This window comes from Talpa occidentalis, unplaced genomic scaffold (assembly GCF_014898055.3).
Source record: "Talpa occidentalis isolate TD23 unplaced genomic scaffold, MPIMG_talOcc4v2.1 talOcc4.8, whole genome shotgun sequence".
In the NCBI taxonomy this organism is placed as follows: Eukaryota; Metazoa; Chordata; class Mammalia; order Eulipotyphla; family Talpidae; genus Talpa; species Talpa occidentalis.
This window is the reverse complement of record NW_023605194.1, coordinates 76,547,826-76,665,607: the sequence shown is the minus strand read 5'-3', so window position 1 is coordinate 76,665,607 and position 117,782 is coordinate 76,547,826. Positions and strand designations below refer to the sequence as shown.

The 117,782-nt window shown below is 50.7% G+C and overlaps 5 protein-coding genes and 1 pseudogene across 7 annotated transcripts; 5 read left to right on the top strand and 1 right to left on the bottom strand.

Moving 5' to 3' along the window:
* The first annotated feature begins 6,191 nt into the window (after nucleotides 1–6,191).
* SHISA4 (shisa family member 4) lies at nucleotides 6,192–15,786 on the top strand. Of its 3 annotated transcripts, XR_008550130.1 has the most exons (7): nucleotides 6,192–6,548; nucleotides 6,896–7,067; nucleotides 7,861–7,994; nucleotides 8,959–9,126; nucleotides 9,329–9,815; nucleotides 10,278–10,366; nucleotides 14,227–15,785. XR_008550130.1 is itself a non-coding variant. In XM_037498044.2 (5 exons), exons 1-5 carry the CDS (start codon nucleotides 6,230–6,232, stop codon nucleotides 9,373–9,375), a joined length of 840 nt encoding a protein of 279 aa, XP_037353941.1. In that variant the 5' UTR covers nucleotides 6,192–6,229; the 3' UTR covers nucleotides 9,376–11,728. The 3 variants fall into 3 exon arrangements, 1 of the variants encoding a protein (XP_037353941.1); XR_008550129.1 differs by having other exon boundaries at nucleotides 9,329–10,366; nucleotides 14,227–15,786; XM_037498044.2 differs by lacking the exon at nucleotides 14,227–15,785 and having other exon boundaries at nucleotides 9,329–11,728.
* On the bottom strand, nucleotides 13,733–52,190 carry LMOD1 (leiomodin 1). The gene is made up of 3 exons (XM_037498043.2): nucleotides 51,726–52,190; nucleotides 16,091–17,599; nucleotides 13,733–15,065 (listed from the first exon to the last, which is right to left on the bottom strand). The coding sequence occupies exons 1-3, from the start codon at nucleotides 51,990–51,992 to the stop codon at nucleotides 15,039–15,041; spliced, it is 1,803 nt and encodes a 600-aa protein (XP_037353940.1). The 5' UTR covers nucleotides 51,993–52,190; the 3' UTR covers nucleotides 13,733–15,038.
* Nucleotides 52,191–61,806: 9,616 nt separating this feature from the next.
* TIMM17A (translocase of inner mitochondrial membrane 17A) lies at nucleotides 61,807–74,150 on the top strand. Its single transcript, XM_037496671.1, has 6 exons — nucleotides 61,807–61,883; nucleotides 65,683–65,782; nucleotides 65,904–65,967; nucleotides 69,229–69,357; nucleotides 70,347–70,457; nucleotides 73,672–74,150. Exons 1-6 carry the CDS (start codon nucleotides 61,858–61,860, stop codon nucleotides 73,755–73,757), a joined length of 516 nt encoding a protein of 171 aa, XP_037352568.1. The 5' UTR covers nucleotides 61,807–61,857; the 3' UTR covers nucleotides 73,758–74,150.
* Nucleotides 72,489–73,004, top strand: LOC119233949 (60S ribosomal protein L32-like; annotated as a pseudogene).
* A 12,522-nt stretch (nucleotides 74,151–86,672) lies between the features above and the next one.
* On the top strand, nucleotides 86,673–104,958 carry RNPEP (arginyl aminopeptidase). The gene is made up of 11 exons (XM_037496488.2): nucleotides 86,673–87,123; nucleotides 90,478–90,618; nucleotides 90,909–91,057; nucleotides 96,580–96,696; nucleotides 97,391–97,626; nucleotides 99,921–100,034; nucleotides 100,916–101,028; nucleotides 101,210–101,318; nucleotides 102,510–102,734; nucleotides 103,533–103,675; nucleotides 104,474–104,958. The coding sequence occupies exons 1-11, from the start codon at nucleotides 86,677–86,679 to the stop codon at nucleotides 104,630–104,632; spliced, it is 1,953 nt and encodes a 650-aa protein (XP_037352385.1). The 5' UTR covers nucleotides 86,673–86,676; the 3' UTR covers nucleotides 104,633–104,958.
* A 107-nt stretch (nucleotides 104,959–105,065) lies between these two features.
* On the top strand, nucleotides 105,066–114,717 carry ELF3 (E74 like ETS transcription factor 3). Its single transcript, XM_054690203.1, has 9 exons — nucleotides 105,066–105,889; nucleotides 110,020–110,186; nucleotides 110,457–110,678; nucleotides 110,879–110,977; nucleotides 111,164–111,283; nucleotides 111,468–111,557; nucleotides 111,696–111,812; nucleotides 112,575–112,770; nucleotides 113,354–114,717. The coding sequence occupies exons 2-9, from the start codon at nucleotides 110,024–110,026 to the stop codon at nucleotides 113,466–113,468; spliced, it is 1,122 nt and encodes a 373-aa protein (XP_054546178.1). The 5' UTR covers nucleotides 105,066–105,889; nucleotides 110,020–110,023; the 3' UTR covers nucleotides 113,469–114,717.
* The last annotated feature ends 3,065 nt before the right edge of the window (nucleotides 114,718–117,782 follow it).

Genomic DNA, 117,782 nt, shown 5'->3' with positions numbered 1-117,782 from the left:
AAACCCCCCTTTCCCACAGGGTGTAGACGAGATCTTAACCCTACTTGATGAGGATCCCAGCAGCAAAGTCGCCCAAAGTAATTGTTCATAAAATGCCAGAACTTGTGAATTTTTTGCAATGATGGATTGGTGCAAGGTCAGCATTGGCCATGTGATGGCCCTTGCGTTTCCTGTTTTGTTGTGTTTGGAGTAGGTGAGAAAGGGTTGGCGTGATGAGTTTCCTAATTACAACTTGCACCAGGCCTTCTTGGCCCATGTGGTGCACATGACTGCATGCCAGGTGTGCTATGAAGTGGCGAAGGGACCGCTAGCCTGACCTGGAGGCCTAGGAAGTCCCCTCAGGTCTTGAGTTGCTCTGATTTGGCCTGATGACATAGCTGGAAAGTGATGGAGCTGGAGCAAGTGACATCCCCTCCAGTCCCTGGTTCCCCTTTCAGTCAAGAGAAGACCTACCACCTCATAGGGTCGTAGTTAGAACTAAAAGATGACTTCGTTAAGACACCTCCAACGGTGAAGGGTGTCTAGTCCCCGGCTCCCCCTCCCTCCATAGTCAGGAGCTATGTTTGGCTCAGTCTCCCTGACTCATGGATTAGAGTGACTCAATTCAATTTCACAGATGCTGCTGCTATATTCAGGTCCTGGTGAGTCTTCGGGAGGACAGCTCTGCGAGAAAATCTGCCGTGCCGCGGTCCTGCTGGGAGCGGGGTGGAAACAGGTGGTGGCTCGGCTCCTGCCTTCCACCTGCTAGGCAGAGTTTTTCTGTATGTGACATAAATTACCCATGTATTGTTTGCTTTCACTAGTTTTTCCCCTCCACTTATTCTAAGAACATAGCTGGAGTCTTTGTGTTTTCTTGCCTTGGTTGCTGTTGTAGGGTGGAAGGCAGAGCTGCTTGAGGACAGCCCTGCTCTGGATCCTCTGGTAGAAGCTTGGGTAGACTGAACTGGGTCCAGGGAATTTGGAGGAAGAGGAGTAGGAAAGCAGGGAAGGGGTCCCATAAGACAGGAAGGGAACAGAAGTCCATGGGCCTGTCAGTAGTGAGAGCCCTTCCCTGGGTCTGGGCAGAGCACGTCGCAGTGAGACTCCCAAGGAAATGGCTGCACACACCTGAGGACCCTGGGCTCCCGGGAAAGGTCCCCATGCCTGGGCCTCACAGGCCAAAACTGCTGGACTTGCAGGCCCCTGGGCTAGTCTAGCAGAACCTGTGTGGACGAGGCCTGCGGGGTGCAACCCCAGTGTTTTGCACTGTATGATATCCTAGAACCTTTCCATAATCGTGGAAGAAGGAGGAAACCATAATAACAGACTGAATTCCCCACCAGCTGGTAGGACAGAGGCCCAGTCTGATCTAGTTCAATGAAAAGAAAATAAAGAAATGTGATGTTTCTTCCACACCGGGCTTTATAACTGAATTCATGCCTGGCCCCATGTCCCTCTCCAGGTTGGCTCCCTTGTCTCATCGCTGACCCAGGTTCATGGCAGGAGCACAGAAATAAATGTGGAGGTAGGAGGGTTGGGTTCCTATCCAGGCTCTGCCCATGACCTTGAGAAAATACCTGTTGAACGGGACAGGGGGGATGGGCTAGAGCATCTCTGCTAGCTGGGGGTTCTAGTAAGTGAATCATGGGCCATTACAAATGAGGAGATCAAGACCAAAGGCAGTAAGTGACTTCTCAAGTTCACAGAGCCAATCAGCGGCAGAGCAGGAGTCTGCTGGTCAGAGGTTCAGAGGATGAGGTCGGAGTCAACCTGAGTTGCAGTCTGGCTCAGCCACGTACCAGCTGGCGACTGAACCAACCACTGACGTGCCTCTGTGTCCTCACCCACGGAACAGGTGTAGTATTGGTGTCTCTTTCATGGAGTGAATTTGAGGATAAAAGTCAATATAGAGACTCCACAGTGCTGCCTCGTGGTGAGCATGCCAGCTACTGTCTAATCCTGAGTCTAATGAATTCTCACCTAGACCTGCCCTCACACAGCAGGCCTTACTAAGAAAGATCCTGCACCTCTTAGATCCAAGTTTCCATCTGTGCAGATGGCTCACAGGGCTTGCCAGAAAACACCCGGTGTGGCAAGGGTCAGCTGGAGGACTGAGGCCCATGTCCCAGACCTTCCCAGGAGGGACAGTGGGGACAGACAGTGGGGACAGAGCTGGGAGCAGAGCCTTCTTCCTCTCAACCTCAGATCTCAAAATAACACTGTCTGCCCCCACCCTGCCCAGCTGGCAGAGCTGCAGACTGAGTAAGGTGCCATTTAAAGATAACTTGGCCCTCCCTGGCCGGCTGGGCTCTTGCCAGCCACAGCTGCCTGGGACCATTGCTGCTCCCACAACCCCAGGCAGGCTGCTCACAGAAGCCACCCAAGTTGGCTTTTCCTGAGTTTGCCCAGACTCACCTGGGACTCTGCTCAAAGCAGCAATGTTCTGGGAGAGGTAGTCCTGCAAAGGCATTGCTAAACCACCCTTGGGGAACAGAGCTCCTAGCAGGAGCTAGGTCAGCAGTGAAGTCAAGCTCCACTGCCCTGCGCCCACCCTGGCCCCCTCCCACTGAGAGGACAGTCACAGGAGAGCCCGTCTTTCATCACGGCGAGAAAAAAGCTGGATGCCAGGAAAGACTGATAAGCAGAGACACTTCTGATTCTGGGCAGTGGGAGTCAGGACACTTGATTGGTTTAGCTCACCTCCTACCCCCAGTAAGCCCTGTTCCTGGCATGCTCCTGGACCTTGCTTTCCCCCAGGACTGCAAGGAGAATGGTGTGCCCAAGGCTGGGTGGAAGGGAGATTGAGATCAAAGCAGCCAGGAAAGGACTCAGAGTGCTTTGGAGGATGGGACTATGCAATTTCCTGTGTGGAGGAGTTGGGTTGCCTGAGGCCCAGGGGAGCAGGAGGGCTGGTAAGCTGGAGGATTCCTGCAGAGAGCACTGACCACTAGGGTGGCAAGTGGAGGGGGAGGGGAGTCCGCTTATCTCGGAAATGGCTCAACTCAAATGACTGGGCCAGACAGTGGGGCGGGACAGGAGCCTCAGGAAAGGAGGTTCTGGATCCCTGGGCCTTTGAAGAAGCACATGAGGGTTGGGAGGCGCTCTGGGCTGGCCAAGAGATGACCGAGCAGAGCACTCCTGCCACAGCCCCAGGCCAAATCCAAACTCGGTCATAGGCCTGGTGCTACCCTGCCCCTCTCCCACTCAGCCTGCTTGCGACCTCCCCTCCCACTGCTGAGGATTGGGCTGGGCGGCAAAGTCTCATGAGAGGTGCTCAGTGGGCCAGGCACACGGCAAATAGCATTTTAGACATGTAAGAGAAGCGGGCGGTGGAGAAGAGCTTGGACTTTAAAATCACAAAAGCCCGGTTTCAAATCCCGGGGTGTGTGCTGAAGAATGAGCTGCTTCCAACCTCAGTTTCCTCATCTGTACAATGGGACAGGCTCATGGGCAGTGTGAGCTGCTGCTATTATATTCCAGACACCTGGGGAGAACCTGCTTCTGGCAAAGCCCATATTTAGCTCATCTGATCACAGATTACTGGTCTGCTGCTCCCCCTCACAGGAAGCTGGGAGACCGGTGTGGGAGGGTGGGGTGTTCCTGTGTGCCCTCAGCTGGAAATGGTGTAGTGAAGCCCTCCAGGCCCCAAGGTGCAGACGACCCCTTCCGGGTCCCCCAGCCCCTCCCTATGACTGAGCTCTGTGACCTCAGCCTTCCCTCTCCCAGCTCCCCCAGCAGAGTCAGCTCTCCCCTCTGCCTTGGGGATAAGAGCCCCCTCTGCACCCCTGTGCTACTCTGATTGATACCGGAATTGTCAGGCCTAGTCTCCCAGCCAGGAACGGATCCCGGGCTGCAGGGCAGCGCTGAGCCCCAGCCGCTAGACCCCCACGGGTTGGTGTCTCACGAAGCCGCAGCAGGAACTTCGCAGACGCTCAGGCAAGCAAGCGAGAAGAGGCAGTTTGTTTAGAGAAAGAAAAAGTTTATTGAGGAGAAAAAGAGCAGAAATAAAGTGGGACTCCCAGGCCAGGAAACCAGGCCTCGGAGGGGCAAGGAAGCCAAAGTGGAGTTGTGTCTCAGGGACTATATACCTTTTTCCCCCTCATTATTCTAAAGCTCCACCAGTCTCTCTGTGATTGGTTAGTTCTCGGCTGTCTCACTTAATTTGCTACTGAGTGGGGGATCTTCACATTCCTTATCTAACAGCTTTCTCTTTCCCCATTTGTTGCATCTTTATCTTTATGGCCCGGTCCTTGGATGGGCATCCCTGCATTGAGGTTAAACAGCTGCCCTTCTACGTTGTCCATAAATTAAACCAATCTCCGCCTCCCTTTACCACCTGAAGGAAACCAGGACCAGCGTTAACAATGTTGTCCTTGGTCCTGAGATGTTTGTTTTTCCTAGTGGAATGGGTTACATTCCCTTGGTTGTCCTTATCTCTGAAGCCTCCCTAAATTCTTCAGAGGTCCCCTCCTGCACTGTCCCTAAAACTGCCTAATTTCTAGCTTGCCCTGTGTCTCATGATCACCTCCCACCCCATGGACTGGAAATTTTCCTAGAATTGGCAATTAAAACATCAGTGATGATTGGTGAGGGCCTGGCGTTTTGGTGAACTGGAAGCTCAGCCAGGGCCTGAGCTTTGAGAACTAATTGGAGAAAAAGAGTAAAGCAGGAAAGTAGCTAAGAAGGACTAAGTCCCGGGAAGCAAGTTGTTTTGTTTTCATCGGAGAGACGAGGTTTTTTGTGGGGAAAGAAGATGGCAAGGAAGGTGGACCCGAAGACGTGGAGTGGGGATCGTGAAGAGGAGAGGGGTGGGTGGGGTCCAGGGCACACAGCAGCCTCTCATGGGAGGAGACGCAGCTCTCCCTCGGGGGCCATCGAGTCAGCAATGACAGTGCTGATATCTACAGCGGGGTGACAAGGGAACGCAGTGCCGGTGTAGTCGCTCCATGTAAGGAACGTGCAGCCTAGGAAAGAGGAGGGGGCTAGGAATAGGCACAGTGTCTTGGGCACGGTGAGTTGGGAGAGATCTCTGCCGTCCCTCTGCTGCTGCATTTCTGCCTCTGGTGTGTGTGTGTGCGCTGGCCCTCCCAGACTGCCAGCAACTTCCCAGGACAGGAGCCAATTCTCTCTTTACTCCAGTTCTCCTGAGCAGGCTTACCAGCACCCCCAGGGGCCCAGGAGAGGGCAGCTCCTCTCCTGGCTGCCCTGCCCTAGCCTATTGGAATCCTGCTTGGCTCTCCTGCTGGTCTCCCTGCCTCAGAACACCACCTAGATTCCGAACATGGGTCCTACTCTTGCCCCTGCTGTTTACTGGCTGCTTCTTTGGGCAAGTCCTTGAAATCCCTTGAGGTCCAGTTTGTCAACCTGCAAAAGGAGACTGACAGTAAAACCCCCAACTTCATGTGACTGGTGAAATGCGGAGAGCCTCCTATGAGATGGCCGTCAAAGTGGCCAAGTGCTTTGTAAGGGGTTGTTCATGGCAAAGGGTTAAAACAGACTTTTGATTCTTACCCCCCAGCTTGATCTGCAGTTTGGGGTTAGGGGACGTCCTGCGAAGCCGGCTTGAGACATGGGACACAGTCACTGAGAGTGGAAATTTGTAGGGGGTTGAGTGACTCCTCCTGCCCTAAAACACTGGCTGCACTGTACTGACTCCTGCCCTCTTTGTGCTTTCCTGGCTCCGGCAGGGTTTGGCAGGGTCGCTCTGAAAAAAGGGGTTTTCACTGTGAAGGTGTCTAACTGGATGTCCCCTGGATGCCCCCTGGTGACTCCAGTGGCCTGACATCGCAGCTGCTGAGGCCATAGGCTGGTGCACGCCAGCGCTGTCCACTTGAGGGGGAAGGGGCCATCTTAGGGGGCCGGTGCAGCTGGCAGGGTCCAGGCCTGTGGACAGGCTGGGGACAAAGCCGCTCTGAGCTGGCTCTCAATGGGTGCCTGTGTTCTGGGAATGGGGGTGGGGTGATTCCCAGCCTCTTTCCTCCCTCCTCCCCCCACCCCCCGCCGCAGGACGTCCTGGGCTGGACACTGGGGCAGAAGAGGTCCCGCACTGGGGTAGGGTTGGCCCATGTGTCTGGGCCATCAGAGATGGCACCGGGATCGGGGCTTCTGGGGCCCGGGGTCCTGATTGGCCCCAGGCAGGAGGCGGGCCCAGCACACGGCCAGGCCTCCCGGCCGCAGAGCCGCCGGCCACCTCTGCCGGGGTAGAGCCGCAGGGGCGGGGGATCGGGGCAGCAGGGCCGGGCCCAGCTGGATGAGGGGCGCCCAGTCCCGAGCTGAGGCTGGGGCGGGGGGCGTCGCCGGTGGGTGGGCCCCTCGGCGGGACGCGGAGCGCGGGGGCAGGGTTACGGCGGGCCGGGCTTTAGTCCCGCCCCTGGAGCTGCGGGAGGGGCGCCCGAGCCTGGCGGCGGGCAGGGCCCCACAGCCTCTCCCGCTGGCCGGCTTCGTCCTGAGGTCCTTTCTCCCGGCGGCCGGGCTCCGGCTGCGCCCCATCCCCGACATGCCGCCCGCGGGGCTCCGCCCGGCCGCACCGCTCGCCGCGATCGCCCTGTTGGTGCTGGGGGCTCCCCTGGGTAAGGGCCAGAGGCGCGGGTGGGCTGGGGTGGGGGCGGAGAAAGAGGAGGGGCCGACCCCCACTCAGACCCTGGGGTGCGTTCGTGCCCTGGATGCCCGGGGTCTGCGGGGAGCAGAGGAGAGGCCCCGGAGGCTGGACCCTGGGAAACTGACGCCGCGGGCGCGGAGTCAGATCCGGGGCGAGGCCTCTGGAGCTCTGGGGTCAGGACCCCCACGGTGGTGACATAAAGCAGTTCCCAGCTTGGGGGATCCAGCGGACTGGGGGCTGGGGATCACCGGGGGACTGGGGCTAAGGGCGCCGGAGGACTGGCCTGGTGGCCACTGGGCACCCCACCCCTGCCCGCAGCGCTGGCCGGCGAGGACTGCCTGTGGTACCTGGACCGGAATGGCTCCTGGCACCCGGGCTTCGACTGTCAGTTCTTCACCTTCTGCTGCGGGACCTGCTACCAGCGGTACTGCTGCCGGGACCTGACCTTGCTCATCACCGAGCGGCAGCAGAAACACTGCCTGGCGTTCAGGTGGGCTGGGGCTCCTGGCCTAACCTCTCCTCCATTCTCCCCTCAGACACTGCCTGGGCCCTCCCTGCTTCCCCCAGGCCTCCTCCTGCCCCCTCACCACAGTCCACCTCCACATTCTTAGCCAAAACCCAGGAGTCAGCCTGGAGGGAGAGCTAGGTGTGAGTGCTGGGCTGGGAGTTCCCAGAAAGGAGATTGGTTCCCAGCCAGGCTGCACAGGCTGAATGCTCCCTGGCTCTTGCTGGGCCCTCCCCTTGGTCCTGTCCATCCTGCAGAGGGGGTGGTGCAGGTGGCTGGTGGCTCTGTGGAGGGAGCTCAGGCGAGAAGGCAGGAGAGCTGGGCTGGACCCCAGGTCCTCTTCTCACAAGTTGTGTGATCTCGGGGGAGATACTTCCCCTCCGGGTCTTTGTTTCTTCTTCATAAATGAGGGTGTTGCCACACCGTGTGATTGAACTGGGATTTGAAGGGGGAGGGGGAAAACGGCTCTAGATTATTTTTAAGATGCCTTTCTGGGCTAACGTGTGTGTCTAGCCGATTAAGTTGCAGCTGTGGGGGTGATGGCATGGGGAGTGGGGTGCACACTACAAATCCCAATGTGCTTCACCTGGCCAGTCAGGCAATGTGGCCTCCTGGGAAGTAGGGGTCCCCTAGATGTCCTTTACAGGGACTGGGACGAGCCCCTGAGGCACCCCAAATCTCTTTGCTGTGGCCCCCTGCTGGCCAGGAGCCGGAGCGTGGTTTTATGGTCACTGTACTAAAGGGTTGGAAGGTGAGAGGACCTGTTCTTTGTCTAAAGTCCCAAGACCATAGCAGGCATCGCGTCAGCTGTGATCCTCTTTGTGGCTGTGGTTGCCACCACCATCTGCTGCTTCCTCTGTTCCTGCTGCTACCTGTACCGCCGGCGCCAGCAGCTGCAGAGCCCCTTTGAAGGTATGCACAGAACTGGGAAGGTTGAGCCTGGCATGGGCTGTCCTGAGCCCTGGGCTGGCACCAGGAAGAAGGACGTGTGAGCAGAGAGGTAGCATTTGCTTCTGTACATGCACAAGCCCGTACGTAACCCCTGAAATGAGAATGTGTCAGGGACCCATGTAAACACCCAACACTGTCCACATCCATGACACATGTGACTCCAGATCTTCACACGGTGCCGTCTGTCACCATGGTGCGTGTGCAAGGATATATGCATGCGTGGGTCTCTAAGTAAGTACGCAGGGTGGGCCCAGAGCAGGGGCACCCACTGACTGAGCTGCAGGCCGCAGTGGAATGTGAGCCTGATGTGGCACATGACTGCGTATGTGGGCCTGGGGACCGTGACCACGATCGGGAGGTGGCTCTGTTTGAGTACCAGGTGCCAGCCCCTGGAGCCGCCCTCACCTTGCCCAGGCTGTGCTCTCTGGTTCACGAGGTCTCTGAAACCTGCGAAGGGACGCGGACATGCTGAGCCACCAGGGTGTGAATATACTCCCTGCTCAGCGTGGGGCTAGAAGGCAGAGGCAGCGCTGGCCAGACCTCGAGCCCGGCAGAGGGCAGCTGCCTTGCTTTCCTAGGCAGGGGAGGCTGCCATAAGTGATGGGCCTCTAAAAGTATATCTTTTTTTAAAAAAAAAAGATTTATTTATTCATGCATACAAGAACTGGGGTACAGGCCAGAGGTGGGGGTGGTGAGAGGATCACCAGAGACAGTGGGGAACAGGACAGGCAGACTGACTGAAGTACACTGCTGAAGGGAGCAGCGGGCGACACAGGAGAGGTCTGCTGCTCCATGTGGGGTGGCTCCCTGCCTGGGGATCAAACGCAACTCATGCTGCAGTGCTGCAGATAGCTTCCTAGTGCTGAGACTTAACCCCTTGGGCCACCAAGGAGGTCCTAAAAGTGTATCCTTGTCCTCCACCTAGGCCAGGAGATTCCAATGACAGGCATCCCAGTGCAGCCAGTATACCCATACCCCCAGGACCCCAAAGCTGGCCCTGCACCCCCCCAGCCTGGCTTCATGTACCCACCTACCGGTCCTGCTCCTCAGTATCCACTCTACCCAGCTGGTCCTCCTATCTACAACCCTGCGGGTAAGTAAGCAATCTGGAGCGCTCCTGCCTGCCCCCTGCTCTGGGGCCTCCCTCACCCTGACCCTTCTCCCAGACTTGCTCCACCTATAGCTAGAAACCTCCAGGCTGGTCTTCCTATGGAGCCTGCATGCCCGGGGCTTGGGAGTTGCCTCACCTCTCCCTGGGCCACCACTGACCCGCATCCCCTCTCCTTGACTTTCAGCTCCTCCCCCCTACATGACAGCCCAGCCCTCCTATCCTGGAGCCTGAGGAACCAGCCAAGTCTGCTGCCCCTTCAGTGATGCCCCCACCTGTTCCTGCATCTGGTCCTCGGGTGGACAGGGGTCCTCTACTTGCCAGGCCCCAGACCAGGCGAAGCCCTGGACCCTCCTAGGAAGGGCCCGGTTCAATGGAACAGGAACAGAGTGGGAACTTGGCCATAATGAGGGGTGGGAGGGGAGGGCTTGGGATTTGTGGACTCTTTTTCTTGGGGGGCAAGGGAAGGACATGAAAGTCTGGGTCCCAGCTCCTGCTTTCAAATAGTCCCTCTTCTCCCAGGACCCCAGCAGGGAAGGCCGGGCCCCTCCTGTTTGCCCCCCGGTGGGCTGGGATGATACTGGGAGAGGCTCCATCAGCTGAAGCCCTCCTCCTGGTCGCCCCACAGCCAGGGCATTGGCCTGCTGGATTAAAGCGGTAAAGCTGTAACCCATGTGAGTTGCATCATTGAGCCCATCCACCCCTTCAGATAGCGCAGCCTCTGCTGCGTCCAGACAACTACTGGCTGCACACCCCCAAGGGCAGGCCCCAGGGTGGGAGCAGCACCCCCTCACCATCCATGCAGAGGAGCCACAAGCTGAGGGCTCCCTGGGCTGATTCCTAAGGCTAACCTGCTGGGTTTTGCCACAACTGGGAAAAGGATGGTCATTTGCATTATAGAGGTTCCCACAAGGGGGCAGGCCTCTGCCTTTTGTGGCATTGCTGGCCACACATGGGCGTCGGCCAGTCAGGCACACTTCTGTTCACGCCAGGGCCCTACAACTGTCTGACTCAGGATGTGTCTCAGGCGGGCTCCAAGACCCAGTCTCTTCTTCCACACAACCGGGTGATTTCTCAGGGCTGTCATGAGGGTGCGACATGCACATGAAACCTTCCTGACCCTAGTCTCCCACTAGGAGCCAAGCGGAAAAACTGGCTGCTCAAAGACTGTGTCTGCTGCCTTGGGTCAACAGGGACCCTGAGACATTGAATCTGGGGCCCACAGGTCAGTGCCTCCCTCTGCGCTAGGCAGTAAGGAATATGTGTGCTCCCTCCCTCCACAAATACTGCCTAGAAAGGGCAATCTGGGAGGGCAGTAGGTGCCCCCACACCTGGAGCTGTTGTGCATCGAGCCAGACCCCTTCCCTGACCTTCCTGTCTGAGGAGAGGGTCTTGGGCTCTCAGAACTTGCCTGGATCAGAGCTAGAGAAGGAACATACAGTTTTTATCTCAAGTGGGAAAAGTGCTGACTCAGCTTGGCAAACCCGCACCAACAGTCACCTCCTCCCTCAGACTCCTCCTCCCAGCACCCCCTATGCTCAGCCCTCCTTCCTTCACCCTCCCCCGGTACCCCAGCCCCTCCCCTCACCCCACAACCTCCTACCCCTTCTCCTGCCCCACCCCCTGCTCTTATTCCCCAGGCCTCTAGGCTCCTGCAGCCTCTTCTGGGGAGGGGGGAGTGGGTTTCTGAACATGGAGATTGTACTAACCATGCCCCAGGCCCCCACCCACATAACATGGGGGCTACCAGGTCACCTCAAGGTATAGAGCCCAGTCCTCTCTTTCCTGAAGCTGCAAGGTGAGCATTTGCAGGATATAGTTTGAGTTTCCCTAAGAAATGAGGTGTAAATGTAGGCAAGGTCACGCCAGTCAGAATTAATTGTCCCTTCCTCACCCATCAACAACCGGGGCCAATTAAAAACTGCTTTGTAGTCAGGGTGGGAGACAGGTTTAGCCGACAGTAGCTGCCACCCAGGAGGTGCGGTTGCCCCCCTTGCAATATGTCCAGTCAGTCAGCTGTGAAGCACTGAACACAAGAGAATTCTAAGACAAGGGGGCAAACTACCCTGGGGCCTTCACAGTCTCCAGGGAGGAGGCTCCTTTGACATTTTCTAGTTCTTTAATTGGCAGCAGTACCCCTACGTGTCCCTCGGATTCTGCAACTCCTGTGACTCCCCCCCACCATCTCACCTGCTCCTCAGCAGGGGACAGGACCAGCAGGAGCACAGAGCTGGAGCTGCCCCTCCTGTCCACCTTGTTTCTCAACCAGCACCCCTGAAGACCAGACAAGGACCCTGCAAGGGCAGGCAAGGGGAGGAAGGGGTGGAGCAGTGCCCCTCAAGGATTGAGGTGTCCCATTAATGGGGCCCCACCAGGCTGGGAGGGGACACTGAGAACCCTAAGGGGAGGCCTGGGAGAAGGGGAGCACCCCTGGGGCAGCAGGGCCTGCTGGGCATAGTAGGGTAGCAGAGCTGTAAGGGGAAAGGAAGTTCAGATGCAAGGACAGAGATCCATGGAAAAAGGACAGACAGGGTGGGGTGCTTGGAGAAGAAAAAGGTGAGCAGGAAAGGGGAGCGCTGCTGGTTGGGTCAGGCAGGGGGAAGGGGGCCAGTCAGGGAATAGAACAGAGGCAGCTGGAAAAGTAGACTCTTCAGGCAAGGATGAGGGAGGGGGCCATATAGGAAGGGGTTGGAGGCCTGGAGGAGGGAGCCAAGGGGTAGGGAGAGAAGCGCAGGCCAGGGAGAGCGTAGAGCTCAGGGCAAGGTGGGCCACAGCAGGGAGACAGATGGGGCTGCAAGGCCTTGGAGCCCACTAGGGAGCTGGGAGACGGCCTTCCCCCTGGCAGGAGGAAGGGCAGCAGCTCATGGCACGCTAAGCTTAGCCACCTTGGTGATTCAGAAGTCCCCTCAGTGGGTGAGGGTGTTCAGATACTTTCAAGAGGACCACTTGTGTGTGTGTGTGTGGTGGGGGAGCAGGGTTGTGTGCAAACTCGCAGCGCCTGGGCCTGGAGCCCCTGGCACCAGCAAGCCCAGTTCCTGAGACAGGAGGATGACAGGGCCTCGGCAGCCCCTGCACCTGCCATCCCACCAACGGCCAAGGCCAAGTCAGGGCGTTGGTCCCCAGGGCTTAGGAGAAAGGCGCTTTTTCGTGGGGGAGGGGGGGATGCCTCAGATGCTGGACAGAGACGGCAGCTCCAGGTAGAAGAGCCAGAGCAGGATGCAGGGCCTTCTGGGTCTTCTCCGCGGGGCCGTGGTCCTCAGGGGCGCCGGGAGACACCCGGGTGTGGCAGCGCGAGGGCATCCCGGCAGGGCCACATCTCCGAGGAGGGTAAGGTGGACCGTGGGAGGGAGACCTGGGTTTACATCTGCACCCACCAACTTCTAGTCATTTGCTTTGAAGAAATTTGCATTTTCCTTCTGGAAAAGGCGCTTTCCGGGCGAGGACGAAGGGAGGCCGGCAGGAGCGGGGCTGTCCGGGCGCGTCCCGCAGCTCAGCTGGTCTGGAGCCCCGCGCCGCTCTGCGACCCGCGCCGCCTCGCACCGGCCCACCTCCCCCGGCGCCCGGCAGCGCCCCTGGAGCGGCGGGAGAACTTGGGACCGGTTTGCCCGCAGGGGGCGCTGTGCCCCCGCCTCGGGTCCCAGGCGCCGGGGAAGGGTGACGTCATCCCGGCGCGGGCGCGGGCGCGGGCGCGACCCGCAGCGGAGGCCGCGGACCGGGCGCCGCAGCTGCTTGCTTGGGGACAAGTGTTCCTTCTCTCACTAAATACTAAGTTCGGTCGAAAAGGCCTCTAAGGCGACAGGTGCGCGCTCACCTCAGGCCCGTGGGGAGGAAGCATCTGCCGTCAGGGGCAGCTCTGGGGTCTGGAGACGCGGGCCGCGCCTGCACTGGCTGTGCGGCCGCTCCCCTGCTGCCGCTCCAGGGCAAAGGCGGCCTGTAGAGTGGAGACGAGTCGGCTGGGGCCAATGCAAGTGCCTGGTTAACGCCTAGGGCCCGCAGATGGAAGCCCTGGGTGGGCTGAGCTCCAGCTGACACCCCTTGAGGGCTGGGAGATAGAGACTGTCTCCCTTTCCTGGTCCCAGCTCTTGCTTAGGTTACTAGCGGACCGGGGGTGGACAGGGACGGGAGCTCAGCTCCCAGGACCTTCCTGCCTGTTTTTTTTGTTTGTTTGTTTTTGAGAGATTTATTTTATTTATGCATCCAAGAACTGGGGTGTAGGCCAGAGGTGTGGGGGGTGAGAGACAAGTGGGGAACAGAACAGGCAGACTGACTGAAATACACTGCTGAGGGGAGCAGCGGGCGAGACAGGAGAGGTCTGCTGTGCCATGTGGGTAGCTCCCTGGCCAGGGATCGAACTCGTGCTGCAGAGGCTGGGGATAGCTTCATAGTGCTGAGACTTAACCCCTGTGCCACCAGGGACGCCCCTGCCTACGTTTTTTGCCCAGATCTAGCACAGCCATCCAGCTTCCTGGGGGTGGGGGGGAGAGGGGGAGAATCAGGGGGGGCCCAGAATACTTCCTACCCAGAGATGGTAAAACTGATGCTCCCTACCACTGAAGCCAACCTGGAGGCTGGAAAATCTACAGGGGACCCAGAGCCAAGGGGGCAGTGCCACAGTAAGGTGCCAATGGCTGCCCGCACATTAAAGCCAGTACAAGTCAGACAGATGCTTTTGATGGCAGAGGTGTGGGGGCGCTGTCAGGCCTGGTGTGGCCTGCTGGGAGGGCAGGGAGGCTAATGGGCAATGGGGGGAGGGGGGAACACTGGTGTGGGTGTTGCCTGCTCAGAGACCGCTGCTTTCCTGGGCCTGCGACTGCTGTGAGGCGCTGGCCCCGAGCCCCAGCCAGGAAGAGTCATGGGATGAGCATCCCCCAAACATGCCTAATATAGCCATCCCAGGGTGCTGGGCCTTCCCCGGCCCTGTCACCCCAGAGCCCTCTGGCCAATGACTTCAGGCAGCAAGACTGAGGTCCTGGAGGCAGCAAGTGTCTGTCTCCCTGAGGCCTGGTCTCCTTGGACAGGACAACTGGTCAGTGGGGTGCCCTCTACTCAGAGCTGAGGCGTCCCCCTGCACTGCACTGTCTGCAGGGATGAACTGAATTTGTGGTCAACTGGGGATGGCACGGCAGGGAACCTGAGCTTCTAGAGTCCTCCAGGGAGCCCAGTGAGCAGTGGACACAGTCGTTCTCAGCTAAAGGCTTGTATATATTATCAAAATCTTATGGAAAAACAGATACACGGCTATTTATACAACAGCAGGTGGGTGTGAGCAAAATGTCTGCTTTGGCATCCAACCTTCAAGCCCCGCTGTTGTCTGTCCCTCTCCTCCCGTGCCCCACCCACCCGGCACTGTCCATGTGGGCCAGCTGCCCCTGCCATGCCCTCTGACGAGCCCAGGGTGGGTGAGGGGTATTCCACGGGCCCTCGTGCCCTCTCAGCATTCTGCCATTACCCCACACAGAGTGCCACCAGCCCAACAGCATGGCCCCAAGGGCTCCTCAGAGGCCTGGATCCTGGCCCAGGGCAGCAGGGCTGGGGCGGTGATGTGATCCCCATGGGACATCTTTCCCGGATCATAGGCCTTTGGCAGTTGGCCGGCTACACAGATCCTAGGCATGCCATCTTCTCAGCAACGTGCTAGAAGGACTCTTCTTGTCTGGAAACCTCGGCTCCAGATAAAAAGAAACTTTCGGAGAGCCTCAGAGAGACAAGAAAAGGAAAGTGAGAAGAACTAAGGCATGGCCCAGGCCTCAAGCTTCCTTGAGCGTGGTCCTTCCTTGAGCGTGGCCCAGGCCTCAAGCTCTCCTGTGGCAGAACAGGGACATCCACAGCAGGTCAGCCGGGGGTGGGGGGCGAGGCCTGGGCAGACATGACATTGGCAGCCGCCTGGCAGCCCGGTCCTACTGGAGCAGCTTGGGTACTTCCACCTGTAGGAGCAAAGCAGACAGCTTTGAGAAGAGAGTTTGGCAAGGCCCCCATCTGCAATTCACCTCACCTCCTTCTTTCTGGACCACCTGGACACCAGACACCTCAGCCTATGTCTGTGGAGTGGATAAATGAGGGGTTAACACAACGGGAACATTTTTCCTTTTCTTTAGAAACTGGATGTCATTGAGTGGCCACTGGAATTACAACTAAGATTGCCCTTTAGCTCACGCTGTCTAGTCCAAGTGGCTATTGTGAGGGGATTAATTGCCACCATCTTGTCAGACAGAGAGCTGAGCCTGGACTCTGGCACCCAGAGAGGTAGGGCTTTGAGAAACAGGATCTCAAGGGCAGCCTCTCGGAGGGCTGGATCTCCCAGACCTCTGGAATAGGTTGACCCGTAGGACTTGGCTGGTCCTGAGAGGGAATTCGTCAAGTTGAGACCATTTTGTATGGAGAGTGAGTGAGAAAAGACAGGGAAAGGTGTCAGGCAAAAATGCTACAAATAGCTCTTCCTCCATTTCTAGGAGACAGGGCAGAGACATGAGAAGCATTGCACAAGAGGTTACACTAGAGGGAAGCGTCTCAGGGAGGCGGAGCTGTGGCCTGTGTGTAGCCTGAAGCCTAACACAGCTCTGCTGCTCGGTTCCTTTTTTTTTTTTTAAAGATTTATTTATTTATGCATACAAGAGCTGGGGTACAGGCCAGAGGCACGGTGGCGGGGGGAGAGGGGGCGGTGAGAGGACTCACCAGAGACAGAGTGGGGAACAGAAGAGGCAGATTGACTAAAGTACACTGCTGAGGGGAGCAGCGGGCGAGGCAGGAGAGGTCTGCTGTGCCATGTGGGTAGCTCCCTGGCCAGCTGGGGATCAAACTTGTGCTCAGAGGCTGCAGATAGCTTCATAGTGCGGTGCTTAACCCCTTGTGCCACCAGGGAGGCCCTGCTCGGTTCCCTTTTGCCATCCTGCCCTTTCCTGCTCACCCCTGCCCAGCCCAGGCCTGCTGGCCCCTGCCTACCATCACATACCTTCTTGAGCTGCTTGAGGTTGCTGGAGCGGATGGCGGCCAGCAGCTGGTCGCGGGAGTTCTTCTCCTGGGCGGGGAGGACTTTGTCCCCCATCTTCCTCTGAGTAGCCGGTGACAGTGAGTTCTTCAGGTTCTCCATGATAAGGGGTGGGGCCAAGGGAGGTGGAGGTGGGGGTGGAGCAGCTGGAGCACCCTCTTTCTTGGGTGAGTTCTTGGGAGAGGCCTTAGGAGATGGCTGGGGTGAGGGTTTGGGGGAGCCCTTGGCCAGGGCCCCAACCTTGGGTACCTCCAGCCGGTCCTTCTTCGTCCCACCAGCCTCCTGGGCCTGCCGTTGCTCCTGCAGTCGCTTCTGTCGCTGTTTGTCCATGTTGCGGCTGAGCAGGTTGGTGACGGTCATCCGGGGCCCGGCCAGCTCGAAGTGGTAGCCCAGCTTGAGCAGCGTGGAGTTCTCCTTCAGCAGCTTGGCGATCTCCATCTCCGTCTTGCCGCCGCAGATGTGCCGCTGGTTGTGGAAGCGGAGCTCTGTCAGCGTGCTGTTCTGCAGCAGGGCCCGGAAGATGGCCAGGATGCCCTTGCCGGTGATGTGGTTCGAGTCCAGGTTCAGGCTGGTGATGGTCTTGTTGGCCTTGAGCATGATGGCGATGGCGAAGGCCACGTGGTCATCGGCTCGCGTGTTGGCCAAGGCGAACACTTTGACCACAGTGTTGAACTCCAGGGCCTCGGTGAAGCGGACCAGAATCTCGTTCGTGATGCAGTCGGAGTTGTTCACGTTCACCTCGGTCATCTCTGGGTCGTTGTTCTTCACCCGCTCCAGAGGCTCGTCGAAGATGCTGGGAGCGGCTTCCTCCGCCTTGGCAGGTCCTTCCGAGGGCTTGGCGGGGGCACGGGGCGCTGGCTTCTCTGGGGTTTGGGCCTTGCTTTCGGCTTTGGGCTCCTTTTCACTTAGGGACTCGTCCTGTTTGGCTTTTTCGTCCTCCTTTTTTGTGTCTGCGTTTGGAGTCCCTCTTTTTACCTTCCCATCCTCCTTTCTCCCGTCTGTGTTCCCACGTCCTCTCTGCACCTGCTCATCCTCCTTCCCTCTGCCTGTGCTCCCGCCCGCCCCTGGCGCCGGCTCACCCTCCTCTTTCTTGCTTGGCTCCTTCCCCTCCTCTCTCTTCTTGTCCTTGTCCCGGATCAAGCCCGTGCTCCGGTCACGCCCCTTCTCCTCGTCCTTCCTGGGGGCGGCCGCCTGCTCCCCCGCCCGCCCGTCCTGCCCCATCTCCTTCTTGTCCACGGCCGCCCGCACCCGGCCCTTGTCGATGCCCCTGATGACCTTCTCCTCCTTGGGCTTCTCCCCACCCTTGCCATCCGCGTCCTCTTTGTCTCTTGAGAAGCTTTTCTTCAACGCCCCCTTCTTCGGCTCCTTCCCCAGGTCGGAGTCCCGCCGGGGGCCCAGGGCCTTCTTGCTGGCGTCTTTGGCCCTTTCGTCTCCATTCTGGGCATTTGCCCGGGTGCCTGCTTGCTTGCTTTCCTAGGAATTCAGGAAGGAACAATAAACATAAAGAGCCACTGCGCGAGAGCCCTGGGGGCAAGCGTGGACAGCGTGTGTAACTGCCCCCTGCTCTGAAGGCCAGTGTCCCTGCAGCAGCAAGAGGGACTTGGTCTCGAGCCGCAGCGACTGCAGGGACCTCAGACGCGACTCCTCAGGGTGTGGACACGCCGACGCGGACACCCGAGGAGGCGGTGGCATTGCCTTCCCCAGAGGATTCTCACACCTAGAACTCCCCTTTCTGGTCATGTACACGTTATTTGTTCTCCCCCCTCACCGCTGCCCACGGGTGACAGGAGGCACGCTGTCAAGCAGCGCCTCCCAGCCATATTGGAACCTGAGGTCAAAGGAAAAATCACTCATTCTGGTCCTGTCTTTACTTTAAAATGTTGTATTTTGGTTCATCATGGATTTTTCTTTCTTTTTGGGGGGAGGGGCATGAATGTTGTTGTTAACAGATATCAGCTATAGTGTTGGACTGAGCTTTCTGGCTTCCTCACTGCAGGCAGGTGCCTCGCCCCACTACCCTGGTCTGGCCCTGCTTCCAGAGTACAGGCTGGTGGCTCTCCAAAGCTGGAATTTTACAGCAAATACACTTTCAGAGGGAAGAAAACGTCAGAGGGACCGATATAGGGCTGCTATCATTTATTTTATCTATTAAATGTGTTCGTAAATTCTCTCCACCACCGTCATCTCACTGGAGAAGGAGCTAACAATAAAGAAAGTGGACAGAATAAAGGACATACTTTGACACTGGACATGTTGAGCTTTCTGGAAGGCCCACAAAATCACCCTTAACTTTTCATAAAAACTTTGCTAAGGATCAGCCCCTCTCTGGAAGAACCCTGGAATTCACCGGGTCAGCTGACTTTTGGGGCACTGCCTCTGCCAGGTTCAGGATCTAGGGTGCAGTGGCTCCATTTGGACCACACTTGCAAAATGGGTTCCGAGGGGGCCTGTGAATGAGTCATGGGGGCCAAGCTGGGGGCCTGGGCTTTCCTGCCAGCATGAGGACCTACAGGGACCCTCCACAGGGTCCTGTTTCCTCCTCCATACCTAGGACTAAATATTAAACTGTTCCACTATGATAGAGACCCCAAGAAACCAAGGCCTCGATGAATGCAGTGATGTTCTTCCCTAAGGGTTTTCTAGAGGAGGAAACTGGCCTGGTTTTCAGAAAGGTTTGCTTTCTGGCATGCCTCGCTGGGATGTGGGAAGAGGGGGAGGGGAGGAAAAGCAGATTCCATCCTGCTCTCTGGCCAGGCAGCCCTCACCCCCTCCCCTAGGGACTGGAGAGCTGGTTAGTCCTATGGAAACAGTTTGTACCTGCACCACAAACAGAGGCCATTGGGGACCAGCCCCAGAGTTTATTTAACAGCCAAAGTCCTTGGCTCCTCTGCTAGAATCACAACAGGCAGCCAAGGGGCATGGAGCCCGGTGAGACAGGGCCTTGGAATGTACCCTTTATTCCTCTGCCCCTTAGGCCCCAGGGCCCAGCTGCTAGGGACTCACTGGGCTGTGGGGATGGAGAAAGCCCTCTTTTGCACTTGCTCTGGCTCCTGGGGAGATGGGTTTGACCTTCAGGGGCAGAGGTAGTGCTGGTTTTCTGCATCTTGATTTGAGAGGGAGAGACAAGCTTGCACATGGGAGGTTAGTAGGAAACCCAGTGGGTCAGCCCATTCAGGGGACACGGAATGGCCGCCGCAGCTTGGCAGGGCACACCTGCTTTGTACCTGGCCCACTGGGTTTCACTTCTGGGGCTTGGGGGTGGGGTGGGGAGGGGCAACAGAGTCCAGCCCAAGTTCCAGAGGTCAGGCCCAAGGTGAAGACTCTCCCCTCCCCCTCCCCAAATGTGCACCCTCAGGATTTCTCCGAACCCAGCAGCATTGCCCAGCTGCCCCTGCAGAACTCCCGCGCGGCCAACGGCTTCTCTGAGGGGAAATTGGGGTTCCAAAGAGACTATAACTTCACCACTATTACCCAGGAGCTCAGGAAAACTGGATTTCAGCTCTAACTGTCTAGTAACCAATGGGCCGACGTAACCTCTGTCATTGCTCAAGGGCTGAGGCGTCACCTGTCTGCCTGCTGCCACACCGGCCCTTCCTCTCCCAGCCCAACCCGGCCCACTCATTTCCAACATGTCAACCCTCTCTGTGCCAACACTCCAGAGCCTGACCTGGCCCCTTTGTCTTCACCCAGGACCCCGCCCCACACCACCTCGGTGCCCTGTAGCTCGGGGTCCTAGCTGGCTGGGCCCTGCCGGGTGTCTGTCCTCCAGGAGGTGTGCCAACCCTTTAAAAAGATCCTAATGAAAAACAGGCTGGGGGTGGGTGGGGGAAAGGGCTGATTAATCATCGGTTTCCTCCAAATAGCCAGGAATGAGTGGGGCTAGGGCTTGTTGAAGCTCGTGCTGCCCTGAGAGCTCAGATGTTGCCTTAAAAGGAGAAGGAGCGGAGTCCTCGGCTGCCGAGCTCCTCGGGACATAGCAGAGCTGCCTCCTTCATGCTTATCTGGATGCGAGTCCAGGCCAACCGCTTTTGCTTCTAGAACTGGTGGTACATCCCAGTCACCTCCAGGGCTTATTGATGCCCGTGCTCTTGTCCCCAGGCCTCGCCTGTCTATTCATGGTGGTGACAGGGTTAGAGACAACACTCGGAGAACTTCCGCCCAGCAAAGGTTCACAGGCTGTGAATACGAGACCATGCAGCAGTCACAGGTGGTTTAGGGACCTTCCGGAGGCAGGGGATGACCTCTGAGAAACTCTGACGACCTGCGACCCACTGCTGGGACCCAGTGACCAGGCTTGGAGGTGGGAAGCAGCTGCTTCCTCTGTCCACTCCAGGCTTATGGCCCCACGATGCTCTGTGCCCGTCAACTTGAGTCAGGAAACAAGTTCAATCAATGTCTTGAGAGGTTCAGATGGGCCTAATGCACCATATTTCCCCTGCCTCGGGCCTTCCAAATTCCTTCCTCCACAAAAAGAGAACTTCTGTGGGTGCATTTGCTCATGCTCACCTCTAAGGCCACCTCTTCCTGAGGAGGAGTCATGCCCAGAGGCAGTTCTGGCACCTCAGGGAGTCTGCATCCCTCCCTGGAGCAGACACAGCACTGAGGGACCCTGGGCAAACCTCAGAGGGGAGATGGGAGGTGGAGGCACCCGGGACATGGAGGGCAGGGGGACAAGGTGGTGGTGAAGGCTGCACCCCTCACACATGACACTGCAGCCCTGAATTCAGGGGCATTTACTCCCAGGCCCCGGCAGGCCCCTGGGGTGCCGATTCAGGAGGTTTGAGGTCTGTCCCTTGCCGTGTCCCCAGGGATGTCAGGTGAGGCTCCTGAAGGTTTTCTTTCTAGAGGCATCCAGAATGCTGAAGCTCAGGATCCCAGCTGGGGGCAGGGACCATGGGGTCCCTAACTCTGCTTTGGGTGAACTCTTGGGCCTTAGCTGAGGTCCCTGAGTGCACTGAGGGCCTCAGGGTGTGCTGGAGCTTGACAGAAGACAGCGCTTTGCCTTGACCCTGGCTGGCTGCTGCTTGTTTCTCCTGGATCAAGCATCAGGGAAAATCGTGGCACAGCTCCCACCCTCAAGCCCAGGCCTTCTCCTTGCTGGTCCTGCCCCTGTGCTCCCCATGAGCCCCTCCCCAGCCTCAGAGTCAAGTCCTGCTCCCAGGTTCTCTCATGAAGCACACCCAGTAGTGGGCCTGGGCCTGACCCCTGACTCTGGCCCCACTGGCTTCGACTGCCTGGTGACTTATCAGGCATGGCAACTGCCAGGTCATCTGTCTACAGGAGAGGGCAGGGGGAGCTGGCCAGGAGTGGGCAGTCTGCCAAAGGTGCCTTGGGAGAGCAGCTCCCTTCAGGGCTGGCGTGAAGGGTGGGCAGGTAGGAGGGCCCGGATCGTGGGAGCCAAGGCCATTTACTCTTGATGCAGTTCATGGAGTGCCAACTCTGGTTAGAAGAAAGGGTCTAGATTCTTCTGACAAGAAGTTTGCAGAGGGTCAGTGCCCTTGGAGTAAGTGGCCTTCCTGGGCTGTCAGTGGAGAGGCTCAGCAATGGCAACATAGGCACTTCAGAGCTCTTAACTGATGTTGCCCTGGGAAAGTTCTGGGGGGGCGGGGGAAGAGGAGCTTGGGAGTTCATTGGCCCCACATGGGCACTGGCCCCTGTTCAATTCCTACCTCTGCCCCCAACTAGCTGTGTGACCTTAGGCAAGTTACTTACCCTCTCTGAATCTGTAGTCGCAGATGGAAAATGGAACTGAACAATCTGGAGCACCTCCTCCCAGGGTTATGCGTTACAGAGCCAGGACTCAAACCAAGGCCCAGATGCCAAAAAGGGCTTACATCGGAGGTCAGTGACAGAGGTCCCACCCTTCCCTTCTGAGGCTCACTGAAACTGTGATGGCCACACCGGGGCTTGCTCTCCTCCCACCTGAGGCCTCTGACTCCCTCACTTAGTATGTCAACTAGATTTTTTTTTAAAGATTTATTTATTTTGTTTATTTATGCATACAAGAACTGGGTTGTAGGCCAGAGACAGGAGAGGTCTGCTGAGTCATGTGGGTCAGCTTCCAGGCTGGGATAGAACTCGTGCTGCAATGGATGGTGATAGCTCCATCGCGCTGAGCCTTAATCCCTGTGCCACCAGCACTTGCCCAGGGGTCAACAGAATGGCCCCCTGGAAATCTGCCTGAGGGTAGAAGCTGGGAAGGTACTGGGTTGCTTTGGGAAACCTCTCCTAATCCCACCCCAGTTCTTTGGTGACAGAGGCTGGGTGGAGTGGGGTGGGGACAGGCCTGTCTTTAACCCCCACCCCAACAAGTCGGTGCAGGAACTTCTGCATGCTGGGGCTGGGCGCACAAAGAGGTATCTGCTCTGCAGCCGGCCTACCAGGGCCTTCCTCGTGGCTTCTCACCCCTGACCTATAGGGATGCAGCCGTAGGGGGCGTGGCAGGTAAGTGGACAGCAAAGGGCCTGTAGCAGAGGGAGCTGAGGGACGAGGTCAATGGACCTGCTGCCCCAGAGGTTCTCTTCAGTGGACTGCATCCCTTCAGCCTGGCCACAGGCTCCTGCAATCTCCCTAAAAAGGCCTGCAGCCCCTTTTTGGTCCTTTCCAGACCAAAGTTCCTTGACTCTTGTTTTGGCAGTGGTTCAAGGACAAGGTCTCAGCCCAGAAACCCCCTTTTTTGGTTATCCCAGCCTGACCCTTCCCAGGTCACCCATGCCGACCTCCCCTCTTTCAAAGCCCCCCTGTCTGCTAACACTGATTGTTCCCACTGGCTCTTATAAAATAAACTCTAGGTATCCCTTTCGAGTCACACCTCTTTGCTGGTCAGGGCCCATGGGAGACAAGAGACCCTGAACACAGCTCAGGGGAAGGCAATGGGGATGCGAGCACAGGGGGTTTCCCTTACCCCCTTGGGTTCCAGTCTCTAGAAACACACTTTGGCGGGGCGGGGGGTGTTGCTCAAGGTCTGCACACAAAGACTGTGTGCACACGCAATCCTTCCCTAGAGCACAGCTCATCCCTGCATGGCCCAGGCTCAAAATGGAATCCCTAGTGGGGTTGGGGGTTAGATCCCCTGTAAGGCTCCAGGACGCCTTCTCTCAATGCTCGCTGAGACGAGAAGGCACACTTCTGCAGACAAAGCCCCACCCCTGAGCTCTGTCCCCACCTCACAGCCCTGGAGCTTCTGCCTCAGCAAAGCAGGGAGGACTCTAAGAATGCCAGCATGGAGGCCTGCTCGGTAAATGCTCACTGGGGTGACAACACAGTGCACCATCCTCAAGTAATATGCGCGAGAACATCAGAAACGGACAGGTGTCAGGCTCAGAGAGCCCCCACATGTGGTCCCAGGATGCCCCCTCACTCCCCTGTGGCCAACCTGAGGTTCTCGGGGTTGACAGTGTGCGTGTGAATCCACACCCCTAAACCTGAGAAGCAATGTGGGATGCTTCATGCACTCCAAAGAAAGAAAGCCTCCAATTTGCTCCAGGCTCCCGAGGGGTCACCCAGGGCCCACCCCTGGGAACACTGCACCTGGTGCGCCGCTGAGCAGCCAAGGCCCATGCAGTCATGGCACTAAGAAAAGCTGCTCCCCGCGGGTGTCCCACCCCACGTGCTTGACCTCTCCCCAGCTTCCCAGAGCTCTCCAGGAGCCAGGCCACATGTAAGTGTCCTGCTGACTCTCGGGTGGTGGGCAGTTCCAGCCCCTTAGCAGAATGGCTGGGCCACAAGTCCAGGAATGGCATTGAGATTTCTAGGGAAGGGCAAAGCAAACTCAGGCCATCCCTCTTAGCCAACGTAGAAAGCAGAGAAACTAAAAAAAATGGAAGAATGTGTTTCACAGCTTTGAGCCCCACATTTCTAAGGGGCATGGCCCCCATCCCCCGTTGCCAGTTCACCCGAGAAGTCAGGCTCGCCACCCATGCTTGCTCCTTTCCCCAAATCCTCACTCAACAGCAACTTCCGGGCCCCTGGCCTCTCAAGCATCTTGGTCGCCGACCTCAGCGGGGAGCTCTGCAGAGCTAGTAGAGTGTGATCCTTCGTGGCCCTACCAGCTAGTGAGGGCACCCCCACTTTACAGAAGCAGCCCAAGATCACCCCGCTCTATGGGAGGCGGCCAGGGGTCTAGAAGCTGAACTGGGTGTAACAGCACCATCTTGGGTGAGCGGCTGCACGCTAAGCCAGTCTTTCTCCTGAAAGCCTGGTCCACAGAGCCCTGCACCCCCAGCTGCTCAGTGCAGAACGAAGTGACTGCCACCCACGGTCACTCAGTGTTTACAAGGCCCGAGACCTTGTACTTAGTGTTTACAAGGCCCGAGACACTGTGCCAAGTGCTTTATACAAGGCGCTGCCTGGGGATGTGGGCCTACGTGGGAGGCTCTGTCCCGGCAGGAGGAAGCCTCCCTGCCTCCTGGGAGGGCCAGGCCCCTCACACCCGGTGACCTCACGATCACTCTTCCCACCGTTTGCTGTAAACTTTTATCATCTTCTTACCTACCACATCATGGTCTCTTAGAAGCAAACTAATGAATATTCACTTGAACAGTGCTGGGGCCATCACGACTTCTGGTGTTAACATCCCCATTTGCAGACCCCAGTGCCTTTCTGGAGTGAGTCACACCATAGTAAGGGGAGGACTGGAGTCCAAGTTCAGCTCCCTCAAGTTCTAACGTGCACACTCTCCCCTAGATCCTGCCCCCTGACACCCCACCCCACACCTGCCACACACAGAAACACTAAGGAGCAGAGACCATGCGACTCCCAGCAGCTCCCAGCAAACACAACACAGAACTGAAATTTGCCATCTCGCTGGTGAGAGAGGACTCTGTGCCAGGCCCTGGACCCAGCATGGGAACACAGGTTGATTCAGATTTCTTTTTTTTTTTTTAAGATTTATTTTATTTATGCAAGAACCGGGGTACAGGCCAGATGCACAGGAGGGTGAGAGGATTCACCAGAGACAGAGCGGGGAACAGAACAGGCAGATTGACAAAATACACAGCTGAGGGGAGCAGCGGGTGAGTCAGGAGAGGTCTGCTCACCATGTGGGTTGCTCCGAGGCCGGCGCGGATCGAACCAGCACTCCAGAGGCTGCGGACAGCTTCACAGCGCTGCGCTCAACCACCTGCGCCACCAGGGAGGCCCTGATCCAGATTTCTTACCTGGTCCCCAGAGCCACACTCCAGCCCTTCACCCCAGTACTATTTAGGCCAGCAGGGGTTCAGTGAGCAGAGACCTGCCCACTGGGCACAGGGGCCAAGGCGCAGGGCAGGCCCAGCTAGGCCTCAGGCACCAGTCACTGGGTATATGGCCAGGCCAAGGAGAAAGCAGATGCAGGTAGCCCCACCTCTGGTGGGACAGCCTGGCTGCAGCTGAGCCAGGTCAGCCCCCGGGTAGTTCTAAGTGTCCACACCCTGTGCAGAGGAGGCCAGGCCCAGTGAGGCAGGGTCTTAACCAAGGCCCAGAATACAGGTGCCCTAGTCCAAACTGTGCCCTCTGCTGGTGGCACCTCCAGCTCCCCATCTCCTCCCCTCCTGGTGATGGGCCCAGCCCAGCCTGCTCACTCTCTGACTGCAGGGCACACCAGGTGTGTGACACTTCCTCCCATCTACACTGAGGAGACCGCCTGGGTCTGTGGTTGCCGGCCAGGGTCCTGGCCTTGAGGATGTCCAGAGCCAATGGGAGAGAGGTGGGAGCCCAGCAGCTGCAAGTCAAGCCAGGCCAACTCCCGGGAGCCTGCCCACCGTGACGTTCCCTAAAGGAATGCAGTAAACAAGAAGCCCAGCCCTGGGCCAGAGGTGGGAGGCTGACGGCCATTTTAGTCTCCATCTTCACTACTGTATCCCGAAGGACTGAGCAGCTGTGGAGAGGTCAAGTCAGATTTACCGAACCAGAGACTTGTTAGCGGCAGGCTAAGAAGCTGGTCCCCAGAAGTGCCCTTCACTAGCCACTTTCTCCATACATGAGCTTTCAGTCCAAGACTGGAGGTCCCTTAATCCTTCTGTTCCCATCCAGAGCACCCCAACTCTCTTATTGCTGAATAAGGTTTTGTGGACAAGAGTAAGAATTAAGTCCTGTTCTATGGAGGAGGTCACCTGCTAAAGGGGACACACCAAGGGCCTCCCTGGTGGCACAAGGGGTTAAGTCACAGCACCATGAAGCTATCCACAGTTTCTGCAGCATGAGTTCGATCCCCAGCCAGGGAGCTGACCAACATGACGCAGCAGACCTCTCCTGTCTCCCTGCTGCTCCCCTCAGCAGTGTATTTCAGTAGATCTGCTGTTCTGCTCCCCACTCTGTTTCTGGTGAATCCTCTCACCCCCGCCCCCCGCACCTCTGGTCTGTACCCCAGCTCTTGTATGCATAAATAAATAAATCTTTAAAAAATAAATAAAGGGGACACCCCAAAACATTGACATTCGGAAAGTCTTTCCTTTTTAAGACTGAATAATATCCCGTTACATGCACATGCCACAATTTGCTTCTCCACTGATCCACAGATGAACACATGGGTCATTTTCACCTTCTTGCCATTGTGGGTAATGCCACTAGGAACATGGTCTACAACATCCCTCAAAGTCGCTGCTTTCCATCCTTCCAGGAATGCACCAAAAATGGGTGGGAACGAGACCCAAACTCACTTCTCTACATGCACCCCAGGGTCTCCAGTGTGTCAATCATATTCTAGCAAACATCCTCTACCAAGGTCACGTGCATGCTGGCAAGGTCCCACCCTGCATCTCACTGCTCTCCCAGCCAGAGACGGGCACCCCCACCTGGCCTGGCTCCTGAGCAGCAGGACGCGGAGTGCGGGCTCAAGATTTAGAAGGCCAGGATGCTAGTCTTTGCTCAGCTGGGGACTTGGGGACCACCATTCTTCACCGGGTTGATGTGGGGCCGCAGTAAAAGGCTCCGTGTGAAGCACAGAACAGCCTAGTGCCGGAACCGCAGTGGAAGTCAGCTGTCACCTGGATCAGTTTCCTCGGCCTGCAGCGTTCTCCTGGCAACCCATGGCATCTATGCCAAGCTGTCTGCCTTCTCCTTGGGGTCCTGATCCCATGCACCGACCCCACTCTGCTCCTCAGCAGACCATCTCCTATACTTTTGTCCCAGGAATAAACAGAAACCAAGCCTGGGGGCCCTCCAAGGTCCCGCTGCCGCAGCAGCCACCGTAGCTACACATTCTGCCTGTTCACCTCCAAGCTCACCTCCCTCCAGGCCTCGGGAAGGAAGGCTCATCTCATCTCACGCCTCCCTATGCGCTCTGGTTCTCACACTCTCCCAGATACCTGACTGCCTCCCTCCCCCTCCCCTGCGCCCCCTCACTCCGCCCTTCTACCACTTTGTCTCCCAGAGAGACATCTCTCCCAAGTCTTCGATCTCTGCCTCACTCCAGAGCTGCCCTGTCTCTATGCTTCCTTTAGACCAGACTTCCTCAAAGGTTTCTTTTATAATCCCAGTTCATTCCTGGATCCAAAACAATCTCACCTCAGCCCAACATTCCGCAGAAATTCGTTTCATCCAGATCTTACGTCTTTGATTCTTTTTAATTTTTTTTTATAGAGGCATGTTTATTTATTTGTTTGTTTGTTTTGTTTATACATGCACTGGGTACAGTCAGAAGCACGGGAGGGTGAGAGAATTCACCAGAGCCACAGCGGGGAGCAGAGCAGGCAGAAGGACCGAAGTACACTGCTGAGGGGAGCAGCGGGCGGCAGGAGAGGTCCGCGCGCCATGTGGGACCCTCCTCTGGTGGCCGGGGAGCAGCCGGGGATGGAACCGGCGCCGCAGAGACCGCGGGCGGCTCCGCAACCCAGCGCTCAACCAACCCAGTGCTCAACCACTGCGCCACCGGGGAGGCCCACGTCTTTGATTCTTTATCTTACTTAATTGTCTGGGAAACATTTGACCCGGCCAACCAGGTCCTTCCACTGCCACCCACCCCCACCAAGTCCAGCCGCCTCCAGCCGCCTTCCCTCGTGCCACCTGAATGTGTTTCCAAGGTCTTATTTGAAGCCTCCCACGATTTCCCACTTCAGCCCTTGCCCTGGGGTCTCAGCCACTCTCGCGGCGTCAGCTGCGCTCTAAGGGCACTCTGGGCCCGCGGCCCCACTCTGGAGCTTCACACTCTTGCATCGAACTGTCTCAGGAATATGTCAGCTGGCACAGCCCGAAGTTTCTCCAAACCAAGCTCCTCTCTCTCCCCACCACCCGGCCTGCTGGCCTGCTGGCCCGCTCGGGCTGAGTCCTTCTCTCGGCAAATGGCTCCTCCGAAGGCCCGGGGCTCCAATCAGAAATGCCGGTGGGAAGAGGCTGGAAGGAGTACGTGGGGGGAGAGCGGGCCCCTCTGTACTCACTCATATCTTCTCCCCATCTCAAGGGATTTGGGGGGAGGCTGTGGCCTATTTTATAAACAACAGTGTTACTCCCTCATCTCCTGCACAGATGATGCCACACCCTTGCGCCCCTGGAATCTGTCCTATCGTCCACTATGTCGATGACTGACCATCACTGTCCATCGCCTAGGGTGACCGCCTTTGGGGCCCTCCTCACACTGCAGCCAGCGGGGCCTTTCTGGGGTACAGAGCCATGGGTTCACTGCTTTGCCCACAGCCTGCTGGCCACTCTCCAGTGCCCTGGGGAGAAAGTTTAAGTCCATGAGCCCTGCCTGCCTGGCCCTGCCTCCCTCCCAGGCGCCCACCTCTCGGCTTTCCCCCAAGGTCAGCCCAGCCCTGCGTGGCCCCTCTCATTCTTGCAGGGAGCCAGGCAGCTAGGCCTCTGCAGCGAGTCTCCCTACTTGGGAAGCTCTTCTTCCCCCTTTTCTCCTGGTAAATTTTACCCTAATTATTAACCTAAAGAGACTTCGCGCTAAATCTTTACTTCATCTGGGTTTTATTTTGGATTATGATGTGAGCTGGATCTTTTTCCCCAAACACACAGCTAGTGCTTTAACCACTCTTAGGAACAGGAAAAGCAAAAGTTGTTTTACAAAAGAAACGAATGAAATAAAACTATTTTTAAATAATTCCATCTCATAGCAAAAAACAAAAGCATACCAAACCAGGCCTGCAGAGGTGGGGACGAGGGAGGAAGGGTTAGGGGACCGCGGTGATTCCTCTTCATTGCGGCCCTGCCTGGGACTCGCCATGGAGCGGCCCCTCGCGTGTCCCTGTTCCCGTGATAATGAAGTCGGCCCGGGTGGAAAGCAGGGTGAGCAGAAGGGCCTGAGGGCCGTGGGCACCGCCTCAACGCCAACGTAAACAGAAGCTGCACAGTTCACCTGCACCTCCCTGGGTGACGTGGGGAGGGGCGGAGGTGGGGTGGGGGCTGGTGGCCAAGGAAAGGGCAGTGGTTGGCAAACCTGGGAAGTGGACACGTTCTGCCACCGTAGAGAGAGGCTCTCGGGAGAGCAAGTGCTGTCTCTCAGCGTCTGCTTTGCCCTCATAAGTGAAGGGAAGGGACGATATGTTCTAGAATAGATAGGGCTGTATTGGGTGGGCAGGCTCTTGTTCTAAAGGTTTTGCCAAACTCCATCTATGGATCTGGAGAATCTTGACTCACTAAGGGCAAGGATTTCTTATGAAAGGGCATCTAAATAGGGGGAGACCCTGTGGTTCTTGCTCCCCTCCTAGAAGCCCCAGAAGAGCCCCAGGTGAGGAAGGGAGGATGAGGAGGTCAGCCGTCACCAGGGCCGGGCTTCTGCATTTCGCTGCCAGTGGAGAAAGGCAGAGCCCGAGGAGGGTAGGGCTGGTGGCCGGGCTGCCCGTGAGAGGCTCCGCCTGCAGGTTACAGAAACTCCCTCTCCAGGGGGACACAGGGGCTCCTGGGGATCTTCTCTACACGAAGGGTCAGCTCCAGTGTCCTCTGCAGATCTAACTGTTTTGTCCACTGGCCTGGTGACTCATACTGGGAAGCCTGTACAAACCCCATTTTTGGAGAAACTGAGAAATCTCTATGGAAATAAACAAGTCACTTTCACGCTCTGCTCTCTGAAAGAACAGCTCCTACTTTCTGCTTCTTCACTTTATCCCAGCATGGACGAAACCCAGGCGAGTTTGGAAAACATTGTAAAGAGCTACTTAAAAGTAAGCTATTTGTTCCAGAGCGCTGGGCCCTCTGGGATCCCCCGGGGGTGACGAGGGGAACACACTGTCCTCATGCCTCCTGGGACTGCAGGCAGGAGCCCGGCTCCCACACAGTCGCCCTCCCGCCTGCTCTCAACAGGAAGGGACTAGCCACATGGGCCCTTGTCCAAAGTGCCCTGTGATCCATTTAATGCTCTGCTGCCACCATCTTGGAAAATCCTACTGTTTCCTGACAAGGGACCCCACATTGTAACTTTGCGCAGGGTCCTGCCAATTCTGTAGCCAATCTTGGGCCTAAATGAAAAATAGGATGTCAAGGGTGGAGCTGACCTCTATCTTCTGCTTGTGCCATTGGAGGAATGAATGGCACCCCAAGTCCCCAGATATGGGAGGTCAGTCTTGCTCCTTCACCACTTTCCCTTCACCCACCTTCCTCATCCATCCTGGAGGAGCTCCCGGCCCGGCCTCCACACAGCTCTAGGGGCCTCCGTCTCTTGCCTCCCAGCTCTTCTCCCCTCCTCCTGTCATACTTCTCTTTAAGCCATCGCACACTGTAGCCAGAGAGATCGTTCTAGAATAAAGATCTGATCAGTGGCTCCATGCTTTCAGGAGAAAGTCTAGACATCTGAGTCTGGCCCGCGGCTGCCTCTGCTCACAAGAGGACAGCATCCTGCTCTCCTGTCTCACCTGCTGCACCCCTCAACACTGTATTTCAGTCAGTCTGCCTGTTCTGCTCCCCACTCTATCTCTGGTGAATCCTCTCACCCCCTGCATCTCTGGCTGTACCCCAGCTCTTGTATGCATAAATAAATAAATCTTACAAAAAAAAAAAAAAACCTTTAAAAAAAAAATAATCTGCAGATGAGAGAAAGAGGGGTGGGCGTGTCGATGAAACAAGACTGGCCAGAGGTCGATCACCGGATGCTGGGCGATAGCACCTGGGAGTCATTTGCTGTTCTCTCTAGCTTGGGAAATTGAAATTTCCCATAATAAAAAAGTTTAGGGCCTCCCTGGTGGCGCAAGGGGTTAAGCACTACCATGAGGCAGTCTGCAGCTTCTGCAGCATGAGTTCGATCCCCAGCCGGCCAGGAAGCAACCCACATGGCGCAGCAGACCTCTCCTGACTTGCCTGCTGCTCCCCTCAGCAGTGTGTTTCAGTCAGTCTGCCTGTTCTGCTCCCCACTCTGTCTCTGGTGAATCCTCTCACAGCCCACATCTCTGGCCTGTACCCCAGCTCTTGTATGCATAAATAAATAAATCTTTAAAAAGAAATAGAGCTACACCACCACTACCTTACCTATATAAAAAAGAAAAGTCATCAACACAGCCAAGGGCCCTCCCCCTGCTGTGGGCGCAGGATCCCTCTTCTGTGCCCCTGCAGGGATCAGGGCACACGATTACCTCTGCACCTGTCATCACTTACTCACCTGGCCCTGGACAAGTGAGCAACTTGGGGGCAAAGACAGGTTCCTTATTTCTGCCCCCAGCAATGCGGTACTTGAATACTTTCAGTGACAGGGAACTCAGTTTTTCCAAAGGACGACAAGCTTTTTTTCTTAAGCTGACTCTATCTCAGAAAGTTCTGGCTCTGTCAATGCCCTTGCACATATTTGGGATATAGGATGTCCTCTCCCTGAGCTGCTCTCCCCCAGGCCAGAAAAGCATACCTCTTAGCCTGAGTCTGTCAATCCAGCCTGATCAGAATTTTCTGGATCCTGACTCTGCTGTTTAAAAGTTCACTGTCCCTCTCAGCTTCAGGTAATCTGCAAGCAGGGCAGGCAGAGCTCTCTGGCACCCTCCATGGGGCCTCCAGAGAACCAACAACCACCTGCCTGCACCCCCTTCCAGTCCTCTTTCCCTCCTGGCCACTAAGCTGTGTCAGGATTTTCCAGTTGAGACCCAGGGAGGCCCAGTTCATGCGCCAAGACCCCAGAGATGGGACCGGCCCTTGCTCGCTGAGGGAAAAGGCACACCAAAGAGGCAGAGTTGGGGGACAGCCTGGGCATAAGTTCAGTCTTTAAGCTCCAGGAGGCGGGCCTGGTAATTTCATTGGGGGCCGGGGGCCGGGAATCGGGATGTAGGAGGAAGAGAGGCAGCAACCAGATCAAACCATTAAATGAAGGAGGCCAGTGGCCTCTGCACAGTGCAGGACCCAGCGAACACACAGTGGGAGGTGAGACCTGGAGGAAGCAGAGGGACAGCTTCAGAAGTGGCCTCCTATAGAGATAGGGAAGGACTTCCTTAGCAGAAGGAACAAACAGGCAAAACACATGATTTACCGGAGCCGGCTTATACAGTGATTGTTGCGCAATCTGTCCTGGAGGGGAGCAGAAGGAGCAGTGGGAGACGAGACCAGAGCTGTCAGCAGGCCAGATCACAACATCTGGCTCCAGGGGCCAGTTTCCACCCAGTGTGTGATGGAGACACATATCGATTTTTAACTAACAAAACACCAATCAGATTGGCATTTTAGAAAGACTGCTCCGACAGCTGTTGGCGAAGGGAGTTGAGACTGGGAAAATTTGGAGAAGAATCCAGTTAGGAGGTTGCCACAAAAGTCCAGGCAAGGGATGGTGAGACCCTGGACCAACAATGAGCAGTGTGTGTGAAGGAGGAGATGAATCCTACAAACCCTTGGGCATCTATCAGAAGGTGCATATAAATGACTTCACGATGAAGTGGGGAGTGACAGGAAGAGGGTGGAAGGTGACCCCAGCTTCCAGTCTGTTTGACGGGATCTATAGTGAGGCTTAGAACCATGACAAGGATCACGGAGGGGAAGGTAAGGGTGGAGTTAAGTTGTTTTGATCTTGACAAAGCTACATGCCTAACAAGTTGGCATTCATGAGAGTCTGGGGCTCAGGAAAGAGATCTGGGCTTCTGAGGTAGACCTGGGAGTCACAAATGTATAAAAAAACAATAAACCTCACGTAAGTAAGTAAGTAAGTAAGGGGAATCTGGAATAGTGAGTTGTCAGGAAGAGGAAAAGGAATTAAGGACCAAGAGCAAGAAAATGACCATGTTATTAAATAAAGCAAAGCCCATATCCTTTGGGGTTGACAGAACCACCATGAAACATACTTCATACCAACTGGGGGGACAGTAACGGAAGACAGCCCTTCAGGAGGGTCAGTGAGGGCGTGGGGAAACTGTAACCACAATGGCTGATAGAGTGTAAACAGGAGAGCTGCTCTGAAAAACAGTTTGGCAGTCCCTCAAGGAGTTAAGCAGAGTTACCACATGACCCTGCAGTTCCATCCTAAGAGGACACGAAAACACGCCCACACAAAAATGTCCACATGAATGTACCACGTAGCCACGCATGTTCACAGTAGCAATATTTGTAACAGGCAAAAAGTGGAAACACCCAAGTAGCCCTCAAGTGCTGGATGGATCACAAGTGTGGTCTCTCTCCCAAGCAACACCATCCCGCCGGGAAAGGAGTATGGAACCGACACGTGCCACACGCCCTTCGACGAGCTTTGGAGCCACCACGCTGAGTGGGAGAAGCCGCCGTAAAGACCATGTATTGTGAGATTCTGTTTGTCTGAAATGGAAATAGAACAAAATGTCCAGAATGGAAAAATCCACAGCGGTGGAAAGCAGACAGAGGTTGCCAGGATTTGAGGGGAAGGAGAGTGGCGAGGGGTTTCTCTTGGCTCAGGAAGGAGATCTGGGTTCCTCAATGAAAATATTCTGGAAGCAGGGCCTGCCTGGTGGTGCAGGTGTTAAAGACAGTGCTGTCAAGCTATCTGCAGCCACTGCTGCACAAGTTCAATCCCCAGCCAGGGAGCTACTCATATGGTGCCGCAGACCTCTCCTGTCTCACCCGCTGCCCTCGTCAGCAGTGTATTTCAGTACATCTGCCTGTTCTGCTCCCCACTCTGTCTCTGGTGAATCCTCTTACCCCCACACCTCTGGCCTGTACCCCAGTTCTTGTATGCATAAATAAATAAAATAAATCTAAAAAAAATTGAAGATAACTTAAAGAGATTCTATCTGGAATTACAAGAGCAATGATAGAAAGGTTATACTAAACAAAATCTTACTTTACATAGTAGACTTATCTTCTTTTGCTTTAATTTCTATAAGATAAAGATTAAATAAAGAACTGAAAAAGGGAAAACAAACAAAACACACCAGAAATCTATATGCTAAGGAACCACGGTTGGCCACACTCTAGTGCAAACCAGCTCTGTGTAATGCAAGTACAGCTCGAGTGACATCTGTAACCTTAAACGTTCTAGTTGCCACATTAAAAAAAGGAAAAGAAAAAAGTGACATTAATTTTCATGATATATGGCTTGAACCCAGGTAAAATATCGTTTCCATGTCATCAGTATAAAATTATTAACTAGAGACTTTATTTTTTCCCTCTAAGTCATAGCTGTCCAGTGTGAATTTCACCTCACAACACAACTCTGTTTGGACTCAGACAGGCAGACCCAGAGTGACTGTCACTTCCACGGGAGCCTGTTTTATTTCCCTGTCTATTTCCGTTCGTGTTGAACGCTTGAAAATCCTCACTGACGAAGGGCTTGTGAGGGGTCTGTAGCCACTAGGAAGGCATCAGAGCCCACAGCCTCTTGCACACTCAGGCTTGAGGAGACCCTCCAGGGAGAGTGCGACAATTCTGAAGAGAGGAGGCAGGTGGGGGGGTTCTCTGGGGTCTCCAGTGAGGAGGCAGGGCAGCCACAGGAGCCGGGACACAGCCTCTTGCTGGGTGGGAGTCAGAATCACCCTAGATGGCAGGGGTGTTTCCTGACAGCCATTCCCAGGGTCACTGGGCACAGGGCAGGAGCCAGGCTGGTGACCATTTCAGAGTCCTGCCCAGGGTGGCCCAGGAATGGGAAACTGCCAGCTAACGGCCACCGGGACTGAGCAGCACATCCAGGGATGTTTCACAAATGCTCCCTTCACATGGAGGCCCAAAAAGAAGGCAGGAGAAACAGATTATATTTTCCTGTTAAGTTATGCCATTTGAAGTCAGAAGAAAGCATTGCAGACCTTCCCTGGTTACCAGCTGTGCGACCTCTTTAAGCCTCAGTTTCTTCATCTGTCAAAGAGGTCTACTCTACCTACCTCATCAAACTCATGGAAGGATCAGATGAGACAGCATGGACGGAAGTCCGTGAGGCTCAAGACAACAGAAGGCCACAGGCTGTGTTGTGGTGCTTTGATGGACTGGGGAACTTAATGATGACCCAAGGCTGTGATTGGGCACTCACCTCTGGGTTACCTATGGGCATAAGCTATTCTTCCTCTAGTTTTCTTAGGAGGGAAAAATTACTTTGCCTCATGGCGAGGTATTCATCACACTTGGTTAGGGTACTTTAGAGTGTTTTGGGGCCCTCTGGAAGCTGGAGGATGGACTAGTTGCCCTTCCCTTCTTGAAGTCCTCCCCAGACTTGAAAATTTCCAAGATTGGAGTCTTGATTCTCTTTATATGTAACAACAGTTCTTTCCTCCCAAGACAAAGGGAAGGCAGGCACACCTGTGCCATCCACGGTACCAACCCAGTAGCATTTAGACTTGCGACAAGAGGTGGACAGAGGTTGGCCCTGCTTAGCAGCTATTTCCACATCAGCAACTTGATACTTTAAAAAATAACCTATGTGCCTCACGTTTCCCTGGCTTATGAGGCATCTGTCCTCTCACTGACCGTAAGTCCCTTCTTTTCTAGTGTCCTTTTCTCTCCTTTCTGAGTTTTGCTTCGCCCGTGTAGCCATAAGACTGAGCTGGGGGAACCATGTGTTAACAGTGCTATTCATCATCTTGTCTGGCTGGCTCTGTCCCTCTAGGGATGGGCGCCAAAGGCCGAGGGAAGGAGCCTGTTTGGAGCCTTGGAAAGTACATTTATTGGGAACCCTATAAATGTCCAAATATAGGCAAATAGCTTGACCCAGCCATAGGATGGACTATGATAACATCCACTGAAAATGATGTTTAGGAAGAATTTTTAGTGACATGGGAAAATGACTGTAATTAGTAAATTATAGAAAAAGGGAGGAAAGAAAATTTACATGAATATGTATGTGTGCATAAAATGACCTCAACTACAAAAGGAAAAGTGCACAGGAAAGCATACAAACACAAAAATCTGCCAATGGCTAATGTCTTTAGCTAATAGGACAATAAGTAATTGCTTATTTTCTCTTTTTTTCCTGTGCTCTGCATATTACCTATAATGAGCTTTATTACATTAAAATTATATATCATTTTTTGGAAGAAAGTACATCTAGAAATACCTCCTTCATACTCTGTGCCCACTCCAGTCTTTAAGCAAGGAGAGCAGGGGCTGGAGGTAAAGTCTTCCCAGGCTGGAGCGGCCCTGGGCCATTGGCAAACTGCGTGCCCTCAACACTTGGGGTCATTATTAGATATTTTCCTGGTGATCTGGAAATACATTACATTTCTCAGTGCAGTCATGGCCAGGCACAGGCAGATTATCCCTAAGTAGCAAGCGGAAGAGACACTGCCATACGGGTAGGTCAGATGATCCATGGTGGGAAGACTTGGTATAAGCAAAAGGGCCCAAAGTCATCCCTTGTCAACTGGGACTCCAGGAGGAAATTGAAGCCCTGAATGGCCTAAGGCAACCGTTGCATGTAATGAGTTACTTTCTAAGTATCCAGAGGGAAACAGCTGTTAAGCATTTCTTTTTTTTTTTTTTTTTTTTAAGATTTACTTCTTTATACATAGAAGAACTGGGGTGCAGGCAAGCAGTGGCGTGTGTGTGAGAGGATCCACCAGAGACAGAGTGGGGAACAGAAGAGGTGGATCTACTGAAATACACTGCTGAGGGGAGCTGCGGGCAAGACAGGAGAGGTCTGCTGTATCATGTGGGTAGTTCTCCGGTCAGGGATCGGACCCAGGCCGTGGCGGTGATAGCACTAAAACCAACCCCTAGGCCACCGGGGAGGCCCTCAATCATTTTCTGTAGGACTTAATTCTCCTGTAGAACTCTGGCTGAGAAAGTTTTCCTGTAAGGCTGAGAACAGCTTGCCTATAAGAACCTGACCCCAACTCTGCTCCAGCCTTACAGTTCTGTGTTCGGGGGGGCAAGTCTCTGTCTATGTGGCTAAATCACTTCCGGGTCATCAGACATCCCCGCTCTGGCCTCCCAAAGGGATGGGCTCTGTGGATCAGGAAGAAGGCCACTCCCTGCTACCGTGTGTGTGGTCCAAGGGGAATCTGTAGTAAGTTCTCTGGAGGACCCTATTACCCCTCCTAGAACTAGAGGCAAAGCTGCCAAAATTCTCCAGACATTTTAAGGAAGAATTCAGATGTTGGGAGCTGAAGGCTGCCACTGGCTGTAAATAGAACAGATTATTAATATCCTCGTGGGGTGTATCTATGGGCCCAGAGATCACAGGCAAACCTGATTGGGTCAGGCTGAAAACATCAGCCTAAAAGAAAGCTGGGAAAGAGGAAAACAAGAGAATGGAAAACAGAATGAAGTTACAAATGTGTCCTGGAGACTCATTCTGGAACAGACTCAAGGGGAATATGGCTGTGAGGAAACTACCCCTACAATTCAGGTCTCAGAGTGTCAATTTTTGGACTTACTTGATTGTTTACAGAAACAGAAAAAGATATCAGAGCCAAACTCCCTTCACTTTAGGATTTGCACACAAAAATCATATTTCAAAAAGTTTTAAAAGAATGTAGATGAATTACTGTTTCTGTAGATTTCATCACATATGGTAAGAATGGTGTTTTTTTAAAGATTTATTTATTTATGCAGAGAGCTGGGGTGTAGGCCAGAGGTGTGGTGGGAGGGGGTGTGTGTGAGGATTCACCAGAGATAAAATGGGGAGCAGAATAGGCGGCTCTACTGAAATCCACTGCTGAGGGGAGCAGCAGGCAAGATAGGAGAGGTCTGCTGCACCATGTGGGTGGGCTTCCTGGCCAGGGACCAAACTTTGCCACAGTGGCTGGCAATAATTTGATAGCACTGATACTTTAACCCCTGCACCACCAGGGAGGCCCAAGAATGGTGTTTAAACTCTTTATCCTTTGTTCATTCAGCACTTACTGAGCTAGGAGGTATGTTCACTCCTGGGGACATGGAATTGGAAAATTCTGGCCTTGCTGTCAAGAAGCCTGGGAAAAGCCCAGAAGCAATGCCACAACAATGTGTTAAGTGTACGTAGCCCACGAAGTGACAGAAGCTGCAGATGGTGCTCTGTGAACAAGGGTGGAGCACAGACCCTAGATGGGAGGGATAGGAATGGAGAATGCTGTCCCCTGAGCTGAATCTTGAAAGAGAGATAAAGATTAGCCAGGCCTCGGGTAGGGTCGGCATGCCAGGGAGAGGTGACGGCTTGTGCAAAGGCACAGAGGAAGCAGGAGAAAGCACTGCCCCTTGGGAGAGCAGATGGTCCAGTACATCGGTGGCGAAGGGTAGAAGTCCCGAGAAGAGTCCAAGTAGCCAGAAAGGCGAGGAGGCCCTAGGCTGCCAAGGGCCTTTTAAACCTTACTTAGGAGTGTGAATTTGATCATGGAATCTATGTTGAGCAATTGAAGGCTTTTACGCAGGAGAGTGTCCAGATCATGCCTTCATTTTATAATAAGACGCCGGCAGCTGTGGGAGGGTGGATTGCAATGGGGCGGGAAGAGGCTGGGGGATCATGTAGGAGGTCACGGCATTCTTCTAGTTGATAAATGACATGGGTGATAGTAGACGTGGAGCTGAGAGGAGGGACAGGGGGAGAAGACCGCAGAGGGAGAACCGGCAGTGTTCTAGCACCAGAGAGCTTGGAGTGGGGCTAGGGCATGCTCCCCCCGGATTGTGACCTGGGGTCTGGTTGGATGGTGCTTCTGTTTATCAAAGTGTAGGAGGAAAAGCAGGCTTAAGGGTGGAGTGGGGTAACGATGATTAATTTATTTTTAGACTAGTTGAATTTGAGACACTTGAGGAGTCCAAGAGGCAAGTGAATGATCTAGAACTCAAAATAGAGATCTAGGCCAGAGATAGAGGTAGAGCATATAAGTGGGAGGTGAAGTGGGAGGTGAAGCGGCAGGGTTGGCTGAGGGTGCCCATGAAGGACAGGAAGGGCAGGCCCTAAAGAACAGCATGTGGGCGTCAGAGCAAGAGCGACTCTGAGAGGAGGCTGGAAAGGAACATGTAGACAGGTGGAAAGACCAGGTGAGCGTAGCATCCCGGCACCAGGGAAGCAAGAAGAACGTGGGCTCGCGGTATCCAGCAGGATAATGACTGAAAAGTATCTCCTGGATAAAGCAACAGGGAGGCTCCTGTAGACCTTAGCTGGGCCGAGGTCCACGTGGTCCCAAGCTGGTGGGGTGATGGTGAGAGTAGATTCTATTTCCGACAGCTTGGCTAAGGAAAGGAGAGAAGGTGGGAAGTGGTGAGAAAGAGCCAGGAGAAAGGAATGTAGCATATTGGTGGGGGGGGGGGGGGCTGAGAGAGAGACTGAGAGAGAAGTCTCTGTGCTACTCCAAAGGAGGAAAAGTTCCTGAGGGGACAGGAGAGGATAGAATCCTAAAGTGGGTGAAGGCACCAGCCTGGCACGGGAGGATGTGGGGTATCATCTCCATGAGCTGAGAGAGAAGGGGGAAAGGCTGCATATAAGGAAGGTTATGTTTTCAGGCAGCAGAAGAGGAATTTGAGGGTATTCTCGCCTGATGCCTTCAAGTTTCTCAGTGAAATACGGTGCTAGGCCATCTGCGGAGGGTGACAAGAGAGATGGTGGGACAAGAGGGCTTCATGGAAGCTACAAGGCTTTGGCCCACAGCAGTGCAATGCACACTGCTGTCTCCCACCATCTGAAAGTAGGCTGCTCCTATTTGGTATGACACAGGAGGTGATTTTTTTGGGTTGGGAATGCTGTTATCATTAATCTGTATGGAAACATTTCATGGAAGCATTCCCAGACCCTCAAATCACACCACATTGGAACCATCTACTCTCAGATAGCTGGGGGACTTATTTTCCTCCTGGTCTAACCAGCAGCTTGAGAACAGTGGACAGACCAAATGGTCTGCATCCCCAGACTGCGGGGTTCGACAGCAGGGCCCTGAGAGTGAGAGCCGAGCATGATGGGATGAAGGACTGAGTGAGCTACGCATTCAACAGGAAAACAAGGAAATCTGGAAAGGGCCTGGAAATCAAGTGGAGACATCCGTCCACTTTGGGAGAAAGAAAGGCTCAGAATGAGAAGAGGCTGGGGCGTGGGGCAGGCCTATGCACTGCCATCTTTGGCAAAGTCCAAGTGTCCAGGGTAGAGGACTCTGACCCGGGCTTATGGAAATGTCCACACCTCAGTGAGGGGTCAGGGGACAGCGGGCAGGATACATTCGAAGGACCTGACGGGCTCTCATTGCCCTCAGAGGAGGACTCACTAGAAATGATGATGATGGCCAGTGCTTAATTAAGCACCAACTGTTTTTAAAGCACTGTTTTAGACCTTCTCCAAACTTTTGGACCCAATCCTCAGAGAGCTTCTTCAAATTAGGCAGCATCACCTCTATCTACGCACAAAGAAATGAAAAGTTTACTAGACTCTCTCTGACCCAGGAATTCCACTCCTGGGGACATAACCAACAGAAATGACATCAGAAGTGCACAAGAAAATGGACAGACATGTTCACAGCAGCCTTGTTTGCAATAACCCTGAGCTGCAAACAATCCCAATGTCCACTAACAGTAAGTGGGTAAGAGAGGTGTCATCACATGATCTAGTGGTGGAAGTTTAAAAAAACGCTACAGAGAAGAGTTGGATGAACCTCACCAAGATGAGTGAAAGAAGCCAGATACAAAAGCACACAGATGGCAGGAGGGGGAGGGAGAGAGGAGAGGAGGGAGCAGGGAAGAAAGGGAGAGAGAGAGAGTTTTTAAACAGGCAGGACAGGGTCCCGGGAGGCACAGTGGGTTGGGCGCAGCACTGTGGGTCTGTCCGCAGCCTCTGCGGTGCAGGTTCGATTCCTGGCCGGCCAGGGAGATTCCCACATGGCACTGCAGACCTCTCCTGTCTCGCCTGCTGCTCCCTTCAGCAGTGTGTTTCAGTCCTTCTGCCTGTTCTGTTCCCCACTCTGTCTCTGGTGAATCCTCTCACCCTCCCGCACATCTGGCCTGTGCCCCGGTTCTTGTCTAAATAAAATAAATCTTTAAAAAAAACCCAAACAGGCAGGACAAACCTATGGAGCTGGCAGCAAGGGGAGGGGTTTCCCATGAGGAGCCAGTGGAGATGGGGAGGGAGGGGCGTGCAGAGCTCCGTATGTTCGACTCCTTGTTCACTTCGTGAGAATTTATGAAACTCCACATTTGTGCTTTGTACACTTTTCCGTATTGCATTTTCTATTTCAAAAAAACATGTATTGGAAAAAATCCAGTACTGTCAAGTACACTGTGAGATTCGACATTAAAAAATAAAAATCACAGAAAGTGAGGTTTATCGATGTCAATGTTCATCTGAGGCTCACAGCTGGGAAGGGTCAGGCTGAACCAGAGTCCTGACCCCCTGGCCTCCTGTCCCACCACCAGCCGTCAGCTGGTAGCAGGGAGAGCGCCTGCGGCCCCCTCCTTTTCCTTGGGCATGGGTGGCCTTGGGGACAGAAGATGGATGCCCTGGAGGTGAAAAGCTACTGGATTTTCAAGCAGCTCGGGCAGCTGGGTGTTGTCTTTGGTGTTCCCCTTGCCAGATCTCATACCCGAAAGTGTCTTCGTGTTTCTCTCCCTCACCCAGAGAGCACTGAGTGTTCTTCGAGTAACTGAGGCTTAACCTCTGACTATTGTCACAGCCTCCGAAGTTTCTCCCTCTTCAATCCAGCCTGCATGTGGCTGCGGGGTCGTTTTCCCAGAGCAGCACTGCACACCCTGCCCTTCCTGGGGAGGGGCGCCTGCCCCCTGCTCAGCCTGGCCCCCCACCCCGTGCCTTTCATCCCTTCTTGCTTCCTGGCCACGTGGCATCAAGGTCTCCTTCGCTCTCCTTGATCCCACATTTACCTCCCGCTGCCCCACTAATCCTTTCCTTCCCACTAGAACAAAACTCAAGATCTTGTCTTACCCCCACCCCAGTCCTCACCCGAGTTCCCTCTCCTGCCCACTCTTTGCTACAGGGAAACCACTCCTGTCCAGGCCCCTAGCTTGTCAGTGGGAACCATCTTGCCATTTACAATGATTGAGTCTCTGTTCTTCTCATCTTATTAAACCTCTCAGCAAAAATGAACATGGGGATACTTTCTCCTCCTGTAAACCCTGATTCATTTGCTTTTGTGAGACCAACTCAGCGTCCTGCTCTGGCTCCATCACCTCTTCCAAGCCTAAACGTGGGCAGGGCTTGGTCTGTCATTCACATTCTCAATCCACGGTCACGCCGGAGTGATCTCTTCCGGACTGTGGCTTTAAAGACCATCTACCTATGCGCAGGGGTTAGAGTCCCGGTACTATGAAGCTATCAGCAACCACAGCAACATGAGTTGGAGCCCCGCCAGGGAGCTACCCACATGGCGCAGCAGACCTCTCCTGTCTCTCCTGCTGCTCCCCTCAGCAGTGTGTTTCAGTCAGTCTGCCTGTTTTGTTCCCTGCTCTGTCTCTGGGGAATCCTCTTACGCCCTGCCCCGCACCTCTGGCCTACACCCCAGTTCTTATATGCATAAATAAATAAAAATAAATCTTTTTTTTTAAAAAAAGATCATCTACCTACTGGTGGCTCCTTAACTGAAGCTACAGCACTACCTTCCCTCCTAGATTCATCCTGTCACCTCAACACTTCCTCCTGGGGAGGGACCTCCTGAGGGCAATGAAGTTAACTTGATGTCCTCAATACCACCTGCCTTTGTTGTTTTCTGTCTTAGTAAGCGACACCAAACTTCCCCAACAGCGCAGGGCCGGTCACCCTGCATCCCTCTCCCCAGCAGTCAGTTGCCTCTAAAATAGTTCCTGAATCTCATCGCTTCTCACACCTTCCTGAGCTCTTGCCTGAGCTACAGCCACACCTTCTCACTGCCTTCCTTCTCCACCAGCCTTGCCCGCCTGTTCACCTGGAAGCTGGCAGAGCGACTGAGCTTTTTAAAAATAAGTCAGATCACATCTTCCCCAGCTCAAAATCTTCCAATGATGTCTCACTGCACTTGGGAGAAAAATCCAAACTCCCTCTGCTGCACTTCTAGGGCCCTGTATTATCTGAACCCTGCTTACCTCTTGGGCCTTATCTCCTCCAGCACCCCCTGCTCACGTGGCTCCAGTTACACTGGCCCAGCTCTCCACTGACATACTAAACCTGCTCCCACCCCAGGCCTTTGTGCTTGTTGTCCCCTCTGTGATGAACGCCGGCTCCTCCAGCCCATGCCCAGCTCTGCTGCAAAGTCACCTCTCTGGCGGTGGCCTCCCTGCTACCCTGTTGGAAATCCTCACCCACCCACATGGTCAGTGATGCCCTCTTTCCGGAAACTGTGCTGTTCTCTATACCACATATGGGTTCTGTGTTACAGGGGCACGTATGACCTTCCCATTAGAATACAAGCTCTGTGAGGGCAAGAGCCCCATCTGTCTTAGTCACTTCTCTATCCCGGTGTTTACAAAGTGCCTAATGTAATAGGAGCTCATGAAATAGTTGAGGAGTCGCGATTTAATGGAGTCTTGTCTCCTTGGACACACACAACATGATTCATAATCTCTGCCAATGAAAAGAATGAAGAGAAGGGGAAGGGGTGGAGAGGACAGCAGTGAAGGGCAGGAGGAAATGACCACCTGGGGGCTCTGACCACCAGGTTTCCCACCAACCTCCTGCTAGCTGCTGTCTGTCCTTTATTTAAACCTCACAATGACCCTCTGATGAGGAGCTGTTATTTCCATTTAGAGATGGGAAGAGTCAGGCGCAGAGAGGTGAACAGTTTGAGTCACACTGGCAAGAGTTTTAGTCTCTCAGGCAGCAGCTGAGAGAGCAGGGCCTGCACCCCGGTGCAGCTGGCCTCTGAAGACACATCTAACCACTAGGCTCAGCACCCTCTGCACCCAGAGTGACATGGTCGGCCCCACCCTTTACAGACTCAGGTGCTGCTGGCCCTGCGGCTGAGTGGCAACTTGAAGGAGCCCCGAGGTCCTCTGTGAGGGAAGGGAGGTGAAGGGATGGGGGTACAGGGGTGTGGGAGCAGGAGGCCTTTCTGACAACTTGGCTTGGCTTTTCTCAGAGGACTCCAGAAACAAACAGATGAAGTAAAATTCTTCCAAAGCAGCCTTCGTTTTTCTGAGCTTGTGCTTAGGGCAGAAGGCTGAAGATGAGAATTCACAGCCCTGAAACCTCCCCATCTCCCATCCCCCCCCCACCCTGCCACAGCCAGCCACCCAGGGGGGGCCTTTGAGCCTGGGGCATAGACTAGATTAGACCAAGGCCCAAGGAAATCAGCCTCACTCTCCCTTAAGTTAGCTCCTTGCTTCTCTTCCTCCCCTTCTCACTCTCCCTTCCTGTCCTTTCCTCACTCCCACGACAGTATCTTTAAATTTTATGATAGATTTTTTTTTAAGCGTTGATTTGGCATATGTACAGGTGTAAAGTCTGAAGAATTTAGGGTAAGGAGAGGGAGGTCTCTCATGATGTGCCAAACTCCTCAATATCCTAGACCATCTAATCCTCATGAGAACCCTTAGAGGCTGATGGTATCATCCCACTTGACAGGTAAAGCAGTGGAGCCTCAAGAGCTAGTAAATGAGCTGGCACCGATGCCGCCTTTGGCACCAGCGGTCACTCAACAGAGCTGGTGTGCTTCCTCCCTCAGGGAACTCACTTGAGTTCACTGGCTTAGCAAGGGGCAGAAGCAGAATTCAAACCTGGTGCTATCTGGTTCCCGACACCCATGGGTTTTCTGCCCCCCACACTGGCCTGCGCAAACCCTCGAGCGTAACTGAAATTCTGACTTAGACCCTTCCTTTTTTTTGCTAGTTATGCCAGAAGTAGTCCAATAAACTAGAAAGCACAGCCTGTTTTGGAAAGGCCTGTGTATTTGTGGGCTTGAATATTCCTATTTATGTAACTTGGCAGGCGTGTGGCTCTCGATGCCCAGCCCCTGCTCCCCGCTCACTGTACTTTCTGGTTGTTACTCTGTGTGTGTGTGTGTGTATGCATGCGCACATGCGTGCCCAGTCTCCTCTCAAAGTAGCTCTTGCTCTAATGCTCCATGTGCATCTAGACTTCATATCTGCAAGGACAGCACTCAGCAACCCCTGTCCTCTGTCCCTCTCCTGGGCACCTCACCCAGACCTTGCATGTTGTGGCCCTGCTGAGGGGGACCCACATTGGGTGACAGATACTCCAGGGTCTTTTGGGTAAAGAGAGAGGTTGCGGGTACACATACAGATTCAATGAGAGCTTGGTCCCCAGCCTGTTTGTCTGCTCAAATGGGTCTCCTCCGGCCTCAGCCTGGTGCCACTGAAGATCCCAGAAACCCTGACGCCCCCAGCAGCGGATGCTGAAGCAGTCTCCCCTTGGTCACTGGGCTTCTACCCCACCTTTGCCATCCTCTTTGCACCGTTGAGCCACTTCATTTTTACAAGTCCCCCTCTGTCCTGTCCATCTGCGCTGTCTCCCTCTCCCAGAAAATCCTGCCTAGCCAAGCTCCTCTCACTGCTGCCCTGAAAAGGAAAAGGAAGGAAGCCTGGGGGCAGTGCTGAGGATAGAGCAGGTGCTGATGCCTCACCCCCTTGGGATACTTTATAGTCAATATTATCTATATACAGAAGGAAAACGTGAACAAATGAGTAAAAACAAAAGTGAAAACACCCAAGGGTCCATCCCACCACTGAGTTTAAGAAATCGTCAATTGATTTCTCTTTTTTTTCCAAAGTGCTTTTTCAAACTGTGAGTGGAGGCAGCTTTCAAACGCCAGGGAGCTATCTAAACTGTCTGAGCCTCCTGGGTGCCTGATCTTGCCTCCTGGGTCAACAGGCCCCCATCACCTCTCCTGCCCTCTCCACCCAGGCCTCCAGGGCTATTTTGGGTGTGTACCAGTCGGGGTTAATCTCCTTAAGCAATGAGTCGTGCTGCCCAGGGCATTGCTGATAGGGCTTAGCTCTCTGCAAAGGGCAAGCAGGCTTGGTGTTGTGGCCTCAGGCCTCAGGCTTCCCAGCACTCCATCACCACTGGGATCCCATGGATGCCTGTGCACTGGAGCTGGTGGGGGAGGGGAGTGCTGAGGCTGAGCAGGCAGGGAAGAGAGGGGTCTGTCAGGAGTCTTGAGCACAGCAGGGACTGGCTAATGGGGTTGACTTCTTGGGTTTACCCCAAGGGAGAAACTAAAAGAGCTTCCTCCATCCCCCAGCTCAGCTGCCCCTGCTCCTGGCCTGGCACAGGTGTTAATCCCCAGCCCTGGCAATGGCAGCGAGAGGGAAGGGGGAGGCAGGCTGGAGATAGTCTTCCCACTTGGGAAGGAAAGAGTACACAAGAGTTGACCTGTTAGGATCCGGTTCCTGAAACCTGAGCCAAGGATGAGGGTTTCACTGAGCGGCTGGCTGCACACCTGTCTGGGGGCAGAAGGGCCTCCACCTGGGCAGAAGGAAAGCAGCACACACTGCGGAGAGTCTGCCTCTTCTGAGGGAGGGAGGGAAGCAGGGGTCAGCTCCATCTAGCCCTGCCTCCTGCCTACCTTGACCCCCTGTGGACACTCATTCAATAAGCAGAGGCTAAAGCCCCAATGAGGACCAGACCCTGTGTCAGAATTTGCCTTCCAGAATCACACAAGCCAGTGAGGGAGCAAGAAAGATAGCAGACATGATGACAGTGTGATCTCAAGACTGGGGGTGGGTGGTACAGCCCCCAATGTTGGAATGCTCAGATCAGACAAGGTGTCTAAACTTGCCTGGGCATCAGGGAGGACTACCTGGAGGAATTGGCACCTGAGACCCAAAGGACAACTAAGAATTAACCTGGAAGAGGCATGGGAGGGACATGGCTGGGGGAGGGAATATCATGAAAGAAGTGACAACTGCTCCAGGAGATCCACTTCAGGGAGAAGTAGCCTAAAGTTCTTCCAGGCTAGACCCTGCCAGCATAACAGTTAGAGGGTGGATCTTGGGGCTCCCCCTCCCCAGGAAGAGTCAAAATTTAAAACCAAACTGAGCCTGCCTCCCACTCTTGGTTTCTGACTATTAAAAGCAATACTTATTGGGCCTCCCTGGTGGCGCAGGCAGTTGAGTGCAGAGCTGTGAAGCTGTCCACAGCCTCTGCAGTGCTGGCTCGATCCCCACCGGCAGGGGAGCAACCCACATGGCGCGGCAGACCTCTCCTGTCTCACCCGCTGGTCCCCTCAGCAGTGTTTTTGGTCTGTCTGCCTGTTCTGCTCCCCACTCTGTCTCTGGTGAATCTTCTCACTCTCCTGCACATCTGGTTCTTGTATAAATAAAAAAAATCTTCTCACTCTCCTGTACTGTGGTTCTTGTATAAATAAAATAAAAAGAAATCTTAAAAAAGAAATACTTATTATGGAAATTTTCAAAAACATATACAAAAGTTGGGGTGGGTGTGAGGAGCATCCCCATGGGCCCATCACCTCGAGCCACAATCACCAATCAGTGGGCAATCTTGCTTCATCGCCACCCCCACCCACTTCCCTGGTCACATCATAACAAAACTAATTTTCTAATCCTATCATCTTCCTCCATAAATTTTTCAGTACTCTTTGTCTAAAAGAGAAGGACCTTTTAAGAAGTATATCTATGATATCATCATCCCACCTAAAAGGAATGAACAAAAATTCCTTAAAGCCAAGTGACATCTGTTCAGTTTACTTTCCCTAATCCACACCTGATTTTAACAGGTTTGATCCCTAATGCACACTTGGCTTTTATTTTTAAATTCTGTTTTCTTTCTGCACTCTTGGTTTTGATTGTTATTTTCCTATAGTCACGATGGGGTGGGCGGCAGTGGGGGTGGGGGGAGGGCAGAGGGCTGATTCCTGTGGAGCAGCCCCTGCTCCCACAGCCCATAAACGCCTAGTCTTGCTCTGCAGATGCCTCCTGGTGGTGGTGGTGATGGTGTGGTGTGTGTGTGTGTGTGTGTGTGTGTGTGTTTTGGGGCCCAGGTTGTCAATTCTTCACGCAGGGACTGGCTTTGCTTCTCCTCTCTGTGACCTGCTATGGCCCTGAGGGGACACACAGTTCTCCACCAAGCCAGTTCTTATCAGCTATGTGACCACGGAGACTCTGAGTCTCAGTTTCCTGTCCTGCATAATGGGAATAAAAGATACGTATCTTCTAGGAACGGTGAGGCTTAAATAAAAGGGTGAAGATGCTTTGCATGTAGAAGGTTCTCCAGTCAGGCTCATCTTGCTATGTACTTCCTCACGTCCAGCAAACTCGGCTCAGAGTGACTTTGTTTTGACTGACTGCCAGTTCCTTACTTGCAGCAAAGGCCACCAACAGTGAGAGCTGCAGCCAGGCCCAGCCAGGAGCCCCTGGCTGCTCTGTGCCCCAGAGGTCGAAGGCCCAACCCTGACCTCCAGGGTTGGCCAGGTTATATTGGTCACTGGTGGAATAACCTGGCTGGACAGCCCTCAGGAGACGCTGGGAAAGGAGGGCCTGTGCAGGGCTAGCGATTTGCTTTTTGCTCCCACTTCTGGGTTGCCTGGCCCCAATGAGCTAATAATTTCATAGCTGCCATTCATTGAGTGTTTATTGCCCAGCTCTGTGCTAAGTGCTTTACACTATTTATCCCTTGTAGTTTCCACAACAGTCCCAGGAGGTGGGTATTTTGCAGATGAGGAGACAGTCACTTGGGGCCTCCTGGTTATACAGATAGTAGGAGACGCCAGGACTCACACCCGGTCTTGCTGGTACTGACACCCACGTTCTTTACCTCCCCCTCTCCGTGTTGCTGATGGTGTTGAGAAGTCACTCTTTCTAAAGGCTCACTCCCATCACCCAGATTCACAGAGATGACCTGGACCCTCGGCTCAGGAGGTGTCCTGCACACCAACTGGCCTCTGTGTCGACGCAGGTCCTCGGGGGTGAGAGTGAGTGGGCCCCCTGAGGGAAAAATGGCCCCTGAACCATTCTTCTTACACCAGGTGAAGTACAAGTGTGTGTGTGTGTGTGTACCTTCCATTCTCTGACTGGCGCTGGGTATACCTGGCAGGAGCCAGGACTCAGCCACCCCTTCTTTGACTAAAGCCCCACAATTCCCAGAGACAGGCATTTTATTCTTAGGAAACCGAGACTCCAAGAGGCTGAATACCTGCTCTGTGTGCCGGGACAAAAGGCTTGTGCAGCACTAACTGGCTGAGGAAAAAAGGAGGAAACTTTCAGGTGCGTCAGAGTCCCTCAAATTCTGAGGCCTGAACACCTCACTTTCAGATTAAGAGGGTTTTGTGATTGACTTTGGCTCCAGGAGTATCTTTCTGAGCACCAGCCGCCACTGGGCACCAGGGAGAAGGGTGCAGAGCCTGGAGGAGGCTGGGACTGAAGGCAGAGAGCAGAGTGAATGTTTGGGGCTTACTGGGGTGGGGAGGTAGTCACAGAGGTGCCAAGCCTTTGGGTGCATTTCATTTCCTTCCCTGTATTTCCTGGTCTAGAGGTAAGTCCCCTATGTGTGGTTTTTATCTCCCATAAATGTTTTGATATTTATTTCTCATTAGCAGAGCTGCATCACAGGCAACCACCTTGCCCTCAGGATAATGAATTTCTGCTCCTCTTTGCTCCAATCACTTTCCAACTTCTTGGCAAAGCCTTAAATATGGGCCTGGGGGTGGTAGGGACAGAGCAGAGCTCTGGCTCAGCCTCACTTTGCCTCATCCTTCCTGCCTCCTTCCTACCGGCCCATGCCACACTCAAGGAGCCAGGGCTGAGTCCACCGACGCACCCCATGACGAGTGTGCGATGCAATTTCATACCCAGCCAGATACTCCTTGGAAGTCTCAGATGGTACCACCGTCGGTCTCATTTCCTCTGTGAGAATGAATGTGTCATTTGAAGCTCTGAGCCTCAGTTTCCATGGGTATGAAGTAAATGACAAGAAACGAGACCTAATTTTTTCTTTCAAGAATCCATCAGGGAGGGCCTCCCCGGTGGCGCAGCGGTTGAGCGCTGGGTTGCGAAGCTGCCCGCGGCCTCTGCGGCGCCGGTTCGATCCCCGGCTGCTCCCTGGCCACCAGAGGAGGGTCCCACATGGCGCGCAGACCTCTCCTGCCGCCCGCTGCTCCCCTCAGCAGTGTACTTCGGTCCTTCTGCCTGCTCTGCTCCCTGCTCTGGCTTGGTGAATTCTCTCACCCTCCCGTGCTTCTGACTGTACCCAGTGCATGTATAAACAAAACAAACAAACAAATAAAACATGCCTCTATTAAAAAAAAAAAAAAAAAAAAAAAAAAGAATCCATCAGGGGCCTCCCTGGTGGTGCAGGGGTTAAGTCTCAGCACTATGAAGCTATCCACAGCTACTGCACCATGAGTTCGATCCCCAGCCAGGGAGCTGACCCACATGGCGCAGCAGACCTCTCCTGTCTCGCCCACTGCTCCCTTCAGCAGTGTATTTCAGTAGATCCACCTGTTCTGCTCCCCATTCTGTCTCTGGGGAATCCTCTCACTCCCCGCATCTCTGGCCTGCACCTCAGTTCTTGTATGCATAAATAAATAAAAATAAATCTTTAAAAAAAAAGAATTCACCAGTAATGGACCATGTACAAGACGTGAGGCAAGTAGGTGTGGAATAGCAGAGAATCAGCAGAAGACTTAGAGTGGCTTCCCTCTAAATGCTCTCGACCATGGAAAAAGGGTCCAACAACTCAGGAAATGCATGGTGAAGAAAGAAAAGTCCTTGTTGCCAGCCCAGGAGACAGAAAGCAGGTTTTGCTTAAGCCCAACCCAGATGTGGGCAGATGTTACTAAAAAGAGTCAGCCCTTGCCCCTTCTCTGCTCCCTCTTGGTGGTGAAACACCCCTGGGAGACATCTCCATCCTGAGTCTCCCAGCCAAGGAGCCTTGCAGGCCTCCACAGGGGCCACCACCCTGGGCAGCAAGTGTGAAAACTCCATCTTCCCTGGGAATGAACCCGAAGCTCTCAAGTAAGACCATTTCTCACTCCCAAGCTGGCCATTCCCACTGCTTTGTGCAGCCCCTGAGCCTCCTCAGATGGTCACTGGGCCATGGGAAGTCCGTCGGGCCAGAGCACTTACAATGACTTTCTCTGGCCAGGAGGGCTTAGCTTTCTCTTCTGGGCGGCCAGGAGAGACTGCAAACATCATCCCATCCCTCCACCCCCTCCTCACAACAGGATGGGGCCAATGTGAAGAAAACAACAGGTGAGGGGAGTGCAGGATGGTGTCCACTTGACAGTGAACACTTCAAGGACACCCTCCAGCTTGCACACTGTGGGATGATGAGTTCCTCCAACATACCCACTTCTGCTTATGGGACAGACGTGAGGGTGAGACTCACACTGCTGCTAGCGGGTGGGAATCAGCTCTGAAGCTGAAGCGCTAAATCCTTTGCCACAAAAACTTGTCCTCTAAGGAAGGCAGCCTAGCCAGAAGTCGGGGTCCCCAGCCCCCCAGCCCTCGAGGGCCACTCACTCACATCCATGGACATCTCCCTCTGAATAAGTTTCTTGGTCTCCTTCTCACAGAAGTTGAGCAGGGCCTCCCGGCTGTACGTGCCCGTGGACTGTTTCTCTGTCTGGTTTCTCTGCAGCAGCCCCACGGGGATACTCCCGTCTGGCTCCACCACGTCCAGTTCCTTTTCCAGCTCCTCCATCTCCTCGGGAGACAGGGTGGACAGCAGGCTGTCAATATCAGGGTCTTCGCTCACCTGCCGGCGGTACTTGGCTACCTTGGACTTGGACATCTTGGCAAAGTGGGCTACGGCTCTTGCAGGGGCTGAGGGAGTCGGGGGGCTGGCAGAGGGGAGAAAGGAGCTGTTCTGGATGCAGTGGATGGGCTTGGGAGCAAACCCCCAGCTGGCTGAGGACCACAGCTCCTCTGCCCGGCTGTGCCACAGATGCTGAAGTGTTAACTGGAAGCAGAAGCCTCCCCAAGCCCAGGGCTAGTGGACCCTGGCTGGCTTAACCAGCGGCCAATAAGACCCGATTACTGTCTGGCCCTGAACAGAGAAGCCAATCCCCGAGTGGGGGGCGGGCCTGCCTCTCCGTCAGAGCTGTTTGAAACTTGAGGACATTCCAGGGAATCTTGGAGCGCTGTGTGACCAAATTTAGTACAGAGCATTTAGCCTTTTAAAGACAAGGGGGCCACGCAATGAGAAAAAGATACAAAAATGCAGAGGCTGGCAGGAGTAGATCAGAGCCACGGAGAGCCAGAAAAGCAGGGACTGGGCCGTCAGGCTCACGAGTGGGCCAGCCCGGGTCTAGCACGTATTTTACGTTTCCACCCCGGGTTGGGTGTTGCTGTGGTCACGCGTGGTCCATTGACTCCTCTCTACTGTATTTGGTAATGTGCTGGGGGACTCCCAGTTATTTACAGCCCCGGGAAAGAGACTCAATTTAAGACACTCGGAACCACTCCAGCCACCCACTGTCTTCTGCCAAGAACCTGAGTGCTGAGCATCAAAGGCCCCGGCCCACGTTGGCCACGTCTTGAGGGAGAGAGAAAATAAACCCTCACTGTACCCAGATTGAAAACTGGCAGGCTGTTTGGGAAAGAAAGAATGATCTTCCAAAATCAGGAAATTCATAAAGGGGTGTCCTTCTCCATGGAGCTCCGAGGAGCTAAGGAAGCAGGTTCAAATCTTTTTCTCAGCTGCCCCTTCCTCTGCAGGGGCATCTGCAGACAGACTTTTGGGGGCCCAAGGAGGAGCTGCAGGTCGCCACCCACACACAAATCCAGAGCACGATTCAGAGTGTCTTCAGGGAAATATAATTCTGGGCCATGGGGAGAGATACTATTGCACCAGGGCTGGCGTGGTTCATAGAAGGGCTTTCCACTCTCATCCGTCATGCAGCCTGCAGAAGTCACAGAGACATTCAATCTCCTTCCCCCTCCCTCCTGCCACAAAATCCCTCCTAGAAGCCCTGGTGTAACCCATCAGGGTAGAAGCTTCGATCTTTCCTGGCATCTTTCCATCCCAAGCCAGAGAGAAACAGTCACTTGACCAGCATTTGCTGAGTCCAGGGATCATCGGGGACAGAAACTGAGCCCTGGCGTTTAATGCCCCTGGTCCAGCTTTAGGTTCAGACTGAATGGGGGCTGGCTGGCTAGGGGGACCACAGTCCAGATGTGAGGCAGGCGGGCCTGAGAAGACAGGAAAAAGGGGGCTGTCATTTTTTTTGTTTGTTTGAATATCAGTAGTGCAAAAATGAGGCCTGACCATTATTTGCATGATGACAGATTCAGAACTTCAGTGGGCTGAGAAGCTATTTTTTTTTTTTAAGATTTATTTATTTATTTATACAAGTACTGGGTACAGTCAGAAGCGTGGGAGGGTGAGAGAATCCACCAGAGCCAGAGCGGGGAACAGAACAGGCAGATTGACGAAATACACTGCTCAGGGGAGCAGCGGGTGCGGCAGGAGAGGTCTGCACGCCATGTGGGACCCTTGCTGGTGGACGGGGATTAAACCGGTGCTGGAGAGGCTGTGGGCAGCTTCACAGCCCAGCGCTCAACCGCTGTGCCACCAGGGGAGGCCCAGGCTGAGAAGCTTTGTGTGAGACCACTGCACAGTGAATTATTTCCATCTATATCCTTTTCAAGAATGTCACCATCTCTCAGTAAGAAATGATCCTTGACTTTAGAGCAATTTGGTGCCTCCACATTCAGGGGGATGAGCTTTATCTCCAAATTTCACACTAACTCCTTGAAACTCTCCAACCCTTCCTTTTGAGATTTACCCGCAGCTACCACCATGACTTGCAATACTTTTCCTGGCGTTTGCTCTGGGAGCATAATGCTTCCTTGGGTTAGTCTCAGCTGCACGCCTTTCAAAGGATGCTCAAAGAGAAGAAACTCTCTAAAGGCCTGTCTTGCTCCAGCTGCTGCAGAGGCCCTGCTTTCAGGCCATGGAAAGGAGAGACTGGAAGTCTTGCCCTCCTGACAGCCGCTGAATCCTAGGGGTTGCCATTTGTGAGGTAGACAATAAGCCTTTGTATTTTTTTCCCTTGAGTTTATTTTTTTTTTAAAGATTTATTTATTTATTTATACAAGCACTGGGTACAGTCAGAAACACGGGAGGGTAAGAGAATTCACCAGAGCCAGAGCGGGGAGCAGAGCAGGCAGAAGGACCAAAGTACACTGCTGAGGGGAGCAGGAGAGGTCTGTGCGCCATGTGGGACCCTCCTCTGGTGGCCGGGGAGCAGCCAGGGATCGAATTGGCGCAGTAGAGGCTGCGGGCAGCTTCGCAACCCAGTGCTCAACCGCTGCTGGGGAGGCCCTTCCCTTGAGTTTATTTATTTTTTTTAATTTTTTATTTATTTTTTAATAGAGGCATGTTTTTATTTATTTATTTGTACATGCACGGGGTACAGTCAGAAGCGCAGGAGGGTGAGAGAATTCACAAGAGCGGGGAGCAGAGCAGGCAGAAGGACCGAAGTACACTGCTGAGGGGAGCAGCAGGCGGCAGGAGAGGTCTGCGCGCCATGTGGGACCCTCCTCTGGTGGCCGGGGAGCAGCCGGGGATCGAACCGGCGCTGCAGGGGCCGCGGGCAGCAACCCAGCACTCAACCGCTGTGCCACTGGGGAGGCCCTTCCCTTGAGTTTATTGATCTGCATTTACATAACTATATAATTTGGGGAGTGCAACTTCACACCTCCAGCTGTGCACACACCTCACTCTCCACCAGCCCTGCCCTGTCGCCTGCCTTCTCTTCCCACCTCTGCCTTCCCCACCCCAATCCCTGGGGTAACTCCTCTATTTTTCAGAGTCTAAGAATTTTTTTTTTTATGTTTTAATGCATCTCATTTATTAAAATACTTCTTAACATTTTTATGTTTTTCTTGGCACCTTACACATTCATCTTTCAAATAAATTGCTACAAATGTGTGAAACTAACGTGTATTTAGTTTATATTTTTTAGCAGTGAATATTCCTTTTTTTTTTTTTTGTGGGACCCTTGCTGGCCGGGAACGAGCTGGCATCCCCAGCGCTCAACCGCTGTGCCACCAGGGGAGGCCCCTGAATATTCTCTTTTAATTAAATAATTTTTAAATTTTTTTTACATCATTGTTCATTTTTAAACAATATTTGCTTCCCCCCACACCCTCAGGGGTAGTCCCCATAGAGTTTCCTTCACCAACGCACCCGTGCACCATCACCTCAATCCCCTGTGCTCCTCCCTCCCTCCCTCTGATCCCTCTCCCTCCTCCTCCCCTGCAGGATGTCTCTGATTTATAATTGTCTGTTTTTGCTTTGTTGTGTTTTGTACTGTTATTATTTTTTTACACTGATGTCTTATTTGGTTCCTCTATATTCCTGCTATAAGTGAAACCATCCAATATTTTTCTTTTTCCTTCTGGCATATTTCACTGAGTATAATTCCTTCTAGCTCCATCCACGTTGCTGTGAATGGCATGAGTTTATCTTTTTTGATTGCTGAATAATATTCCATTGTGTATATATGCCACATCTTCTTGACCCAGTCATCTATTTTTGGGCATTTGGGTTGTTTCCAGCTTTTACCTATTGTAAATAGTGCTGCAATAAACATAGGTGTACAGGTGTTCTTTTGAATCACTGTTTTTGTGTCCTTTGGGGAGATCCCTAGGAGTGGAATTGCCGGGTCATATGGTAGCTCCATTTTTAGTAGCAGAGTCTAAGAATTATTTTTGTTGTGTTCTGCCAGTGTGTTTTCTTTGGGGTAAGCATATATTTACTGAGTACTCACCATGGATCAGGCACTGGCATGCAAGCAAGGGCTGTGACTTCCGTTATGAATCCGGGTGGTCCCTGCCTTCCGCAGTCTATCTCCTGTCAGTGAAGACAGGCAATAAACAATTTCAAATCATTCACTCAGCGAGGAGTTTCAAAAATGCATCAGAAGAGAAGCACAGGGGCTACGGAAAAATGCTGCGGGAGAGGCTGGAGGGCAGGGCGGGCGTCTCCCTACTGAGGCGCAGCTGGAGGCCCAGGGCTCACCTGCCATCGCCAGCAACCAGTGCTCCTCTTCCTGGACACTTGGCCTCATCGTCCACGAAAAGACAGTAGCCATGCTGACCTCGGAAGATGGTTGTGAAAGTTAAATTCAAACAAACACGTGGAACACTTGTCGAGACACCTGACACGCGGGACATTACTAGCAGCTGTATAATTACTTCTCTTTACTCTCATTCTGGGTGCTTTTCTCCCCATCCCACTCTCTTCTCTCATCTTTTTCTTTCTATTTCTCAGCAGTAACCACCCTCAGTAGATGATACAAATGTATAATTTAATAGGATAAAAAATAATTGTACCCTAAGGCAGAGTGAAGCTAAGGTAGAAGCAATTGTTCAGGGCCCAACAGAAGGCAAACTGGTGGTGTCAGGAGGAGTTGGGCCAGGAGGCCCAGAGGGGCAACAAAGGGCTCAAGGTCTCCTGGATGGCGGCAGTGGATTGGAAAGGGTGTCCCCTGCACCCACCAGCAAGTCTCTGGCCAAACTCCACCTCCCAATTCCCACCGCTCCTCAGGCCAGTCTTCTCTCACTGAAGAGGATTTCTAGAAGGGCATCATCTTCTGTTACCCCTAGCTCTGGAGCTGCCTCTGGTCCCCTAGTCAGTTGAAAGCAGCTCTCCTTCCAGCCCCCAAGACTTCTTCCTTCTCAAGCTTTCTGCCAAAAATGTTCACTCTTTCCGAAGAGGAGCGAGGGTGTGAGGGCAGCCCCCATCTTCAGCCCCAGGGCCGGCTTGCACCATCTGGTGTCTGGGGCCTTCTCCTCTAGGCCCAGTAGTCTCTGCTCTAGGGGCATACCCAAGAAAACCCACAGCTTCCAAACTCAAGGGCAGTCTCCACAGCCTCCTAATCACAGCTGTCAGCCATCAACCCAGGTGTCTTCTCTGCCTCATGTCCTACAATTCCAAACAGCTGGCTCTTCTGATATGACGCAGTTGGAAGCCTTTGTTGAGTGTCCACAGACCCTGAAAGTCTTGCCTTGAAAGACATCCCAGCTAGGGCTGGAGGGTTTGAAAACCCAGAGCCCAGGAGTACAGCCTCCTCCAGCCCCTGCACAAGGGACCCCTACACTACCCACTCCTCACAAGACCATGGTTACCCAGCTCAGCATCCCCTTCCAGCTAAAACAAATCCATCTTGGGTACTGGGGACTCTGGCACAGCCTATTTCCTAGAGAAAAAGTAAGCACAAAATTGTGCTAGGGGGGTGTGGAGAGAAAAGAGGCCCCATTATTTTAGTCAAAATAGATGGTGTGTTGGGCCTCCCTGGTGGTGCAGGGGTTAGAGTCTCAGCACTGTCAAGCTATCACTAGCCACTGCGGCATGGTTCCATCACCAGAGCAGATCTCTCCTGCCTCATCCGCCGCTCCCCTCAGCAGTGTATTTCAGTAGATCCACCTGTTTTGCTCCCCACTCTGTCTCTGGTGAACCCTTTTACCCCCCACACCGCTGGCCTACAACTCAGTTCTTGTATGTATAAATAAATAAAAATAAATCTTAAAAAAAAATTACTTGGGAAGGTGGGGGACAAGAATTTTTTTAAAATTTGTTTATTTATGCATGGGGTACAGGCCAGAGGTGCGGGGGTGGAGGCGGGCAGTGAGAGGATTCACCAGAGACAGAGTGGAGAACAGAACATGCAGACTGACTGAAATACACTGCTGAGGGGGAGCAGCGGGTAAGGCAGGAGAGGTTTGCTGTGCCATGTGGGTAGCTCCCTGGCTGGCTGGGAATCGAACTCATGCTGCAGAGGCTACGGAAAGCTTCATAACGTTGTGCTTAACCCCTTGTGCCACCAAGGAGGCCTACGGGAACCAGAATTAATTTAACTAGAGCTTAGGGTGGTTCTCAACTGGGCTAAATGAACCCAGGAAAGTCACATCTTCAGGAACATGGGGTGGCAGTACAGTGTAGCACATAACCTCTCTATTTAATAGCCAACTATTAAATATATTAAATAAAATAAGACAATGCATGCAAAGCACATAACATAACATCAGACACACTATAGGCACTCAACATATTATTCCAGTAGCCGTCCTTACCCAGGGCCATGTTCCCAGGTCCCCTGTGATGCCCAGAAATGTGGATAGTACCTAACCCTATAGATACAAGCCTCTGATAAAGTTAATTTATAAATTAGGCACAGCAAGGGAGTTACTAATGATAAAATAGAGCAACTATAACAACATACTACAATAAAAACCATGTGAATTTGGTCTTCTCTCTCAAAATATCTTTTTTTAAAGATTTATTGATTTATTTATTTATGCATACAAGAACTGGGATACAGGCGGGGGGGGGCGGGTGTGGTGAGAGGATTCACCAGAGACAGAGTGGGGAGCAGAACAGGCAGATCTACTGAAATACACTGCTGAGGGGAGCAGCGGGTGAGACAGGAGAGGTCTGCTATGTCCTGTGGGTCACCTCCTTGGCCGGGGATAGAACTCGTGCTGCAGTGGCTAGGGATAGCTCCAAGTGTTGAAACTTAACCCCCTGCGCCACCAGGGAGGCCCCTCAAAATATCTTATTGTACATAATATTCTGAATCTCAGTTGAGCATGGATAACTGAAACTGAGGAAAACAAATCTGCAGATGGGGGGGAGTACTGACTTACTACAGTTGACCCTTGAACAATCTGGGGATTAGGGGCGCTGACCCCACACAGCTAAAAATCCATGTATTACTTCTCATCCCTCCCCACCTCCATTAACTTCAGTCATGCCCCTTGGAATCCTGGGGGATGGATTTCAGGATATCCCCAACCCCCACTCTGTGGATACCAAGATCCACAGGCGCTCAAATCCCTTATAGATGGTTTCCACATCTGTGGATCTGGGAGAATCAACTGTATTTACTGAAAAACTACACATATAAGCAAACCTGCACAGTTCAAATCTGTATTGTCCAAGGGTCCACTGTACAGACTCACACTGACTCTCTTCTTGTGATGAGGCTGGAGTTTCCCCAGACAGCAGACTCTGCCTCTGGAAGCAAGCCACTGGCCCCAAACACAGACTGGAACTCTAAGCCCTAGAGCTGACGATGGTGTGAGCCTTGCCTGTCCATGCTAACCTGTGATTCTCTGTGGCTAGACCAGGTGGGACTGGGAGCTTAAAGCCATATGTACAGCCTGTGACCTCTTGGCGGACGGAGTTCTCGAAGCCCTGCACCCTCCAAAAGCCTCCCAACAAAAGCCTCTAGCACTTATATTCTACGTCACACACTGTGGAGTTTTATAATTTTGACCCAACAGCTATTTCACAGGAATTCGTTCTTTCACCTCAAGGGCAGTTTGAGGACCCTGAGGGTAGGAATCATGTCAACATTTTTCTGTACTCTCCCCAACTGCACCCTAAACTAGGACCACCCTGAGAGCAGAGTAAGGGTCTTTCCATTGGCACTGGATTTCTAATCCCGCTGGTGACACTCTTGGTTCAGCACCCTGGATATCTATCCCCCATCCTAGTCTTGGTGGCTCCTCCACCAAGACAAAAGGAACTGGTCTACTCTCCAAGAGTGGAAGGTGAACAAGAGCTAATTGTGGGGTGGAGGTGGCAGAGGTAGACAATTACTTTACAGTGAGGAAGACCTGTGAACTTGACCTCTCAGACCTCATCTACCCATGCGGTTTCCTAAGGCACAGGGAGATCCATCCTTCCTCACCTTGCTCACTCAGGGAAACCTTACAGTAAAACAAACTCTGGGGGGGGGGTCACAGTTCTTTCAGGTCACATATGGAGAGGTTGTCCCCAAAGCGATGGTCAGCGGAGGTCCCAGCAGTGGTCTCACGCTGAGTCCAGAACACTGATTTTCCATAAAATATAACCACTGTGTTGAATGACAGTCCACCCTCCCCCCCTTACCTTAATGGTGAGTTTTCTCTCAATTCTTCTCATTCCTTCATGTTTTTCTGTTCTCAGACTTTTCAGATTCCTTTAAGACTCGCTAGGAGGAGATTAAAATACCAAGCTCTTCTTCCAAGTGGCTTGTTCACTCAGATCGAGGAAGGGGTAACATCTTTCACCTCTAGCCAATAAAGGCAAAGTCCCAGGCCTTGCCCAGTGAAGCTTGTCCTGGCATGCTGTTATTGTTGCAGTACAGAGAAGGCAGAGGCTGAGAAGTCCTGCTGGTCAAGAGCAGCAGCTCCCAGAACAGTAAACTCCTTCAGGATGTTGAACTTTGGTATGAGCAGAGCTGGCTAACCTCTGCCTAGAGTCTGGCCCTCAGCTGTGTAAACTAAGAAACTCAGCATTTCACCATTCCTGGTGACTGATTTGATTCAAAGAACCAAGCTCACAACAGGCAAATGCATAAAGCAACTTTCAAGTGGGCAGGAAGAGCATGAACAGCCAGGGCATTTTCTCAAAAGGAAAATCTTCTCCGAAGGCAAATAACAATTAGGAGATTGCATAATGAACAAGGAAAGGAGTAAAGGAGAGGAGCTGGCACTAGGGGAGCTAGAGCTGAGGGAGACTTCATCTGGGTCTGTTGAGATCAGAAAAAAATATCCTTGCTCAAGAGAATACAAGCCCGTAGTTACTGAAATATTTATACCCCTAGGTCTGGAGTGCTGAGTAAACATCAAATTCTTGCTCTGTGAGTTCTTCTTTCTAGGTTCCACATTGCCCATCTCCCACATGTCTCTTCAGCTTGTGCAGTTAGTTAGATTTAATTACGGCCATGCATTTTTTCAAAAAGGACTTATTGGATGTACACATCCAGAGCAGAATAGGCAGTTTGAACTGTTCTTCTTGGTTACAAGTCACATTGTACTGCCACCCTTTAGTTCTATGGAGGCTTCAGTTTATCTGCTTATCTTATTCCCAAGATGTCAGAGGGAACCTCACTCTTTCTGCAGTTTCATAATATTAGGGCACGAATTTTTCCATAAAATAAAGATTCATATTCTAAAGTCAAACTGGGAAGTGCAGAAGTGAGAAGCTCTCCTTCAGCAGCCATCAGTGACTGAGGTTTTGTTGAGTATGCGCGAAGGGCCAGTGGATGGGCCCCATTCTTTCGGATTTCTCGTCTCTGAGCTAAACATCCTCCACATCTGGTGATTGGGGCACCGGCCAGGAAGAGACTGTTGTTTTCGTCCCTCAAATTGAGGGACCCTAGTGGGCACCCTAGATGGCCCAGGTACATCCAGTTCACAGACATTTATTGATCACCTACTGCATTCTAGGCACCGCGACTATAAAACACTAAATCGCTGTCATGAAGGTTTCTCAAATCTTGACCAATTAGTAGCATTAGTTGACAAAGTACTAAAAACAAAGAAACCTTATCTATGAAGTCTAGTGCACCCCAGCGGAATAACACCAGGTTTATCTCAGGTCAAAGGCCCTCCAGTGACCAGGTAATTTGAACCCTTCGCCCCAGAGCTCCCGCCCCTCGCGCAGCCCAGAACCGCTGCCTTCGAAGACCTGGCGGGCGCCCAGCCTCGTTGCACCGGCCGCCGCCCCGCCCCCGCAAGCCCCCGGGCTCCCATTGGCTGAGGGGCACACAGCGAGCCAATCCCCATAGACTGCAACGCCCTCCTCTCGGGATCACTTCCGCCGCTGGGGTCAGGCCCCGCCCCGCTTGCCCGGCATCGCTGGCGGCGCCGGAGTCAAGATGGAGGAGTATGCGCGAGAGCCTTGGTGAGCTTTCCCCCCTTACCTTCCTGTCTCCTGCCCTCTTTCTCCCCTGACCAGTCTCCCGAGGTGCAGGGCGGACTCAGTCTCGGGTGTGTCGACGCGGGCTTGGTAACCGAAGGCCACGAGGGCTGCGGCCCAGCCCTGTACCCCGCGGGCTGCGTGAGGCAGCCTCGCCGGTTCCCACCCGGCACCTCGTGACCTTGCGCCGGACGGCGAGGAGGTCCGCACCTGGGTCTGACGGAGCCTCGGAACCTGCTCCTAACCCTGAGTCCAGTCGGCTGGTGCGGGGTCAGTAATAATCCCCTCTGACCGCTGAGATGACCTTGGACGCGTCCCTACGCCTCGCTGTTGCTCAGTTCCTCCTCCTCGAGAAAGGAAAGCTAGGCCTTGGGGGGGATATTGTTTGGGGCTTTATTTGTATGATATGTGACCCCTGGACGAAGCATTTCAAATGTGTGGAACGTAGATTATGCCCAGGATGTCTGGATAAACTCCTGTAGGCGGGAGGAGGTGGTAAAAATTATCTGGAAAAGAAAGAGATAGTAGCTATTGTTCTCCGAAAAGCTATGGACAGAAACCTATTCATTCAGCTTTTATTCAGAGCTAGCACTTGGTTAGGTTCGAAGAATAAAAGCATGAAGAATATCAGGCATGTAAATAGTAAAATAGCGTAATTGGTGTAAGAAGTCTCAGGTTGCCTTCGTTGAAGGCTTCTGGGGTCATAATGGGTCTCATTTATTTAAACCATTAGGTAATCCCTTTACTTACACTTAGTACATAACGTCCTGAAGCAATGCAGTCAGTTGCCTGGTTAGTTCTGTAGTCAAAACTGCTTTGATCTTCTGGACTGCCCTGTTTGGTAGGAGCATTTTCTCAATCACCCAAGCTCAAACAATTGCATGGAATGCCCTCTCTCTGTCTATTCCCTCTTCCAGCACGCATAAGCTGTCTGAATTTCTTTCAAAATGTTTGCCTTTTGATTCCTATTGTCAAGATTTTATCTATTGTCCTTTAATTCCTTTTTACAATAGCTTCCTAATAGCTTTCTTTACTTCTAGCCCTTTTTACATCTTATGGACTTACTCATCCCAAATACAACTTGTTACAATGCTTTCTTTTCAAAAACTCTTAGTCTCTGTTTTACAGTTGAAAGAATTTGAGGGCTTTGGCATACCAGAGTTTGTATTTAAATTGCTTGTACTTACTGCCTATGTGACCTTGGGCAAGTTAATCTCTGTCTGAGCCTCTGTTTTTCTGTAAAATGGAGAGGGGACAGGAATACTCTTGCAAAGTTAAAAGGTTAGTTACTCTGGGAAAGTAAACCTAGCTTTCTCGAAAATCACAGTGGTTTTTTTTTTTTTGTAAAAATGCACCTGTTATGGGCCTCCCCAGGTGGCGCAGTGGTTGAGCGCTGGGCTGCGAAGCTGCCCGCAGCCTCTGCAGCGCCAGTTCGATCCCCGGCCACTGGCGAGGGTCCCACATGGCTCGCAGACCTCTCCTGCCGCCCGCTGCTCCCCTCAGCAGTGTATTTCGTCAGTCTGCCTGTTCTGTTCCCCGCTCTGTCTCTGGTGAATCCTCTCACCCTCCCATGTATCTAGCCTGTACCCCGGTTCTTATATAAATAAATAAATCTTTAAAAAAAATGCATCTGTCATCAGCGTGTCGATTTATTAAAGTAGTTAATGCTTAATAAATGATAGCTTAATATTGTTCCTGTTAGTTACTGATTCTGTTGTATTTTTCTGGCATTTCCATTCTTTTGGAGTTTTATCTTCCACCTTCCATTTATGTAGCCCATCACTTCCCTGCGAGGACATTGTGATTTAGTTCCGAAACTCTTTCCATCTTAACTTTGTTGTGGACATCCTCTCTTGAAATACTCTGCACTCTGATCTGAATCCTGCTGTTCTTTACTGACTTTTTTATTTTTATTTTTTTAAAGATTTATTTTTATTTATACAAGAACTGAGGTACAGGCCAGAGGCACGGGAGCATGAGAGAATTCACCAGAGACAGAGTGGGGAGCAGAACAGGCAGACACACTGAAGACACTGCTGAGGGGAGCAGCGGGCGAGGCAGGAGAGGTCTTCCACGCCATGTGGGTTTCTTCCTGATTGGCCGGAAATCGAACCTGTGCTACTCAGGCTGTGGACAGCTTCACAGTGCAGTGCTCAACCTGGTGCGCCACCCGGGAGGCCCCTACTGACTTTTTTAATGGTCACTGATTTTATAAGATCACTGTTTATAAGATCACTTAGGCTAAATCTTAGATTTATTAGACCACCAGCCTTTTTACATACATATTTACAAGTACTGACCCACTACACTGAGGGAGTCACTAATTTATTCTTTGTCTTTCTTCCTTATTTCTTGTTAATGGTTTAAAGTCAAAGCACTCCTTCTTAAACTTTTTTTTTTTAAGATTTATTTATTTATGCATATAAGAACTAGGATACAGACCAGAGGTGCAGTGGGGTGAGAGGATTCACCAGAGACAGAGTGGGGAACAGAACTTGCGGTTTGACTGAAATACACTGCTGAGGGAAGCATCTAGCAAGACTGGAGAGGTCTGCTGCTCCACTGGGTCAGCTCCCTGGATTGAACTCGTGCTGCAGTGGCTATGGATAGCATCACAATGCTGAGACTTAACCCCTTGTGCCACCAGGAAGGCCCCTCCTCAAACTTTTAAAGTGAAATCACATCTCATGTGTGGATCTAATTCTGTCCATTCTGGTTCAGTAGGTCCTGGGGGGAGCCCAAGAGTTTGCATTTCTAGCAAGCTCCCAAGTGTTGGTGATTTTGCTTCAGGACCACAAAAGCAGGCCCGCTGACAACTGGAGTAGCTGCCACATGAGATAGTTGTTTTGTACAAAGTCTGGATTTGTACTATACTTGAAAAGAATGTGTTATTTTGACGTCAAGTTTTTGTGTTCCTATCTGGCAAAGTTGGAAATGACTCATTCATATTTTCTAGAAGTAACAATATGTTAAATTCAAAAGTGTACTTGAGCAAGTAGATTGCCAGCTGTCCATTATAGTAGTTGACACTTGAAACTAAGTATCTTTTACTTATTGTGAGTTCAAGTGAATTTAATAGTCAGAGACTGTAAATCACATTCCTTGAATAGTTGCTCTATTCTTATCAATCAGATTACTCAGATTTCAGTGTTTTGTGTAATGTGGGGTGCTGCATTTGGGAGCTGAGTTTACAGATTTGCCCTCTAACTGGAATCAATGTTGTAAATGGATCCAATACAAACTAAGGTTCCAAATGCAAAAAAAAAAGAGAATTTCAAGTGCAGAAAGAATTTCAAGTTTTTTTAAATTGAAAAATTTTTTTTCCTTTGCATCTATTGAATTTTCATTCTTCCAGTCTCACCTTTAATTTTTGCTTCAGCTGGAGAACTTACCTTGACCTCCAGGAGATTGACTCAACATTGTTGATTATAATGTCATTTCCTATAATGTCATAGGTGTTTATTTGCTTTTGAACAGTGCTCCACTTAAAATAGATACTCATTGTTAAATGCATGAAGAAAGTGCTGTTATAGGGAGTTACAACAGCAGCAATGAGGACTTAAGCTGATGCCATTCCTTCAGGTTTAGATGACTTGGGGCTGAATAGGTATGAAGATGTTCAGAATCCTTTATCTTTGTATTTCATGGGCCTGGCATTGCAATGGACTGACATTGAAATGGACCCTGCACTACAGTCTGTTGCATCTCTTACTATGCTAGCAGAGGTTTCATGTAAGCTGATGAATGAGAAATATGGTCATCTTTTTTTCCCCCCTGTTCTTAGCCCCTGGCGAATTGTGGATGACTGTGGTGGGGCCTTTACCATGGGCACCATAGGTGGTGGTATCTTTCAAGCAATCAAAGGCTTTCGCAATTCTCCAGTGGTAAGTGGGTGAAAAGTCTTTATCATCACTTGAAGCTGATAAATATCACTGGTTTCCCCTTTGGTGGGTTGGAATTGTACCTATAATATATTTTTGGTTGCTTTCTTTCGTTTGCTTTTAGGGAGTAAACCACAGACTACGTGGCAGTTTGACAGCTGTTAAAACCAGGGCTCCACAGTTGGGAGGTAAGCATAATCTTTCCATATGTATTCCAGAAATTTTTTCCTGTTGATTTGAAGGAGACACTCTGGTTTTTGTTGTGTTAAAGATACAGACATGCATACATGTATATGTATCTATTATATGTGTATGTAACACATTATATATCATTTTTATTCTTTTTTAGATTCTACCAACTAATGTTTTAGTTCAGTTTAACAGCTTGTCACAAATTAGTGTTTGTAGGTTTTTGATTTATGGTTATTCAGAAATTTAACTGGAATTGTTATATCCATTTAAAAATCTTATCTCTGTCCATCAAATGCTTTGTGTTTTGTTTTTGGTGAATCATGATTCACACTGATACTGCTTATTCTAGTCCCGCCCGGAGGGTTCATTATTCTTCATTTTCATATGACTACCTTCTCCCTTGCCTTGCTTGGGTTGTGGCACCCCATGCCAGGCTGCTAACACATAGATACCCCTGGGCTTATGCTGTATTGTAACTGGTTAGATCTGGTAGATTTAACTGGTTATGTCGAAGACCAGATTTCAGCAAAATGTCGGGTCAGGTGTCCCTGAAAGGATGAGATGACCTAGGCGAAACTTTAAGGGCTGAAGGGAAGGGGAGGTGAGGCAGATACAAACACTCTTATTTTGGTGAAAGCATCTCCTGCTGAGGGTCTCAGCGGGTCTTTATACGTTTTAAGCAAGCGATGGGATTACATTATCATATGCATAGATGCAAAACAAAACAATCAGTACATTCCTTTCCCATAGACATATTGGTGCCTACGTGTTTTTAAGAAAAGAAACAGGGCCTCCCCGGTGATGCAGCGGTTGAGCGCTTGGGTTGCTTGTGTTGCGAAGATGCCGGCAGCCTCTGGAGTGCCGGTTCGATCCCCGCCTGCTCCCCTGCCACCAGAGGAGGGTCCCACATGGCGGGCAGACCTCTCCTGCCGCCTGCTGCTCCCCTCAGCAGTGTACTTCCGTCTTTCTGCCTGCTCTGCTCCCTGCTCTGGCTCTGGTGAATTCTCTCACCCTCCCACACTTCTGACTGTACCCAGTGCTTGTATAAATAAATAAATAAATAAATCTTAAAAAAAAAAAAAAGAAGAGAAACAACTTTAAAAGTAAATAGATAGGGCCTCCCCGGTGGCGCAGCGGTAGAGCGCTGGGTTGCGAAGCTGCCCGCGGCCTCTGCAGCGCCGGTTCGATCCCCGGCTGCTCCCCGGCCACCGAAGGAGAGTCCCACATGGCGCGCAGACCTCTCCTGCCGCCCGCTGCTCCCCTCAGCAGTGTACTTGGGTCCTTCTGCCTGCTCTGCTCCCCGCTCTGGCTCTGGTGAATTCTCTCACCCTCCCGCACTTCTGACTGTACCCAGTGCATGTATAAACAAAACAAACAAACAAGCAAACAAACAAATAAAGAAAAACATGCCTCTATAAAAAAAAAAAAAAAAAAAAAGTAAATAGATAATTAAAATTTAGACTCATTATTTCAGCCTAAACAACTACCTAGGTCAGCTAACAGACCTTGGTACCACCCTATCGCCAAGGCTACAATATCATGAGACTCCTCTATCTATTTGTCCTGCAGCTAGAAACCAGTTGCTTCCCAGTAATCAGTTATTAGAACTTTTTTTCTACCTAGAAGCTCCTAGCACAATCAACTTTATGATTCATTACAAGGCTTCTTTACAGAACTTCCATATGAGGAATATTATTATGACCAGCTCTAGGTTGCTTATCAGACATGCCCTTGCACAGTAATTATTTCCCATTGTCAAGTGGGCCAAATTATTCGGGGTTTAATTTTTAAGCAAGTAATTTTCCATGCCATGTACTTACAGTATTCTTATATATATGATTTATTGCCCAATGTATATTCCATGAGGTTTTTTCTTTTTATGACCAAGAACAAAAAACAAAGGGATGTTTAATCTTCAGCCCCACAGTGTCAGGCTCTTTAAACTTTGGCCCCATGGTGTCAGGCCCTTTTTCTTCAGCCCCACGGTTTGAGGCTCTTTAAACGTTGGCCCTACGGTTTGAGGCCCTTTTCTTAGCTGCTTGCCAGTGTTTTACCTGGCTGGGGCAGCTAGGCCCCTTGCAGCATGGTTATGTTTGTTAGATTTGATTGGTTATATCTACTAGATTTCCAGTGAGAGCTGGAGAAGAATCTGGTGGTAACCACAATGCTCTGGCTCCCTACACTAGGCCGCCTTTCTGCCAGGACTCAGGATCTCCATTCTCATCAATAACCCTAACTCAGTGTGACAGTTATTAGAAGAATCTGGTGGTAACCACAATGCTCTGGCTCCCTACACTAGGCTGCCTTTCTGCCAGGACTCAGGATCTCCATTCTCATCAATAACCCTAACTCAGTGTGACAGTTATTCTTAGGGGATAGGGAGTGGGAGTGAGGGAGTGGGAATCTCTGAGGAATTTTGTGAGGTGATTCTGACATACTGAGGCATCATGTCACTCTCCCAGGATATAGAAAGTGTATTCATTCTAGCAGAGTTAGAAAATAAAAGCACACGGAACTAAGTTACAGTTGTGGTGCCCAGAGAGGATGCTGATGAAGAGCTTCGTTCTTTCCAGATTTTGTGTGTACTTGTTTACGTGTGTGTGTATGTGTTGGTGTTTGACTTTTACTTACAGAATTGTCAGCTGTGTTCAGGAGGAGTGTGAGCCTCACGCTTGAGCACTACTAAAGGATGGAAAGGAGAGGAAGGGAACTTCCGTCCTCCTGATGTTCCAAAGTCTAACCATGTGCCATTCATCCGCCACTTGAGCATCTGCGGGCTTACACCTGCAACACAGCCGGAATAGAATACATTTCTTTTGTGTTCCTCTTGGGGTTTGCATAGAGTGGGCGCTCAGGGACACTTACTGAAAAAAATAGGAGTTAGAGTCAAGCTATAGGAGGAGGGAGGGAGCAGGTGGTTTGGTTTTATGTATTGATATTTAAACATGTACATTTTTCTCAAAAGGAATTTGAGTGTTTAGACCCAGGTACTCTGATTCTTTCAGGCCTGACTTCTTTCAGGTGTTGGACCATGACCTATATTCCCGCTGATGAAATACAGTCTAGGTTTTATTAAAAAGATAGGTGTTCTGACTTTTGTTAAATACTTATTTAGACTTGTATCTGCATGTATTTGGGGTATGAGAGTTTTAAGAATTTAATGAGTGTTGTTATTTAAACTTATTTTTAACTGTAATACTTTAAATAGCAGATAAAAATTAAATATGTATTTTTTTGTTTGTTGTTAAATAAAATAGGTAGCTTTGCAGTTTGGGGAGGTCTGTTTTCCATGATTGACTGCAGTATGGTTCAAGTCAGAGGGAAGGAAGATCCCTGGAACTCCATCACAAGTGGTGCCTTAACAGGAGCCATACTGGCAGCAAGAAGTAAGCAGTCATAGGCACTAGTAGAAGCAAGACTTTTTGGAAAACCTCGTGTCTTAATTTACTGATATCTGTGACTTATAAAACTAAGCATTTCCTAACTTGGTGTAATATGAATGTATATGGTGATTGGTGGGGGGATGTAAGGGACTGTATTGGACTGTATTTGGAATGTTGGAGAATGAGTGATCATGGAGTTCTAACCACTAAGAGCAGTTCAGCTCCTGGTTCTTCCATTTACTAACTGATTGGCAGTTTACTAATAAACATTGACAGTTTCCTCATCTGTATTCTGGAGTTAAAAATCACACCCACAGGACCTACCTGGTGGCGCTGGGGTTAAGTCTCTCACTATTAAGCTATTGCCAGCCACTGTGGCATGAGTTCAATCCCTGGCCAGGGAGCTGACCCACATGGCGCAGCAGATCTCTCTTGTCTTGCCCGCTGCTCCCCTTAGCAGTATATTTCAGTAGATCTGCCTGTTTTTGCTCCCCACTCTGTCTCTGGTGATTACTCCCTGCATCTTTGGCCTATACCCCAATTCTTGGATGCATAAATAAATAAAAATAAATCTTTTTTAGAAATAACACCTGCACATAGCACTGTTAGAAATTAAGAGTTTAGAACCATTTTCTTTGAGGTCTTAGGGCCAGAGAGTAATCCAGAATTCCTTTAGGCTTAGTGGTTTAGGTCAGACATTGACAGGTTGTAAACATTTTAGGCTTTGTGGGTTTGAGGTCTTTGTACAACTGCTTAACTCTGCTGTAGCCCAAAAGCAGCCATAGACAGTGTATAAATAAATGAACGTGACTGTGTGTTCCAATAAAACTTTATTTACATAAATAGGCAGTGAGCTGAGTTTTATCTACGAGCCACAGTTTTGACTTACTGTCTTTACCAGTGGGTAAGAGGGAGTAACCATGTAGACAATTCTTTATCTTACGTTAAACTAGATTTCTAACAGTAATCTCTTTGTTGTTTTGTATTCTAAGATGGACCAGTGGCCATGGTTGGGTCAGCTGCAATGGGTGGCATTCTCCTAGCTTTAATTGAAGGAGCTGGTATATTATTGACAAGATTTGCCTCTTCACAATTTCCCAATGGTGAGTTTCGTTTCTGCTTAATATCATAGTGCAAACATTTTTAAATGGTATCCTAATATCTAGAGAAAACATATTTTGTCTGCTAAAAAGTGGCTCAAGAAATTGGTAATTTCTTTTAATAAGCAAATGAACCCTGATTAAACCAGAAAACTAAAAGAAAAGCTCAACAGCACATTATCTAACCAAAGCATTTTGATTATTGTGCCTAAACACTGTAACTGCAGCCATACCTTTTCAAATAGAACCAGAGACAACTGTCATAGGCTTATTACCAATTAGAAATTACCAGTTTAGAAGATCTTTGCATATGTGTAACAGCAATGATAACTTCTTTCCATACCCTTACGTGCCAGGCACTGATCTAGGTGCTAAGGATACAGGGGTGAACAAGTACTTACCTCCTGGTAGGGGAAGACAGACTGACATATTAGCAGATAAATGAGATTATTGATTGTGTTGCTTGCTTTGAAAAAAATAAGAGTGAGGCCTCCCTGGTGGCCTAAGGGTTAAGTCTCAGCACTATCACCTCGATGGCCTGAGTTAGATCCCAGCCAGGGAGCTAGATACATGGCACAGCAGACCTCTCCTATTTCGCCGCTGTTTTCCTTAGTGTATTTCTATTTCTGTACATCTGCCTGTTCTGCTCCCCACTTGTCTCTGGCGAATCCTCTCACCCCTTGCACCTCTGGCCTATTCTTCTATGCAAAATAAATAAAAATCTTATAGTAAAGAAATCTTTTAAAAAAAATTAAAGAGTGGTAGAAAAGTGACTCATGTTTGGGATGGTCACTGTAGGGTTCACAGGGAAAGTCTCTGGAAGTTGGTAATGTTTATTGCTAATTATTCATTTTATCTGCTAGATAGGGTAGAAACTAAGTTGTGGACCAGGTGATCATTACGTGAAGATCTCAGCTATTAAGCAGTTACTTGAAACTATAGAAACCTTAGTTGTCTAAATGAGAATGTAGCTTGGCATAGAAAGGAAGCAGAGAGATATTGTGAGGATTATAGAAGCGAACGCTTGTCCTAGCATTTGGGGAAGAAAATATGCAGAATACTGAGACATGTGGAAAACTATTTTGGGAGTGTGGAAAAGATTCAGCTTTAAGTTAGGAATAGATCACAGCTCCCAATTTGATCTGATCTCCCTGAGGCACCTGGCGAGAGGTTCAGTGTCTCTGGCACAGTTTTCACACTGTTCATTAGATGCCATTTGGGGTGATTTTGATGTTGACCCTCCTACCTTATGTATTTCAGTCATTACTTCTGAGTTACTACTCATGTTATGGTCACTTTCTAATTTTACTTCTTAGTTTGTTTTTAACCATGTTAGTGTGGTAAAGATGTCACATACAACATCAGAAATTGATATAACAAAAACATACATTGTCTTTTAGAAATTAGTTTTGGTTATTTTGCCGTAGGCTTTTTCCTCCAAGGGAACTGTCACAAGAAGTACATTTTTATTTTTCACAGATGTGTTTCTGAAAAGCTGTGTGGCGGGACATCTTTGAGAAGTTAATCATTTTCCAATTACATGAAAAAGTTCTTGAAACAGTGAAAAAATTAGAACTGTATTAGGATGGTAACAATGGTTATTATTTATTTATTTTTTTCACCCAATAGCTTCTTAAGTTTTCTACAGTGGACAGATACTGCTTTTGCAGTGAAATGAAAATATACCCTTGGGTAAAGCATTGGGAGCTTCAGAGAATTAATTTTTAACACTGCCCTTTTTCTCTCTTCAGATATTTTTTAGTCTGCTTAGATTTCCTGCAGGGGGTGGGGGGGATTATTCCCGTGAGAGTCTTTTTTTAAAGAGCCATATTATTTTTTCTTAGTTTATAGGCTTTTCCATCCTTTGTAAACTAAATACTACATGACTTTATTCTACAGCAAGTTTAGCAGTATTTCCCCATTTCAGGACTCATCCCTACTTAATTGGTTGTATAAGTTGAATGACTGAGTTCTCTTAAACCATGATTAAGGTTCTTAAACATTGTGAAGATACTTTTAGATAGCCACTGAAAAACATGTCAGAAGGTATGGCAGCATCATAGCAGTTTCTTTAAAAACGTGACTGTTGCCCCTCTCTTCCTTGGTGCTGCCTACGGAGGTGGCAGCCATCTTCCATTTGGCATCATAACTGCCCTCAGACCCCTTAGGAAACCCACGGTTGTCAAAAAGAGCACCAGGAAGTTCATCTGGCACCAGTCAGTCCGACACATTAAAATTAAATGTAACCATCAGGAACCCAAAGGCATTGATAACAGGGAGCACAGGGTATTCAAAGACCAGATCTTGAGGCTCAGCATGGGTTATGGGCGCAGCAAGAAAATAAAGCACCTGCTGTCCAGTGATTTGCAGGTTCCTGGTGCACAACGTCAAGGAGCTTGACATGCTGCTGCTGAGCAGCCAACCTTACTGTGCGGAGACTGCTCACAACGTCTCCTCCAAAAACCAAAAGCCATTGTGGAAAGAACAGCACAGCTGGGCATCCACATCACCCACCCCAGTGCCAGGCTATGCAGCAAAGAGAAAGAATAGCCAGCTAGGGCCTCCCCAGTGGCGCAGCGGTTGAGCGCTGGGTTGCGAAGCTGCCTGCAGCCTCTGCAGCGCCGGTTCGATCCCCGGCTGCTCCCCGGCCACCAGAGGAGGGTCCCACATGGCGCGCAGACCTCTCCTGCCGCCCGCTGCTCCCCTCAGCAGTGTACTTCGGTCCTTCTGCCTGCTTTGCTCCCCGCTCTGGCTCTGGTGAATTCTCTCACCCTCCCGCACTTCTGACTGTACCCAGTGCATGTATAAACAAAAACAAACAAACAAACAAATAAATAAATAAATGAAAAACATGCCTCTATATAAAAGAATAGCCAGCTAGTGTGCACATGCATTGTGTTAATAAAACCATGAAACTGCAAAGGAAAAAAAAAAATACCAAGCTTGATGATTGCTTCTTGCGGTAATTAATCCATCTGACTTTCCTGGTGTAGCTTGAGAGCTGTTCATTCTGGAGCACAAGAGAAGCCAGTCTGTCATGTACCAAACAAATCTGAAGATGTTCTCAATGAGAATGAGACACATTTACAAAGAAATTGAGATTATAACCCTGAGAGAGCACATTTTTATTGAGCTGATTGACTTACTCTGTACAGAGACTTGTTTTTAGTTATATAATATTCTGATGATTTAAAATCCTTTTCTTTCTTAATTGCAGGTCCTCAGTTTACTGAAGACCCCTCTCAGTTGCCTTCCACCCAATTACCATCCTCACCTTTTGGAGACTATCGACAATATCAGTAGGACTGCTTTCCCAGGACTTTAACAGAACAAGCTGTAGTTCAAGAAAGGATTTCAGAAGATCAATTTAGTCTGGTTTTAAAAGCATATGTGGGACATCTGTGGCCGAATAGGCTATGAAGAGACATATAGCACTTTTTTCTATTTAAAGAAACATGGATAGGAAGGGGAATTGTTAAAAAAAAATGCATTTATTCACACTTGGATTGCATTTATGATCAAAATAAATGTCTAATATCTTTAAAAGAAAATGTAAGTGCTTAGAAGATGAAGGACCAAAGGGCAAACAGCAGTGAAATACCATTTCATCATTTCCTTGGGGACTTCTCTGCCTAATTTCATGTGTTCTGTTAGTCAAACAATAAAAAAAAACTCCTGGAACCTGCTTTCTTTTAAGATAGTTGTAGAGTTCTGCTTTTCATCCTCAAATGCTTCAAATAATGCAAATTACATTGAAAATTGCATGTTTTATTGTTAAGTCCTCATCTCACTGGAGGTAAATTATGTATGAGAAGAATTGTGCCAAGTCCGCATGGATATGGATTGAAGGCTATGATAAGATATTTACCTTTACTTTGAAAGTAAAATATGCTTTGTCTTGGTTTTGAGGAGGACAGATACAAAACTCTTACCTTTGAGGCACTGTGTCTTGATCTTTGATTCCTGATCATCAGAAACAACTTGGTTCCAGTACACTCAGTTCTATGGAGAAGACTTCATGGAGGTGTAGCACGGAAAAGTTTGTTGATTATGTGGTCAGAAATAAAGTATGTGCTGTTTTTAATATGTTTCAAGTCCCTCGAAGCTGATCTTCATAAAGGGTGTATTTGGGGTCTGGTTGGCCCTGGAAAATGGATTGCCATTTCATAATAGGCCATTGGTAGTGACGTGGGCCTTATAGAAGGCCTGTTGTTCTCAGTTCCCCAGTTGCCTACATTTGCGTGGCATGGGGAACAAATTCATGTTAGCACAGTGAGCACACAGCCTTTGGCCTAATGGCATATGCATAATAAGCATTTATTTACTAATTGTGGTTGGCTCCTTTTTTTGGTGTAAAACATACTTAAAACACTGACATTTCAACTATTTTTAAGTATACAGTTCAGTAGCATTTATATGCAATCAATGTAGCCATCAACCAAAGCTTCAACATCACCGACATGCTCTGAGCCCATATAATAAAACATCCCTCCAGTTCCTAGTAACTACAAATCTACTTTCTCTGTGCCTCCTGTAGACAGCATTCTGTCCATTTAGCAGAGTAATTCAGGGTCCATCTGTGTTAAATGCCACCATACTCCTTGGGTGGCTAAGTAATATCCCATTGTATATATATCATGTTTTGTTTATTCATTTATTGAAGGACACTTGAATTGTTTGTGCCTTTTCACTGTTTTAGATAATGCTGTTGTGAACATGGGTGTAAAGGTAGCTATTTGAGTGAATTTGCTGGGGCATATGGTGGTTCTGTGTTTAACTGCCGCGGACCAGCACAGCAGTAGCCCATGAGGCCACCTCAGGGTTGAGAGAAGCGTGCAGGGTGGTCAGGGCGTCGGCGAAAGAAATGACAGACAGACACACTTCAAGAGTGAAAATCTGAGTGTAATTTTCTTTAAGTTTGTGACTAGTATATATATGTTTTCCAAAAGCACAGGAATGAATATCAATGAAATTAGCTTGCTCATGGGCTCAGTCAATCATCGCTTGTTATGTAGATCACCTCCCTGATGATGATTGACTGAGCCCATGAGCAAGCTAATTTCATTGATATTCATTCCTGTGCTTTTGGAAAACATATATATACTAGTCACAAACTTAAAGAAAATTACACTCAGATTTTCACTCTTGAAGTGTGTCTGTCTGTCATTTCTTTCGCCGACGCCCTGACCACCCTGCACGCTTCTCTCAACCCTGAGGTGGCCTCATGGGCTACTGCTGTGCTGGTCCGCGGCATTTAACTTTCTGAGAACTATCAACCTTTTCCACAGCAGCTGTGCCATTTTGTATTCCTACCCAGCAATAACACAAGTTCCAGTTTGTTTATTTTTTATTTTTTTTTTTGAGAAAGCATTTATTTATTTGTTTGTTTGTTTTAAAGATTTATTTATTTATTTATACAAGCACTGGGTACAGTCAGAACCGCGGGAAGGTGAGAGAATTCACCAGAGCCAGAGCAGAGAGCAGAACAGACTGATGAAGTACACTGCTGAGGGGAGCAGCGGCGGGCAGGAGAGGTCTGCGTGCCATGTGGGACCCTCACCTGGTGGCCAGGGATAGAATTGGCTCTGCAGAGGCTGCGGGCAGCTTCACAACCCAGCGCTCATCTGCTGTGCCACTGGGGAGGCCCACAAGTTCCAGTTTTTAGTTATAACTATCCTACTATATGTGAAATCAGATTTCACCATGCTTTTGATTTGCATTTCTCTAATGATTTACTGTGCTTTTGGGGTATTTATACCTCTGGCGATTTTAAGTCTATAGCTCTTTAGTTTTCAGTTATAAGGACAAACAAAGGTATATTTATAAATTCTTTGCAGGTCATGCGTATGTGATCCCGGAATATTATGCCATTTTACTGGTTAACTCTAGTGTCTAACTCAGCATTATCTGAAGAAATTCTTGGATACAGATGAAGTTTCTGGAATTAGGGGTGAGGTGGAAGGGAAGAAGTTTGAGAAATTTGGACAACCAGTTCCTTAAAAAAGGACTTGGAATTTCATTCATTCCATGTGACATGAGGTGAAAACTATAAAAATCTTTCCAGTTACGTTTCCCAGGCTTCTTGCCTCTCCTACTGGATTTCCTCATACCACCTTAGCCTAGTTAGGACAGGCTGTGCTCTTGAAGTTTTCCAGCCTTACTGCTAGAACTTGACTTGAAGCCTGTACTTCAGACTTACCCTGAGGTGTCCAATCTGGGGGGAACAAACTATTCCTTTAATTTTATACTTGAACCCTAAGTATCATCTGCAGTGTTCCTGGCCAAGGTGTTTTATAATCACACAAGAGTTTTTAGTTGGCCTATTGCCTGCCCCTTTCTATTATTGATTGTGCTAACTTATTCCTGGTAGTCTTTGAAGACCCAACTCTGGTGCCTCACTGCAACCCCATCTGAGTGATTGGGGAGGGAGGGCCAGGTCTGGTTCCCTGACCTGCTGTCACATCCTGTACAATAGGAAGACATGGGAAGGGCTGTTTTTGTTTTTCTTCCCCACCCCACTTTTTCCTCAACATTTTTTCAATGAAAAACTTCAAACCTGTAGAGTAGAATTTTACAGTAAATACCCATATACCCACCTACTATTAACTTTTTGTGATACTTGCTTTATCACATACCTATTTATCTCTCCCTCATTTCTAAATAAAATTGCAATTTATGAATCGTATTGATAAGTTTTGTAAGATGTGATTCTTTCTAAGTTTAACAAGTAATAGAAAACCAGGTAGATTCTAACACTCTTAAAATGATTTGAAATGTCTAATAAATATTATGAAACTAAAAGGAGGGCTCAGAATAAATGCTAAAATAACCAAATTGTTTTAATCATCAAAAAGACCTAAGTTCTCCCTGGGTCTTTCCCAAAATAATGGAATTAATTCTTTAGTTTCAAGATAGAAATGTCCATCAGACCAATTCCATCAGCTTTTCCCATTTTTTCTTGGTATCTGACACTGAAATTGGCAGGTAATCATGAATTTTGGAGGGTATGGAAGAAGCGGTCGCTGCATTTGATGACTGGATCAAGAAGATGCGGTACATATACACCATGGAATATTACTCAGCATTCAAAAAAGATAAACACATGCAATTTGCAGCAACATGGATGGTGCTGGAAGGGATCATGCTCAGCGAAATAAGCCAGAAAGAAAAAGAAAAATACCGGATGGTCTCACTCATAGCAGGAATCTAGAAAACTTAAATAAGGGACCAGGAAATTGAATAACTATAAGAAAGTAAAAATCAAAATCAACAAACAACTATGAACCAGAGACACTCTATGGGGGATGGGGGGCGGGGAGGGGAGGGATTGGGGTCAAAATAAGGGGGTCACAATTGTATGGGGAATATAAAAATTTATAATAAAAAAATTGAAATCAGTCATTTTAGTTTAAATTAAAATTATGACAAAGGAGTTTGAAATTAAAAAAAAAAATGCATCTGTTTTCAAATGCGAAATGTCAATTACAAAAGCCTGGTCATAGCTCCACCCTGTGGTGTGTTCAACTCTATCTAAATTCTATTCAACCCCTGTCCACTGCGTCATGGGCCAGCAAGCTGCAAGCAGCCTGATCTGGTAAATAACTTTATCAGAACACAGCCCCATCTGTTCAAATACATATTGTTTTTAACTGCTTTCTCACTCCAAGGGCAATGTAATCAGAGTCCATTGTTCATTACTACTAAATACAAAGTCAGCTGTTTTTTATACACTGAGATTGTGCCCTGTGATCTCGAACTCTGTGCAACCAACACAGAAGTAGGATTGCATCTATTGAAACAGTTTCTTGAGGACAGGAACCCCACCCATTCTATAAAACTTGATAAAATATCGAGTGAGTGGATGAATAAATTATAGGTAGATGTGTCTAAACCCAATTAAAAAGTTTGAAACATTCATTTTTTTTAAGATTTATTTATGCATACAAGAGCTGGGGTACAGGCCAGAGGTGTGGGGTATAAGAGGATTCACCAGAGACAGAGCGGGGAGCAGAACAGGCAGATATACTGAAATACACTGCTGATGAGGGCAGTGGGTGAGACAGGAGAGGTCTGCTGCGCCATGTGGGTCAGCTCCCTGGCCGGGGATTGAACTCGAGCCACAGTGGCTGCCAATAGCTTCATAATGCTGAGACTTAACCCCTTATGCCACCAAGGAGGCCCCAAATCTGAAACTTTAAAATAAATGATATATTTCAGGCATACAAAGTAAGAATAAATATCCATGTAGCATCCACACGTATAAGAAATAAAGTCTTTATACAGATGAAACCTCTTACATGATTTCCTTCACCTACCTCCCCACAAGAATTAAATTCAAGAATCTTGAATTTGGTGCTTATCATTACTATGTACTACTTTATATTTTTAGTTCATTGTTTTGAGATAATTTTGGGTTTACAAAACACTGCAAAAATAGAAAGTTCTAGTATGCCTCTCACCCGTTTCCCCTATGTTAACATTACAAAATCATAAAAACAATGATCAAAACTAAGACATTGACGTTAACTGAACTACAGACTTGATTTGACTCTCACGAGTTTTTTCTGTAATGTCCCTTTTCTGTTTCAGGATCTAACAGATGACCCCAAGTGCTGTTAGTGGGTGAGTTGCCTTCATTCCCTCCAGTCAGTGAGTTTCTGAGTCTCGTTTCCTCAATATTTTCAGAGTAGTGAGATCTCTCTTCTTTTATTGAAGAAATGCTTGATTTAGGTTTGATGATTTTTCATGTTTTCTCAATAGTATGCATTATTGGAAAAGACTAGGGAGATGATAGGCCCTTCTCAATGCTTTATGTCTGGGGGCCTGTGGGACCTAAGGGTAATACTGGTGATGTTTACCTTGACCACTTGATTAAGTGGTGGCTTCTGGCTTTTTCCACCTACAACTACTAGTTTTCTCTTTGTTATTAATAAATATCTACAGGGAGATATTCTGAAACTATCCAAATACCATGTTTTTGCTTAAAATTTTGACCACAAATTTTGGCATCTGGTATTCTTTTTTTTTTTTTTTTAAGATTCATCCATTTAGGGCCTCCCCGGTGGCGCAGCAGTGAGCGCCGGGCTGGGAAGCTGCCCGCAGCCTCTGCAGCACCAGTTCGATCCCCGGCTGCCAGCAAGGGTCCCACATGGCGCAGCAGACCTCTCCTGCCATGCCCGCTGCTCTCCTCAGCAGTGTATTTTGTCAGTCTGCCTGTTCTGTTCCTGGCTCTGGTAAATTCTCTCACCCTCCCGCGCTTCTGACTGCACCCAGTGCTTATATAAATAAATAAGTAAATACCCAGAAAGGGAAATTAAAAAAAAAATTCATCCATTTATGCATACAAGAGCTGGGGCACAGACCAGAGATTGGGTGGGTGGGGGTAAGAGGATTCACCAGAGACAGAGCAGGGAACAGAACAGGCACACCGACTAAAATACACTGCTGCAGGGAGCAGCAGGCAAGACAGGAGAGGTCTGCGGTACCATGTGGGTTGCTCCTTGGCTGGCTGGGGATCGAACTTGCGCTGCAGAGGCTGCAGGCTGCCCCACAGTATGGTGCTCAACCCCTTGCGCCACCAGGGAGGCCTGGCAAGTGGTATTCTATATAGTGATTTTCTGCTTCCATTATTCCCTCTACACGTAGTAGTTGGAATTCTGTAAGAAAGAGTTATCTCTTCCCTCATGTTTGTTCAATTTGTATTACTATAGATTCATGGGTATTTTCTTTGGGTGTATAATTCGACACCATCATTGCTAATTTGCTCAGGCAATTTTAACTCCATCACTTGGAGTTCTTTTCAGGTTGAATCTTAGAACCTTTCTTTCAGTGTTGGTTTTTGTTTTTGTTCATTTTTTAGCATTTCATTACTTCCCAGCACCATAAAATGCTCTAGGCTCATCTTCTATTTTCCCCATACAAGCCTGGAATCAATTTCTTCTCCAAGAAGTCCTAGTTCCTTTTATTGAGGAATGGGACTTAGAAACCAAAATCTAGAGGCTAGGTAGGCTATTGCTACTGGGGTGTCACTGCTGCTAGTCCCTTTCAGTGGATAAAACTAGGAAATACATGTAATAGACTAACCTGTGCACATACACTTCTGTATTTCTGTGCCTGCCCATATGTGTATAAAACCAAACCACCAATCCCTCCCACTCCAGTCCAGTGCTACAGGATTCATTCTAGCGAGCTCTCTCTCCCTATCTGTATCAGCAAATCCGACTATATCTACAATAATTTGCTTATTTTTTAATCTTTACTACAAATAATGTTTCATAATTGCTAATCTCTACCTCTGTGTAAAACTGGATTAGAATGTTTATATATAGTTCTCTTTAGTTTTTCAGTATCAAAACATTTCCAAAGCTATTTAGTTCCACTTTTTTTGGGTTATGTGATTCATTTGTACTAGATCCATTTATTGCCCGTGTGTTTTTTATCTTTCCATAACCTTGATGATTTAAAAAAAAAATTACATTCAGAGTAAAACTTACTCTGTGTTGTGTAGTTTCTATGGATTTTGACAAATACACAGAGATAGGTATCCACCATCACATTTGACACAGAACACATATATCTCCCCCCATATTTTCTGTCTCTATGGTTTTCTCTTTTCTAGAATGTCATAAATGACCAAAGTGCATTTAAAGTTCATCCATAATGTCATGTAAATCAGTAGTTTCATTTATTTATCAGTAGCAGTGTTTTTATCGCTGAGTAGTTTTCCATTGCACACAGATGTACTTTGTTCATTAGTCACCAGCTAAAAGACATTAGGTTGTTTCTAATTTTGTCCATTATGAATTAAATTTTTATTTTTATTTATTTTTTTCAATATTTATTTATTTATGCATACAAGAGCTGGGGTACAGGCCAGAGATGCGTGTGTGTGTGTGTGTGTGTGTGTGTATGTGTGTGAGGATCCACCAGAGACAGAGCAGGAAGCAGAACAGGTAGATCTACTGAAATACACTGCTGAGGGGAGCAGCGGGTGAGACAGGAGAGGTCTGCTGTGCTATGTGGGTTTCTCCCTAGCCGGCCGGGGATCGAACTCCGTAGGGCAGAGGCTGTGGATTGCTTCATAGTGTGGTGCTTAACCCCTTGCGCCACCAGGGAGGTCCATGAATTAAATTTTTATTTATTTTTTTTTCTTAAAGATTTTTTTTTTTATTTATACAAGAGCTGAGGTACAGGCCAGATGTACAGAAGGGTGAAAGGATTCACCAGAGACAGAGCGGGGAACAGAACAGACAGACTGATGAAATACACCGCTGAGGGGAACAACAGGCGAGGCAGGAGAGGTCTGCTGCGCCATGTGGGTTGCTCTGAGGCCGGCGGGGATGGAACGGGCACTGCAGAGGCTGTGGACAGCTTCACAGTGCTGCACCACCAGGGAGGCCCTGAATCAAAATTTTAAACTAACATTGTATAAAGCAATGATATTATGTATTCATAATGTATTCATAATATTACATGTTTGTATGAACATCTTTTCTGCTCTCTTAGGTAAATTTCTAGAATTGCTGGGTCCGAAGGTAAGTGTAGATTTAATTTCATAAGAATCTGCCAAAATGTCTTCTATACTGACTATTTTGTACTCCCACCAGCAACATCCAGGAGTTGTGGGTGCTTGGCATCTTTGCCTGCACCTGGTAGCACTAATTTTTGTTCTTGTTTTTACTTTTAGCAATGCTGATAGGCAGGTAGTGGCCGCTCGCTGTGGTTCTGCTTTGCATCTCTCATGCTGTTGAGCTTCTCCTTATGTGTCCACGTGCATGTCTTATTTTGTAAAGTGCCCAGGCATTCATCTATTTTTATTGTTTTTTTCTTATTGTTTGGTCTTGACTTTTCTTTGTATATCATATATACAAATTCTTTGTCATGTCATTTTTAAATATTTTTGCACCTAGGTCAAAAATTAGCTTTATGGGTCAGTTTTGGGTTCTCAGTTCCTTTCCACTGAGCTGTGTGTTTGACTTTCACCAGTATCACTCTAAAGCTTCACAGTAAGTTTTGAAATTAGGTGGTGTGAGTCCTCCAAGTTTGTTCACCTTTTCCAACATTGTTTGGCAATTCTGCTGCCTTTGCCTATCCCTATAAACTTCACAATAAAGTTGTTGCTATCTAAAAAAAAAAATGCCTGCTGGGATTTTATTGGGAATTTCATCAGTGTTTCGTAATTTTCTAGCATACAGATCTTGCATATATTTTGTTAGATTTAGTTGTACATATTTCATTTTGGGGAGTACTATTTTTTTATTTTTTATTTATACAATAGCTGAGGTGCAGGGGGGTGAGAGGATTCACCAGAGACAGAGTGGGGAGCAGAACAGGCAGACAGACCCAAAGAACTGCTGAGGGGAGCAGCGGGTGAGACAGGAGAGGTCTGCCATGCCGTGTGGGAATCTCCCTGGCTGGCCGGGAATCGAACCGGTGCTGCAGAGGCTGTGGACAGCCTCACAGCACTGCACTGGGCCACCAGGGAGGCCCTTGGGGAGTACTATTTAAGTAGTTTTTTTTTTTAATGTCAAAAGCCATTATGCATTGCTACTAAATAGAAATTCAGCTGGGTTTTATACATTGAGATGGTACCTTGTGATCTTGAACTCCCTTATAGTTCTAGGAGCTTTAGCTTCAACCTTTCTCCTTGTGTTCTTTCAGCCTAGAATTTATCTTTATCTAATTCACTCCTACAAACATTATGAATACATTGTATCATTGCTTTATACAATGTTTAAATTTATCCACTGGTTTGGTTCACCCTTCAATTTTGCATCCCATTCTTTGTGTTTATTTGTGTCAAAATATCAGCATTAACAGGTTTGGAAGAAGCTGATTCCAACCCCATGGAAGACTTTGAAGGATTCAAGACTTCAGTAAAAATCACTGCAAAATGTGGTAGAAATAGCGAGAAACAGAATTAGAAATGGAGCCTGAAGATGTGACTGAATTGCTGCAATTCGGGATAAGACTTGAATGGATCAGTTGCTTCTTGTGAATGTGCAAGAAAGCACTTCCTTGAGTTGCAATCTATTCCTGGTAAAGATGTGAACATTGAAAGAATTGAGAGTGTTACATAAACATAGTTGATAAAGCAGCAGCAGGTTTGAGAGGATTTACTCCTATTTTGAAACAACTTCTGTGAATCAAATACTATGAAACAGGGCCTCCCCTGTGGCGCAGCGGTTGAGCGCTGGGTTGCGAAGCTGCCCGCGGCCTCTGCGGCGCCAGTTCGATCCCCGGCTGCTCCCCGGCCACCGGAGGAGGGTCCCACATGGCTCGCAGACCTCTCCTGCCGCCCGCTGCTCCCCTCAGCAGTGTACTTCGGTCCTTCTGCCTGCTCTGCTCCCCGCTCTGGCTCTGGTGAATTCTCTCACCCTCCCGCTTCTGACTGTACCCAGTGCTTGTATAAACAAACAAACAAACAAATAAATAAATAAAAAAAAAAAAAAAAAAAAACATGCCTCTATAAAAAAAAAAAAAACAAAAAACCAAATACTATGAAACAGCATCACGTACTCCAGAGAAATCATTCATGAAAGGAAGAGTCAATCAATGCAGCAAATGGCATTGTTGTCTTATTTAAGGAAACTGGCACAGCCACCCCAGCCTTCAGCACCCACCAAGCATCCTGATCAGTCAGCAGCCAAAACTGGGGCCAGAACCTCTACCAGCAAAAAACAACACCCTAAAGGCTCAGATGAAAGTTAGCATTTTTCAGCAATATGGCATGTTAAAATTAAGTTATGTACTTTCTTTTTTTAGACAAGCTATTCACTCTTAATACGCCACTGTACAGTGTAAACACTACTTTTCAATGCACTGGGAAACCAAAAAAATTGTGACTTGCTTTACCACACTATTAGCTTTACTGTGGTGCTTTGGAACAGAACCTGCCGTATCTCTGAATAAATGGTGAATAAAGGTTGAAATCAACTTGGGAGAGAGGCAGGTTGTGGCCACAGTATCTCTGTTCTACAGAGAGGGCAGCCTTCCTGAATCTCTCTGCTGTGAGTAAGTTGTTACAATATCATCTAGAGGTAAATCAGACACCTTGGGAGTCCTCAGGGCAGCAGAGATTAGAACAGTGGGAATGAGGCTACTCATATTCCCAGGAAGGAGCAGACATCTTAACTCTAAAAATTTACCCTATAGCTAAGAATAATAGATTCTCTTCCTCCTTCAGTATTTAACTGGAAAGATAAGGCTGGGTGTTGCCTGTTGCCTTTGACTGCCATCCTGTTCTCCCCAATCATAACAGCACATGGGTTGTCATGACCTGTGTCCCTGCCTGTAAGCTAAAAATGTGAGCTTGACCATTAGCACGACAGGGACTATGCCAGACTTAGGAAAACTGTACCCTACAAAAACAATCCATTTATGGTTACACCAAAAAAAAAAAAGATGAAATACGTGGGAGTAAACTTAACAAAAGAGGTGAAAAAACTCTGAGACAGTCAAAGAAAATAACAGACTTATACAAAACAATGGAAAGATATCCCGTCTTCATGGATTGGAAGAATAAACTTGTTAAAATGGCCATTTGCCTAAAGCAATTTAAGATTCAATGCAACACCTTCTAGAATAACATAAAACACTAATATGACAACAAGATTTTTAGCAGAGCAGTGTAGTCACAAGAGAAAGGTCTGTGAAATGCCCATTCACAGATGAAAGGATAAAGAAATTGATGTATGTACACTCAATGGAATATTACTCAGCTGTTAAAAAGATGAAATAGTGCCTTTTGGGACAAAATGGAGGGACCTTGGGATGATTGTGCTAAGTGAAATAAGTCTGAAAACGAGAGACTTACTGATGGTTTCATTCATTTGCAGAATATAAATAACCAAAAAAAAAAAAACCTGACAAAATACAGCAGAGATAATTCTTAGACACTGAAAAAATATGCTGGTCACCAGAAGGGATGGGTGGGGCAAAGAGGATGGTGGACTGACTCTAGAGGATGAGCACACACAGAGGTGTGAAGTTGTATTCCCAACACTATAAAGTTATGTAAATGATTGACAAAACAGTACAATTTGAGAGAAAAAATACAATTGTATCCTCAATATCCAGTCTAACAGTTGGTGTATAATAGCTGTTCAACAAAAATATATTGCATCGGAGAAAGAATAATTTGAAGGTAGATTATTAAATATCTAATAAGTACCAAGCCCTGTGCTCAGTGTCAGAAAAATGGTTTTCTAAAATGTTTGTGTTTCATCAGGCAGTAAGTTGAAACCAAGAAAACTGACGTCAACCTTACATGGAATTTTAAAAATTGCCATAGCATTTCACAAGATAAAATGTTTTTAACACCAGCAAACACGTAATAGGATACTATTCTCAATTCCCTACATTGTCTTTTTTAAAAAAATTCTTTTCCTGGATAAAGAGCATCATGGACTGGCTCCTAGTCTCAGAGGAGCTAAGAAGAGAAAGTATAAAGTAGTAGAGGTGTTTCTAGCTCAATAAACTTTACAGTACAGGAAAGAAGATAAAACTGAAGCACTAAGGACAGTCAAGGGGAGGAGAAGGAAAGACAGGTATACCCGGAGCCCCTTGACCCGGTGTGGAATTATTTGCCGACTACCGAGCGTGCTCAGACCCAACACCTGACTGAATTCTCACAATGACCTCCTGAGAGAGAATCACTCCTGTTCCCCAGACGCAGAAAGAGACTTGAAATATTCACCTTCCTTGGGGGAGCTGTGCCCAAGGAGACGCACAGTCCTAAGAGCTGGTTGACAGCCGCGCTTGAGAACTCCCAAGCCAGGGCTCAACCCGCAACCACCTGACTGCCTGGAAGATCCAAACACTGGCACCGTCCGCAGAGAGGGGTGACATCGGACTACTGCAACATCTCGGAAGGATGAATTCGGGCACAAGTGGACCAGATTATTCCACCGTTCTCTCCCGCTCAAGGTCTCGAGGTAGCTGTAGACAGGCAGAGAAGCCGGGGATGGACAGACCCGGAGGGGGGCGTGGTCCTGCGCGGACCCCGGGGCGGGGCCTGCGCGGCGGGGCGGGGCCTGCGCGGCGGGGCGGGCCTGCGCGGCGCTCGGGGCGGGGCCTGCGCGGCGCTCGGGGCGGGGCCTGCGCGGCGCTCGGGGCGGGGCCTGCGCGTCGGGGCGGGGCCTGCGCGGCGCTCGGGGCGGGGCTTCCCCGGCGGGCGGGAGCCGGCCGGCGTTCCCCAGCCGGCAAACACAGGCGCCGGGCCATGGCGAGCGATGGGGCCTCCGCAGGCGGCCGCGCAATCCCGCGGCCGCTGCACTCCGCGCGGGCCGTGGACGTGGCCACGGCCTCCAGTTTCCGGAGTTTCGCGATGCTTCACATACACCTGGACTTGCGGATCCAGTTCGGGCCGCCCGGACCCAGCCCGGGGAGCCGGGGGCTGAGCGGCCAGGCGGTCCTGGAGCTGAGGTGCCTGCAGCCCGAGGGCGCCTCCGAGCTGCGGCTGGACTCGCACCCGTGCCTGGAGGTGACCGAGGCGGCGTGGCGGCGCCAGCTGCCGGGTGTGGAGGAGCCGCCGGCGGAGCCCGTGGCCTTCCGCACGGAGCCCTTCTCGCGCTACGGCCAGGCCCTGTGCCTGAGCCTTCCGCAGCCCTGCGCCGCCGGCCAGCGCTTCCAGCTGCTGCTCACCTACCGCGTCGGGGAGGGGCCCGGGGTGAGTGAGCCCCCGCCCGGCCTGGCCCCGCGCCCCCGACCCTCCCGCTCAACCTTCCGGCCCCGAGCGGGCTCCTGCGCCCGCACTTCCTCCACGCCCCGAGGAGGGAGAGGAAGAGGTTCCCGAGGCTCTGCTGGAGGGTCGGAGCTCCCGCTGTGCACACCCCCTGCCCGCCCACCTTTTTTCCCTCCCTGGCTGCCCTGGATTTCCTCTTCTGGCTTCTCACCCCTTCAGCCCGCGTGCTGTGCACCTTCTTCCTTCCCCTGCCCTCCTGGCCTTGCAGTGGCGGGGCCAGGTCACCGCCGCTTCCCGGTCCCCACGCGGCTCTCCGTTGCGTTTCTGCCGGAGGAGGTAACCTTATCCTGGGCGGCCTCTTGGATAACGAACTAGTCATGCATGGAACTTAAAGCTGTCACGGGCTTTGGGGCCGCGGTCCCCGACCATTAGCTACTTAGTTTTTGCTTTCTGGTGGCCCTGAACAAGGCCGGTAATTAGCCCGGTTGCTGACTCAGTTCTTCGTTGTAGGTGCCCTAATAGTGCCACAGGCTGCAATAGCTGTGAAACTCAGATGATTATTTTTGATTCTTTGCTTGAAGTCCTGGATTTGATTAACAAAAGAATTTGAATAAGGTGATAATGGAATTAGGGTATACTGAACTTTATAATAACTTGGCCATCTCCTTGTTGATTGACTCTCAAATTTTAAATGTTCATCGGGGGACAACTATTAGGAAATATTTTAGGGGAAAATATCAGCAAATATCAAAATTGAGGGAAGCAGAAGTAAGATAGAAGGTTATGTGGCCTACGTTTGTCGGAGTCAGCAGATCCTCTGGAGGCCTTGGGCTGTGGTTGCTAGTGATTTCTCAGATGGGGTGAGGTACAGGTTTCACCATGGATTGCAAATCTCCAAGCTTGGTTATCTCAAGCTTGGTTATCTGACTAGCAGTTCCCTTCTGCTCTTGGGACTGGCTCAAAGGGCAGTTCTGTTCCCATCTTTCACCAATGGGGGAATAAATGAACCTTATAGAACTTTAAGAAATGCAATTCCAAAGCAATGCAAAATTGGCCTGGGGAAAAACCCAAAACCTTCTGGAGATACTGTCACATCTGTCATGTGTTTGGTTGTTAGACTCTGGTTCCCCCTTTTTAGCAGGAATTCGAAATAAAACAGGATAACAGGGAAAAAATAAGCCTCCCTGAATTCAATCTCAGCTTAAACAGCAAAACTAACTGACTTTCATTGCAGACATAATGGCAGAGCTGCTTCTTTGGTGGGGCTTTACGGAGAATAGCCCTTTGCACTTTGAAGGCCTATGTTGATGGCACTTGTATATATATATTCCTTCTTCTCATTGCCTCCACTCCAGTGAGACCGCTTACCTTAATCATTGCTGGGATCAGCTTTCCCCGGACTTTTGACTCTTTCTATAATGTATGTATTGCCAGGCTCTTTCATTTATTTTCTTCATGTTATCAAAACAAACAAACAAAAATCCTCCTTGAACAATTAGTCATTTCAGCTTTCTAATCTTATTGTTTAAGAACTACATTTCAGGGCCTTCCTGGACCCACAAGGGGTTAAGTCTCAGCACTGTGAAGCTATGGGCAGCCACTGCAGCACCAGTTTGATCCCCAGCCAGAGAGCTGACCCACATGGCTCAGCAGACCTCTCCTGTCTCCCCGGCTGCTCCCTTCAGCAGTGTATTTCAGTGGATCTGCCTGTCTGCTCTCCAGTCTGTCTCTGGTGAATCCTCCTCCCCCTGTACCTCTGGCTTATACCCCAGCTCTTGTATGCATAAATAAAAATAAATCTTAAAAAAAGAAATCCCTAAGATTATCACTGCTATAGCTAGTGATTCCTCTGATGGATCTGATCAGTAGTAAGATGGGTCAGACATTAGTCTATGCTTGACAGGAGTTAAATGAGTTATCTTTATGTAAGTGCCTAATACAGTGCCTGATACTTAGTGAATACTTGATATTAGCTTGTTCAATTTTTTTCATTAACAGGACTTATTTTTAAGAAATGCTTTACATTAAAAGAAGAATCTAGCAGATAGTACAAAGTTTCCATACACTCTATTCCTATAAGTATGATGCATTTATTACAACCAATGACCCAGTGTTGATACATTATTATAAAAGTCCACAGCTTTTTCGTATTTCCTTAGTTTTCCTATAATGTTTTCCCATGCCAGGATCCCATCCAGAATACTGCAGTATATTTAGCTCTCTTATATCCTTACTCTCCTCCTGGCTATGAAAAACTTGCCATGTTTTGATGAACTTGACAGTTTTAAGTAGGCTGTCCCTTTATTGGAATCTTGTTTTCTCACGATCATGGATTTTCAAAATAGACATTTTAATGAGCAGTTTTAGCAAAATTGAGTGGAAATTCACAGAAATAAATGCCATTTTCATTCCATCATATTGAGGGTACATTATCAACATGATTTATGACTGTTATTGACCTTGGTCACTGTGAAGTTACTCTTTCCCCCTCTTTCCATCTGTGCTGTATTTTTTGGAAGGGAACTCCAAATTAAAATTTTTCACACATATATACTTATGAGCTCAAACCAAGAAAGCCCAACGGCTTCCCAGTATGGCTTCCTTATGCTTTTTAAAAATAGGTCTCGTATCCCTGTGTTCAAGGCCCTTTGTTACTCGTGCCAGCCATGCTCACACCTCTTGTCCTGAAACCTGCCACTTCCCAGAGCGTGCCTCCTCCATGCCTGTCCTCCTGCCCGCCTCTCTCAGAATGTCTTCTCCCTTCCAGCTAAGTCCTGTTCACCTCTGAAGCCCCAAACAGAAAGTTTTGCTTCCCTGTGAAAATTTCCTGGACTCATCCAACCCTTCACTGAATTCTAATATGGCATTTGGTGCAGACATATCCTCCTTCCCTTTGCTTGGTTAAGAACCATAGCCAAATGCCTACTCTGTTAAATACATTTATTCTAAAAATCTACAATTTAGAAGTGGAAACATTTGTTACTCATGGTCTCCTTCCGGAAGTTCTGCTTTTCTGTTGTTTAATACCAGTTCAAATACAGCTGCTTCTGTACTTGTTTGTTGATGAGGAGACAGACACAGAGGAGGAAGACACAATGATAGGGTCAGAGGCTAGGTCTGTGACCCTTGGTATACAGTGAGGAATGGACCCTTTGTGGTGTTTCCGCTCTGTGAAGAGGACATCATACACAGTAAGAGAATTTCCCAGTCAGAGCCAAACTGGCTGACAAAAAGATGGTGAAGCTTACCTAAAATTCTCCCAGGCTAACCAGCTCCTTTTCTCTGGCAACACTGAGTTCATGCAGGGGCTGTCAGTTCTGAAATGTTCTGTTCTCTTAGGTTTGCTGGTTGACTCCTGAGCAGACAGCAGGAAAGAAGAAGCCCTTTGTCTATACCCAAGGTCAGGCTGTCCTAAATCGGGCCTTCTTCCCTTGCTTTGACACTCCTGCAGTGAAATGCAAATATTCCGCTCTTATTGAGGTAAGAGGTCTCAGGTTAAGCGTACCTATGCTGGGAATTGAAAATATAATTTCAGATCTAAGGTCATATTTCATTTGGTGAATTATTACATTCACCCAGAAAAATTTCCCCACTTAACAGAAATCTTACGTGTGCTAAATTCCATGAGATTAGCACAAGTTTAATTTCTTAAAACTTCTGTATGCTTCAAGAAGCACTCTAGCTCTGCACAGGTTGCTGCTTGTGCTGTTCTTCAAGCTCATCGAAGGGGGCCCTCCAGGTAACCTCTTTTAAGCATTCTCTATTGTCAGGTCCCAGATGGCTTCACAGCTGTGATGAGTGCTGACACCTGGCAGAAGAGAGGCCCAAATAAGTTCTTCTTCCATATGCATCAGCCCATCCCCGCCTATCTGATAGCTTTGGCCGTCGGAGACCTGGTTTCAGCTGAAGTTGGACCCAGGTAGGAGACCAAGACACCAAAGGCAAGGTTGGCTTGACCTCTGAAGTCAGGAGGCCTTGGACCAGTAGACCTGCTGGAGTGGTTCTCTGAGTCTAGGGTCTTTCTGCAGCAAGAAGCATGCAGTGTACATACAGATTATTTATGCATACAAGAGCTGGGGTACAGGCCAGCAGTGGGGGTGGTGGTGGTGAGAGGACTCACCAGAGACAGTGGGGAATAGAACAGGCAGACTGACTGAAATGTACTGCTGAGGGGAGCAGGGGGTGAGACAGGAGAGGTCTGCTGTGCCATGTGGATCATCTCCCTGGCTGGGGATCGAACTCGTGCTGCAGTGGCTGATGATAGCTTCATAGTGCTGATGCTTAACCCTTGAGCCACCAGGGAGTCCCTTCCCTTCCATTTCTTTCTCCCTCTCTCCATCCCTCCAGTCTAATCCTGCTGTTTGGAATGAGATCATCAGCCGTTGCTGCCGTGGGCTACCTTGCAGAGTGAGGTTGGAGCTTAGGCAGCAATTTTAGGAGATTGTATGTTTAAGTTCCAGATTCCCTTTTAACAACTATATTTGCTTTTTTAATCTTTGTACCACACCTCCCCATTTTCTTTAGTTCTTACTTCCTAGAAATAAATAACTTTGATTTCATTGTTTCCCTCTAGAAAGGAGATTGGAAACTCCTTCTTCGTCTGCACCAGATGCATAAACCTGAAACTCCATGAATTTCCATGGACTTAGTCAAGATAAATAATGATTTTGGAATGTTTTATGAGGAAAGAAATTTGAGCAGGCATATAGGTTTTTCCTGGCTGCCATGTTATCTGCCAGTATAGCTTTATCCTGATGTGAGAGGATCAAAGGTTGGACAGAGCCACTTTTCCTGCCTCCTTTACTGTTCTTTATCTCTGGCCCTGCTCTCAGTTCCTGCTGATGGTGGTATCCTTGACAGGATTACTTACAGACCTCAGACTTCAGCTGAGCTCTGTAGCTTTGCCGGAATGATGAGCCTAAGTTTCTGGGTTTCAGAAGGAATGATAGATGGGATTCCATTCCAGCTCCCACACTCAAGCAATACCAGTCTTGAAAGACAGGATGAAGGGCTGTCTTCCCGACAGTTGGGTAGAAGATAGCCAAAGACATGTTTGCTAGGCAGTTGACAGGAAAATATATAATTAAGGGGTGCCATTTTGGAGAAATCACTGTTACTAAACTTCTGTAGGTACTAGTATTAAGTATTAATAGGAAATAAGACAACAGTATATTCTAAACACACTGGATAATTATAATTTTTGTGGAACCCTTTGTGATAAAACAGCAACATATCAAGCCATGGGACAGAACCATTAGTTGATGCTGATCATAGCCCTGCCCCATTAGGAGGGCAATTCTTACCTCTTGGGTCACATCTTAGGGGCTTATGAGTCTGGGGAGAGGTGTGATGGAAATAAGAGTGTAATGGATCCATCCCAGTCCTTCCTTTTATGAATTAGCTCTTCTAAGTCTTACATACATGCAGTGAGGAAATATAAAAATCCTCCTCAAACAATGAGTCATTTCAGCTTTCTAATCTTTTTATTTAAGAAATACATTTCAGGGCCTCCCTTGATCCACAAGGGGTTAAGTCTCAGCACTATGAAACTATGGGCAGCCACTGCAGCACGAGTTCGATCCCCAGCCAAGGAGCTGACCCACATGGCGCAGCAGACCTCTCCTGTCTCACCAGCTGCTCCCCTCAGCAGTGTTTTTTGCAGATAAGCAAATGGAGGCTTTGGTGAAATGGCTTGTACAGAGTCACACAGTTGGCGAAACTGGAATTCAAATCCAGGTGTTTCTGTTGTAGATTGAGTGCTCTTTGCACTTGTCTCCCTGCGATAAGATCCAGCCTCACTGAGAATGTCTTAGCTTTGTTAGACAGAAACATGTCCCATTGGAAATATCTTGGCTGTCCCCTGGCTAGCTTAAGCTTCTTCTAGGTGTAGTGAGCTGAGGTTTCATGGGCTAAAGGGTGACTAATTGCAATATCCAAGCTGGTGATGCAGAAGATCACAAAGGAATTCCTTAAGAACAGAGCTCTAGGTCTAGGTCCTGTTTTTTTGTCAGCCTAGCTTCCTGTTTGGGTAACCATTTTCTCTCTGTGGATGATCTGGCCGCACTTGTAAGGGTTGAGGTAGCTTAAGAGTTTCCAGACTGTCTTCCACTCAGGGACCCTTTTTACCCTCAGCCACCCACACTCACAGCCACACTCTAGAATCCAGGACCTAAATACAGACATTATGTCAACTGAACCATATCAGACATTTTAAACACCTTGACCTTATTTGTCCTCTGTACCCTACTTGCCTTCTGGCTCTCTGGCAGCCTCCCTCCCACTGTACTCCACTACATCTGTTCCTCAAGCTCAGGGAGGCCTCCCCTTTGTCCAGCCAGGCAGCCTGGCCAGCTTCCTCTCCCTGGCCCAGGTGGCTAATCTCCCTCTATATCCCAAGTCCCTTGCTGGTGTCGGGACTCTGTGTCCCAGCCCTGGATCCAACTACTCCCTTCCTCTACCTCTATACCTGGGTGTTGGCAGACAGCGAAAATGATGGCCCACTGATACCACTACACACTTCGGGTTTCTTGGTGAAAAGTTGAAATGAAAGAAAAATTGAAATAGACATTTATGTCATTTTCAAGAAAAATACAGCAAATGTAGTCTTCAGCTACAGGGATGCTTTCGATCTGCTCATCTCTCCACTTACTCCTTAAACTCTCCTAAGACTCTGCCCTTCTGATTTTCTTATTCAAGTATGTGCCAAGCAGACAGATGATCTTATCTCCTGCTTTACCAAGAATATGTAATCTCTCTTAGGACATCAGCTTCTGTCCTCCACTTCACAAGCCATCTTCACCTGCCTCCATCCTTCCCTGTCTCCCTCTGGATGTTATAAGGGGCCCTTCCTTCTGTTTTAAGCCAAATTTTATCTAAGCCACTGATTTGACATCGACTCCTCTGTCTTCAGGTTGCCAGCCCCCACCTCAGTCAGCTCTTTCCTTAAACATGTTCCCTCCTCTGGAAGGTTCAAAATAAAGGAAAAGGCAAATTCAATCCAAAAAACTCACTGAGTCCAGGGCGGAGGCCCTGGTAGTACAGGGGTTAAAGTCTCAGCACTATTAAGCAATTGCCAGCCACTGCGGCCTGAGTTTGATCCCCGGCCAGGGAGATAACCCACATGGCTCAGCAGACCTCTCCTGTCTCCCCGCTACTCCCCTCAACAGTGTATTTCAGTAGATCTGCCTGTTCTGCTCCCCACTCTTGCTGGTGAATCCTCTCCCTGCCCCCCACACCTCTGGCCTACACCCCAGCTCTTGCATGCATGCATAAATAAAATAAATCTTTAAAAACAAACAAAAACTCAGTCCATATTCCTGTCCAGCACCCCTATCCCCTTTCTGCTCCCCTTCTGAGTCCAGTTTCTTTGAAGAGGAGTGTATATACCCCAGCTCCCCACATACCCGCTGGAACCCTGGAGCTCCTGGAGTAAGAGGCTGTTGGCCTCAGTGGGATGTGACATGGGATACTTTCTGGTCCTTACTGTTCTGCTGCATGTCACCTACTCTGTTCACCCCCCTCTCTGGCCTCTCCTGGTTCTGGGGCCTCCTGGGTGATCAGACTGGTCTGCATTCTAGACCCTTCTCTGCCCAGGGCTTCCTGTGTTGATGTTCCCCAGGGGTCTGTCCTTGGCCAGTTCTTCCTACTACTGTGCTCTTCCTGGGCAAGTTACTCATCTCTGTGATTTAACCTGTTCTTTGGTCCTGAGTTAGAGTGATCTCTCTCCAGAACTCAGTCAGTACCATCCCCTGTGGGCTTCAGTGCTCCTGGGCCTCTCAGGGTGCTGGTGTGTCATGAGGCATGGGAGGCCATGGTGACCCGCTCCTCCCGCCTCTCCAGCCCTGCTGCCACCCCCGGTTTGCTGTTGAATGCCCGGTTGTCCCAGGCTCTTGCCTTCCTCGTCGCATGTGCCCCTCCCACTGCTCAGCTTGGGTTTGCTCCTGGGGAGCACTGGCCACTGCCGTCCTCATCCCTTTCTTGCTGGAGCCACTCCTGAGGTTCTGCAGGCACAGAAAGGCAGCTTCCCTCCTCCTGACCTTGGGCCTGTCGCTTTGTCATCGCTCGCTCGATTCTGAGTGTCCATGTGGGAGATGGTTCCACGGAGCAGCCAGGGGCACCTGCGGGCCACAGCCTGGGCTGCAGGCCCCTTGGGCTCTGGGGTTGGCTCATCCTGGAAATCAGTGACTGGCCTTGGGCTAATCACTTCCCTGCCAGTCTTCACGCTCCATCAGGCTGGGTTTTCACATTTGTTTCCTCCTCTTTTGTTATGAAAATTTCCTACAGAAAATGGAAAGAAGGATGCAGTGGGCACATACCTATATGCCCAGCCACTGCCTTGTGGTTTTTACTGATGTGTAAACTTGTTTTATTTTTTGCTAGACCATTTAAAAGTAGGGCCTCCCTGGTGGCGCAAGGGGTTAAGCACCACACTATGAAGCAATTCACAGCCTCTGCAGCACGAGTTCGATCCCCGGCCGGCCAGGGGGCAACCCACATGGCGCAGCAGACCTCTCCTGTCTTGCCCGCTGCTCCCCTCAGCAGTGTATTTCACTCAGTCTGCCTGTTCTGTTCCCCACTCTGTCTCTGGTGAATCGTCTCAACCCCCACAACTCTGGCCTGTACCCCAGCTCTTGTATGCATAAATAAATAAATCTTAAAAAAAAAAAAAAAAAGTAAACCAGTATACCTCTCCTGAGAATAAAGAGATTCCCCCTTAATAACCACAATAGCATTATTGCACCCAAGACAAGAAATGGTTTCCTTTCACTATTCATAGGTTTACCTCCTAGGTTTCTTTCAGTTTCAAAGATCCTATTGCAAGAATTGTTTCTGCTTCTTTCCTGAACAGGGATGGCCTTTATTTTATTTTTAAAGATTTATTTATTTATGCATACAAGAACTGGGGTACAGGCCAGAGGTAGGGGAGGGTGAGAGAATCCACCAGAGACAGAGTGGGGAGCAGAACAGGCAGATTGACTGAAATATACTGCTGAAGGGAGCAGCAGGCAAGTCAGGAGAGGTTTGCTGCACCATGTGGTTTTCTCCCTGGCCAGCCGGGGATCGAACTTGTGCTGCAATAGCTTCAGAGAGCTTCATAGTGCTGCAACTTAACCCCTTGCGCCACCAGGGAGGCTCCTGTGTGAAGGGCCTTTATGTGCTCTTGTTTTCACCCCTTGTTTTACAGGCGAGGAAGCTGAGACCCAGCGAGATTAAATAATTTTTGCAAGGTTGCATTCAGTGTGAGAATCAGAAATGATAGCGTTGAGGCTTGGAGCCCATAGCCTGGGGGTACCCCCCCCCCAGGTTGCTGGGTTCTTATTTCTTCACTTGGCTCAAATATGAGGCCGAAGCCAATTTTCTATGGAAAATATGGTGCTTTAGGATCAAGTCACCACAAGGGCTCCTAAGCCCCACTCTGCTTCTCTGTGCCCTCGTCTCTAGGAGCCGGGTGTGGGCCGAGCCCTGCCTGATCGAGGATGCCAAGAAGGAATATGACGGGGTAATAGAAGAATTTTTGGCAACCGGAGAGAAACTTTTTGGACCCTACGTCTGGGGAAGGTGTGGTATCACGTTGACTTTTACATCTTCTGTTCAGCACAGTCCCTGATTTCCCTTCTGTCCCTCTGGCTCTGCTTCTCTTCCACTGGTTTCCTGGAGCTGTTTCCCCAGCTGTTTCCCTGAAAGAGAGAGGAGGAAGAAGTAGAAGGGAGAAGCCAGGCCTTGTCCCTGTCCCTTGCCACCGAGGAGGGACCTGAGAGGTGTCTGGAAGTGGTAAAATGAGCCTTGAAGTGACTGAGCTGGAGTGCGGGACCCTGTTCGGAACCCCTGGGGATCCTTCCCAGCTGCTGCAGTAGCCCCACACTCCTGTTTTCCCATTAAGTCTTCAGACTTACACCCTCAGATGAAAGGCCCCACTTTAGTCTTTGTGGCCCTGGGTTGGCCACAGAATCTGATTGCGCTGATGACATGCCCATCCCATGCTTGCAAGGAGACTGGAAGGTGCAGGTTTTGGAGAGCTGTTAAAAATGAGAATTCACAAAGAGCAAATACCACCTGGGAGAGGGAAGTCCTAGACTTGGCACTTGGCAGAGGGAAGCCACTTGGCAGGAGGACGGAGGAGCCTGTGCGACATTATCAGTGCTGGGCCCGGGGCCATATGCAGCCTGCTCCGTGGCTGTGCCTGTCAAGGCTAGGAAGGAGGCTGGGAGTCATCGCGGGAAGGGGCCTCCCTGACCGTCCACTTTCTTGGCAGGTATGACCTGCTCTTCATGCCACCGTCCTTTCCATTTGGAGGAATGGAGAACCCTTGTCTGACCTTTGTCACCCCCTGCCTGCTAGCAGGGGACCGCTCCTTGGCTGATGTCATCATCCATGAAATCTCCCACAGTTGGTTTGGGAACCTGGTCACCAATGCCAACTGGGGTGAGTTCTGGCTCAATGAAGGCTTCACCATGTATGCCCAGAGGAGGATCGCCACCGTCCTCTATGGTAAGCCAACTCTCAGGTGCCCATCCCTGTAGGGACCCAGCACCCACCCCTCCCCTGTGAAGCCAGTTGTGATCTTCTTTTGAGGTTGTGTTTTTTTTATTTATGCATAGAAGAACTGGGGTGTAGGCCAGAGGTGAGGGGGGTGAAAGGATTCACCAGAGACAGAGTGGGGAGCAGAACAGGCGATCTACCGAAACACACTGCTGAGGGGAGCAGTGGGGAGACAGGAGAGGTCTGCTGTGCCATGTGGGTCACCTCCCTGGCCTGGGATCAAACTCGTGCTGTAGTGGTGGGCGATAGCTTCATAGTGCTGAGACTAACCCTTGCACCTCCAGGGGGGCCTTCCTTTTGAGGTTTGGGGACATGTGTGGGTTGAATGGAAGAGATAGTGCAGGAAGTCCTAGAAAAATGTTATTTTTAAGTAAATGATTTCATGACATGTTGCTAACTCAGTCGGGGGAGGGGTGAGGGTGAAGGAATCTCAAAAACTATATGTGGACTGAATGAACTAATAGATGGATTAGCAGTGAACAGGCCCCTTTCTATAACCTCTGATCTCCCTAAGGCCAGGCCTAAGTGCTGGGTGAGCTTGTCCATGGTTGTTTACCCAGATAGCTGGTTAATTTTAGGAAGGAACTATAAGATCATTCTAATCATTACCTTCTATCAATGATTGTCTAATCATTCTATTGATCTTCTATCTAATCGTTACCTGAAAATCATCTTTGTATTAGGAACCTAGGTATTAGACCTAGGTTATAATACCATCTAGGTATTAGACCTCTTTCAATGATTTTACAGTAACTTTATGGAAAGAGATGTTATTTCCGTTTTATTTATGAGTTTACTGTGACTCAGGCAACTTAAGAACTATGCCTGAACCACTTTGCAGATAAGGGCAGAACCTCAAATTGAGCCCTGATGCATTTTTAAAATACTTCTGAGCACTGTCTTGTTATTAAAAGTCTACTGTATATCAGGTGCTTTAAAAATATAGGCTTTTCTATTTTTATTATATTACTGACCTAAATCTATTTTGCATATATGAAAAAGCACACAAAAACATTTATCGATAATCTCACTGTTCACAATTAATCCATGTATGTCCTTTCAAACTTTTTTTCTATTTATGCAAATCATCAGACTATATCTAGTTTTACGATTGCTTTTCTCTCTTAATTTAGTGCAGTTAAATGTTTTCCCAAATCACTACATTTTCTTCTACAGAGTCACAGTGAGGGCATTTCATAATATATTCCTTCAAACTCTAGTTATTAAATAGGTTGTTTTCAATTTTCCAATGAAATAATATTTTGACAAACATCTTTATATAAAAATGTTAATACATAGTTCAGATTATTTCAATAAGGAAATATAATTTCTGGATCTGAACGTTTTAAAGGCTTCTTAACACAAATTATCCATTGCCTCCCAGAAAGTTTGTGCAAATTTACACTTTTGTCCAGAATATAGAAAAAGCCTGTTTGTGAATGTCTGTATCAGCCACTAAGAACTGTGCAAGCAAATGTTATTATCCCGCTGCACAGATGAGGCGACTAAGGCTGAGAGGTCAGTCCTTGTCCAGAGTGAGAACATGTAATGGTGGCAGTGCTGGCTGGTTCAGAAACTGGGTGCCCCTGCCCCTCTTCCTCCACGCCGACCCCCACCACCGACCTTTGCCTTAGCCATTTTTAGAGCCAGAAGATTTAGAGACCCTGAGACAGTTTTTGGTTGACAGTTTCTCTTGACTGACAGGAATAAATAAAAACATTCTGTTTTCATAGAAGATCAAATTCACCAGAGACAGAGTGGGGAGCACAACAGGCAGATCTACTGAAATACACTGCTGAAGGGAGCAGCAGGGAGACAGGAGAGGTCTGCTGCACCATGTGGGTCAGCTCCATGGCCAGGGATTGAACTCAGGCCTCAGTGGCTGGCAATAGCTTGATAGTGCTGAGACTTTAACCCCAGCAGCACCAGGGAGGCCCTGTTTAAAAAAAATAAAACTGCAATTGGCAGAGGAAGAGATGTGATTCCTGGAGTCTTTGTGTTTGGGGGAGACAGACAACCTGAGTGGGACCAAGTCCTTTCTGACCCAGAGCAAGGGGTGGGGGGGAGCTGGCGCTGAGCCAGGGTCTCCATCAGTGACCCTTTTACCTCTGGTTCCCAAAAGGGTGATGGGTTTAGCGTCAGGCAACAGTCGTGACCAGAAGGGGGCAGCACAGCATCTTCTGTCAGGAAAATACATCCTGGGATGTAGTGACAAGTTCCAGCCTTTGCTTTCTTTTGCCCAGGAGCTGCTTACACCTGCCTGGAAGCTGCCACCGGGCGGGCTCTGCTTCGGCAGCACATGGACATCACTGGCGAGGACCACCCACTCAACAAGCTCCGGGTGAAGATCGAACCAGGTCCAGAAGGCCTCTCTGTCTGACTCTCTCCCCTAAATTGGCTCGGGCCCCAGCTTACTTTGAGCTTCATGTTGATGAGGGCACACTTAACTCTCACGGGAGGGAGGAGCCCTCCTGAGCTCCTTGGAGCTGCCCCCTCCTATAGGCCATTCCAGCCAGTTAGGGGGTCATTCTGGTTCCCTGCAGCTGTTAATGACTTTCTCACTGCTTTGCATTTATACAGGTCCATTTCATTTTACAAGGCTCTTTGCCAACCCTTTCCTATCATCAAGTCAGCCCTATGAGTTTTGTATAGCCAGTGTTAGCCTTATTTTACAGAGGACGTGATTGAGCACCAAACAAGTTAAGTGACTTGTCCAAGGTTGTGTATTTTCACTTGCTAACATTTTTCTTTAATTCCATGTATGACTAATCTAAAACCTTTCTGTGCAATTGACGTTCACATTCCTTGATGCTATTGACTATGAAAATGAACTACTTGTCGACTGGTAATTAATTAATTTTAGTCTAGAACATTCATTGTTCTGAGAACAGGTGGTGACCAATAGGTCTGGAAAAGGCACTGAGCCCCGTGCTCAATCCTAAAAGTTGATGGAACCCACCCAAGCAAAGAAATGCCAAGAATAAGGAAACTTGCCAGTTTCCTGAGAAGGCTGTGCTCTCTGTCCTCTTAGTCAGTCTACAGCTAATGGCCCTTTAGGACCTCCTTTGAAATGGCTAGGGAGAGGCCAAGGTGGATCTGGAAGTATTCCTGGCCTTGCTTCCTTGGAGAAGCTGAATTCTGACTCTTCCATAATTATTGTTTGAATTTGAGCTGGAGAGGCCCGGTGAGGGTGAGAGTTTCCACATGTTCAACTTGTGTCTGCTTTCTCCTCCGCCAGGTGTTGACCCAGACGATACCTACAATGAAACCCCCTACGAGAAAGGCTTCTGCTTTGTGTCATACCTGGCCCACTTAGTGGGCGATCAGAATCAGTTTGACAATTTTCTCAAGGTATAGTCACCTAAGAGATAAGGGGAGAAAGGAGAGGAAAAGATAAAGCATTTGGGCCAGAGTGCAAGGGCAGAGGCAGGGGGTGAAAGAGATACAGGTCGGGTTGGAGGAGGGACTGAGCAGGAGAGGCAGCCCCCACCCCGGGATGCAGAGTAACTGAAGAGTACCTCCCTTCTCACAGGCCTATGTTGATGAATTTAAATTCCAAAGTATCTTAGCGGATGACTTTCTGGAATTCTACTTGGAATATTTCCCTGAGCTGAAGAAAAGGAAAGTAGATTCCATTCCAGGTGAGCAAGAGGAACTGGTCCCCAGGCTTCTAGGTAGTAGCAGGGGGTCCTGTCTAATTTACATTTGGAAACAGTATGGTGGGGCTGGGGCACAGTCAGTGTTACCTAGTAAGTGGCCTTTTGGGGAGCAGTCCAGGGTCCCAGACTTTTTTCCATAGGAATGACTTCTCAACGCCTCCTCCCAGCCTCGTTTTCTCCAGCCCCTTGCTTCACCCCCTGGTTCTCCTGGTGCCTAGGGGTGCGTAGTCCGACCTTACTTTGCTTAGGGCTCCCATTGCCAAGCTAAGACTCTCGGCTCATGCCAGAGAATGTGGAGCTACCGTGTGCTATTCTGAGTGATGGCTGTGGCCCTAGTTTTGGCTTGGGAGGTCCCAAGATCAACCTCAAAACCTGTTTACGAGGAGAGAGGATCCTGTCTGTTCTCTGGGAACTCGCTTCCTAAGAGAGAGTGAGAACATCCTTTGTGGGTGAAACAGCCCACTGGACATACCCCACTTCTGGCGGCGAGTTCCGAGGCACCCCACCAATGTCCTGGTACAGCCAGCCCCCTGGCAGCTGGGATTGGTCAGGCCTTGAAGCATCTGCTCCTGGTTGGAGGAATTTCAAGGTCATGAGACTCCGTGGCAAATGACAGTTAATGATTATGGGGCTTACTGTGTGCCAGGCAGCATGCTAAGCTCTTCATGTGCATTTATTTACTTAGTCCTCACAAATGCCAACTATGGCAGGGCCTGTCACCCCCATTTTACAGATGAAACTGGGAGGCAGAGAGGTGAAGTCACCTGCCATGACCTCTCCTAGCTAATGGCAGAGCTGGGCTAGGAGCCCACGCAGCCTGGTCCAGGAGCCCAGGTACTTAGGCACTGGGCTGTCCAGTCCCCTGGAGGAGAATGTGAACTTGGAGGAAACTAGAAAGGATTACCCCTTGGCTCTGACAGCAGCGTGTTCATTTGGAGCAAAAACCCACTTCATGGTAGAAACAACAACAGTGGTTTGGTATAACGACAATAGTCCCGACGGGGTGGCTGGGACCTGCTGGCATAGTAGTCATGGGAACTTGGTAGTAAATACTGGAGAGGCAGTTCGGGGTGGAGAGAGTCAGACAGGATCTTAAGGCCTCTGCGAATTGCTAGGGTGAATTGACTCTGATGCTGCCAGAGAATTGACTGGCTCTTTTCTCTTCCCAAACAGGTTTTGAGTTTGATCGATGGCTGAACACCCCTGGCTGGCCCCCCTATCTCCCTGACCTCTCCCCTGGGGATGCACTCATGACCCCGGCCAATGAGCTGGCCCAGCTGTGGGTGACCGAGGAGTTGGACATGAAAGCCATCAATGCCGTGGCCATCTCCACCTGGAAGACCTACCAGCTGATTTACTTCCTGGATAAGATCCTCCAGAAGTCCCCTCTTCCTCCCGGTAAGAAGCCAGGGTGATTGCTTCAACTAGGTGAGTCGAGGCTCCAGTGTGCTCAGCTTTTTATGGGGCCAGAGGAAGACTCAGAAAAAAAGTTGAGATGCTCGCCCAAGGCCACTTCCAGATGCAGGAGGGAGGGTACAGCTGGACACAGCCCTGCCAGGGAATGTGGCAGCGGATGTGTGCATGGCCCTGGGAGCTGCTGTTCTGTCCTCGCATCCTGTGGGCAGTTCTGCTAAGCCCCTTAATCTGGGAAGTTGCTTAATCCTCATAACTGCTCTGTGAAGTGACGTGACTCTAATCTCCAGGCAATGGGGACGAAACTTGAGGCACAAACAGGCAGCACAGCCAGTAAGTGGGGGGCTGGGCTTGGGCCTGCCAGGCCAGAGCTCTTAAAAGCTGGCTGCTCAGCCTGAGAGAATACTCACGAGGGGAGCTATTCAGAACAAAGTTGCAGTCAGGATGGCACTTTGAGGGCGGGAGGTAGCAGAAAATGTGGGGGAGGGCACTTCAGGCATCTCTCCAAGACTGTTTGGATGAGCTTGACCCAGGGGGATGATGGGACAAGGGGACAGTCGGTGGACGAGCCTTGGCAGCTAGAGTATGAGACTAGGGCATGACCACTTTAGAGTGTAAAGTGAGCAGGGTGAATGGGAGGTGGCGACCAGGGAACTCTGGGCTTTGGGAGGCCTGAAGGCAGACACGGCAGCTCTGAGAACCGGGCTCTCCTCTGCCTGGACCTGGGCCGCTGGCACATGGCTCTGCTGACAGGGTAGTTAATAACCCGTTCTTTTGGTCCAGGGAATGTGAAGAAACTGGGAGAGGCATACCCAAAGATCTCGAGCTCCCAGAATGCGGAGCTCCGGCTGCGATGGGGCCAAATCGTGCTCAAGAATGACCACCAGGAGGATTTCTGGAAAGTGAAGGCATTCCTGCAGAGCCAGGTGGGTGGCCCCCTTCACCCCGCCCCCCCCCACCTCTGCATGGGGCAGTCCCTCATCCTGTGGGCAGAGCCTCATCAGCTGCCTTTTCTGGAAAGGGAGGGTAAGAAGGCCCCTGAGGATCCCTCCAAGCTCCCTTGTTCTGTAGTGTGGCAGCTGGAGGCTTGTGGGTGGAAGGTGGCGGGGAGGAAGCCTGAAGGCCAGTGAGTTTTTGGCAGAGCAGCTTGTGAGGCCTGAGGGGAAAAAGCTGGTCAGAGCTAACCCAAAACTGGGAAGAAAGGTGAAGCATGTCTTGGGGAAAATGCACGTAGGAGAGAGGCCAGATACGTGACGAATAAGACAAGTTTCTCCTCCCTGGGTGCTCATTGCCCATTGGGAAGGACCAAGGGGCTTTTAGGGTGAACCTGTCCAATTGCAGAGCAGCCTGGGAGCTGGGCTGGGTATGCAGTGAAGCCTAGGTGCCCTGTATGCTTGTGGTGGGAACTGTGTGCCCACGGGGACGTGTTCTGAGGTCTCCAAAGGCTTCTGTAAGCCTCTGGATCTTAGGAAATTGTAGTGTGACTGGCTCACGTTGATGTGAACAGGACTTAGGGTTTGCTTTAACCTCACGTCCTTCCTTAGCCTTCTGTGCTGCTGCCATCCTATCTGCCATCCATCCTCACCTGCAGCTTTCTGAGTACAGTCCCGTGTGCTAAGCTCCTCAACCCTTCTCTTGGATGTAGACACCCCTGCGTTAGCGGGGTAAGTGTCTGGGGAACGGTGTGGGGCAGGCAACGTGGCCTGAGTGTGTGTGTCTTGCAGGGCAAACAGAAGTACACCCTCCCACTGTACCACGCCATGGTGGGGGGCAGCCAGGCAGCCCGGACCCTCGCCCAGGAAACCTTCGAGGCCACCGCAGCCCAGCTCCACAGCAACGTTGTCAACTACATACAACAGATCCTGGCGCCCAAGGGCAGCTAGAGGCTCTGGCGCCAGCTCTCCAGACTTTGCAGACTCTCAGAATCAGTGCCCCCAAATTCCAGACCTCCAATCAACTTTCCTAAAGTTCACATCCCCTTGGGATAATTGTCTTGGGGTCTCATTTCTCACCCTGCTGTCCTCAGGGAGGCTGGAGGCTTTGCTGGGGGGCCAGTCTCCTCCCTCCTCCTCTCTGGAGTCTTTGGGGAAGAGCAGAGGGGATGTTCTTTCTTCCTTTTTCCTTCCTTCTTTGTTGATTCTTGAAGTACTATGCAAAGGGCTGCCTCCTGGAAATTCTTTCTTTCAGGTTTAATGCTTATTTTAATAAATATTTTTAAGTGAAAAGTATTCGGTGGAGTTTGGGATTGGCTGTCACATTTCCTGTCCAGTTGTGTCTGCCATGTGCGTTTTCTGAGAAAAAGCCTCTGGGGGGCCCAGAGGATGACAGCATTTCCCTGTCCTTGGGAACCCCCAGCTTCAAGGAGGGGCATTCCCTGACATGCATGTGAAAACATATGGGGATATGACTGTGGCGTTGCTGGCGCCAGGAGAGTGTACAAATGAATGGCACTTGAGTCTGTGAGGCCCTAAACTCTCAATCTGCAGCAACCCTATTTGCCTTCTGCGGTGCTTTCAGAAGAGCCTGTCCCAGTGTTCTTCCCCCGCCTGCTCTTCATCCCTGGGCTTGGCTGGGCCCTACCTGCCTGTGATTCTGAGCAACTCTTTTTTTTTTTTTAAAGATTAATTTTTAAATTTACGCATACAAGAGCTGGGATGCAGGCCGGAGGTGTGGGGGGTGAGAGTATCCACCAGAGACAGAGTGGGGAGCAGAACAGGCAGATCTACTGAAATAGGGGAGCAATGGGCGAGCCAGGAGAGGTCTGCTGCGCCATGTGGGTAACTCCCTGGCTGGGGATGGAACTCGTGCTGCCGATAGCTTCATAGGGCTCATGCTTAACCCCTTGCACCACAAGGAAGGCCCTGATTCTGAACAACTCTTAATGGTGTGATAACAAGTAGAGTATTTTCTGAACTTGGCACTGAGTTCTGATTTCTTGGTTTCCGCCTGGGGGCAAGCAACTTAGGGTTGAGGTATGGGAGGAGGGTGGGTTGCAAGGAAATATTTAAATATATTTAAGGTTCTTTTCCTTAAATATAGAGACCCCTGTACCAGTTTTCCTTTGTGGCTCTGAGGGAGCCTCCTTCCCTGCACAGGGCCTGGAAAAGGGACCACGACCTAAGACATAACTGCTCAGGTAGGTTTATTCTCACTCTTAGCAAAAGCAAGGGGATACTGACAAGGGGGTAGGCTGGGGAGTGTCAGTCCTGGGCATACCTGGGGTTTCTCCAGCAAAGAGGGTGCTTTTGGGTCTTAGGGATCTGGGGCCCTGAGGTTGTAAGAGCTGCCCTAGGCACTGTCATATTTTTTTTTTTTTTTAAGTATTCTTTTTTTTTTTTTTAAGAGAGGCATGTTTATTTATTTATTTGTTTGTTTTTTGTTTATACATGCACTGGGTACAGTCAGAAGCGCGGGGGAGGGTGAGAGAATTCACAGAGCCAGAGCGGGGAGCAGAACAGGCAGAAGGACCGAAATACACTGCTGAGGGGAGCAGCGGGCAGCAGGAGAGGTCTGCGCGCCATGTGGGACCCTCCTCCGGTGGCCGGGGAGCAGCCAGGGATCGAACCGGCGGCGCTGCAGAGGCCGCAGGCAGCTTCAAAACCCAGTGCTCAACCGCTGCGCCACCGGGGAGGCCCTGGCATATTTTTTTTTAAAAGATTTATTTATTTATGCATACAAGAACTGGGGTGCAGGCCAGAGGTGAGGGGGGTGAGAGGATTCACCAGAGACAGAGTGGGGAGCAGAACAGGCAAATCTACTGAAATACGCTGCTGAGGGGAGCAGCGGGCAAGCCAGGAAAAGTCTGCCACGCCATGTGAGTTGCTCCCTGGCTGGGGATCGAACTTGTGCTGCAGTGACTGCAAATAGTTTCATAGGTTGCATCTTAACCCCTTGTGCCACCAGGGAGGCCCGGCACTGGCATTTTGATAGCAAACTGCCAAGTTCTTTGGGGGCTGTTCCTGGCAATGAGTTATAGGCAAGGAGGCTTTCAGGCTCTCCCTGCACCCCAAATTGGTGCCTGTCTTATGTGAGGCCAGTGGTCATCTTTCCTGATGCTGAACAAAAGCCTGTAGCATTGATGGGCCCAGGAACTAGAAAGGGTCACTCTGGAAGCCAAAGCCTGGAGCTCTTCCTCTGGCGTCCTCTCACTCCCCCCCGCCCCCCACCCCTGCCCGCACTTTGTGACACTTTACAGCGTGGACATCTAAGTCACATCTGCCACCCACCATTCCTGCCAGCAGTGCCTGTCCTTTCATAGGGCTGGGAGGCAGCGCTCTGCCATCCTCCTCCCCAGGAGGAGACCTCCCTGTCTAGGTCAGCTCTGAGAGGGGCGCAGGCTCTTCTTGCCACAGGCAGGGTCTGGAAAGGCCCTTCACCTCCTTCTCAGCACCTCTGACTGCTACCCTGGAACCTTTTCCCCATTCCTCCAAGGCGCTGGCCTCCAACTAAGACTCACTTACCTCCCATAACATCCCTGGCTGCGGGGGCTACTGGAGGCATTAATACTTAGAGGCGAGGTGCTAACCTATAGGAATTCCCTGTTGTCCTATAGGTGCTAACCTACAGGAATTCCCATATCTCCTGTGAATCCCCATGAAGGCAAGGGAGCTGATCTCCTTCTCATTGTTCTCTTTTCACCTTCTCACTCAGTCTGGAGCCTCAGCCAGGCATTCTGCTGGTTGAGGGAGCACAGAGCAGTCCTGTCTCCAGTCCCGGCTGGAAGCCGGTTCTCCTACATTCCTGGGGACTGACTGGGGAGAGGGAGTGCCGCCTTGGGCTCCCGGGGTGGGAGGAGGGGTGGGGAGGCCCCCTGAAGGGCTGGGGAAAATCCTATGGCCAGAGCCCAGGGGCTCTCCAGTCGGCCCTGACCATTGGAGGGGTCCTGACCTTAACCCCTCTTCAAGGGACCCAGCAGTTTCCTAGACCAGGAAAATGAGAAGCAGATTGTCAGAGATGAGTTTCTTAGTCTTCCTCTGTAGAATAAGTAGGGGGCCCCGGAGAGGTGGAGGTGCCTTTTGTTTGACCAACCATTTCTCCAGAGGCTGAGCTTAGCTGTGAACCACCCAGGGCTGTGGATCCATGAAGGGGGGGAGATGACATAGTTCCTACACCTTAGAAGTATAGAAAACGTCATCTGGAAGAGATACCGGGAGTTATTAGGAACCTCTTTCTTACAGATGGGGAAACTGAGGCCACAATCCAAGTGTCTCACCCAAGATCACATAGTTGGGAGACTCCAGAATACAAATCTGCCTCCTCACCATCCTGTCTGCCTGGGTTCAGGGTCTCCGGCAGGGTCTGTAGGTGGGCTGAGCCCATAGAGAGAAGACTGACTGGCTCTGCCCACAGGGGGGCCTGGGCTCAATGTGGTGCTGAGAGGGGACCCTCATAACAGGAGAGGTCAGGGAAGAGCACCTGGGCTGCCTGAATCTCAGCCCCACCGCCTAACCAGCTCCTGGGGCCGGGGCAATCACTCAACCCCACCGAGCTGCAATGTTGTCTTTAAAATGGGGGTAACCACACATTCTTCCAGGGTTTTTGTGAGGACTAAGGCGAGACATTAAAAGCAAATGGGGGCCTCCCTGGTGGTGCAAGGGGTTAAGCACTGCACTATGAAGCAATCTGCAGTCTCTGCAGCATGAGTTTGATCCCCGGCCCGCCAGGGAGCAACCCACATGGTGCAGCAGACCTCTACTACCTCGCCTGCTGCTCCCCTCAGCAGTGTAGTTCGGTCAGTTTCCCTCTTTTGTTCCCCACTCTGTCTCTGGCGAATCCTTTCGCACCCCCGCATCTCTAGCCTGTGCCCCAGCTCTTGTATGCATAAATAAATAAATTAAAAAAAAAAAAAAGCAAATGGGCCTGCCTTTCTTCCTTTAATAGACTTGACCCAGGCAGTGAGGCTTCTGGCCACTAGAGGGCAGCAGACAGGCACCGTTGGGCTGGGCCAGGCAGAGATTAGATGCGCGTCCAGATAGAGGGGTAAACAGCTCCACGGATTCCAGCGCCTCCAGCAGCCCTGAGGCAGAGAGGGCTCCTTCAGGGACGGAGGGAAGAACTTGTCAGTAGAGCCAGGTCTCCCCAGAAGTGGCCGCAGCAATCCTGATGCTTGGTTGGGGCCCTGGCAGGCCAAGAATGCCTGGCCAACAGGGACCGGCAGTAGTAAGGGGCCCTGGGCGAGGCTGGCAGGCCCTGCCTACCCATCAGCCTGTGAATATTGCCTAGGGTCCTGAGTCTTCGCCTGAATCCTGGGCGCTGTGGGAAAACTCCCAAATCTCAGTGTCTTCCCTCCTACCAGCCCCTCTTGTCCTCAGACCTGCTCCCTCTGACCCAGGTCAGCCAGGAGGTCAGATTCCCCCTTCACACTTCTCCCTTCTCTGGCCCATCCCTGGCCTGGCCCCCGAAAGGAATTTCCTGAGCCAGAGGGTGGCCGAAAGTACAGATGCCCACCCCAGCGACGCTCCCGCCACCCGCCCAGGCCAGTGCCCTGTGCCCAACCCCAGCAGGTACAGGATGACAGGATCCGACAATCATTAAACCAGCTGGGCCTGATTTCCCAGCACCGCCTGCTAGGATCCCGGCCAAGTGGCACAAAATATGCAAATCACCTGGGGCCAGGAGCCCAGTCTAAAGGCCAGGAAATCCCCTCCATCCAATGAGCCACCAGCTCAGATTACCGCCTGGCCAGGCTATAAAGCCTGCGCACCAGGCGGAGCTCCACAGCCTTTATTTAGGGCGGGTGGGGGAGCCCCAGGGCCAGAAGCCCAGCACTACCTGGCTGAGCTTTTTTCCCTCCTGGATTTCTCGCCCACCTGCTGTCCCTTAATCCTGCCTGCCTGCTGGCCACACCCGTACCAGCCACTCCGGTAGGACCCCCACCTGCCATATTCCCCAGCCTGAACCCTGGGAAATTGGGGAGGGGGTTAGTGGATCTCAGTTGTGACACTGTAGTCCACAGGACAGAACCCCAGAGCCAGGAATGTAGGGTGGTGGGGGGACCCAAGGGTCCATGGGCCGAGAGGGGTTGTCCTGGGAAGGATGGGGTGGCCATGTCTCTGCTGGGCCCACCCACAGCCCAGGTGAGCTGAGCAGGGAGCCCAGCAGGCAGCCTTCACACCACCAGCCAGGTCAGGCCCTCTTGGAGGCAAGGTGTCTGAAGCCATGTTGACCTTTGTGCCCTTTGGGGCTACTCCCGCGTCAGGCTGGGCTAGAACAGTATAGCCAGAAGGCTAGGGGCCAGCCTGGCCTCTCACTGGCCTCTCTCCCCAGGTAGCCTCATGGCCGCAACCTGTGAGATTAGCAACGTTTTTAGCAACTACTTCAGCACTATGTACAGCTCGGAGGACTCCACTCAGGCCCCTGTTCCCCCTGCTGCTACCTTTGGGGCTGATGACCTGGTGCTGACTCTGAGCAACCCCCAGATGCCGCTGGAGGGCACAGGTGGGTCCTCGGCAGGGTGGGAGGGGATGTTTAGAGAGGGTGGCAGATCCATCTAACACCCGTTTAAGATAAATGGGGATCGGACAGGGAGAAAGGCCTCTGGTACAAATTTCAGGTCTAGGGGCTGGGGTAACCTGGAAGAGACTGGGGTGTGGGTGTCTCGTGAATACCAGCCCTTCCTGGTGGGAGGGTTGTCTAAACCCATACGTGGGCTGTGAGGGCCTGCCGGGTGGCACAAGCTGACCTGTCACTGCGCCCGACCCCTTGCAGAAAAGGCCAGCTGGTCAGGGGAGCAGCCTCAGTTCTGGTCCAAGGCCCAGGTTCTGGACTGGATCAGCTACCAGGTGGAGAAGAACAAGTACGACGCCAGCTCCATCGACTTCTCGCGGTGCGACATGGACGGGGCGGCGCTCTGCAGCTGTGCCCCTGAGGAGCTGCGGCTGGTCTTCGGGCCCCTGGGGGACCAGCTTTACTCCCAGTTATGGGACCTCAGTAAGTGCCACTTGGGGTCCTGGGGAGGGGGCGGGGGTTTCCTTCTCAGTGAGGGGGGCTGGTTTGGGGTTGAGCACCTATCCCAAGCCAAGTACAGCATGGGCTGTGGGGAGACCCGTGAGCATGGCCAGACGGAAGCCCCCAAGGGGGGAGAGGGGAGTAGAGTCAGCCTGGGCCCTGACCCTCCCTCCTACTATCAGCTTCCAGCTTTCCTGACGAGCTCAGCTGGATCATCGAGTTGCTGGAGAAGGACAGCATGGCCTTCCAGGAGACTGCAGGAGACACCAGCTCTTTCGGTGGTGAGAGCCCATTTTCTCCCTTCTTATCCTAGCCTGTCCCGTCCCGTCTCTGGCCCTCCCCGGAGCACTGGAGATGACCCTCCCTGCCCAGACATCTGTCTCCCCCAAGCTCAAATTCAGCTGGTCACCAGGCAGCCTTAGCCACCCTCCTCTGCACACAGCTGAAGTCTCACCTCCTCTTCCCAGAACAGGGAAGCCCCTTCATCCAGGAGATGCTGGACGACTCCCGGCAGGCCAGCCCCTACTACCCTGGCAGCTACGGTGCTGGCGCCCCCTCCCCCGGCAGCTCTGATGTCTCCACCACAGGTGAGCCCTTGTCTGGGCCACAGCTCCCCTCCCGCCAGTGCTCTCCAGCCCTGTTGCCACACCGGAACCCTTGCTTTCTGGGAGGATCAGGGGCTGGGCAGGCGTGGCGTCCTGGGCAGGCTCTGAGGCTGGCTCGGGGAGTGGGTGGGCTGGTGAGGGGCCTCACTCTGCCCCGCCTCCCCAGGGACCGGCACCTCTCAGAGTTCCCACTCCTCAGACTCTGGTGGAAGCGACGTAGACCTGGACCCCACAGACAGCAAGCTCTTCTCCAGCGGTGAGTGGGGAGGCCCAGTCCCCAGGGGTTGCCCCACTGGGCAGTGCCCTAGCAGGCCCTGCCCCTCACTCCTGCTTTCCTGCAGTTTTCCCATAAGAGGCTGACCTCACCCGTCTCTCCTTCCACCTTCCCCCATAGATGGCTTTCCTGACTATAAGAAGGGGGATCCTAAGCACGGGAAACGGAAACGAGGCCGGCCACGAAAGCTGAGCAAAGAGTCCCGGGATTGTCTGGAGGGCAAGAAGAGCAAGCATGGTGAGCTCCTGGGATGGTGCTGCAGGGACAGGAGGGGAAACTGAGGCTCCCAGAGCAAGGCTATTGGAGCTAGAGGTTCCTGCCCCCTCCCCCACTCTAGTTCTCACTGCCTGTGGCCACTGTCCTGCCAGCTGGGACTCCACTGAGGAGGCACTGGTGGGTGCTGGAGTGGGGGGGAGGGGAAGAGCCCAGCGACCACTGTGGGCTCAGGCAGAGGTGACTCCCAGCTCGCCAATGCCCAGGCAGCATGGCCCCTGCACTCCAAGTCTGTGCCTGCCAGCCTCAGGCCTTGAGTGTGTCCAGCCACTGTGAACCCCCAGGAATATGCCCCCTGGTCTTCCTTGCCTGTGTGCTGTTTTCCACACAGTGCCCTTTCACAGACACACATAGAGGCCTGGCTGTTTCTTGTGCTCAGGAGGTTATTTTTCACGGGAAGCTATCCCTCGGTCCCCAGGCTGGGGCCAGCTCTAGCCCTGGGCAGGCCAAGCCCCCACCACCTGGTGGTGTGTCTGCTTCTTGACTGTGACCCTCACTGACCTGGGAGATCCCAGGCCAGTCTCACTCTAGTCTCCCAACTGGACGTGTGACCAGTATTCGAGGGAGTTAGCATCTGTGCCATATGAGCTCAGTCCTGGAGCTCCGTGTCAGTTGGGGGAGGCAGGAGGGAGCAGCCATTACAGCAAAGGCCAGGCAGCCAGACACATCCCCTGGCCTGGAGGAGGGGCCCCTTGACACACTGGTTGATGGAATCTGGCCTTATAGCCCCCAGAGGTACTCACCTGTGGGAGTTCATCCGGGACATCCTCATCAACCCGGAGCTCAACGAGGGCCTCATGAAGTGGGAGAACCGGCAAGAGGGTGTCTTCAAATTCCTGCGCTCCGAGGCCGTGGCCCAGCTGTGGGGCCAAAAGAAAAAGAACAACAGCATGACCTACGAGAAGCTGAGCAGGGCCATGAGGTGAGGGAGCGGCTGGGACCCTCACCATCTGTCATTCCTACCAGGGGGGGCGCTCGTGTTCCCCTCTCGGACCACCACCCTCCTGGCCGGTTTGAGTCCTGTTAGAGGGAGGATAAGAGCAGTGTCTGCTTACCTCACAGATCAAATGAAAACACAGAGAAAGTAGTAGGTTGGCTTCCAGTCAGCACACTTAACTACCTAACAATTTTTTTATGCTATCTGCCAGTTTGTCCTAAGACAGGCTCTTGGTGGTGAAGGAGGCCTTGCTCTCTCGCTACTGGGGCAATTATGTTGCTGTATCTAGGCCTCAGTTTCCTCCTAGATCTTGGCCCAGATCCCTTGCAGACCTAAAATCATGTGGTTTCATGATAAGCCCCAGGCTGTAGACATAAGCACAAAGAAGCCAGGGTAGAACCAAGGCCTATGGACACAGTTGTAGGCCAGGGTGCAAAGACAGCTCCTCCTTGCGGTGGGGCAGGAGAGAGGAGCTTTGAGAAGTGACACTTGGGTTAGTTCAGACTGGAGACCAGGTGAAGGTGGGCCAGGTGACCTGAGCTGGGCTGACTTCCCTTCTCCCACCCAGGTACTACTACAAGCGTGAAATCCTGGAGCGCGTGGATGGCCGGCGACTTGTCTACAAGTTTGGCAAAAACTCCAGTGGCTGGAAAGAGGAAGAGGTGGTCAGCAGTCGGAACTGAGGGCCCGAAGGAGACCTGGGACCAAACGCACGGACGTTGAGGCCTGCATTCTCTCCTGGGGACCTTGGGCCACCCCGGTTTGGGCACACTCCCTGCTATGCCGTGAAGAGAAGCGGAGGCTGTGGTCTTGTCATCGTCAGCCTGAAGTGGGGGTCCGTGGCCTCCCCTCTTTGGCCTCCTTTTGGAATTACAAGCTCTGGAATTTGAAACAACCAGTCCGCTGACCAGCTGCAAATGCAGCTACTTGTATCGGGTGCCGCCTCAGACTTGATCCGGAACCCCGCTGTGGGCAGCCTGCCTCCTGGAGATGCCTGGACTGAGCCAAGGAGGACTGAGGAGACCCCAGGGACACCACGGCAGGGGTATTGGGCTCCTCCGCACCTTCTTTCTGGACTGGCTCCTCCTCCCCGCTCAGTACTTGGATCCGCCAGCGGGGGTCGGAGCACCTAATTTATGTGCTATAAATGTCAGATGTGTGTAGAAATCTATTTTTTCTAAGACGTTCCCCTCCCTGCTCCTCCCAAGCTCTGGTGGCCACTCTGACTGTTCCAGGCCTTGAGCTGAGCCAGTGAGGGATGGATGGGGCAATGCTGGGACCGTTCGGCAGGTTCCTGGCTGCTTTCTCCTGTGAGTGGAGGCAGAGGCCTCCAATAAAGTGCCTTTGGGGCTTTTTCTTATCTTCGTCTTAGCTACCCATGTGCTGAAATTTGGGCCTGTGGATTGGAATTAGGCTGGGGAGGGGAGAGTGACAGGGGTCTAGCAGGCTGAAGGTGAAGGCAAAGGCAGAGGGAGGGTAAGAATGGATTTCCTATATCAGGAGGGCTAAGTTTACAGACAAGCTGGCTGGGACCTGGGAGGAGAGCAAAGAAAACAAGTGAGATTGTTCACCTCTGAGAAAATGCAAGACTTCATGCAAGCAAGGACATGAGCCTGGGAAGCTAAGCACGGGGCCTGTGTCGTGTTGCCACCTCACGTTTGCACAGTGACCTTGGCCGAGTCCTTCTTGGGCCTGCCCTGCTTCCTTGCTGCCAGGCTAGGCTTTGGACCCGATGTTCCCTAAGAAGTCTAGCATTGCATGTCTGGCCTTGTGGAATAGAACCTTTTGCATTCCAAACAAGTTGGCTGTAAGCTGAATATCTGTAATCTGAATCCTAGCTTTCGTTGTCCGACATGAAATCAGAATTATGATCTTGTGGAGGGAAAAACAAATAAAATAGAGATGATGAACACTTGGTGAGAAAGAGAGAAGGAGTGGACCCTCAGACATCTCATCTACACCAGGTACAGTGCTAGACTTCCCTGCCCACCCTCACCCTCCACAGGAGACATGAGACCATCATTTCCAGTTTGCAGGCGCAGGCAGTGAGGGTCAGTGGGATGGTAACTTGGCCACCATCACCCACGCGGCGCCTCCTGCTGTCCTGAGGCCTTTCCCTGGGAGCTTCTCAGGTTGGGACTGTAGATTCCAGAACCGTGTCACTTTGCCTCTGCAGTGAAGATGCATCTGGGTTTTAGAACATTTGACTGATGGGAACTGCATGTGGAGTTACTTATGAAGAAAACTTTCCAGCAGAAAGTTCTTAAGTCCAAGGCTTCAAAAGCACATTTTGTAAATTGGAAATGCTATTGTCTTAGAAATACCAGGTTATTCGCTGAAGGCGTGTAGATAAAGAAGGTATCTTCAAAAAAACTGTGTGTGTGTGTGTGTGTGTGTGTGTGTGTGTGTGTGTGTGAGTGAGAGAGAGAGAGAGAGAGAGACAGAGAGAGAGACAGAGAATTTGAGAGAGAAGCGGGGCTTGTCAGAAAGAGCAGGGAAATTGGTTGGAGAGATTAGGGGGTCATGAAAGAACCTAGAATCTGCTGGAGCCACTGGAAGACCTTTCCCTTCTGAAGAGTAAGAAAGTTAACGGAAGGAGCTAATGGGCAGAGGCACAGCTTAGCCTCAGACCTGATCACCTGCTTGCCAGGCCACTTATCAGCTGGGCATCCTTCGGTCCCTTAACCTAATAACATCCTTGTTTCCTGACAGTTAATTTGTGTGTGGTGCTGTGCAAATTTCCCCACCCACATTATCTTGGAGCTCCTCACACCCTGAGGAGGGTTTACCCTTGTCACCTTAAGTCACCATGCAGTTGAGCCTCGGAAGACTCTTGCCGGCTCCCCTGCCTCCAGCCTCGGTTTCCTCAGCCCTGTGGGAAGGAGACACAGCATGTGATGGTCACAAAGGATGTGCAGAGGGGATGGGAGCTGGGATGAGGGGCCAAGCCCCTGATCCTTTGCCACAGGGCTGGGAGGCAGCTGCTAGCAGGCCCTGCCTCCCCTCCGACCTTTGTCCTGCCATTTTCAGTTTATGAGGTGCTTTCCTCATCCCATTATCTCATTTGATCCGCACCACAGCCCTTTGAGGAGACTGGGCCTCCCTGTGATCCCTATGGGGGCTGGTGGCTGATCCAAGGTCACCAGCCCTGTGGGAGTGGGGGCCAGGACTCCTGCCTCAGGGGGTGCTTAGAGGCCAGGCCCCTGCTTGGGACAGGGCACTGGGGACAGGAGGCAGAAAGGTTAGCTTTGCCCAGCACTGCCCTCTCCCCTCCCGCCTCAGGACCTTACAGAGCCTGGGGACACAGCCTGGCGCCCTCTCTCTGGGGTATCAGCCACTTCTACCTCCAGCGCCCACCAGGTCAGAAGTCACTGCACAGACTCCCACCCAGAGATGGGGGCATTCTCCCGCCCTGGGGGTTTGTGTCTCCTTGGGTGTGGCCCAGGCTGAGGGGTGGCGGAGTGGAGGCCCTAGGGCTGGGCTGTTTCGGTCCTGCCCTGAGCTGCTGGTCACCTCTTATCTGCTTCTGTGGGATCAGGTGTGCTGCTGGGCAGGTCAGAGAGAGGTCACCCCTCCCGAGTTTGGGTGTGCCTGCAGGGGGGAGGGGAGGCGGCCTGGATTACCCCCACAGGCACCCCTCCCGCCCAATTCCAGGGAAATCTACCTTTACCCGCTGCCTGGGTGAAGCAGGTGACGTGTATTTTTATTCAAGGGTTTATTTCAATAAACCTCTTTTCCAGTTATCTGTTTACCGTCTCTCTCCCGACCGGGTTGTGAGGGCCTCTGGGCAAGGACGGGCTTACTCATCTCAGCACCTCCACGGCGCCTGGCACAGAGAAGGTGCTCAATAAATATTTGTCAAGCAGCCTGTGACTTCTGGCCTCTCCCTGTCCTGCCACCACCTCCCCGCCACCCCCCCAGCACATACACCACACTCACCTGCACACTCACACACATGTGGACCCTCGCACCCAGCTGTGTGCCATGGCATACACGCCACACTCTCCACACCGCGCACACGTTCTCACACACACTGTGGATCTCACACAGCCATGCACAGACACACAACACACTATCTTCACACCTATCACACATATGCGTGCTCCCCGCCCCCCAGTGAAGTGAGCTCCCAGGCCCACCCTTCCAGTCCTTATTCACACTACTGCTCTCCTTCTTCTGCTCCCTCCTCCCTCTCCTCCCTCTTCCCTCTGCTCCCTCCTCCCTCTCCTCCCTCCTCCCTCTGCTCCCTCCTCCTTCTGCTCCCTCCTCTCTCTGCTCCCTCCTCTCTCTGCTCCCTCCTCCCTCTGCTCATCTCTTCCCTCAGTCCAGCTGACCCCTCTTTGACACATTTCCAGACCTCCCTCCACCTTTTCACCCCACAGGTAGGCTCGGGCCCTCCCTCCAGTAATTCGCAGCGCATAGCACAAAATGAAACTTAGGGCCCTGTTAAAAATTACTAAAGTTTTCAAAACAGCTGCAGCAGAGCCTTCAGACAGGCCCGGGGCCTTTCCCAAGCAGGACGAGTGGGTCTTCCCAGGGACCCATGGGCTGCGCACCCACGAGGCCAGCCCTGCTGCCTCTGCGTCCCAGCCCGAGCCCATGGAAGTCCCACCATGCCTTCCTCCACAGGTACATCCTCTGCGGCGATCATCAAACATGCCCACATTGCCCACTTTTAAAATCAGGAAAAATTTCACAGAATAACTTGGAGTTGTATCTTCTCTTAGATGATCAGAAGATCTGGCAGAGCTGAGGGAGCTCTCCCTTGGACCACAGTCTAGGTCCCTAGAAGTTCTCAAAATCACCCTCCTCACTGCTGATTGAAAACATCTATGTCTCCCCCACCCCCAACACCCACTCCTCCCAGACTGGGGACTCCTTCTGTGTCCCCCTCTACCAGGTACGGTGATGGCTTGGTGAGGATGTCAGGAAGTAGGCAGGTGATGGTAGGGCATGGGATACTCATAGGCATGGCAACCAGGCAGCCCCTTCTACTT

Coding starts and splice junctions, on each gene's coding strand:
- ELF3 (XM_054690203.1), top strand. CDS start 110,024: ATGGCCGCAACCTGTGAGATTAGCAACGTTTTTAGCAACTACTTCAGC. Junction 111,284..111,467: donor CTCTGATGTCTCCACCACAG/GTGAGCCCTTGT, acceptor CCGCCTCCCCAG/GGACCGGCACCTCTCAGAGT. Junction 111,813..112,574: donor GGGCAAGAAGAGCAAGCATG/GTGAGCTCCTGG, acceptor CTGGCCTTATAG/CCCCCAGAGGTACTCACCTG.
- SHISA4 (XM_037498044.2), top strand. CDS start 6,230: ATGAGGGGCGCCCAGTCCCGAGCTGAGGCTGGGGCGGGGGGCGTCGCC. Junction 6,549..6,895: donor GGTGCTGGGGGCTCCCCTGG/GTAAGGGCCAGA, acceptor CCCTGCCCGCAG/CGCTGGCCGGCGAGGACTGC. Junction 7,068..7,860: donor AAACACTGCCTGGCGTTCAG/GTGGGCTGGGGC, acceptor CTTTGTCTAAAG/TCCCAAGACCATAGCAGGCA.
- RNPEP (XM_037496488.2), top strand. CDS start 86,677: ATGGCGAGCGATGGGGCCTCCGCAGGCGGCCGCGCAATCCCGCGGCCG. Junction 97,627..99,920: donor GATCGCCACCGTCCTCTATG/GTAAGCCAACTC, acceptor TCTTTTGCCCAG/GAGCTGCTTACACCTGCCTG. Junction 100,035..100,915: donor CCGGGTGAAGATCGAACCAG/GTCCAGAAGGCC, acceptor CTCCTCCGCCAG/GTGTTGACCCAGACGATACC.
- TIMM17A (XM_037496671.1), top strand. CDS start 61,858: ATGGAGGAGTATGCGCGAGAGCCTTG. Junction 65,968..69,228: donor CAGGGCTCCACAGTTGGGAG/GTAAGCATAATC, acceptor TAAATAAAATAG/GTAGCTTTGCAGTTTGGGGA. Junction 70,458..73,671: donor CTCTTCACAATTTCCCAATG/GTGAGTTTCGTT, acceptor TCTTAATTGCAG/GTCCTCAGTTTACTGAAGAC.
- LMOD1 (XM_037498043.2), bottom strand. CDS start 51,992: ATGTCCAAGTCCAAGGTAGCCAAGTACCGCCGGCAGGTGAGCGAAGAC. Junction 17,600..51,725: donor AGAGGGAGATGTCCATGGAT/GTGAGTGAGTGG, acceptor CTGAATTCCTAG/GAAAGCAAGCAAGCAGGCAC. Junction 15,066..16,090: donor ACCTCAAGCAGCTCAAGAAG/GTATGTGATGGT, acceptor TTGCTCCTACAG/GTGGAAGTACCCAAGCTGCT.